Source organism: Drosophila obscura, unplaced genomic scaffold (genome assembly GCF_018151105.1).
Source record: "Drosophila obscura isolate BZ-5 IFL unplaced genomic scaffold, ASM1815110v1 contig_109, whole genome shotgun sequence".
Taxonomy (NCBI): domain Eukaryota; kingdom Metazoa; phylum Arthropoda; class Insecta; order Diptera; family Drosophilidae; genus Drosophila; species Drosophila obscura.
This window is the reverse complement of record NW_024542690.1, coordinates 765147-907532: the sequence shown is the minus strand read 5'-3', so window position 1 is coordinate 907532 and position 142386 is coordinate 765147. Positions and strand designations below refer to the sequence as shown.

The 142386-nt window shown below is 37.9% G+C and overlaps 13 protein-coding genes and 2 long non-coding RNA genes across 36 annotated transcripts in view; 8 read left to right on the top strand and 7 right to left on the bottom strand.

The window, feature by feature from the left end:
* Positions 1–6763, bottom strand: part of LOC111068957 (fatty acid synthase) — a 9030-nt gene extending 2267 nt beyond the window's left edge. Inside the window, exons 1-8 of the mRNA XM_022358773.2 lie at positions 6467–6763; positions 5408–5925; positions 3537–5354; positions 3029–3452; positions 1663–2943; positions 980–1592; positions 634–908; positions 224–573 (exon numbers count right to left, since the gene is read on the bottom strand). Of these exons, the coding sequence (XP_022214465.2) occupies positions 224–573; positions 634–908; positions 980–1592; positions 1663–2943; positions 3029–3452; positions 3537–5354; positions 5408–5925; positions 6467–6607 (5420 nt within the window). The 5' untranslated portion in view covers positions 6608–6763. The remainder of the gene's footprint in view (positions 1–223; positions 574–633; positions 909–979; positions 1593–1662; positions 2944–3028; positions 3453–3536; positions 5355–5407; positions 5926–6466) is intronic.
* Positions 6764–8886: 2123 nt separating this feature from the next.
* On the bottom strand, positions 8887–12553 carry LOC111068961. 3 transcript variants are annotated; one of them, XM_022358780.2, is made up of 4 exons: positions 12538–12553; positions 10871–11229; positions 10634–10806; positions 8887–10558 (listed from the first exon to the last, which is right to left on the bottom strand). In XM_022358780.2, the coding sequence occupies exons 2-4, from the start codon at positions 11224–11226 to the stop codon at positions 9978–9980; spliced, it is 1110 nt and encodes a 369-aa protein (XP_022214472.1). In that variant the 5' UTR covers positions 11227–11229; positions 12538–12553; the 3' UTR covers positions 8887–9977. The 3 variants fall into 3 exon arrangements, with proteins under 3 accessions (XP_022214472.1, XP_022214471.1, XP_022214470.1); XM_022358779.2 differs by lacking the exon at positions 12538–12553 and adding an exon at positions 12344–12499; XM_022358778.2 differs by lacking the exon at positions 12538–12553 and adding an exon at positions 12350–12499.
* Positions 12554–19237: 6684 nt separating this feature from the next.
* On the top strand, positions 19238–22988 carry LOC121404840. Its single transcript, XM_041595220.1, has 3 exons — positions 19238–20191; positions 20245–21078; positions 21150–22988. The coding sequence occupies exons 1-3, from the start codon at positions 19238–19240 to the stop codon at positions 22986–22988; spliced, it is 3627 nt and encodes a 1208-aa protein (XP_041451154.1).
* Positions 22989–32084: 9096 nt separating this feature from the next.
* On the top strand, positions 32085–34542 carry LOC111068857. 9 transcript variants are annotated; one of them, XR_002607223.2, is made up of 5 exons: positions 32085–32099; positions 32690–32832; positions 32892–33656; positions 33719–33778; positions 33841–34542. It is a non-coding gene; the product is annotated as an uncharacterized LOC111068857 (long non-coding RNA). The 9 variants fall into 9 exon arrangements; XR_002607220.2 differs by having other exon boundaries at positions 32089–32204; positions 32693–32832; XR_002607219.2 differs by having other exon boundaries at positions 32089–32204.
* On the bottom strand, positions 33090–39616 carry LOC111068855 (histone-lysine N-methyltransferase SETD1). 4 transcript variants are annotated; one of them, XR_002607215.2, is made up of 8 exons: positions 39499–39616; positions 39285–39378; positions 38763–39164; positions 38443–38692; positions 34543–38378; positions 33834–34467; positions 33339–33752; positions 33090–33282 (listed from the first exon to the last, which is right to left on the bottom strand). XR_002607215.2 is itself a non-coding variant. In XM_022358610.2 (7 exons), the coding sequence occupies exons 3-7, from the start codon at positions 39134–39136 to the stop codon at positions 33579–33581; spliced, it is 5268 nt and encodes a 1755-aa protein (XP_022214302.2). In that variant the 5' UTR covers positions 39137–39164; positions 39285–39378; positions 39499–39616; the 3' UTR covers positions 33090–33578. The 4 variants fall into 4 exon arrangements, 2 of the variants coding, with proteins under 2 accessions (XP_022214302.2, XP_022214303.2); XR_002607216.2 differs by having other exon boundaries at positions 33090–33276; XM_022358610.2 differs by having other exon boundaries at positions 33090–33752.
* A 453-nt stretch (positions 39617–40069) lies between these two features.
* Positions 40070–40780, top strand: LOC111068856 (cytochrome b-c1 complex subunit 6, mitochondrial). Of its 2 annotated transcripts, XM_022358612.2 has the most exons (3): positions 40070–40178; positions 40359–40450; positions 40518–40780. In XM_022358612.2, the coding sequence occupies exons 2-3, from the start codon at positions 40367–40369 to the stop codon at positions 40689–40691; spliced, it is 258 nt and encodes an 85-aa protein (XP_022214304.1). In that variant the 5' UTR covers positions 40070–40178; positions 40359–40366; the 3' UTR covers positions 40692–40780. The 2 variants fall into 2 exon arrangements, with proteins under 2 accessions (XP_022214304.1, XP_022214305.1); XM_022358613.2 differs by lacking the exon at positions 40070–40178 and having other exon boundaries at positions 40341–40450.
* Positions 40781–41746: 966 nt separating this feature from the next.
* On the top strand, positions 41747–53131 carry LOC111081485 (rabankyrin-5). Its single transcript, XM_041595402.1, has 7 exons — positions 41747–41857; positions 42074–42816; positions 50131–50265; positions 50321–50415; positions 50480–51345; positions 51411–52833; positions 52904–53131. Exons 1-7 carry the CDS (start codon positions 41854–41856, stop codon positions 53040–53042), a joined length of 3405 nt encoding a protein of 1134 aa, XP_041451336.1. The 5' UTR covers positions 41747–41853; the 3' UTR covers positions 53043–53131.
* Positions 43960–46650, bottom strand: LOC111068869. Of its 3 annotated transcripts, XM_041595411.1 has the most exons (4): positions 46460–46650; positions 46032–46164; positions 44439–44683; positions 43960–44369 (listed from the first exon to the last, which is right to left on the bottom strand). In XM_041595411.1, the coding sequence occupies exons 2-4, from the start codon at positions 46114–46116 to the stop codon at positions 44145–44147; spliced, it is 555 nt and encodes a 184-aa protein (XP_041451345.1). In that variant the 5' UTR covers positions 46117–46164; positions 46460–46650; the 3' UTR covers positions 43960–44144. The 3 variants fall into 3 exon arrangements, with proteins under 3 accessions (XP_041451345.1, XP_041451350.1, XP_041451346.1); XM_041595416.1 differs by lacking the exon at positions 46032–46164 and having other exon boundaries at positions 44439–44629; positions 46460–46648; XM_041595412.1 differs by lacking the exon at positions 46032–46164 and having other exon boundaries at positions 43961–44369; positions 46460–46648.
* A 599-nt stretch (positions 53132–53730) lies between the features above and the next one.
* On the top strand, positions 53731–77705 carry LOC111081486 (calcium/calmodulin-dependent protein kinase kinase 1). Of its 5 annotated transcripts, none has more exons than XM_022377567.2 (8): positions 54588–55204; positions 72270–73369; positions 73709–74063; positions 76347–76534; positions 76609–76842; positions 76902–77017; positions 77086–77191; positions 77256–77705. In XM_022377567.2, exons 2-7 carry the CDS (start codon positions 72368–72370, stop codon positions 77186–77188), a joined length of 1998 nt encoding a protein of 665 aa, XP_022233259.2. In that variant the 5' UTR covers positions 54588–55204; positions 72270–72367; the 3' UTR covers positions 77189–77191; positions 77256–77705. The 5 variants fall into 5 exon arrangements, with proteins under 5 accessions (XP_022233256.2, XP_022233259.2, XP_022233257.2 ...); XM_022377566.2 differs by having other exon boundaries at positions 54591–55204; positions 77086–77197; XM_022377564.2 differs by lacking the exon at positions 54588–55204 and adding an exon at positions 53731–54538 and having other exon boundaries at positions 76902–77197.
* On the bottom strand, positions 68904–70322 carry LOC111081487. Its single transcript, XM_022377568.2, has one exon. The coding sequence runs from the start codon at positions 70218–70220 to the stop codon at positions 69129–69131; it is 1092 nt and encodes a 363-aa protein (XP_022233260.2). The 5' UTR covers positions 70221–70322; the 3' UTR covers positions 68904–69128.
* An 11573-nt stretch (positions 77706–89278) lies between the features above and the next one.
* Positions 89279–99324, bottom strand: LOC111073238 (ubiquitin-conjugating enzyme E2 G1). Its single transcript, XM_022365458.2, has 3 exons — positions 99086–99324; positions 93769–93871; positions 89279–89709 (listed from the first exon to the last, which is right to left on the bottom strand). Exons 1-3 carry the CDS (start codon positions 99129–99131, stop codon positions 89352–89354), a joined length of 507 nt encoding a protein of 168 aa, XP_022221150.1. The 5' UTR covers positions 99132–99324; the 3' UTR covers positions 89279–89351.
* A 464-nt stretch (positions 99325–99788) lies between these two features.
* On the top strand, positions 99789–103036 carry LOC111073240. Of its 2 annotated transcripts, none has more exons than XR_002607682.2 (3): positions 99789–99905; positions 102732–102830; positions 102945–103036. It is a non-coding gene; the product is annotated as an uncharacterized LOC111073240 (long non-coding RNA). The 2 variants fall into 2 exon arrangements; XR_002607683.2 differs by lacking the exon at positions 99789–99905 and adding an exon at positions 102345–102499.
* A 3564-nt stretch (positions 103037–106600) lies between these two features.
* LOC111073202 (programmed cell death protein 6) lies at positions 106601–108133 on the top strand. The gene is made up of 3 exons (XM_022365409.2): positions 106601–106764; positions 106818–107193; positions 107720–108133. Exons 1-3 carry the CDS (start codon positions 106706–106708, stop codon positions 107819–107821), a joined length of 537 nt encoding a protein of 178 aa, XP_022221101.1. The 5' UTR covers positions 106601–106705; the 3' UTR covers positions 107822–108133.
* A 6816-nt stretch (positions 108134–114949) lies between these two features.
* On the top strand, positions 114950–142008 carry LOC111073216 (poly [ADP-ribose] polymerase). The gene is made up of 6 exons (XM_022365426.2): positions 114950–115155; positions 115227–115368; positions 136150–136483; positions 138494–139024; positions 139235–139804; positions 140659–142008. Exons 1-6 carry the CDS (start codon positions 115042–115044, stop codon positions 141947–141949), a joined length of 2982 nt encoding a protein of 993 aa, XP_022221118.2. The 5' UTR covers positions 114950–115041; the 3' UTR covers positions 141950–142008.
* Positions 131383–133002, bottom strand: LOC111073217. Its single transcript, XM_022365427.2, has 2 exons — positions 131711–133002; positions 131383–131640 (listed from the first exon to the last, which is right to left on the bottom strand). Exons 1-2 carry the CDS (start codon positions 132128–132130, stop codon positions 131422–131424), a joined length of 639 nt encoding a protein of 212 aa, XP_022221119.1. The 5' UTR covers positions 132131–133002; the 3' UTR covers positions 131383–131421.
* Positions 142009–142386: the final 378 nt, after the last annotated feature.

Below are 142386 nucleotides of genomic sequence, written 5' to 3'. Positions count from 1 at the left end.
GATGGACATATGTCTGAACATACTGACTGAAGTAAATAGAAGGCTCTACGCAGAGTTTCAGGCATATGGATTCCAAATTGAGAGACTTTTTATCCATAACAGACAGACGGACGGACAGACACACATGGCTATATCGATTAAGGTTAGATTACGCATAGTTTATGGGGTCGAATAAACGTGATAGCCCATTGCTATGGTATAATGAACCAAAATATTGACTTACGCGATTCGGTATGACTGATAGTCCTTCGTTATACCGCGACTGGAGCTGAGTATGAGCTTTCGAGCACCACGCAGGGCCATCCAGTCAGCCAACTCCATTCCAAAGCCTCCCAGGCCGCCCGGAATGACGTAGGATAAGTTTGGCTTAAAGTAGATTTGGCTCATCACACGCACCGGTAAGGTAGCTGGATTATCGGGTGTATCCCGAACTTGGATTACTACTTTTCCGATGTGCTTTCCACCTATTAGGTGCCTAAATGCCTGTTCAATTTCGTGAGCCGGGAACACTCGGACTGGCAATGGCTGAATAATACCTTTAGAAATATCCGCATCAATCAGACTTTTCAAGTGCTGTCAAAGTGCATTAATATATAAATATCTTTGTAATAACAATAATGTAAAGTTAATTACCCAAATGTCTTCTTCGGGAGCCACGAGAAGACTGTCTGCCAACACAGCATGAAAAGTGATTTCCTTCAAAAAGCATCCCATGCCAAGCTTGCTGTCGTTAGCCATATCGAATTTGCCAATCTCTAAAAAGTGACCCGACTTTCCAAGGCAACGCACCGAGGCAAGAAGCTTGTCTTCTGATAAGGAGTTCAGCACAAAATCCACGCCCTTGCCATCCGTCTCACGCTGGACCATCAGCTCAAAGGAAGTGTCCCGTGAGTTGCCAATGTTTCCCTCTGAAATTTAGTTTATACGACAAGGTCGATTGGTTAATTATTCCATTAATAAAGTCGCACCTTGGTTGTACCTTTCAGTTGGGGGAATGTATCCAGTAGAAATTGTTTCTTTTGAGGAGTACTGCAGGTTGTAAATACTTCCAAGTTGTACGCCAATGCTACTCGAATCGCGGCCAGTCCAATGCCCCCGGTTCCGGCATGTATAAGTATGCTTTTTCCTTTCCTTATGTCACTCACCATAAAGAACGCATAGTAAACGGTTATATATACCACTGGAACGGTGGCTGCCTCTTTCAGTGACCAGTGATCGGGAATATCCCAAATAAGCTTTGACGGCTTCTCCACGTAAGAGGCAACGCCACCTTTAACAACCATACTCATTATACGCCGACCCGTTACTGTGTTAATCCCGGAATACTCGAAGCCCAGGACACAATTCTGGTCTATTCGACTGGAGCCATATAGCTCAACGGCCAAGCGACCCGTTGCCAGCATAACATCTCTAAAGTTGAGCGAAGAGTACGCAATTTTGATCATGCAGTCTTGTGGATCCAGGGGGCCCTTAAGCCAGCGGAGGGTTGACAAATCTCCACGTTGAGTCACATTGCCATAGATGTGATCCAATCTGGTCATCGGGTTATCCGTCTTCGGCAGTTTCAAGTGCCTTAAACTACCCCAATTGCCCTAAGTTTCGAAAAAAAATAAAGTATTTTATTGATAATTGTCTATCGCCCGTGTGCCAAGAATAACTTACATTGCGATAAATGTTAATTGCCAATCCGAGCGAGTGTTGAGCTGCATAGAACGGATCTGTTAAATTGAACGCAGGAGCCGTTTTGTCCGAAATAAAGAAGCATTTAACCAAGTTGCCGTCTGGCTCCTTGCGCAAGCAGTTCACCAACCCAATGAGTCCATTGAGCTCTTCATTGAATGAATACAAAACAACAGGTGTCTTTGAGCTAAGCGCAGACTGAATCGGAGCTATCCACTTAAACGTTTCATCGTTTTCGGACACTTTCACAACCACAGGTTCTATTTGCAGGTTCTTTGGTACCTTCTGGAGGAGAACAAATGTCTCCTCCTCGCTCTCAATGGGAAGTATTGTAATCGTCCGGAATTGATCGGACACTTCTAAAGGTACTTTATCGATGTTCGACTGGGCTCTGATTAGTAGGTATCCACTGTCTGTGAGCACGTTTTTGGCAGTTTCAATAACTTCCCTGTTTCGATCCCCGCAGACACCACCACAAACAACGAAATGGCAATTCGATTGCGTGGCCAAGTTTCCATTTTCAATATGAATGCCTGGAATGTCGTCCACCTTTCTAGATGTCAAAAACATGTAGTCTCCCGTAATTACTGGTAGGTCCTCGATAGATTCCAGGAATTCATTTAAAATGGTGTTTTTGCCACTTGTATCTACTTCGACCAACTTCATTTTTAATGAAGCGTTACTTTCTAGGGCCAATTGCACACAAATTCGAGCAGCATTTGCCAACGATACAGCTGGAGACGGCAAGAAAGGAAGAAATTCATATTTCTCCAGGATGGGAATTCCGGGTGGTCTGCGTCTTTGAACGGGACTGGCATGAAGACCGACTAGTTCAATGCCACCCGCGATAATCCGATCGTACTTTCGATCCACATATACGTCGAAAAAGCGATTCTCAGGATCCATTTTGGTCAGTAGGGCAAAGTGGTGCAGGCCATTTATTCTGAGTTTTCGAATTTTTGTTGGCAGCAGAAGAGTCCGTGAATCAGTTCCCAGAATCTGAATTTGCAACATCGCATCCATGAAAGTTACCCAATTATAATTCCACTCCACCTGTCCGTACAAACCATCCGAACGGGCCTTGTGAACTGCCTTGAATTCTCCATTATAATGATATCCACGTAGTCTCAGTTCCTTGTAGAAGTCCTTTTTGGACACCATGGGAAACTCTGATTCCTTCTGGAAATGACATACCTCAGGTATGGTGCGACTTACAATCTCTCTTATTATACCGGTAACAACCAAACTACCGGCTTCTGTTATCTAAGTGGTAAATAGATTGTATGTACATTAGTATGTATAAGTCATGTCTCTACATTGGTGTATTCGTTCGATTGTATACACTTACCTCAAAGTTTCCGGTTCCGTAGTGGATCATTACGTTTAATTCCACTTCGCTATTTACTGACATATTCGTCGCTCTCAAGAAGCGCACGTCTTCGAACTCAACTGGTACATCCATATAGCTTGGACCATGATACATAAGAGAAAATGTTTCCCAAACGTACTGCAGGTAACATGTAGCTGGTACCAACACTTTTCCATCGATAACATGCCCGCTCATGAACTCCTCGTTGTCACTAGCTAAATTAATTGGAAATATGCGCTCCCCACTGGACTTCGTTTTCATATTTTCATACTTTGTCACAAACCAATCTTCACTGTGATCCCAACGGATGAGTGAGCTGATGCTAGGTGTAGCCCGCGACACAGGGAAGTCAATTTTTGTATACAAATTAGAAACCGGAACCATTAATCCATTTTGGTGTGTTCTAAGGAAAAACAAAAAACAAAAAATGCAACGTACATAATTTAGAATAAATTTATGAACTGTCGTTAATTTTCTTGATACGTACTTTCCCAGCGCAGACAAAAAGAACAGGGCGTTGTTCTTGTTTCCCCTTTTCGTTAGTGGAATATGTACACCACTTGGCATGGATTGCTTCAGAATAGCGCCCAACAAGCCATGCGGTGCAATTTCAATAGTCAAGGCATTTTTTGGGAGCAACGCAAAGGTTTCTTCAAAAAGTACACTGCTCAGCAAATTATTACTATGGTACTCAGCGGAGCACAGCTTGCGCTCAGGATGGTCCCATTCGCTTTTGGGAACACTAGTGCTTAGCCACTTATCTGTTCTCGTTTTTGGATGGGGCACAGTTTCTTTCAGATACTTCAGCAGTGCGGGTCCCATGTGGGCAATGTATTTCGAATGATAAGCGATATTGGAGCAGGGCACTTCTTTGGCAAATATACTCTTCGCTTTTAATTCATCTACGAAACGGGTCACATCGTCGACTGGTCCGGAGATGGTGCAAGAGTCCGGACCATTGTGACAGGCCACTTCAATGGATTCAGGCAGCATGTGCAGAATTGCCTTGTAGCCAATGCCGACTGCTGCCATGGAGCCCATAATTTTTTCCACGTCCACACTCACTCTGCCGCGGTAATAGGCGGCTAGTATCATTTGCTGTTGGGTGAGACCCCCGTCGGCATATGCGCAGCCCAGCTCTCCCACAGAATGCCCGATAATGAAGTCTGGCTCCAAGTTTAGGGAACGCAAGACATCAGTTAAGCCGATTTGCACCGCCGCTATACCCACGAAGGAGTGCAAAATATTTTGGAAAATTGTCGGATCGTTGGATGTTAATATGTGAATGAGGTCAACTCCTTTCGGCTTCAGAGTCTGATGGCATATTTCTATTGATTCACGGAAACGGGGTATTACCATAAGCGACGCACCCATTTCGGGCCACTGCGAGCCCATTCCGCTATACACCCAGACTATGGGGCGCTGCAGGCCAGTGTAGTGTTGTACATCTCTGACCAATGCTTTTGCAGGGGCTTCACCTTGCTTCTCAAATATTGCGTAGCCACGGAAGACCATGCCCGACACGTCGCTCTCTTGAATGTTTTGAAGTAATCCAATAAATTCCGCATCCAGCGGTTTTTTCTCCACAGCGTTAAAAATCTCGTTGACGGCCTCTTCTGTTCTTCCTGCCCAGGTGAGAATTCGTGGTATATCATCGTCTGGCAGGCCGAAATTGGTCTTCGACTTTGGATAAGCTTGTAAAAGAGCGTGAGCATTGGCCCCTCCAAATCCAAAGGAGTTTACGCCGATACATGGCTTTGGTAGTGGGGTGACGTCTTTAACAACAATCAATCGCCCCTCGGCCAAGGGTGCAATTACAGATTTAACCTCTGTAAAGTTTATGTTTGGTGCTATGAAACCAGTTTCGAAAGCTAAACAGGCTTTTACCAACGAGCAGATACCTGAAGCTGCTTCCGAATGCCCAACATTTGATTTTACGGATCCCACCAATAAAGGCTCTTGTCTCTGGCAACAGAGAACATTGTCAATCGCTTTGCACTCCTCTGGATCTCCCACAACAGTGCCTGTACTGTGAGCCTCCAAATAGCCCAAGTCATTTGGTGTAACGTCAATCTCCTTGTAAAATTCGGCGAGCAATTTTTCCTGCATTTTTCCCGACGGATAGGTAATACCCTCTGGTTTGTATCCATCACAGTTCGTTTTTGAATAAATAACACTTGCATAAACGCGTTTAGCATCTCGTTTCCGTTGCAGAAAAAGGCAGTTAATCGTTTCTGATCGTGTGTAACCGCTAGCATCTTTATCGAAAGGACGGCAAAAGCCGTCTGGGGCCAGAACACCGAGTCTGAAATATCACACTGTTATCCACATTGGATCCAGGCAAAATCTCTTACTCACCTCGCAAACTGAAGGGTTACAAAAGGATGAAGAAGTAAGTTTGATCCGCCTATGATGGCGGCATCAATTTCTCCGTTTCGAAGGGCGCTAAAAGCGTTGTCTAAGGCATACATGGAACTGGAACAAGCTGTATCTAGTAAAAATGAAGGGCCCTCCAACCCTAGGGAGTACGAAATCCTATTAGCCATCATGGCCCGACTACAGCCAGTAATTCCAAAGCCGCCAGATGAAACCTTTTCGTAAAACCATGTTTTCTCCGATTCCGATATACAGGATCCAACGTATACTCCTGTTTTCGAGCCACGAAGACTCTTGGGGTTTATGCCTGAATCTATGACAGCTTCGTAAGCGGCTTCGATAAGGATACGAGTTTGGGGGTCCATTGTATGTGCCTGCTTAAAGTGCACTCCAAAGAAAGTAGCATCAAACTTTTCGATGTCAGTAATTTTTCCTGAGCGCTTTGGTATTTCTGGATTAAAGTGACGCCAACGACGCTCATCGTCGTCCACCATATCAATCTAGAATGTAGAATTAATCCATACCATGAGAATGCGAATATATATGTATGTACAATGAAAGTTTTCTTTTCCTATCCTGATTTAGAACTGCCGGGAATCGATTCATAGATTTAGTCTTGAATCTTATGAATCTTAAGAACGGAGCAGTCGGCACTCCGTCTTAAGGACTTCCTATACTCTGATGAAGCGCCAAAGGAAAGTGGTCGAGTTTTATGATGTGTGAAAAATACAATATAATCATAATAAAATAGGTGTCAAAAAACTGAAAATTTCTTAAGTCAAATACTTTGATAAAATCAATTCGAAATCAATGTTATCTCGTGGTTTTTTCTTGTGTTTTTAATATTTCCACTTATTTGAATATATTTTCACATGTGCACAATGTAACCCATATTTTTCATGCAAAGAAATGAAGATCTTTCCGATATACATATAAAGAAGAGAATCCATATTAAAGTTATAGCATATATTTTCATATTTTTAGTCACTTTTTTTGCATTTTTAATTCATGATTAATTAGTTATTTAATATGGGTGCCAACCTTGTTATAAAGCTTGTATTCATATTCCGATATGTTACGACAGTTTGGAAATTTTCCAGCCATTCCGGAGATCACTATATCATCGCCGTCTGAATCAGGACGGATTCTGGAATATTTCTTCTCATTTCTTTCAGTAGACATATTTTTGTTGGCCTTCACTTTTTTCAGTATTATTTTCTCAAAAATTCGTTCACTTTTCTCAATTACGAATTAGGGAATATATTATTTTTAGCTTCCGTCAGAATAGTAATATAACAAGAAGGTATTCTCGGATTGCGAAACAAATTGCAACTAGGCACACGATATTCCCCCATGCCGCTTTTATACGTACTCGCCATAAAGTCGTTCCCATTACAAATTCCAAAAGAAATAAATGGTAAATAATTTGACCACAAACACACCAAAGTAATTAAAGTCAATGAAATGTATAAGTAGGCAGTTCATTTTCTCTTGTACCGGGATTGCAAGGGCTGGTTAATTTAAATTTCAGGAACGACTAATTAACAAATCATGCCTACGCCAATTCTTAGTACATCGTATTGTTAAATCGATTTATATCGTAAATGGACCATCTAACTCTCTAAAGGCTGATTCAAAGGTGCTGTTATCACTATTTGTATTACTACCTATACATGTACAAGTCTGACTATAAATCGTTTGAGTGATATTCAAGAAACAAAACTGGATACATTTTTAATATGTGGTAGTTTTTAACTACATATATAATTTCACAATACAAAATATAGATTTTTCATTCTTGAGTTATACAAAGCAAAGTGAAAGTAGTTAAGAGCGAATTAAATTATGCAGTCGTTGCCATTGGATTATTTAGCAGACGAACAATGCACTCAACTGGAAATAGATTGTAAGTACATTGTAATACAATACATCCAATGGCAATGTTAATGAACTTCAAAGCGTATTGCTTAATTTTAATGAACTGCTAAATGCGAATCAATAGGCCGTTGATTGAACTTGCTTGATAATATATCTGTATATGTTTGTGTCAGCATGTATATACATTGTAAATACATACATACATACCATATGCATGCATATGTATTAGGCTGGGCCAAAATTTGGCCAACAAAATTTTTTTTTTTTCAAGTGGACACCCCCCAATTCTGTTCTTTGTTATTTAATACAAGTTTTTCAAATTTTTAGTTTAATGTTTGTGGGTTGCTACCACGAAAAGGAAAATACAAACTTTTGGGTAAATATACATTAAAAACGAGAAGGAACGTGAGTCGCTTCTGGGGACGCGACTCTACTTATACCCGTACTCAGTCAGTATATACATTTTTGAGCATAAGATTTTTAAGAATTTTAGAATTAAAAAAAAAAATTTACATCTTACATTTTTTTGCTATATCTGCTATCTACATCTACAATGTATATTTCACATCTAACATGTAGATTAAAGATGTACCATTTAGATTCTACATCTCGTCCGCTAGGGGTTGCTCGCGCACTGAACGCGGCAGAGTGTGCGAGCGAGAAAGAGAAGCAGTAGCGTCAGCAGCGCTGGAGAAGGAGAGGGAACCAACAGAAAATTTCTTCATTCTGGCTATATTTATGATCCGATCTGATTCAGATTAGGCAATCTGGTAGATATGGGCATTTTCTACGATACTGCGTTTTTAGTTTTATCGTATCTTTAAAATTGTGCCTGTCACAGATTTTCGTCCTTTGTGGGGGCGGAAGGGGGCGGGGCGAAATTCTGAAATACACTTGTAGCAGTGTGATATCACATAAGTCTGGAAACCAAATTTGGTTTCTCTAGCTCTTATAGTCTCTGAGATCCAGGCGCTCATCGAGACGGACAGACGGACAGACGGACGGACGGACGGACGGACGGACGGACAGACAGACAGACATGGCTATATCGACTCGGCTATTGATGCTGATCAAGAATATATATACTTTATGGGGTCGGAAAATTTTCCTTCTCTGCGTTACACACATCCACTTTTACCACAAATCTAATATACCCCTTAACTCTTTTTTGAGTACGGGTATAAAAATTGAATTCGTCGGTTTTTTCAAATAATATTGAAACTTAGAAACTATTTCATATTGATAATAAGGTATTTTTATTTTTTAAGTTACTGTTAAAAAATTAACGATTGGTGAAAATCAAGAAGTTCAGCTGAGGTTGATATATATATATTTAGTTAACTAGTTCGTAAAAACTTGTGCAGGTTTTTTACTGCCAATAACTGATTAATGACGATATGAGTGGTATCAATATATATGCAATAGATTTCACCAATTATCCAACTCATTCAGCAATAATTTTTTTTTTAATTTTCTTGATTAAAATTTTTTTTTAAGTTCGGTAGCAACCTCTACAAAATAAAAAAATAAAAACATGTAAATTACTATTAAATCCAAGGTAACAAAACAAGGAAGTGTCCCGTTTGAATTTCGAAAAAAAAAATGTTTGGCCCAGCCTAATATGTACATATGTACATCTAAATACATATTTACAAGTCTGTGACAAAAGCAATCAAGTGATAGTGTTTCATTGGATTAATTCGACGTAATGGATCATTAATGGCAGATTTGATAAAGATAAAGAACACATCAACCGACAAGAACTCATACGTGAGTATATGTACATTGTACATATGTATAAATATAGACATGTATAGTTGATTCCCGTAGAGGTGCAACGAATCCAAGAGGAACAAACAGAAAGAGTGGGGTGTGGGTGGGGGGCTAACTGGAACCGACTTATTGTGTATCAAGTACATACATACATATGTAGCTTATGATGTTGCGGAGATGCCTGAAGAGTATAAAGACGGGACATTATTTTCAATATACTTATGTAGGTACATATGTATGTATATATACGTTGTATATACATACTCGCATTTATTTATATACGTATGTATGAAGCATTTCTTTACTTATTTCTATCACATAATCGTATGTCCAAAGCATATACATAATTTACACTAAACACTCTTTTGATGTAATTATGTATTTCTGGCAGTGAAAATTGTTGCAAAGTGTAAATGTATGTACGTATATGTATGTAAACATATACATATGTATACATATATCTATAATTTACAAGTCTGTATACATATATGTATTTATTTTAGCAGGCACAGCTATCGCTTTATGCAAGATGCTAACTACGGCAGTCATTGGTAGAATGTGTATAACGAAAAGAATAAACAGAATGCAGAATACAAGTATAAATAACATACGTATTGTTATACGATTATTTGCATTGCGTAATGTCATGCATATATGTATATATGTACATGTGTATGTATGTGCATACATATGCACATATGATTGTAAATAATAATGAGAGGGGACCATTGTCTGCTTAGTTCTATTTAAAAGCATTCTAAAGCAGTCTAAAGGAAAATCTTAGGATAATAAATACTAGATATTAGATCTTGTCTTGAGCTAGTGATTGAACATAAAAAGGTGGTGGTAAAGGGGTTGGGAAACCAATTACTTGCTCAATTAAGGGAAATTCCTAGGGGGTCTAGGCTACGCTTGAAGCATTGGCTGACAATTCCCGTATCCTTCCGTCTCGTTTGGTCCGGGGAGGGGGAACGGGAGGATTGTCCACATCTACACCTTTGGAACTGTTGGCAACCTTAGCCCCAAAACCAAGCGATTCAAGAGGTTTGAAGATTCTGTTGTGGACAGCGTTTTCCAAAGACGCGTTATTTTTGGTATTATTTCTAAAGTTCTGCGAAAAAGAGTTCCTACACTCCTTGAAATTACAAATGTTTCGTCTATAAAAGTACCAAATGGCAAAGGCACAAGCTACTACGCCCAGAGTAACTACTAGCACTAATAAAAGGGAATAATTAAATGCAGTTTCTTCTGAATCATATTCATCAGTCGTCGGTCGCTTCGTGCTAGATCGTGTAGGTGTTGGGTGTACTGGTCGAATAGGCCGCATAGGAGGTCGTGCATCCAGGGTTATAGCGATATCTGAACACGAACGAAATTCCTCCTGGGGACCGCAACCAACTGCACCATTGCCATCGTTGCACATGCCCCAATTATTCCCAGCAACGTAGCGCCACTGCAGAACGCATTGATTACATGTCAATTCTGTGAAAACCCAGAATGTGGGCACAACAGATGTTTTTCATTATTGTACGACGAATTTGTACATAAGAAACTCACCAGGTAAGCGCGCTTTGATTTCGTATATGCGACTTCCATTTCGAGGATAGAAGCGGGTGTCCATGTCTGCTTGACTTGGCTGCGCGGGAGATCCACCAAGTATATGAAGGATATTTTTATCTAGGCATGTCTGCTTAGCACCCGGATCATCACATAACCGAAACTCAAAATACCTAGACAAGAAATAAAATATTTATGATGTTGCATAGTTGTAAAAGTAATCCACGTCTATCGTACCCCATGTGGCTGGCAGTTAATTCCACCCGAATTGTCATCTCGGATGCTGGCAAATAACTTCGTACAATCACGCCTTGCCCCCACTGACCACCGTTTTCATGAGGCCGTGGCTCTGGCATGTCCCACGCATCTCCACATTCACCGCACTTTCCGCCATTTCGCTTCCATTGTCGTGTAAACCCGCCGCAATAAAGTTCATGGTCATTGTAGTCTGGCGGCGTTTGGAATCCATAGCGCCACGCCGATGCCCTGCTTGGCGGTTCAATCAGCCTTCCGTGACCGTCGCAGGAACGAATAAGAAAAAAAGGAGCATAAAGTAGTAAAGCCCACAGTTTAGGCCGAGCAGGTCGTGGCATTTGCTGTAAAAGTATAAATATGCATTGAAAAATAATATTTCAATCAGAATAACGTCAGGAAACAACAAAAATTAAGCCATAACTGATAACTGATATTGGGACGCTCGATCTATCAGGGCATTGAAGTTCGTTGCATACCAGGTTTTTTATTTTATTGCAGATTTTCGTTAATCACGACATATACAACTCAATTTTGAAAATAACTATTTCGTTCTCAGACGTCAGTAGCTCAAAGATTACTCTACGAGTACAACTTTGCATGAAACATTAATGTGTTCTGAGTTTTGTAAGTATTGATAGACTATCTTTATGAGTGAGTAACCTGGACGAAGCGATGTTAATGCTCCATACGATAAATATACTATATGAATGTTCTTTCATATGTATGCACTTCATAATTCGGATATGATTTCCTCTGAGCAGTGCAATCACCTGGTCGAAATTATAAAAATTTCCGCTATTACACCTTAACAACAATATCAGTTCCCCTCCCGAAAGAATATAAGAACTGGTTTTTTTGGGATTAAGAAACAGTCGGAAGTGTTAAAGTATTGCCATCGACTCCACACCATTTTAAACATGCGCGAAATCACGTCTTTTTTTATTGTCCATATTCACAAAACAAATTCAAAAACAAATAATATCCCGCTCATAATAATACGGCACGATACGGAAAATCGATACAGGCAAATCGGTAAATATGTAAACGCTATATATAATCCGCCCAATGCGGTGTCTGGTTTCTCTAAAGCCCTTCGTATCACATCTCTTTATCAATTTGGGCGTGCAAACATTTTAACACAAACTTAATGTGCGTGTGGGTATGACGAAAGTTTGCACATTTATTTTTGTACAAAGAGATACGAGTTTTGCCACTAAGAATTTCATTTCGTTTTTTTGGCAACAAAAATTCAACTCATCAGAACTTGTTTCTTTCTTTGTGTATATGATAATTTTAAACCAGATCTGGCAACCAAATAAAAACCAACTAAAATGAATTCTCTTTCCATTTTTACTTTCACCCATGCATCACAATCAAAAAACTGTGTGGATGTCTGTTTCACACTTGATCCACAACCGAAAGAGTATTATGTATCTAATTTTAATACAAACATACTCGTACTTTATGTTTCAAATTGAATGAGGAAAAGTTACGATAAAATATTAGTATTTAAACGAGATTTTCTCTTATTCTTGATTGAATCTCGGCTCAGATCGCAAAAAACGTTTCACTAGTCTTTCACTCGCTTGACAAAAAACACAGCGGTTTACTTTCCCGTTACCAACTTAATACTGAAATAAGTTTCTCACCGCTGTCTTTTTCGGCTCTTCGTTTGCAGCGAAGCAAAGATACGAAGACGTATAAATGAAGTCTTCTTCTTATCCGACAACATTGTATACTTAATACCAGTTGGATACAGGTACCAAAATCGACTTAATTTAAGCGGACACTTTCAACGAAACGGGTAAAATCTTAACAATAAAATAATGTAGAGTAATAGATTTGTATAGATAGATATAGATTTGTAGATATTGTATACTATGTAATAATAATAATATCGGATCTTGACTACCAATATTGGTAAAACTGAGTCTTTGCTTTTCAGAAATTACCATTACATTCGACCTCTCCGCAAACTTGTTATCATTAAAAAAAAAACTGGTTTGGAGAAATTGTGCACGCAACTGATGAGCAGTGTGCGGAGTGTGGCTTTGTCGTTGGCCTGAACTTCGTAGGAGTTTCAAGACGAATTGTGCCTGACACATTGGGACTGGTCATGGTTGGGAACGCAAGTGATGATATAAACCAATATGCAGCCATGGGGAGGGCTTTTATTTTTGTTACATATGTAGGTAAGGTACAGACTAGAGATGTGCGCGGGCAGGGCACTGAGCAACATGGCACGAAACGACAATTTTCCAACATGCCCCAAATCGACCAGCGCACAGGCCAGAACGGCTTATCATGATTTTTCATTAAAAATACACCACTACAGAGAAGGCAGCATTTTTGCATTTTAAAAATCGTCTGAAAGGCTAGCAACGGAAATAAATTTTAGTTCAAATACTGCAATACTGTTTTCCCCTGTTGGACACTCTTTTTGTGTTTTCTTTATTTGAACAGGAGCTGGTGTTACTACGTCCAGTCTAGTCAGTGTATCTGTTTATATTTTCCTCTTTCTTATAATACTTTTTATGAGGGTATTAACATAAACATTACCGTCTAGTCATTTGCTTTAATCAGATGCTAAAAATAATTTATAGACAGGTAAATGTTCTTTCTTGAGTTCTAATTTCATATTATGTTACTCCCTAAAGTTTTCTACAGTTAGGGTAGTAAATAGCATATAAGGAATCTATGGTATAGTATACTCGTAGTAGTAGTATAAAATGTGTATAAACTATTTCCAATTGGATATGCCACTAACTTTCTCAGCTCTCTTTCCCAGTGATCCGCATTCACATATGTGCCATAATGTAGGATTCTACAGTAATGCGAATCTGTTTGCTCTCAATCGACACAAGAGCCTTGCCTTCAGTGGTGTAATAAGACATTAGATAAGCATTGAGTACGCTAGGTCTGGTTATGGTCTTGCTAACCAATAGAAAATGTTTAAGCTACAATATCTACTGACGCAACCGATGGTTATGTAACCGTCCTCCCGTTTCCCAGTCGCCGAATCTGAGATTTTAAAATATTGCTCTGGTTTATGGTCCCTCAGTAGGCCATAAATTGGATGCAAATGTTTGGTGTAATTTTTACGTATGACTTGATAAGGGAAGATGTAGCTGTCGCTATTAGCTCGACTTGAAACTTTACAGGATGGTTCCTCCCGGATGAACTATTCCTTGGATAAACTGCTTAGGGTTCAGTCCAAACAATTTCAGATCAGCCGTTTATCTATAGATTTTTTTGAGCGATACACAAAATACTGCTGCTTCCTGTGCCTATGGGATAGTAGACCTAAAAGTGAGCATTACTCAAGAAAACTCTGGCCAAAACGGGGGGAAAATACAGTGGAAAATTACAACATCCAAAATGCAGCTCTCGTGAATTTGGAAGACGTTATTTTACCACCATTACACATTAAAGCATAGTATCCAGCGACGCGGAATCGAAAAATTCCTGTCAAACTCCATATAAAAAAAACTGTGACAGGAATGTTTCTTTTACGTATTCCTGGAGTGTGTATCCAGCAACACGAGCGGAATCCACAGATTTATATCGATAGTTGCCTATCGGGACCGTGTGTGGACTGAGAGAACAGCTGATACCCAGCTCAAGAATATATACATAACAATTCTTCCTGAAGTGAATGGTGCAAGATGTAGGCATAACTGTCTGCAAAACCAAAAAGAGAGATGCAAATTATTCTTTTTTGTTTTGCAACAATATATGCCGCCACCAACACAATCACTTCATCATCAGAGTGCATTTTTTTCCTTTTTTAATTTTAGCAGAATTTTACAGTTGCCTCTGTTTACAAAATACAGCTGATTCATCAACCCTGTTTTAGCTATGTTCCACACCCTCACGGAATAACTAGCAAATTCCTTGCCGCAATTTTCCGCGGTGCTGGAGACAGGCCTTAAGCTGGGACTAATGAAACATTTTGTTAAAGCACTGGATAAGAAAGGTGAATCGATGAGTTACCTAAAAACTGTATTTCCATGTCTGTTGCTGGCAAAAGTTAAAGAAGGCGTAGTTGATGGCCCCCAAATTCGAAAACTACTAAAATATGATCGATTTGAAAATATTTTATCTACGAATGAAAAAACAGCCTGGAACTCATTCCGACTGGTTATAAAATTTCTTGGTAACAGCAGGAGTGATGATTACGTTAATATTGTTCAAGACCTAATTGAGAATTACGAAAAAATTGGAGCCAACATGGCACTAAAAATCCATTTCCTGCACTCCCACTTAGACTTTTTTCCGACAAAACCTAGGGGACGCTAGTGATGAACACGGGGAGAGATTTCACCAACAATTAAAAGCTATGGAACGACGGTATCAAGGTGTTTGGAATGAGAATATGTTGGGCGACTATGTGTGGACTCTGATAAGGGAATCTGATTCGAAAGACAAAGGAAGACAGCCAGAAAACTTGAATTATTTTAAGAACAGTAACAAGCAGTAGAAAACCAAATTTATTACGTATGTGATACGTTTAAAAACTTGTAGCAACATAACACCAAATAAAAAATGAAAAGACTAAAAAATTACTGATTGTTGTATTGGTTACGGAATTACATTCTATATCTTAGGTATTTCTACTATGGTTTCATTGAAATCCCCTTTTCTTTTGCTTTTTTCCCAATTGGCAGTTCGGCCCGCAACCTTCCATTTGTCTGTTTTTTCATGTTTTGGGTTTGGTTAACGAATTTAGCTCTACTGCCTCTGCATAGGTTTTAATGAACAGCACCTTGAACGACGACTAATTAATGCGTCTGTCTTAAACTAAAAATACATGCCAATCATTTTTTTCTTTCGACTTTTCCTGAGTTTTTAAAGTCAAAATTTCGGGCGAAAAAACCGCAAAAAAATTATGAAATTAGAATTTGAAAGCTTAATATTTTCGTTTCAAATGAAGTATATTTTATGAAGATATCTTGATTGGTTCAGAAGTTTTTACTCTAGCAAGCTGAAATATTCGAAGGCCCACTTTGCGACACCTAGCTAATACACCAACACATACAACAACACTACAACAAAAACAAATTTTTTTTACTCCAAATTTTAAAAATCAAAATTTTGAAGAAGAAATACCGCAAAAAAAAAAAGATCAACTATGAATTTGAAAGTTTCATATTTACCAGACGGTAAAATGTAGCTATAAAGTGTTTGGGTTTAATTAATATCTGCATTTATCAGCAACCACATGATACTCAAGATACTACATTTATGTGAAAAAAATAGCTTAAATGAAAAAAAGAAATTATTTCCATAGAAAAAAAAACATTATTCACTAAAAGCTTGTAAAGGCCCAAATCTATCAGACAAAGTCGGTTTGGTTCAAAGCTTATTCCTACTTGGAAAAATATTCCACTCCCCAAAAAGCCAAAATATCTTGGATTAGCATGCATATTTCATACAGATACATAGATAAGGCCTGTCTCCAGCACCGCGGAAAATTCCTGCCAGGAATTTGCTAGTTATTCCGTGAGGGTGTGTAACATAGCTAAAACAGGGTTGATGAATAAGCTGTGTTTTGTAAACACTTTGATGATGAAGTGATTGTGTTGGAGGCGGCTTATATTTTTGCAAAACAAAAAAGAATAATTTGCATCTCTCTTTTTGGTTTTGCGCACAGTTTTTGCCTACATCTTGCACCATTCACTCCAGGACAAATTGTAAAGTATATATTCCTGAGCTGTGCAACAGCTGTTCTTGCAGTAGAGGTGGAGAAACATTGATGTTCGTGGACATCGATTTTTTTCGATGTTTTCAAAATAAACATCGATGAAATAGGATAATAGGCCGTTTACACTGGGGCTGCGTCATGCTTCTTTGCGTCTTGGCGAAGACGCAGTTTTTTTTACATAGGTTAAGCATAGGGCCCTAGTGGTGGCAAAAAGTCAGTGTCTGATTCATGTGCGTCTATTCGGTATATTCGATTGATTTTGCTCATTTTTGGTATTTTCTGCCTATCAGCGCAACTATCACCACTAATAACAACAAAAAATTGTAGATCAAAAATCAAATTTTGGCGCTAAAAATGTATGATTGTGCAAAAAGGTGAAAATATACATAAAGTCATTAAATAAAATACTTGAAACTGATTGTATTATTATCATATGAAATTTTTCTGACCCCCTGATGCCATTAAGACACTTCTGGAGACGAACTTCGGTGGTTTTCATAATTTGAAGAAGAACTCCCACAAACTCTACAATGAAATGTCTGAAAATAATATTTAAATATGAGAATCAATTCTTTTTCGTCCATTTTCCTGACGTCTTGCTTAATTCTGTTGATTTTCAAAAATTTGTGTATCTTTCCTTGTCATCAAACACCCAAATCCAAATTCAAGACGCACGTCTTCCAAAGTAAACGCCTTTTCTGCTTCATTGCGTCTATGCCGATATCGATAGCAGACGCGCCCAGTGTAAAAAGGCTATAACAAAAAATGGTTTGGTTCTTGTCGCGGAACGGATTAGCTCTAACGATCGATAGTATTCGCATCTAGTATTTTTGAAGAGATTAGGTATTTGGGTGACCTGCGGTCACATTAAAGTTAAGAAGTCAAGCCATGTTTCCCGCTTCGGTTTATTCCGATTGACGAGACCAAGAGAGTAGGAGGAAAGACTGCGGTATGTAATAACTAAATAGTTGAGATTAGACGTAAGCCAATGTATTTCACCCCTACAGAATAAAACACGCACACGCACATATCATTTACGCTACGAGATCTGGTATTCTTGTTTCGGTGTCGATATACTGAAGTGTTGAAGAAAAGCATTTTCTTGGGGGCCCTAAGGTGTGTCTGAACGGGGTGGGGCGGCGGAAAATTTGTTTTGTTTGAGGGGGAGCGCGCACAAGGACAATTGAGTACGGGGCCATTTTGTTAACGCGGTTGAAGGCAAATCCTACGCGGTCATCGTCGGTCGGCGTCATTTCTTTTATTCGCACTTCCATCGCACTCCTTTATTTGCGTGCTTCTTGGGATCGCACATTAGCATGTCGACCACACACTCGCCCCGGCGGAGCCCTCGAATTGGAAAGAGCGGGGCTACCGCAGCTACGACGACCACAGCCGCATCAACTGACAGCCCGATCGCCATCGTGAGTACGGCTGGTGGATCGAAGCAGCGGCCACAGACTCCTAAGGAGAGTGGGACACAAGGAAGGAATCCGAGTGGTGCTGTACAGCCTGACGGATCAGGCCAGAGCACAAATCCCACCAACGTCCAAGTTGCTGCACTGACGCAGAGGATCGCCATCTTGGAGAAGGAGCTGGAAAAGGCAAGGGCAAGTAAAGGGCAAGAGGCAGCCGCAAGGAAACCCGTTGGAAACGGAGTTAGCGGTTCTGGAGTGAGCGGTGCGGCGAATACACCGCCATGTTTGAGTGAAGAGCGGCAGATACTGAGTGCAAATCTACCGCAATGTTCGAGTGAGAATCTGATGCCAGATTTATCCGAAAGAGTGACGCCATCTTTAGATGCACAGTTGCCGTTCCAATTGAGTGGAAGTTTGCCGCCACAATTGAGTGGAAATTTGGCAATAGGGCGACAAGTCACACCGAGCGCAAACTGTACAACGATGAGCTACTCCACGCCATATTGTGTTACGGCCACGGTGCTGCCAGAACAAAGTTACGTGCAGACACTACGGGAGCCACAGCACAACTTTATGATGCCCACAAATTCGATTGGGTCGTATGGAGCAGCATCGCCTACCTTGTCAAATGGATGGACGCCGCGTCGATTGCCTGATCTTCCTGAGTTTGAAGGTCAGCCAGAGGAATGGCCTATATTCCAATGCGCGTTCATGGAGACAACGGCAGCGTATCACTGTACAGCGCTGGAGAACAACCAAAGGCTAGTGAAGGCTCTGAAGGGTGAAGCGCGAGAGTCAGTTAAATCGCTGCTCATACACCCGAACAACGTTGCAGCTGTGATGGAGCAGCTGAAATTTCGATATGGACGTCCGGAGCAACTGATACGTAGCCAGCTGGAGAGCGTGCGAGATGTACAAGCAATTCAGGAGCACAATCTAAGCAAGCTTGTGCCATTTGCTACACGAGTCAGCAATCTCGCAGCGTTCCTACGGTCAACCACGGACGGAGTCCAGCACTTGAGTAATGCTACCCTGATGGAGGAGTTGATTGCTAAGTTGCCCCTGAGCAAAAGGTTGGACTGGGCTAGGCATGCTGCAGCAATAGGATCGTACCCAACGGTCTTGCACTTGAGCGAGTGGCTGAATGATCTCGCTAAACTGGTGTGAACGATCACGGATGCCGGGAGCAAGGATCCCAAACGGCGGGTACTGCATGCTAGCACAAGTCACATGGATCAGCAACGGCACAGCGACCGCACAAAGGGTTGCCCAATATGTGAAGGGCAGCACACGATCCAAGACTGCAAGGATTTCATCCATGCTTCTCCAACATCCCGAGTTGAGTTGGTGAGGGAGCATCGGGTCTGTTTCTCGTGCCTGGAAAGTGGACATATGGTCAGGTTCTGCAAAAGGGACAAGAAATGCACTGTCTACGGATGCCAGAGAAGGCATCATTACCTACTGCACGACGGATTGGACAATCCCAGACGGCCACTACAGTCATACAGTGGACCACGGAGGGACCAACAAGGTAATCGCAAGCGATCACTGTATAACGGCGGTGATCAACGGAGGGATGACCCACAAACATCGCAGCCATCAGATCCGACCCCGAGGAGGTCCCTAGACGAAAGGCAGGTGCCAAAGGACGTCCCTGAAGTCGCACACCGGAACCTAAGCTGCGTCGATTCGGATGGAGGTCCTCTACTCTTCCGCATCTTGCCCGTGACTCTGTACGGGGAAAACAAGCAAGTGGACACCTACGCCCTGTTCGACGAAGGCTCGTCCGTAACAATGATGGATGACGAGCTCGCGCATAGCCTAGACCTGAAGGGCAAGAGTCGACAGCTGAACATTCAATGGTTTGGCGAGAAGTCCTCGAGCGAGAACGCGAAGATGGTGAGCTTGCAGATTAGCGGAACTGGGAAGCCGAAACGCCATGGGCTAAGGAATGTGTACGCGGTCTCGGATTTGAATCTACCGATGCAAAGCCTGCGTCGAGAAGATGTCAAAACGACGAGGACCAGTGCACGTTTGCCGATCAAGCCTTACTGTAACGCAGTGCCGAAGATCCTGATTGGATTGGATCATGCGCACTTGGGAATACCTATGCAAAGTAGGAGCTATGGAGCAGGAGGACCATATGCAGCTGCCACCAAGCTCGGATGGGTGGTGTTTGGTCCGGTGAAACGTCAAGTTCACCAAACTCGAAATCGTGTCTCATAGCATTCCCACAGGATAGTTTTCTGGAGAAGATGGTCAGCGACTACTTCGAAATAGAGAATTTCGGGGTGAAGCCAGCGCCGCCCGTCGCAGCTAGCGGTGATGCACGGGCTCTGAAGATTCTCCAGGAGACGACCAAACGAACGGGCCAACGATTCCAAACTGGTCTGCTATGGAAGGAGGACGACACGAGTTTGCCAAACAGCTACAACATGGCACTCAAGAGACTGGTCAACATCGAGAGGAAAATGCGGCGTGATGCGAACTTCGCGCAGGCTTACAATGGAATCATGGATGACTGCGTCAAGAAGGGATACGCACGACGGCTAGAGCAGCAGGAAGTCACTTCAGTCAACAGTGACAAGGTCTGGTACCTGCCGCACTTCGGGGTCGAGAACCCAAACAAGCCCGGGAAGATTCGTCTGGTGTTTGATGCGGCCGCCAAGGTTGGTGCAGTGTCCCTGAATTCAGCTCTGCTTAAAGGTCCACAGCAGTACAAATCGCTCCCAGCCGTGCTCTTCCACTTTCGGGAAGGAGCAGTGGGAGTATGCGCAGACATCAAGGAGATGTTTCATCAGGTGTTGATACAGCCACAGGACAGATGTGCCCAGAGATTCCTGTGGAGGAACGGAGACGACCGGCGGGATCCAGACCTGTACGAGATGGAGGTGATGACGTTCGGAGCCGCATGTTCACCGTGCTCAGCGCACTACGTCAAGACCCTAAATGCCTCAGGGTACCTCCACACAGATCCCCGCGCGGTGCTGGCCATCAATGAGTACCACTATGTGGACGACTACGTGGATAGCTTTGCAGACCAGAAAGAAGCTATCGCTGTATCAACACGGGTAAGAGAAATTCATGCTAACGCTGGTTTCGATTTGTGCCGGTCTCTTCCAGTTCGGAAAGTGTGGTCAAGGCTTTGAACCCACAAGGATCCAATATGAATGTCGAATGGACCGAAGCTGAGGAGAAGATACTGGGCATGTTCTGGCAGCCGGCTACAGATGACTTCAAATTCAGCGTCAAGTACCATCGGGTGGCCAGCAGCGTGATGACCGGGGAACGTGTCCCCACCAAAAGGGAGTTCCTAAGCCTCGTCATGTCTACCTTTGACCCGATTGGATTCTTGAGCTGCTACCTGGTGACCGCCAAAGTTCTGATGAGAGAGATTTGGCGGAGAGGAGTGGACTGGGACGAGCCGCTGCCAGCAGAATTGGCCACAGCGTTTGAGAGCTGGCGGCTAGACATGAACTACGTGAGAGGATTCCGATGTCCGCGCCACTACTTTGGCGTCGGATGCGTGCGGGATCTGCAGTTGCACGTCTTCGTGGACTCAAGCCAATCGGCGTTCGCTGCGGTGGCTTACTGGAGAGCCACATATAATGACGGCAATGTGCAGGCACATTTTGTATGTTCCAAAACGAAATGTGCCCCGATGAAGACCATGTCGATACCACGACTGGAACTTCAAGCAGCCGTACTGGGAACGAGACTGATGGACACCGTAAAAAGGGAGCACGGTGTATCGATCAGCAGCTGCGTACTCTGGACCGACTCCAAAACGGTTCTGCACTGGATAAGCAGCACCCACCGGCGCTACAAGCAGTTCGTTGGAAACCGGGTGGCGGAGATCTTGGAGTCCACAGAAGCATCACAATGGAGATGGATACCGTCTGCCGAAAACGTGGCAGACGATGCGACGCGGCCGCAAATCCACGTGGATCTGGATCAAGAATCACGTTGGCTAAGTGGGCCTCCCTTTCTACGGGAACCTGAGGACGAGTGGCCGAAATCTTCTTCGGGTGATGGTGGCTACCCGCGAACCGCGGATGAAGAAGAGATGCCATGTGAGTTTGCGCTGGTTATAGCAAACTCCTTTATATCTTTCCAGAGGTTCTCAAGCTACAACCGATTGGTCAGGGCCACTGCCTGGGTCCTCCGGTTTATCCGACGGTGTCGCGGACACCGTGAGAAGAGCGACGAGTACGGGCTAACTGCGGCTGAGTGCGCCGAGGCAGAGCGCACGCTGATCCGGTTGGCGCAAAGTGAGGCGTTCGCTGAGGAGACGCAACGGAAGACTGTCACAAAGGACAGCCAATTACGAGGGCTGTCGCCATACGTCGACGAAGACGGAGTCATACGTGCGTGTGGAAGGATCGATGCGGCCGCGTGCATGCCATTCAGTGCGCGGCGCCCGATCATACTGTCGCACAAACACGCACTGGCAGAGATGATCGTCGGTCATTACCACGATAAGATGCGGCATCAAAACCTGGATGCGACCATATGCGAGATCCGGAAGAGGTTCTGGATAACCAACTTGCGGACGTTACTACGGAGGGTGGTAACCAATTGCCACATCTGCAAACTGCGAAGAGCACGACCCAGACAGCCAATGATGGGTCCCTTGCCAGAGGACCGGCTCGAGGCCAATGGATGGCCATTTAAGTATACCGGCCTGGACTATTTGGGGCCGCTGATGGTGACGATTGGACGTCGAACGGAGAAGAGGTGGGTCGCACTGTTCACCTGCCTAACTACAAGGGCCATCCACTTGGAAATGGCACATGATTTGTCGACAGATTCGTGCATCATCGCGATGAGGAACTTCATGTGCCGCCGTGGACCTGTGGTCAGGATGAGAAGCGACAACGGAAAGAACTTCGTCGGTGCTGACAGAGAGGCCAGGAAATTCAACGAAGTCTTCGAACCGGAGAAGATCCAGGGCGAACTGTCGTCCAGAGGAGTCGAATGATTCTTCAACTGTCCGGCAAACCCAGCTGAGGGAGGCGTCTGGGAGAGAATGGTCCAGTGTGTCAAGAAGGTGCTGGCGCATACTGTGAAGGAGGTGGCGCCTAAGGAGCATGTGCTGGCAAGCTTCCTGATTGAGGCGGAAAACATCGTCAACTCGCGTCCGCTCACACACTTGCCAGTCACGGTTGATCAGGAAGCCCCATTGACACCGAACGACCTGCTGAAAGGAGCAGCCGGCGTACCGGACCTTCCAGGAGACGATGGTCAGTCGCCTAAGAAGTTCGCCACAAGGAAACAGTGGCGGATTGCCCGGATGATGAGAGATCGGATCTGGAAACGCTGGGTACATTAGTACCTACCAACGCTTGTACGCAGGGAGAAGTGGTGCGAGCACGTCGAGCCAATGCGTCGTGGAGATCTCGTGTACGTATGCGATCCTGCCATACTAAGGAGAGAATGGAGGCGAGGCATCTTTGAGGAGGTGTATGTTGGAGTGGACGGAGTACCACGACGAGCGGCGGTGCGCGTGGCCAGCGACGATCGATCCAAGCTTATGATGCGTCCCGTCTCCAAGTTAGCTGTACTGGATGTGGTGAATGCAGCTGCTTCACGGGGGTCGGGATGTCGCGGAACGGATTAGCTCTAACGATCGATAGTATTCGCATCTAGTATTTTTGAAGAGATTAGGTATTTGGGTGACCTGCGGTCACATTAAAGTTAAGAAGTCAAGCCATGTTTCCCGCTTCGGTTTATTCCGATTGACGAGACCAAGAGAGTAGGAGGAAAGACTGCGGTATGTAATAACTAAATAGTTGAGGTTAGACCTAAGCCAATGTATTTCACCCCTACAGAATAAAACACGCACACGCACATATCATTTACGCTACGAGATCTGGTATTCTTGTTTCGGTGTCGATATACTGAAGTGTTGAAGGCAAATCCTACGCGGTCATCGTCGGTCGGCGTCAGTTCTTATTGATACATGAGTTTAGCTACGACATCAACTTTATGATCTGTCCAGCCTTGTACTTATATACTTATACTACTACTACTATATACTTATGTATACAGAAACTAGCTGTTTTTTCACCGCCCCGCACAGGCCAGGGAGTTGAAGATCTCTCTATTTCCACCAACGAATTACCATCCGGCCGTTATATCTTGCCACATGGCCAAATATGCATTACAAATAAACTAAAAATACATTATCAGAGATGCACCAGAAATCGTGCGCGGAATGGGAATCCGCAGAAAGTAATTCCGCGTAAAAAGATACCTTTCAGTGAAGGATTCTCAGATGCGCATCACAATTAGACGATATACAACGATGTGCAAATTGTGAAAACATTTTTCGTCATTTGTAGTTCTACCAGGTGGCATCGCTTCAAAATGCCAAAACAAAACTAGCAAACCATTTCTACACATTATTGCCATTGCATTTATGTCAAAAACCCCTGTTGGGCTAAGCGCAGACCAATGGCAGCACAAATAGAAGCATAGCGATCATTATACCAAAACTTGATAATTGTAAGGAACTAAATTAGCAGTACTTTGAGAAGACAATTACAAAAACCACATACGTATCGTCTGAACGTGAAAACGAGTCCGATACGCATCTGAGAAGCCTGCGCTGCAAGGTCTGAATTCTAATATGTTGCCTCCGTAGTTCTTTGATGGCCAACAGTCTCGTTAAAGGCATTTTAATTAAGGTTACCGTAAAATTCAGATGTGTGTTTTATTTTTTTTTATCAGATGATTGCTGCCATGCCATGCCAGACAACTGCTAGAGTTGCCGAGTTCATTGTTTTGTTTGACTCGCACGATATGGGATGTTTTTTTTGCTTTGAAATTATAAAAGTACAGCTTAGAAATCAATTATTTTATATCATAAAAGGAAAAAAATTAAAAACCAATTGTTTTGAAATGATAAAATCAATAAAACTGCAAATAAACCCTTTTCGAATTAAATCTTGAAAGGTGTCAACCCCAGCCTTAGTTCGAATTTGGTTTGTGACAATGCTAAGAATAATGAAATCGCTCGGAATTCTGTGGCACGGCGGAAATTTTGAAGCGGAAATCCTCTACGCGGTTTCCCATTTCACTAGTGATTTCTGTGGCACCCCTGATATTCTTCTAGAGGCCAGTGGTGTAACCAGAGGTGTGCACTGCATTCCGTACGGTTACACTGCTCAGACAGCAGCTTGGTTTTGTTTAGAGTTAATAAAATGCACTTCTTCGGCTGGGGTCGCTCTTCCACAGGAATATCCTGGGCTCCCCAATATTTTGGGGACGGAAAATTTAGCGCATCTAAGCACTACGCTTAAAGGCCTGTCTCCAGCACCGCGGAAAATTGTGGCAATGAATTTGCTAGTTACTCCGTGAGGGTGTGGAACATAGCTAAAACAGGGTTGATGAATCAGCTGTGTTTTGTAAACAGAGGCTATTGTAAAATTCTGCTGAAATTAAAAAAGGCTTAAGGAAAAACAGAAGGCTTTCAATAAAATTGATGTTAAAAACCTTCCTCCGAATTCGGCTTCAAAAAGGTGGCACTACTGTCTTAACTTCGAAAATCCAAATCCAACTAGGTGGCATCCTCGGACAAATGAATGAAATAAATGAAAACTCAGGCCGGGGATTGGATATTGATTTACTAAAATGACTTAACATGTATAACGTTAAATTATTTGGATGAGGGTTAATCCCCAATGGAACGACCATTTGGCAGACCAAACTGGTGTTTTTTAAGCTGTATGCTTGTGGTTGCGAATGAGTGGACTGTATTAATCTTTATGTAGTTTTATTTTATTCATATATATTAGTGGTTAAAATGTTATTTGCACAGCGGGTTATATACAAAGCGGGGGCGACAAGAGCGGGGCGGTACTAAATACCCGTGCGGGTATTCGTAAATATAATTTTTTACTGACTCAACTCCACAAATGAATTCGAGCCCATAAGGGAATTAGAAGATCACGCGATGCGACACTCCAATACCAAGACGGTGCACATCGATGACTTTGTGTGCAGCTGCGCGTTTTGGCTATACGTGTGAGAACAGTTACAGAACGTTACAGTTAAGTTTTTGGACATAAGCAATAAGAACAGCGGACAAAACAATAGCGAGCATATGATTAGGGCAACTATTATAGGAATGAATATTGACCTAAAACTAAGCGATTCATTTCTTAACATACCGGCCCCCCTGAACGACTGTTCAGTTAAAGGGAAGCACAGCAATTTTGGTGATAGGTCTCTTGTACACTCCTCGGGCAGTTTTTACGGTGACCACTCGAACTCTCTCGTCTTGACCAGGATGAACTTCGGTGATTCGGCCAAGCAGCCACTTGCTAGGAGGTTGATTCGGCTCCTTCAGAACCACAAGCATATCCACTGCTATGTTGTTGGTCTCCTGCTGCCATTTGGGGCGCGACTGCAAGGAAGAAAGGTATTCAAGATTCCAACGTTTCCAGAACCCTTGAACCTTGGCTTGCAGTTGTCTCCAACGCTGCAGTCTGTTAATCTTCACGTCCAAGAATGACGGCTCTGGCACCGACATATGAGGTTGACCTGTAAGAAAATGAGCGGTGGTAAGGGGATACTAGCTGTGATCGCTGGGAGCGCACAGTGGGCGAGAGTTGAGTAGACCTTCAATCTGGGTTAAAACGGTTGAATATTCTTCGAAAGTTAATGCTCTGCTACCAATTACTCGGCGAAGGTGAAGCTTAATTGATCGTACGCCAGTCTCCCAAATACCTCCAAAATGCGGGGCAGACTGCGGAATGAAGTGCCAGTTGATTTCCTGACTCGTCAGAAAACTTGCAATGTCCTCGTCTTGACTTTGAGATACAGCCATCCGTTGCATTTCCCTTAGTTCCCGTCTGGCTCCGTGGAATGTTGTGCCATTGTCTGAGTATAAATCGGATATAGGGCCACGTCGAGACCAGAATCGTTTGAAGGCTGCGATAAATGCGGGAGTCGTCAAATCACTGACGAGTTCGATATGAATTGCTTTGGTGGACAGACAAACAAAGATAGCTAACCAAGCTTTGCCAAACTTCGGTGTCCGACCTACCGATGTCTTGATAGTAACTGGTCAAGCGTAATCCAATCCAGAATGGAGAAAACAGCGGGTGGGCTGATCCCGAAAAGCGGGAAGATCAGCCATGAGTTGTGTGCTCGTACCTTTGCGCTGGAGGAAACAAATCTTGCAGTCGAATACGATTTTCCGGACTATGTTGCGGGCACCGAGAATCCAATACTTCTGTCTCAACGTGTGGAACATAAATTCAACTCCAGCGTGTAGCGATGTGACGTGCTGGTGTCTCGCTAATAAAACAGCGACTGGTGATTCCTTTGGAAGAAGTATGGGATGTTTTGCATCGTAAGTTGCCATTGAATTGTCAATGCGTCCTCCTACGCGCATTGTTCCTTGGTCGTCAATAAATGGAGTGTAGCGAATAAGTTTGGATTTTTGAGAAAGTGGCCGTCCAGTGCTTAGCTGCTTGTACTCCACTTGGAAGAACTCCATCTGAACGTGTTTGATTATCCCAGAGCGTGCATATTGAAGCTCCCATGATGATAAAAACGATGACAGGCGTTCCTTGCAGCGAAGACGGTGTACAAAGCGAAAGCAGTAGCTTATTGTCCGCAAGAGATGTGACCAGGAGGAAGCCTTGTTAATCATACATTGAAGATCATTTCCTTCTTCGGAAATGTGTAGATTAACTTGAGGCTTGACCTTAACTTCCATGTGCGCAGCCTCCTCAGTCGACAGTGCAAACTTTGCCTTAGCAGGTGGCCAAGTGAGCCGTGATTGTGAAAGCCACGGTGGTCCATTCCACCACAGTTGATGGTCTACAAGATCCCTCGGTAAATGTCCGCGTGATGCACAGTCCGCGGGATTGTCCCCAGTGCGAATGTGTTGCCAGCAACTACGTGGACAAGCATCTAGAATCTCAGCAGTCCGATTGCAAACATAAGTTTTCCAAGTCCGAGGGGGTGATGAGAGCCAATGCAGCACAACGTCTGAGTCAGACCAACATGAGGTACTGGAAATAGGAATAGTTAGTGCTTGCTTAACCAGAGACATCAATTTTGAAAGAAGATGGGCTGCATTCAATTCGAGCCGCGGAATGGCCGCCGTGGCCGCAACACGGGTTTTTGTGGCGATCATTCTGACAGCATAGTCCTTATTGAGTTTCACGCGACTGTAAATAACAGCGGCGCATGCATGAGACGACGCATCGGTAAATCCATGCAACTCCGTTGCTTGAAGTGGTGAGGATATGTAGCGAGATATGCGACACGTTTCCAATAAATTAACTTCTGCTACAAACTGTTGCCAACGTGAGCATAACTGCGGCGGTAGTGGCTCGTTCCATTCGACCGAGCTCAGCCAACTATCTTGAAAGAGAACCTTTAGAAATACAGTGGTGGGGCAAGCAAACCCAGGGGATCGTAGATCTTGGCAAGCTCCGACAGCAAAATCCGTTTTGTCAGAGCAGCTGTGGCGTCGGTAATGGTCAGCTTGAAGGAAAGGTTGTCAGCAGCCGGGTCCCAGCGTATTCCAAGAACTTTCACATATTGAGCTGGGCTCTCTTCTTCTAGAGCTTCAAGGGGATACTCACAAATGTCCTTTGGCAGCGATTGTAGTAGTGGCCAACAGTTTGAACTCCATTTTCGAAGTTTAAATTGAGCTCGGCTCAATAACAAAATCAATTCATCCTTGAGTGCAATGAGTTCGTTGATATTATCGCAGCCTGTAGGAATATCATCCACGTAAGCGTCCCTTACCAGCACCGCAGCAGCATTCGGCTACAACTCGGCATAATCTTGAGCGATTTGCTTGAGAACTCTAACAGCCAAAAACGGTGAAGAAGCTAAACCATAAGTCACGGTCAGTAGTCGGTAATGATCAAGTGTAGCAGTCTCCTCCTTTCGCCAGACGATACGTTGGTACTGCGTGTGTTCTTCTGAAACTAGGATGCCTCTAAACATTTTCTCAATGTCCGTACAGAACACATAACGATGCTGACGGAACCGTAAACAGACTCCAAGTAAATCCCTTTGAATAGGTGGTCCAATGTGTAGCCGTGAATTGAGTGAATGTCCCTTGCAGTCCTCCCCAGAGCCATCGAACACAACTTGGCATCTTGTAGTGGTTTAAATACTTCGTGGTGTGCTAAATAATTGTGACTGGCGAGATCCTCGGCTACGGTAGTAGAAGGAATCAACTCCATGTGTCCTCGTTGTAAGTAATCCTCCATAAAGTCGACATATTGTTGTTTGAGTGCCGAAATTTTCGAAATTTCCGTTCGAGAGAAGAAAAGCGGCGTAAGGCTTGTGGCAATGTGGACCCCATCGACGAAGCGGAATCCTTGAATGGATATTGGACGACGTACACTCCATCGTCTCAGCGGGAATGCGTTTGAACGAAGTGTTGTTCAGCGGGATCAGTAGCGTAAATGGTAGCGCTACTTGGTTGAACTTGGTCCATGTCCATGAACGATCGGACTAAGGTATCCAGATCCTCGTGAGCGTGATGAGCTAGTGCGTGGGTGTGATCATCAATACCGAGATGGGAGCTGCCTGTAATGACCCAACCAAAATTAGTATGAAGTGCAATAGGATATGCGAAAGCAAACTCTTTGCGTTCTCCAGTGTATATGTTCCAAAGTTGATCAGCTCCTAAAATCAGGTCGATTTCGCCTGGTGTCCCAAATGTAGGGTCTGCTAAGGGTAGATCACAAATATTTTCTCACATCGGGGTGTTCGACTCAATCCTCTGTGCTGGAATCGAGGATGTTAAAGAACTCATAATCAGACCTGTTACCACCACTGATGCTGTGCTTGTGCGCGAGAGCAGCGTGAACGTGGCGCGACCTCGAGTAACACCAGCCGGGCTTGCACCTAGACCAACAACTGGTATACGAGCATGCGTGCGCGACAACCCTGTCCGTTGAATAAACGACTCGGAGACCATCGTTATCGTCGAACCAGTATCCATCAATATCCTGCAGGTTGTCTCGTAGCCCCAGGAGTCGACTATAGAGGCTAAAATTGTTGGCAATATAGCTTGACTCGTGGCGAATACTCCTCTCTCCAATGTATGATGGCTGACCACGGCAGGGTCAGCCTCAGCAGCATGCAAGGGCGAGCGCAAGTTTGGGTCAGCAGATGTATTGGCAGCAACACTCGGGGTGGTGCGGATCTCTTCTGGATGGACAAGAGTGGTGCCTCGACTTGCACAGACGGCACGTATTTGTGGAATTACAATCCTTTACTTGATGAGATCGACTTAGGCAGTTGAAGCACAAATTACCCTCCATTGCAAACGTGCGACGATCCACAACGTTCATAGCTTTAAATTGAGTGCACACATACAGACTGTGTGGCCCGTGACAATATACGCAACCACGAACAGACGTAGTTGGCACGTCCACATGATGAGAAACTGCACGACGTTTGAGAGAATCATGAACTACTGTTAGATCTTGACAGGCGAAGAGAAAGGCGAACAGGTCATTTATGGTCACATTTTCCTTGCAAGATTCACTGGACGTAGCTTATGTTTATGTTTGTTATGTTATGGTTATGTTTGAACCTTTTGCAGTTGGCAGCGAAAGAAAGTTTTGAATGAACGACCGCGCAATAAGTGATTTTTTATTATAACGATTTTTTAGCCTCTCCCATGCGTCCTGGTAGTTATCGTCAGTAATGGGATTTATATTATTTAATTATAAATTTATGTTTAATCAGAGACAAAGCTTCACCATCTAGATACGACTTTAAATAATGGAACTTTTGACAGTTGGAAAGACTACTCTTCTTGTCGACTGAGCCTAAGAACAGATCACTAAACTGACACCAATCTTCGTATCTTCCAGAAAATGTAGGAAGGCGTATTTTCTCGAACTGCTCAGCGGGTTGCGCTGAGTCCCGCATCTTCTCCAAAAGTTGTGTTTGTCCCTCAAATAGGCGTTCCACAGTACTAGATAGCAATAGATTTGACGAGTCGTGTCCATTATCGTGACTTATCCGCTCACTTATGGCTCCAGGGAGAACGGCATGGGCACTATAAAACTTTTCCTCATATTCGGCGATATCCAAATCCGGATCCACAAATCCGTCTTCCTCATTATATTGAACTAGGTCCTCAGAGAGCTCCATAAAGCGGTTGAAAGTTGCAGCCAATCGGTCCAACTTGTGTTCCAATGTTTGCACAGACGTGCACGACTCTACAAACTCCTGAGCCTCCGTAGATGCGCGAGTTAGTTGGGATTTGCACGCACCACGCTGCTGAATTATGCGATGTACGTGAGTCTTCATGATAAACAGCAATATCACTCAATATATTTCAAATAAAATTAGCCGGAGATCCGGCTCGAAGGACCAAAAACATCTTATGGTTGCGAATGAGTGGACTGTATTAATCTTTATGTAGTTTTATTTTATTCATATATATTAGTGGTTTAAATGTTATTTGCACAGCGGGTTATATACAAAGCGGGGGCGACAAGAGCGGGGCGGTACTAAATACCCGTGCGGGTACTCGTAAATATAATTTTATACTGACTCAACTCCACAAATAAATTCGAGCCCATAAGGAAATTAGAAGATCACGCGATGCGACACTCCAATACCAAGACGGTGCACATCGATGACTTTGTGTGCAGCTGCGCGTTTTGGCTATACGTGTGAGAACAGTTACAGAACGTTACAGTTAAGTTTTTGGACATAAGCAATAAGAACAGCGGACAAAAAATATTGACCTAAAACTAAGCGATTAATTTCTCAACAGCTTGGTTTACGTGATTATTCGACATTTTTGCGTCAGTTTAAATACAGCAATGTGACATCATGCACCTGTACGAAATCCGTCTCGTGAAAGATTGTGAATCGTTTGACACAATTTTTCGCGCATTTTAAGCACAGGCAGGTACAAGGCATTATCTAATTTAAAAGCAAGTCCAAATCAGTTTTAGGAATACCCAGACTGCTAATCTTTATGTAGCCAAATAAAATAATCATCGATATCAGTACATCGGTAACCAATTGGTTCACTTGGTTTAAGTGTTGGCTAGATTTTTTTCTTCGAACTACGGGTTGTTAGGTTAGAATCATTCCAATAAAACATGACAAATATATTTTCTTATGATATATATCCCACAAAAGCAACCATGTTAAAGAATATATTAGATTGTGCGACAGTAATAATGTACTTTTCACAAGAAACAAAATTAAGTTGTAGGCCGAGATGAGCGGAACTTCCTCATACTTAAAATTTGCAATATATGTACCCCAAAACCTATTTTAAAAATTCAAAAACCGCAATTCGTTTACTGTTTGCACTCTCATAATTTTTACTTAGAGCACCTGGTAATATAATGGATACAACTGAAGATATAGCGACTCAAAGATTAAGTTTTCTACCTTGCTTAAAGTGTCTTCAACTTTGGGATTTAACAAATTTGTTGTTTTATTGTATGGTATTTAGACATTGACTTTTTATTGACTATATTCTTAACAAAATAAGCTTCTAATAAATAAAAAAAAAACCAAAGTCTCATACGGGTTTTATTATTAAGTGTACCCCAATTTATATTGCTTCCTAAGTATCCTCTAAGTATGAGGGAAGTGATCTCGGCCTACAACCTAATTTTTGTCTCGTGACAAGTACATTTAAAAGTTTCTCATTTGTAGCAGTGCTATCAACAACATATATATCGATATATCTATATTTATCATCCCTATTGCTTATCAAACAACATTTTCTAACAAAACAAAAAAACTTTAGAAACAAATGCAACGATGGCAGACATGCTGACGCAGCTGGCGTAAAGCAAGTACGTTTTAGTTTAGTTGTCCCATTACCATTTGTTAATATATTTATTTGTACGTTCAGCAAGCCGGGTTCGATTGAACTTCAAAACTCAAGTCTCAAGTGGCGAGAAATGGAAAATCCAGAGACCGCCGCACTTGATTTTAAGGAAGTTTTTTAAAAAAGAGCTTTTGCTTGAAAGAATTCAGACTGGAATGAAAAAATTGCTATTCAAATAACATTTAAGGCCAGTTTGCAATGAAAATAAATTGATTAAAAATATTTGAAAATCATCTTTTTTTAGCATATGCGTTTAATTAATTCACATAATAGCATAACACCTTGAATGCATTTCGCTTGTAAAATGTATACATAGTCACATATACATAGTATGTAAGAATACTAATGATGACGAGCTCATTTCGGCCATGTATTTACATTGCAGGACTTAACGTACATATTTCTTAGTCTATGACTTAATAAAATATAGATTGATTTAATGTTGTAACATTTTAGCAAAATAAAACTCACCACAGGAAAATGAAAATATAAATAAAAACGAAGCCGACATCTAAAAGTCAAGCTAGAATTAATTTGTTATAGTGCTTTCAAATCTGTATCTAAATTTCTACTGTATAGGTAGATTAAACAAATAAGTTATGTTTATATATACATACATATACATCTATTTCGGATATTGAATATCAACTTAATTTACATGTGTGAATAGAACCCTCCTTTGAAGTCTAAAATGATGTACATAAGTATCTTTTAGTTGAGCGTTCCCCGGCAGCCTTGAGCGCCACACAGACATGGAATTTTTTCATCCTCCAAAGGAAACTTATAATCGTAGGTTATTTCCTCATTGACCCCAATAGGTTGCTTTGAATATATGACTATCTTTTTCTCAGACTCTATTGTAATGACTTTTGCATAGCAGTTCGGCTGCAATTAGAAGTTGGAGAAATAATGTACGTATATTATAAATAGTATTCATAATTTCATAACATTACAAGCAATACTTACATTGCAGCTATGGTTTATAAATCGGGCCAAATTTCCACATTTGGTGGCATCGATAATGGTTTCCATGTCGATTCGAAACAGATAAGAGCTCCCAATTCCAATTGCCTCATATTTTGTCTCTCTTAAATCGGCCACGACAGGTCGAATCATTTGTCCGACATATTCAATTACCATTTCGTCAGCTGCTATGGGCTCCATTGCAAATAGTCCCCAATCGTGTATGGCAGATTTAGCAAATTTGAGTTGTTTCTTTCGGAACTTGAGCTGGTTAAATTTCAAAAGCTCTGACTCGCCCATAGATCCAAAGGCTGTCAAAAGTCGTCGCTGGTTGGAGCGCGCCTCTCGCGAAATACCTTGCATTTTAGATATTAATTTGTTATGGTGGTGATTCGTGAGTGCTGTGGGTTCATCACAACGATCTTCGTTTTCGGCATCATCAATGTTGGCCTTAGCATGGTGATACTTGTGCTTTGCCTTTTCCCGTACATCCAACTTGTAGTAGCCTTCGGTGCGAGCACATCCCGTCTTATGGCGCATCAATTCGTCATCTTTTCTGCGCTTCTTTGGCGGCGGTGGCCAAAATGCACGGTCCGTTGTGCAGTGATCTACCCAATGAGTGTTGTTCAAGAACATGCTGGGAAGAGAAAAAGTTGCGGATTAACCAATCAAAAACTGACCGAAATAATATAAAATAAAATAAATAACTTACGCATATGGCTCCTTCTGCAAATGCTCAATATAGCTCATCTTAATAAACTTGATGTCTTCCGCGTCGATGCCTTTCGTTAGAAAAGTGTACAAAATAACCATTTCCTCGTTTTGATCGCGAGCTTTGTACATCTCGTAGGGAACAAAGTTGGCAGTTTGACGGACAAGTTCGGCCAACGCGTCAGTGATGGGAGCGACTTTATTCTTTGCATTTGACTGCCGAGGGACTGAGTCCTTCTTTTTCTTTTGCAGTCGTGTTGAATCCTTGCGTGGTCTGCCTGGGCCAGGCCTCGATATTTGGCTACCACCAGCCACATTTTCTTGTCCTTCAAATCTATTCTTATTCCGCGCATCAGACCCAATCCGACCCAAGGTGGATTCTGTGAAGGATGCAGACTGCGCATGTGGCGGCAAGGAGTAGCAGTGCTCAAGAGCTACTTGGCTTGCTTGCGATGCTTGGCTGGAGCCTCCATCTGAAGAATGCGGTGATTGCGTTCCCTTTTTACTGTCGTTTATGCTGGAGCACGATTGCTTTTCTCCGTTTAAAATCGTTTGTGCCTCAACCACATCTGTGGTGTTGAGATTACTCTTTAATTTTCCATCGAGTTCAGCGTTTTTGCATGCAATATTTTCGATATACGTCTCGGGAATCGGTTTACTTATCTCATCGACAAGTTCAGCTAAAATATTAATGCCTGGGGTCAGTGGGACCTCTGCCACATCCACAGTTTCTGCCATATCCCCACTAGGTTTATTTATAGTTTCTAATTTACGCTCCGACATTGAACGACTTTCTGAGAAAGAGTTTTGGTTGTTCTTCTGCTGCTCTTCCAAAAACTCACGCTCTATTTGAGCCATGTACTCGGTATTTCTACGTCTCTTTTCCTGATATTCGCGCTCTTCATCCGAGTCGCTGTAAATGCGATCGTATTCAAAAACTGGCTTTCGGGGATCAGTATCATCGAACTTTTCAAGGGGCTCTTCATTGTAGTCTGGCGGCGGAACAGGGGTCAGAGAACGACGAGATTCATCAACCATTTTTCGGATATTCTTTAGTTCTTCTTCAACTTTTTCGTCCTCTTCCTCCAGTCCAAAACTGCTGTCTTTGCTTATGTCCTCAAGGTCAGACGGTATAGTGGATATGATCTTTGTTCGCAACGCAGGCAAAAAATCTCTTCCGGCAGTACTTTCCATTTCTGCATCCGAGTCCGAGTAGATATTTTTCTTTTTCGTTCGACCCCGTTTTTGAACATGCATTCGATCTATGTCTCTTTTCTCGTCCTCAGAATCTGAATATATGTTCTCAATATTATCATCACTAGGTTCTTTGAATGCCACACGCCTGTTCTTCTTAATCAGTCTGCTCTTTCGATTAAGATTTCTAGGCGGATGATCGTCGTCAAAGCTATCCTCCTCGCTGCTTTTTTCTGTACCATCAGCAGCGTCGTTGCCTTCATTTTCTGCTTCGCTAGAAGAGGATGAGGACGATGAAAAAAAGCTCGACGCGCTCCCCTTTCGTTTTGAATGCATTTCAGGTGACGGCAGTCGAATAGTCACAATTTCTCTATCCAAAACCCGTTCCTTCGCATTTGATCCTGGTGCCTCAAAAGCGCCCATGTTCGAGTCCTCTTTCTCGGAGTCGGAACGTTGTACCATTTCTTCTTGGTCGCTCAGATCTCTTTCGAGGGATATCCTTTGATGGGGTATAGGACTCGGATGCTTGCAAATGCGTCGAAACGATGGCAATTTGGGCATTGCTGCCCTTATACCTATGCTAGAGAAGCTTTTAAAATCGGACATTTCCACTTGAGTATTGGCAAGTTGATTAATGCTGGGAGGCTTCTCACTATCAGGATTTTCCCTTATCAAATTCACGTTCGCGCTATTCTGCCTCAAGGTGGTGGTGGCCTCCATTGAGTCGGGCAGTGGTTTGGAGCGTGCCTTCAATGTGTGTTCATCCCACCAAGATTCAAAGTTTTTAAAGGCGGTTATCTCAATCATTCGCTTGTTCACATCGCGCTTTAGGATCTGCTTTAGCTCCTCCACAATGTAGTTAATAACCTTTTTCACATTATCCTTTATCTCGTCGTTTTGGTCCGATGGGGGGTACTGGTAGCCATATGTCTGGGCATAGGGATCCAAGTTGAATGAGCCAACACCAGACAAGTATGCTGGCTGCATATATGCGGGGTTGGAAAAATAGCGACTTGTCAGCACGGGGTTGGCCGGGATGCCAGAGGGATAATGCCCATAGTCCGAAGGATGATAATAATAGGGATGCTGGTTGGAGGTATTGGGATGCATATATGGTGATAGAGGTTTCTTATTTGCTCGATCAACTGCATTGGGTAACGCATGTTGGGATTCCTCGTGAGAAGACAAACTCGACAGAGACATGTTGTCATCATCCTTTTCACACTGTGTAAATCCGCGTTTGCATCGCTTATTCTTCACCATTATATCATCATCACTTGATATATCGCTTGCACCATGCGATTGTTGCAAGTCAGATATCTTCTTGTCGTTCTTTTTCTTGTTATCCGAATTATTTGAATCGGAAAGCGAGCGCGTTTCATTAGCCTCAACCGCTCCCTCAGGCTTTGACTTATCCGTTTCAGAGTCGCTACTGTCCATCTGAAGAAATGGGGGTGCATTTCCGAATGTCTTTCCCTTGAATATAAGGGCTATTCGAGTGTCCAAGTCAACATTTTCTGTTTCTACGTTTGGCTCTGCAACAGTCTTCCCCGTATTCGGTGATTGGGGTTTTGTGCTCGCTGATTCCAAGAGTGAAACAGTTTGTTTTTCAAACTTTTGTGGGGGAACTGGGGGGTCGTCCCAGTTCTCCTCTTCTTCTGGAGGCGGAGGTGGGGGTGGCTTTGGCTTTGGTTGGAAATCAGGCTGCGGAGCATTCCAACTCTTATGCTCTGACCAGGACTGAGTACTGTCTGTCATGGAGTAGTGGCTGCTGTAGACATAGCTCCCAGCAGGCAAGACAGATGCTGAGGTGGCAGTATAATATTGATGGTTTTTTGAGGACGAAGAGCTGTTTATATCCGTTTCAGTGTATTCGTGACTTGTGAAACGCTTTTTATACTTTATACTCACACGATCTCTTCGATCTCTGTCAGGCGATCGATCCCGATCACGATCGCGCTCTCGGTAGTCCCGCTCCTTTGATACACTAAAACGAAGATCTCTCTTTTCCCTCGAACGGTCACGGGATTGGTCGCGAGATCTATTCCGCTCTCGAAAATGATCGCGTTCCTTTGAACGGTGATAGTCCCGCGATCTGGTGTCAGGGTCTCTAACCCTATCACGTTCTCGTCCAGTGAACAGTCTGTCCCGACTATCTCGACTATCCCGTGCGGGGTCTGGACTTTTATCTCTAGACCGCCGGCGATAAAAATGCCGATCATGGCGTACTGACGATCCGTACTTCTCACGCATCGCCCGATCACGATCATAACATCTTTCTGCGGAATGTTGACTGCTATCCTTGTAATATCGATCCCGATCACGATCACGATCTCGGTCTCGATCACGATCACGTTCTCGCTCCCGATCCCGCTCCCAGTTGCGATCCCTGCTTCGTTCCCCAATGTCAGAAGTCTTTGGAAAAGAACTGTATCCACTATTTAAGTGATCCACAGCGCTCTTCTCACTGTAATCGTGGCTATAGTCGGCCAAGTCGGGCTGTGAGCCCAGTGCAACGGCAGGATGTGGTGGCGCTTTTGTGGCGGTGCCACCCAACACTGGCTTCGGCACAACTGGATTCGTTAAAGTCTCAATATGTTTCCTTAAAATCGCACCAAAGGGATCGCAGAAAACATTTAAGATCTGAAACAAAGAGGTACATACATTCAATGCAAATAAACGAAGAACGAAAAATCATCCTTCATACCTTTCCCATCACCGACTTTTGATTGTACTTCTCAACGAACTGCCGTGCACCCTTCGTGCTCTCAAACACAATGCGAGCAATGCCCAAATGCTTGTTTGTTGTGGGATGATGGTATATGTTGATTTCGTCTGATGTCCCACACTTGTCCAACAGGCTGGAGAGGAACTGCTTATCGATGTTGTCGTTAAGGTTCACAACAGTAACTTCAATCGCAGGTGGCGTTCCCACGTAGTCCGCATCGATTACAAATCTGTAGTTTCATTTAGTAGGTTTAGTTTCTTAGTTTCAGCTTTGAACCTGGGGAACTTCTTAAAACATACCTAGGTATAAGCAACAGCAGGGGCTCTACAGGTCTGGTTCGAATTCGAATAAGAGGGTTGCGTGGATCCCTGGGCGTTATTGTTGGATATATAGGATCGCCCGGTACGACGCCATCGTAGCGATATAGTTTGGCGCCACATTTCACTAGCTGCGGATCAGCCAGTAGCTTGAAATTTCGGTGCATTTTGGTTTGCGATATGGCCAGTGCATTGTTACTGCTGGTGTTGGAGGCGTTGATGTCGCGGTCGTTCTGCATGTGCATCAAACAGTGCGTCTGGTCGCCCGACGATTCAGATCCGTTTATAAGCGAACGCGTGCTGTCTAAATATCCGTTCCCATTGCCGGAACCGCTGTCGCCCGTCTTTATGGACATAGCCGCTCGCCACGTTCACAGAACCTTCCTAAAATTGCATACGATACTTTTAGCAGTCAACACGTAACATTTTCGTTAATAATGCAATGTTATGGTTGTTATCAAACAAAATTAGTTCACATTAGAGTAACGTAACATAAAAACATACCACACAAATGTATCTGATCCGTCGGATTGCCTCAGCTGAGAACGCGGCAGGCGCCAGCGTTACTTTCCTACGGGCTCTCGGCTTCAGTTCGTGTCTGTAAAATTATGAAAAGGGTGAATAGCAGACTCGAGAGTGTAAATGTGTATTTTTTCATTTAAAATAGCTCTATTTATTCTCTCAAGAAATTGTGCATAGTAGGTCCTTGTTTCTTTACTTGGATCTCAATCGGTTAAGCAAATTGTGAAAATCCTTAAGCAGCACAATACTCAAAATATAAAATGCGAAGCAAAAATACACAGAAAACGAGGCCTCCAACTCGTAGGGATGCAACCGTGTATCTATCGATGTATGTTAGTCACAAATATACCCTTCACGGCACTACACTGAACTAGAAAATTGTGAGACCAGGAATAAAAACTGAATAAAATCAATTATAAAAATTGTTCAAAATTAATTTAAATTTAAATTCTGACCGATTATGTTATTTATCTATTTCGTTTTTTGATTTCAATACAAATATCATCAAAAGATGTACACACGAATATATTTTCTGAAATTTTGTAGAAGGTCATCTACTGGCCTAAACTCACACTATCCAAACAAAATTAACAACAAATCGTGTTACGGTGTGCATAATTTGGTTTATACTACTGATCCCGATGTCGCTAAAAAAAAACGCATTAAAACTAACGAACGCAAACCTAAAAAAGTAGTTGAGTTGTGTTTGCAATTTCATACAAGTGAATGTAAAAATATATGCAGGAATACCATTGTCATTTTTAATAAAACGATATAAGAGGCACAGCGTTGCTTTGTAAAATAAATTGTATGGCAGCCTCGCTATCCCAGACATCATAGTCCGTCGTGTTGCATCACAGCCAATTTCTGAAAAAGGTTTATATTAATGTTTTGTGGATATTATAATTGGATTTAAAATTCATTGACCATACTATTGTGTGCTCCATTACATTTCTCGTTTTAATTTAAGTTTCTTAAAATCATGTTTATGTGTCTCTTATGTACATATAGGAAAAAAAATACAATTAAATTTATAGACATTTTCAACAATTGCAGCTACAAATATGGCCTTTAGAAGTTTGTTTTCGATGCCTGTGGTTAAGGCCGACGATGAAGAGGAGTTGGTTGATCCCCAAGCAGCATTGAGGGTAAGAATAATAAATCTTGCACTGAAAATGCGATTACATATATGGTTTTTGTTACACATCACATCAGGAAAAATGCCAATCAAAGGGTCATATCGAGTCCTTGTACAATAAATACCAGGAGTGCAATGATCGTGTTAACGGGCGATCCAAGACCACGGAGACGTGCATGGAAGAGTTATTTGACTATGTTGCTGAACTGGATCACTGCGTTGCACACAGTCTGTTCTCAAAACTGAAGTAATTTAACATGAATACAGCAAGATAAGCTTATTCTTTGAAAATATTTGTTAACAAATCAGTAGTTTAATAAACGATGCTTGTGAATTCGTTTTTTTTTTTGCGCTTTACATTCTTACTTAAAGTACTCTACCTTTTTCTACCTCACTAATGTATATACGTGGATATTTCCGACCCCTTTTTGATCAGCATCTGCATAGAATCACTACACTACACATGAATTTTTAAGTGGCTGAGTTGGGACATGTTTCGTCATGTCCTTCGGTTCCTAGTTTGATGGCATAGACTTTTATATCTCCGGTTGATATTTGCCTATCTTGGAACTGATGACGGTTGTCAGAAAATTAAAGAATGTGCTCAAATATTCTCGATGATTGGGATCGTTATCAGCCCGCATTGCCCCTGGACAAAACCGTGTACATTTCGAAGTGTTGCATTTAGTCACTCGATTTGCGTTCGACTTTATACCGCATCCTTTTTTTTTAAAGGCCACTAAAGCAACGGATCCTAATTAAAGGAATATGATGTCTTTCCTCGATCTTTTGAAAAATTACCTCTTATACCTTGGTCTCCTATGTTCTCTGATCCTCATTGCACCGATCCATCCCCCTTTCATGGGAATATATCGTGATTGTATTTGTTATGGTAAGTTAAAAAAGTCCAAGGTTTGTATGGCATCAAACCGACTGTATCTCATAGACTTGGCAATCCAAATAGTACAGGAAACAAATTAGATTATTGTTTTTTGGAAACTTTCAAGTTTAAGAAATAATATAATCTATTGATTTAATTAATTTACATTTCGTCTTTGTCATCTTCAGGAATCGGCAGAATTGTGAATTTAGCTAATTGTTGGGATCGTCGCTCCAGTTTCATTATATATATAAATATAAGTTTATTAATTATTAGTTTAATGTGTAAATAATTTATAAATTTAAATACATAAAATAAAAAAGTGGGTTTTATGGTTGAACTAAAAAATAATGGGTATTCACAAATGTTGTTAATGAAAATATCTAGTTTCAAAGAACTAGTTCAACTGTGAGTCGAGCACAGCTGCTTTTGCAGCGATAACAAAAACAGCCGTCTACGCCTCATATTAATTGCACAGGGTTTTCATAAAATAAACTTTACTATTAATTTGGAAGAGAACAATTTTATTTATAATGGGTATGTTTCGCAAATAGGTAGAGATTGTCTTAAGTTTTCGGTGTTTGCCCTTATTTACGTACTATCAATTGTTTTATTTTTTTTGTTTTACATACAAATGTATGTGTGCATGCAGCTTAGCTTGTACTTTGTCAGTTTTCGTAAGAGATCTGTTCTATGTGGTAATTTTTGTTGTTCAGGATTTATGTTTATATTCATGAATATTCATATTTACAGGTTGCAACGACGCAGCTTCCGTTCAAAAACTGGAAAACCACTTGGCGTTATTAAAGGAAGAATATACAAAGTTGCAGCGTAGTTATGCGGAACTAGAGCGAAAGTTTAACGAAATTGTTGCCTCATCAGCGGATGCAGAGCTCTCTGGAGAACTCAGTAGTTTTGTCTCCAGACTAGCATTGACAGTCGCTTCATTGTATGGGCGTCCGACATATTCAGATGTTAGCATCCGAACAAACACGAAAACAGTTCCAGCACATAAGTTTGTCCTCCATGCACGATCTGAGAAATGGCGCGACGATGTGTTGGGCAGTACTCAAGAGCTCGACTGGAGCGATCTAGAGGAGGATGTTGTTATGGCTCTGTTGCGTTGGATTTACACCGATTTAATTGATTTACAGCACGACCGATTGGCGTTAGATCTACTTAAAGCTGCGCATCGATTTGGGCTACCTGCCCTTTTAGGCTTGTGTGAGCGAGCACTAGTAGCTTCGGTTGGAGTGAGATCGTGCGTACGATTTTATTGTGTGGCCGAAGAAGTGGCAGCGTCTACGCTCCTAGAATATTGTTCCGGCATTATATCCACCCACTGGGATGACCTAACAGCCCAAGACTTTGAACATATGTCTGGCCCATTACTGTTTAAAATGCTTAAGAATAAAACGAAACATCCACTACACGCTGCAGTGAGACTCCTGAGGGAAGACGTCGTGTTCCTGTGCCTTGTGGAGAATGATGACGCAGTAAGTTAATTTAAACTTTTTTCGTGCCCTCCAGCTCGTACTGATCATTCCTTCAGTTGGCTGCTATATACAAACATACATATATATGTACATATATACATAAATTCTGATTATACATTTTTCACAAAAAAGACTTAAATTTTATTAATGAAAGTTGGTGGTCTGTTCAATCTAAGCACGCTTTACTATAAGAACAAATTATACATATTTAAAGAAAAATTCACCGAATCAACGATTTGAATGTTCATTTTACTGAATTTCTATAAAAACTACTTCTATTCCTTCTCATTACCAAACCAACCAAACAAAACACATGCATACCAACCTGCTAGAAAAAGAAAAGAAATATATTTTAAAGTAAACAATTGGAAAGATTTTATATATGTATATAAGATAATATAGATTTATATATATATATGTATAAGAACTACAGAGTTCTATTAGTTCGAACGGAAACTGTCATCTGCGCTTAGTGCGTGAAATTAATTACAGTTCTAACTTTCTTCGTCTCTTCGTCTCACCTGCCGTCATAAAGTCTCGTTAACTTGGGTACCAAAATCGCCTCCTTATTTGGCAGTCAAGATGTTGGATTTCATTTGGACTCTTATTTGTTATCTTATATTCATTTCGGCCACATTCCAATAAAATTTTAGCAACCATGAAAAAAAAAATGTTTGTGTTGATAAAAAACAAAATGATTTTTGTCAATCGAAAATCAATACACACGATCATTTGTCAATGGCAATAATGACTAAACTGAATAATGTTATTTGAAATTATTTTTTCCTTTCCTGATGTAGCTCCCAGCTACTATTGACATTTCTCAAAACTCGAAAAATTCTTCAAACCAAAAGGTATAAATCAAATGATTTAGGTACTATAAATGTTTTTGGAACATTCGGCAGTCAATTGGGGCGTTATGTCAGCAGTTTCATTTCCTTTTATTTGTAGCTAATAATTTTTGGAAATGAGTTTTCTGATTGAGATTGTTAGGATTGGTGATTGCTGTATACTACCATTAATATAAGGAGAATTATAGCATTAAACAACATATAATATCCCTGGAGAGCCTGAGACCACAGTTGCAATAACTCCATCACTCATGTTACAGCTCTGTTGCAGCTGATAATAATAATAATGTTGAACCATGTGGTAGCATCCGTTGTTGTACAGTATTTTATTTAACAAATTTTAATGAGTACTTTTCACGAGCTATGCGACATTTACTCGTAGGTTAAATTTGCACATTTAATAATTTATCACAATAAAGCACTTAAATCTAATGAAAAAGAAGCTTTCCCGTATAGATATTATTTCAGTCAGCAGGATTAGGTACTCGGAGAAAGCATGAGCCACAAGGTTTGAAGTAAAACAATAAGGATCATAATATTTGGGTCAATGCTAGGTAGACTTGATGAATTGCACAGTTCTCCGCGGCAGTAACAATTTATTTTTGCTGATCCCGCCAAGTGATTGTCTTTTACTTCTGTGCACCCCTCATCGTACACTTCCTGAACCAGGTGCTCTTGTTCCCATTGTTTATTGCGGAATATCTGAGAAAAGAACAGACAATCAACATCAAATATTCAATCAAATACAATCTTGTCAATGATAGATCAAACCTGAGTGGTATTCTTTTGTTGGGCACATCCTCTTGTCACAGCTTCTTGCTTTTGACCATTTTGTAAGTGTAAAATAGAAATTGTTTTCAAACACATTGTTGAATATGGGCAGGGCGTCATGTAACCATCGTTCTCCTCAAATTTCGAGCACAGTGGGGTCGTAATTGTTCGGTTCTCCACGACATACTTTTCTATAGTTACGGAGCACTTATAACATTGTAATATATCAGCTAATGAACCTTTTCCTGAAAGTGAAAAAAAAATTCGGCATTCATTTTAAAGTAGCATTAAAATATGTATAAATTTCCTGGGTTTCCTATTGCAGCAACACAAGAAGTTTATTTTATTTTTATTTTTTAGCATATTAATCTTAACAAGACTATCACATGCTCGTACTTCTTAATTACTATGCATTCGCTTTATTTATCAGTACTAAGAACCTTTTTCCACTCAGTAACGAAAACATATTGAGTCGATCTAGCCGTATCGTGTTTCTGAGTTCATCATACTGTACAATCGTATCAACAGAGAAAAATTTTCGTTCTCACCATCACTTGATAAAAAATGAATTCACTTTTAAAATCTAACGACCTTCGAAACTCAATCCAAATAAGTTTTGTGCACACACACATTCGTTATTTCCACGACAAATATAAAATATTATAAGAGGGTTTGGTCATAGCAACCTGTGCAGTTTACTATAAGCAAGGTTAATGCTTGCAAAACTAACCTCGTCCATAATTAAATAAACTCCAACGCTTCGATATCAATGATTCCTCTTAAATACTCCCACCAGCGAGAAAAATATTTATAAGTATCTTCAACTTAACTTGAGAACTTAATTTATCTTGAAATTAAATTGAATTATTTATCTGGGTAGTGATAATCGGGAGTGCTAACCTCTGCTTCCAAGAATATATCTACATGGGACAGAGTATCCCGCGCAAACTCTCGTTCTTTAGAAAAGGAACCACACATTCGCTTACAAGTAGTTTTTTTTCTACACGACATTGTGGACTGAAAGATTTTTCTGTCTATGTATGTATGTATGTATATTTATACCCTCCTGAAGAATGCAAAATACGATATGTCTAGGTTCATTGCGACATAATGATAATGTCGAACATCCGTTGACATAGTGACAACACTTGTTCGCCATAACAACGCAAGGAACATATTTACAAATGTATGTATTTAGATTATGTACATTTATGTTTTAGATTGCAATTGTTAGCTATCAATGGGTAAGAAATATGATCGGTAATTTTTGACCGACACAGCCAGCTACATATTTATGTAAATATGTATACCATTATGATAAGGCAATCCTACTCTTTTATTGACTGCAGCAAAGTGAGGAGCCTGTGAAATGTATTGGGATAGTATTTGGCTTTAAAACTAAGGGACAATTTTGAGTAGAAAAAAACTGACGGATATGGATTCGACTTAGCTGTTGGTACTGGTCAATATGTATGTACAATATGATATTTCTCGTTCCAAGAAACATCGGAATACCCTCTGGAAATATTACTTTGAAACCTTTAAACATAGAGAGGAACTTAAATTAATTATTTTTCCAAAAACAATACAAACCCAGCGTTACTGCAACAAAAAATGAAAATACTCCGTTCAATATGTAGCCTCTGCTACCTGCTCCTGCTTGAGGGCTGCATGCCATGATTGTATTTCAATGTTTCTGCCAATGCTCTCGCGGGTTATAATTTAACTAGATTTTAGAAATCGAAAGTTAAAAAATTTACTGCATATTTCTATGTTAGTATGTATGCATGTATATATGTATGTATGTACTGCTCATTCACATTCAGTCAGAGACCAGTTCGCCGGTAATGGGCGAAAGTGGCCCTGAGACTCGTACACACATACATGGTACGGGTATGTATGTATGCATGAATTAGCTCAGTGCTGCTATGATTTCCATACATTTTTACATACATTTATACATATTTCACTTCCGGTACATGTTTAAGTAACTAAAAAATAATTAAAAATAAATACCTTACCCAAAAACATACATATGTATGTATGTATTCATGCACGGTTTATTCTACGCAGAACAGACTTGTTTTCTGCAAACAAACACACGCATCACTGTGAGCAAGTGGCAAAGACTGCGAGGCACTGGTCACTTGTAAGTAACCTACTACTAGCCGCCGCTCTGCTTAATAGAATTGAAACAGCTATGAAATTTTCTACATATGTACGCACATACATACTTAGATATATCGATCGACATGTTGAACTAGAGATGGTCAGGGCCCTGGGGTAAACTCAGCGCCTGAAAAACTAAATTCGTGCTGCGAGACCGAGACCAGTATGCTATCGATAAATGTCATTCGCGCAACATTCCTCAATTCTGTATTATACATAATTTCTAAATGAAAGCTTGAAGGCCTCTTCGCTCTATACCTTCGTATTTATCTTAGTCTACAATTATATAAATAAATAAAATAAAATAAATAAATATGTACAATATGGGCAGTTTCAACTCGTGCGTGCTCGTGCTCTCGATTGATAACCATGTTGGTCAGTACTTCAAAAGCATGGCTCTTCCGCCCATCTTTAGTTTAAGTTTTATGCGTACATGAATAAATAGTTACATACATACATATGTAAGTAAATATGTATATATGTAAATGAATCGATGCAAAACACTTCACCTTTTTTTTATTTATACATGGATGGCTTTCGAGTAATTACCCTGCAGTACGGGTAAGCGATGTTTAAGACATCACACATCGATGGCAACGTCATGCAGCTCGATGACATAAGCGATGACCTGCCATACGATGGGCTGTTTACTTTAACACAGGGATGTCCTAGGAGCATAATCGATGACATAGTAAGCGAGAATTAGCCGAAAGTAAGGCCTTAATAAGCGATGAATTTCCCTTAAAAAGTAAGGCCTTAATAAGCGATGAATTTCCCTTGAAAAGTAAGGCCTTAATAAGCGATGAATTTCCCTTGAAAAGTAAGGCCTTAATAAGCGATGAATTTCCCTTAAAAAGTAAGGCCCTAATAAGTGATGTATTTAAGTACAAATTTTGATATTTTGATGAAAAAGGCATGGGTAAATTCTGTTTTAAAATATTAAATTTCTTTTATTTATTGTTTTCTTATAAAAATGTATACATATTCACATTTTTGTGCTGTGTGTTCTTTTTTCCACAGAACCTTTTTAGTTTTTTTGATTTGCTCATGTTCGTAAGGTCGTCGTGGTCATTCAACTGAATCGCCTTTAAACTAAGATGAGTTAATTAAAATATTTTTCAATTTGTTAACAATGCTCTCAGTAGATCAGCAGTGCATTTGCGCCAAAAACAAAAGACTCGCCAAGATATGTACCTGTTCGACTCAAGCTTTGCAAGAACCACTCGGGTTTTTTTTTTTTTTTTCGTTGGAAATGAAAAATTTCGTCCAAAACGCATTTAATTTCGCAATATCACATTTTCTTCATTTTTTACAACGCACAATAGACTATTTTTAATTAAATGAAACACTGCACTTACCTGATAATAATTTTGCCCAAAATAAACAAAACCTGCGTCTCACTTTTCACCGCACAATTATAACAACGTTGTCGACGCCGACGGCAAAACCTAATTCTGTTACGGCACGAGTCGTAACAGAAAGAAACAAAGAAAAACGAGAAGGAACGTGTGAGTCGCTTCTGGGGACGCGACTCTACTTATACCCGTACTCAGTCAGCATATACATTTTTGAGCTTATGATTATTTACAATTTTATAAAAAAAAATAAAAAATTTTACATTTTACATTTTTTTGCTACATCTGCTATCTACATCTACCTATACAATGTATATTCTACATCTAACATGTAGATTGTACATATTCCATTTAGATTCTACATCTCCTCCGCTAGGGGTTGCTCGCGCACTGAACGCGGCAGAGTGTGCGAGCGAGAAGGAAAATGAGTTGCTTGGTTGATGTCAGGAGGGGGCAGGGGAAGCAACAGAAAATTAATTTCTTCATTCTGGCTATAATTCGATCCGATCTAGTTCAGATTTGGCAATCTGGTAGATATGGGCATTTTCTACGATACTGCGTTTTTAGTTTTATCGTATCTTTAAAAATGTGCCAGCCACAGATTTTCGTCCTTTGTGTGGACGGAAGGGGGCGGGGCGAAATTTTGAAATACACTTGTAGCAGTGTGATATCACATGAGTGTGGAAACCAAATTTGGTTGCCCTATCTCTTATAGTCTCTGAGATCTAGGCGCTCAACAAGACGGACAGTCAGACAGACAGACAGACAGACAGACAGACAAACAGACAGACAGACGGACAGACGGAAAGACAGACATGGCTATATCGACTCGGCTATTGATGCTGATCAAGAATATATATACTTTATGGCATAGGTCGGCAGCGTCGTATGCACTGTGCATAGGAAAAAATTTCGGGCAGCGCAGTCGGCACACGTACAGCGTAAAGACTTCGTGTGGTTTCGTTATTCTGCCTGATGACGTACCAGCAGAGAAAAGCATTCGTGTGCCCTTTGCACAATTCTTCGGCTTTCGCAGCGGCAGAGAAATAAGTAACGTATTTGACTTCGTGTCTGTTGTTTTCGCACACAAACGCACCAAAAAAATGTATGAGTCTGTGTGCCGACCCCTGCTTTATGGAGTCGGAAAATTTTCCTTCTCTGCGTTACACTCATCCACTTTTACCACAAATCTAATATACCCCTTAACTCTTTTTTGAGTACGGGTATAAAAAGAGTTTGGTCTGACCGACGCGTCGATCGCGACGTCGACGTCATATTCTACTCGTCTGTAGCAGCGGCAGAGAAATAATCCTGAATGACGCGTAGTTGACATTTGTCATCGCTCACTTCTGGTACTGCAGGGTATGAACAATATATGTACATGCATATGTATGTTTTTACATATGTATATAAACATCTGCATGCTTGTTTTCATATGTAAAAAAAACGACATTCGAATCGAAAATTCTCAAAATGAATTGAGTGAAACTAAATGATACGCCGGAAGAGTTTGAGTAAATGAGTGCGTTCACGTAAAACTCGGACGCACAACATTTAAACGAAGAGGCATTTGAAGAAAAAAATAGGGTTTTATAATTGTTATTTCGCCCCCACAAAGGACGAAAATCTGTGGCATCCACAAATTTGAAGATACGAGAAAACGAAAAACCTATTATCGTAGAGAATGACCATATCTACCAGAATACCGAATCTGGATCAGATCCGATCATTATTATAGACAGAATGAAGAACATTATTTGACGATGCTACCCCCTTCCAGTGCTGCAGCGCTACTTATTCTTGCTCTCGCTCACACACTCTGCCCCGTTTAGTGTCGGACCTTTGGCGCAGGAGACACTGTAAATGTAGATAAAATAAAACTGCACCAACGGCACAGACTGAGTACTGGTATAAAAGTAGAGTCGCGGTCACTGAGGCAATGTCACATCGTCCCCTCTCGTTTAAAAATATGGATGACGGTGCGCAATGCTTTTTCTGGTGTGGCTTTGTGCCTGGTTTCTGCGTACACAAACGCTCTGAGACTACCGTGCCTAATTAATCTATATTTGTACATATCATGAAAGTGACCAAAATGTTATTAACATAGATAAGAACATGCTTACTTGGATGTTAATTTCCTAATTTGTGTCGTATTTCCAATTTTCTAGCTACCAGAGTTGGTAAACAGTTTGTCTGAACATGGTCAACTGCCGCTTCAAATGGCCCTATCGGCAAAAAATTTCCAGATAGCTCAAACCCTTGTGAAAAACGGAAGAGCCAATATTAATGCGTATGATGCCAAGGTAAGCACCAAATCAAATATAAAGATTTCCTTTGACTAAATAACCGTTTCAACAGGGATCCACTCTATTAATTGATGCTTTAAAAAAAGGCGATGTTTTTTCGGCGAAATTTCTTTTGGACCAAAACTGCCTTTTAGATCTTCTATCCAGGTAAAAAACTCAGCTCTAATCACATGCAATAACTAAATAAGTGTGAAAAACTTCCGTTTTTCAGACCCTCGTCAGATACTGCGCTTCATATCATATGCAGTTACGTTGAGAGTCAGACTGAGCACGAGACATTTGAACAAATAAATGAACTAGGGAAAAACATTTTACAGCGCCAAGCTAACGTTAATGTTCAAAATGTTCGGGGCGAAACACCTTTGCACGTTGCGATCGAAAGCCAAAATATCATAATGCTAAATCAACTACTTGAAGTGCCTAATATTGATATCAACATGTGCACTTTCGATGAAAAGTGCGCTCTTGAACTATGCTTAACGTTAGAGGACGCAGATTTCAAGTTGGCTCAGAAACTGCTCAAAATGGGCGCTCGACCTAACCCTATAAAATCGGCAACTGGAGACAGTCTGCTTCAGATGCTCGCTAATGCTGGACAACGTTTCGAAGGCGCCGCCATATTTTTGGCAGACTTTGCTAGTCTTGACCATATAAACTTTAGTGGACTCTCTGCTTTACACATTGCAGCGACAAAGAATATGTCCAACCTAGTAACAAAATTGCTCACAAACGGTGCATCGTGCAATTTGCAATCAAATGAAAACGGAATGAAATCAGCTCTACATATGGCAGTCGAAGCTAATGCCATTCGTGCAATAGAAGCGTTTTCTCAAGTGGAAATCAATGCAACTGAAGTTCCTGATTTCAACTGCAAGGATATAAATGGCGATTCGCCGCTGGGTCTATGCCTATCTCTGAATAGAACTCATCTGGTCTCCATTCTTATAAAAGGAGGCGCGGATGTTAACGCAAGAAATAGAGACGACTTTACCCTTTTGCATCAAGCAATACTCAACAGCGATAGCGATACGGCATTATTTTTAATAGAGAACGGTGCAGATATAAACGCGGTGACAGGTAAAAAGAAAACATTCAAAGGGTCTTGTTACTTATTTTAATTATATATTTTATGACATTACTAGGTAAAAAGGATTCTACGTTGCAGCTGTCCATTAAGAAAGACCTCCCAAAAGTCGTGGACGCGCTATGCGCTCGGGGAGTAGCACTCAATGCCGCCAATGGAAAAGGGGATGCACCATTGTGGACCGCTTTGGAATTGGAATTTGAGGAAGTGGCACAGGTACTTGTGCGTCATGGCGTTGATACGGACTGTTGGAGCGAAGGTCCTGAGGGATGCCAGCAGACGCTCCTACATCGCGCAATAGATGAGAACAAAGAGTCTATTGCTGTATTCCTTATTCGTAGCCAGTGTGACCTGGACTCTGCCCGTCAGCCAGGGCCGAATGGGGAAGGTGGAGACGAGGTTCGAGAAAAAGCATCCCCATTGCATCTCTGTTGCCAATGGGGTCTCACCAAAGTACTTCAGACTCTAATTGATCATGGAGCTAATGTGAACGTACTGGATTCCGAGAAAAAAACGCCCCTTCACATATCCATTGAAAACCAACACGAAGAGATAATAACAATTCTTCTTTGTCACCCTGGTATAGATCTAAAGTTACGTGATATGTCTGGAAACACACCTTTCGCATCTGCCTTGGCCATACGCAACCATAAAGCCGCACAGCGGATATTAGAACGACTTCCTACTGCGGCGGAGCAAATGGATCAGCGTGGTCGCAACTTTTTGCATTTAGCAATCATGAAAGATGATTTAGAAAGCGTTCTGTTTTTGCTAGCTATACAAGTAGACGTCAATTCACGTGTGCACGATGCCAACCAATCTACACCCTTGCATCTGGCAGCTGCGTCCGAAAACGAAATGATCACTCGGAATTTACTTTTAGCTGGTGCCCGTATTAATGAGCGGGATGCTGTTCAAAAAATACCGCTGCACATTGCAATTGAGCGGGGAAATATTTCGGCCGTATCTGCGCTGATCCAAAACAGTGCAGACTACGATGCACCTGATGCCGAAGGTAACAATGCCTTGCATCTGGCTGTGCGTGGTGGTCAACTTTCAATTGTGCGGGAACTTTTGACAGAGTCTAGGGTAAATGCTGAGGCAACAAATTTGAAGGGGCGCAATCCTATGCATGAACTGTGCCGTGTGGTGGAGGACAATACTGCCGCGGCCATTTGTGAGCTGTTTTTTGAGTGTATGCCAAAGTATCCCATAAATACTCCTGACATGGATGGTAATACGCCGTTACTGCTCTCCTTCATGCGTGGCCAGGCGCCTCTTTGCAAAGTGCTTGTAAAGGCTGGGGCATGTTTGGGCACTGAAAATAGGGAAGGAATTAATATTTTTAATTTCAAACTAGCCACAGATCAACTTCTCCATAAGTTGTTGGACCAACTACCGCAGGAGTCACCGTGGGCAGAGTCCGACTTGTGCCAAGAATGTACCACAAAATTTTCTATTACGATGCGAAAACACCATTGGTAAGTATTTTAAAACTAAATTGACTGCCAAAATATTTAAATATTTTTTCTCGTTCGATATTTAATTAAGTCGCCATTGCGGACGTGTCTTGTGTTCCAAGTGTTCCAGCAACGATGTGCCTATTATTAAATTCGGAATAAATAAGCCAGTCAGGGTGTGCAGCGTTTGTTTTAATGTACTGCAATGTGGAAATGGAGGATTTTTGTAGTTATTTAAGTATACATTCGTAAACAAGAAAAATAATATTCAATGTGTATGTGGCTGCCATTTGTTAAGATGTCTAAATAAAAAGTTGTACAATAACATTTATTTAAATTTAGGGCTTTGCAGATTTCGGAGTGCCTCACATTTTAGACTTTATACATTTTTTTTGCCGTACAACCTTTACTATCTTGCGTGATATCGATGCTTCGGTGTTCGTAGAATACGTAGCCAGGATGGTGCCCTATATTAGTTCAAAACTTTAATGCAAGTCCAAACTTACGTAACTGACGAGAGGGTCCACAAGAAGATCTCGAATTTGTCCGTTGCAATTTTCTACAAGCCGTACTTATCCATCGTCGTCGCCCATCTTTCCCTAATCGAATAACGGTTCTTGGCCAGTGGATCGATTTCACACCCGACCTCATCTTAAGATCTGTAATCTTAACCTCTTCTCCCATCATGCTATGTTGGCGGTCCACTCTAGTTAAGGCGGCTGTCGGGATCGCCAGGAACCCGATACACTTAGACCGGTTTCGGCCCGTTGTGATTTTTAAGATGCATTTTTGTATGAAAAATTTTTCAACATACCATACAAAATGTAAAATAATCAAGAATGCTTTGATTTATTTGTACGTGTGTTTTGTGATTTTGAAAGGTGTGTGATATATTGAGAAATTTACTATTGGGGCCGTCTTACGTCTTACTTATAAAACAAAACAAAAAAGCGAAATAGGAAAGCAGGAAGAAAATGCGAACGAATCGAACAAGATAATACAAATTTGCGTACGAGCACGTCGCAATCGCAAAAATCCCAATCACAAGAGGAACAAGATGAACGAAATCAACGACAATTGGAATGGAGAAAAGAGCGCCGGTACGTCAGGCGCTCAAATTCCTACATGAGGCAGATATGTGTTGCACATCAGGAGAAGTGCAACTATATTAAATTGAGACACCACCAGAACCATTGAATGTCTTGCTCAATACTGCGGAAAACGGTCAACAATTCAAATGAACGTTTAAAATCAATGAACAAGTGCTGCCAATGTCAAACGATGCACATAAGATTTTATTTTGCTCTCCGTTATTCTTGTCAATTTCCTATTGAGAGTAGGAGTATAACGTAGCCATGGGGATGCTGAGTACGAGTGAGAGGGAAATGTGTGGTCACGAATTGCATGTTAGAGAATAAGGCTTCAAAAAGCTTGTCTCAGCATATACTAAGCAACTCGTTGCTCTGAGTGAAGAAAATACTACCAAGCACTTAATGATGAATCAAATAGTAATCTAAGACCAGACAATTATGTATATAGATTTAAACGAGTATTCAAATATTGTAACTAGGATTTTATTTTAGGCGCCCATTGTACACACTGATGGAAAAAGCTTTCAAAGCTGCCAGTAATAGCTTTCATTTTATTTTGGTATAAAGCTTAACTACCACGCGTAATTCAGACGTATTATTTGCGCTGGATTCTGAGGTGTCAGCAAGACCAGGGGGTTAGTTTTTATCAAAATTATTAGCTTTACTTTGAACAAACAAAATTAAAAACAATTTCAACGAAATAATAAAACTGTAAAATAGGCGAGCTTAGAGTCTCTAATATTCCATGTGTATTGTATAAAAATGCATAAATATTACTATTTATCCTTGTTTTGTGTATTGTATTTATACGGTTTAGTGAAAATGTGAACATACATATATGTACATGCACATATGTTAGTGAACGTGCTTACAGTCAAGTCCGAACATACAATAATTTTTGTGGCGGTTTTGTGAGAAGTTCTGCAGCTTTGTCAATCGGGGTTATCACTACTTCCGAACTCAGCTTTTTATGTGTGCAGTACAATATAGGCATACCTACATATTTGTATATTTCCATTTATTAATTTATTGCGAGTTGTTTTTAAAGTGTACATACATACATATATAAGTATGTAAATATGAACGTACTTACTGGTGTATACAAACTTTAAAGCTTGAATTGATTTCTTGCGTTTCGGCCACAACTTTAAAGCGCACTACATATTTACATACGTCAGTGTTTACCTACATTTGTATGTACATACATATGTACATAAGTATATAAATAAAAGCTTATGCATGTGTTTAGGCCGCAATTTGTGTGCCAACCCAGAAACGCAACCATTGACGAATTACATCTAGTAAGTTGTTCTCTTATATTATATTACACATATACAGCTGCGGTCAGACTAATAGCCCTAAAGATTTTGCTCATGAGATTTTTCTCTTTTTGAAGATTTTAAGGGACTAATTCAATTATTTTCAGTTGCGAATTTATATGTTCTTGACATATCCTTTATACATTCATATGTATCTATTCATTCATATTTATTTATTCAATAATCGATTTAAGCTGGTTCAGGGGGGAGTCAATAGCATTTGCCCTTTTGATAAAATATTTTGATACAGAAACTTCAAACAGCGTGCCAGGCTTATACTATTTATAGAATGCTATTTTGTAGCATGGTTTTAAAATTAAACTTCAACTTTTTCATAAGCAATAAGCGTTTGAAAGGACATTTAACACCCTTGACTCGATAGACTAGCGATATGATATTCTTCCTATTGGGTATGCTTTGAAAAATTTCCTTCTGGCAATACGTAAAAAACTTTAGTTTCAAATGTAAGCATAATTATGTTGATGCGGCACAATGAAGATAGTTTCTTCGCGCCGAACGTTATATTATACACCCTTAAAGTTAGACTACAAAACTATTATGGCCGTATTCCGCATTTTCTGTCGCTGCAAACTTATGACCAATCTTATATAACTTTCTTCAGGGGTATAAAAAGCATCTTTAGAGTCTATTACACCAATGTCATATGTAAATAACGGTTTGGATTCAACAATTTTCCGTCGCGTACCTCTGGATGCACATACATACATAAATATGTACATATGGTCATTTCTCTGACGAGGTCTACCGAGACCTCCATATTTCCATATAATTCTGACGCGATATTATTCTCTAAATTTAATGAAAGATTACTAATTTTCCCTCTTGACATATAATTTCATTAACTTTGATGTGAACACCTATTCCCATAAGAAAAAAGTGAACTTTTTTGGTATTTTTATAGTCATGTTTTTTTATTAGTATTATATATAGGATATATGAAAGATGATTCTTGAGAAAATTTATAGCACAAAGTCTTTTTTAAATATTAGACTATCTAAAAAAATACAAGAAAAATGGTTCATCTCGACTAACCTGAATATTTTTAACAGTTATTAATCTAGAAATGTTACACTACTCGACACGAGTTTTTCTCAAGGAACAAAACCAACTTTTTCTTAAAGACTTAGGGCTTAGAAATAGTTTGATATTAAATTTTTTTTTCTATGGCAACTTTTTTTTTGAAGAATTTTTGAAATCTGTTATGTTTTTTAAAGCTTTTTCAGAGTTAACTTTTCTTTTTTCCACGATACTCTAGTATCTTACGTCTGGCTTTAAAGAACTTGCTATTCTGAAAAGATAATTAAAACAGCTAGAAGTTAAGCCCAAACACTTTGTGATTTCAGCTTACCGCCTGGGAAATATAAAGCATCGAAATGCAAAAATTATGATTTTTTTGGGGTATTTTTAACGAAATTTTGGCTTTTAAAACTCGGAAAAAGTAAAAAAAAATATTATATCCTATGACCTTTATTTTTTTGTATATAGGTGCATATAAAACTTTGATAACTTTGATAAAAATTTTCTCCTCAAATTCTTTCTAACATATTAAACTACCTAAACATTTTAACAGCAAATTTAACCAATCTCGGCTAACAGTATATTTTAAAGCTGTTATTATCTCGGAATTTGGTAACGTCCCGACAGTAACATTCATCAGATGTATCCGCGGACTTATAGCAAAAAAAACAGGAAAGGTTTTTACATTAAATGACTTTGAAAATAAACGCTTCATATTCCATATGCATTCACAAAAAATTTGTACACAGATATACCTACCCAATTCGCAGAGTTTTGCAATTTTGTACCCCAACCTTGAAAACCATTTCTGTTTTATAATAATAATAATAATAAATCCTAATAATCCTTTGTCCAAATTTTGTCGTAAGAATGTAACGTAACGCCAGATTGGAACTTGCCATATGTATCTAAAATAATATGATGTAAAAAATCCATTTTCAAGGACTGCAAGGGCCTCCACAGGACACTGAATCGATAGTCCGATTCAATCAATTGCGTTATTTAGCCGCATCCAGTATACTGCGTTCCAGGGGCTGTACATCCTAGAGCTATACCCGCATAGTTTTCCTGGTCGCGTCGTCTCCATCTCCTCCTCGCTGTATCTTGCAGATGGATTGGCGGTTACTCTGATGCACTCACTATCGTCTAGTCTCCCTTTGACGAAGATCACGGCGGTGCTCCTTCCGGTACTTTGGTGAATACTTATTTTTGTAGGGATATGGACCAGATTTCAATGAATCCCTCGTGACTAGCTTTGATAACAGTAAGATTTTGTTGGAATTTGGAACCCACGGCCAAATTCGGTTTCCGGTCCATATTTTATGCTAGCTTGTACGAACCTAGCTGTAGGGGCTTTGGGAATGGAGAATCGAACAGCCTGGGAAGCGCAGAAAGTTTCTTGACCCCTCGAACTATTTTAAGGTTAGGATTTTTTCTTGTTCAATTCACAGAGACTGAATGAATGAGTATCTTTACAGTCCAGACTGCAGAATTTGGATCAGATCGATTCATTATTATAACCCAAATAAAGAAAAAGTGTTATAAATAACACGTGTTATTATTGTAGCAATAGCTGAAGTTCAAGTCTAAATTTTATAATCGTAATTGAGTCGCGTATGTTTGGTGCTCGGTTCGGTCTTTAATATTTTATTCATTATTTGATCTTTTATATGAAATTACTCAAAAACACCTATTTTTCAATTTTAAATTTGTTCACTTAGTTTAATAACACTACTCGAAAAAACGGAACTTTTTTCCGATTCGAACCAAACCGACTTTTTCTGAGCTTTAAATCTTTTTTAAGAATTATTTTTTTTCTATTGCAGAACTATTTTTTGAAGAGTTTTTGAAGTCTGGTATTTTTTATATTCTTTTTACAGTGGTAGCTCTCTTTTTTCAAATAACATAAGTATCCTAAATTTGGTTGTAATGGACTTTGAAATTCTGAAAGGCTAAGAATGGCAGCTATAAACTAGACAATAACCCCTTTATTTTTTTTTGAGAAATGGTATACAAATTCAAAAAAAAAATCCTATGTTCTTTATTTTTACACCCGTACTCCAAAAAAAGTGAAGGTTCATATTAGATTTGTGGTAAAAGTGGATGTGTACAACGCAGAGAAGGAAACGTTTCCGACCCCTTAAAGCATATATATTATTGATCAGAATCAATAGCCGAGTCGATATAGCCATGTCCGTCTGTCCGTCCGTTCGTCTGTCTCGATGAGCCCCTAGATCTCAGAGACTATAAGAGCTAGAGCAACCAAATTTTGTTTCCAGACTCATGTGATATTACACGGCTACAAATGTATTTCGAAATTTCGCCCCGTCCCCACAAAGAACGAAAATCTCTAGCAGGCACAATTATAAAGATACGATAAAACTTAAAACGCAGTATGATAGAGAATGACCATATCTACCAGATCGCCGAATTTGAATCAGATCGGATTATTATTATTGCCAGAGTAGCCCATTATAGCCCACCTCCTCCGGCGCTGCTGACGCTAATTACACTACTCGACAAAACCGAACTTTTTTTTTCCTCAAGGATCCAAACCGACTTTTTCTGATAGATATGGGGCTTTAAAATTTTTTAAAGAATTATGGTTTTTTTTCTATGGCAGAACTTTTTTTTGAAGAATTTTTGAAGTCTGGTATTTTTTTTTTAAGCTTTTTTCAGAGGTAGCGACAGTTTTTTTCACATAACTTTAATATCTTACGTCTGGTTGTACAGAACTTTGCTATTTTGAATAGGTAATTAAAACAGCTAGAAGTTGAGCCCAAACACTTTGTGATTTCAGCTTACCGTCTGGGAAATATAAAGCATTGAAATGCAAAAATGATGAATTTTGTGGGGTATTTTTAACGAAATTTTGACTTTAAAAACTCAGGAAAAGTCGAAAAAAAATTATATCTTGTGTCCTCTATTTTTGAAGGCGGCGGGCCCAACTGCCAATTGGGAGCAAAGCAAACGAGCAAGGGTTGTACATTTGGTACCTGATCGCGTTCCTTTGTTCCCAATTGGCAGTTGGGCCCGCCGCCTTCAAAAAGGTATTTTTTGTTCATTTTTTCCATATTTTAGGTTTGGTTAACGAATTTTAGCTCCAAAGTGTCTCCATAGATCTTAATGAGCGATACCTTAAACGACGCCAAATTAACGCACCTATACACAAAAAAATAGAGGACACAAGATATAATTTTTTTTCGACTTTTCCTGAGTTTTTAAAGTCAAAATTTCGTTAAAAATACCCCACAAAAATCATCATTTTTGCATTTCAATGCTTTATATTTCCCAGACGGTAAGCTGAAATCACAAAGTGTTTGGCATCAACTTCTAGCTGCGTCAATTATCTTTTCAAAATAGCAAAGTTCTTTACAACCAGACGTAAGATACTAGAGTTATGTGAAAAAAACAAGCGTTACCTCTGAAAAAAGCTTTAAAAAAAAAAACCAGTTTTCAAAAATTCTTTAAAAAAAAGTTCTGCCATAGAAAAAAAAAAAAATATCATCAAACCATTTCTAAGCCCCAAATCTTTAAGAAAAAGTTCGTTTTGTTCCTTGAGGAAAAATCGTGTTGACTAGTGTTATTCTCTTTCTCGCTCGCGAATACTCTGCCCAATGCAGTGCACGACCTTTCTCTGAGAAGATGTAGAATCTACATTTCAGATGTAGAATAAACATGTTAGATGTAGATGACAGATGTTAAAAAAAGTGTACAATTTTAAATTTTTAAAATTTTAAGCGACTCACACGTTCCTTCTCGTTCCAAATAGAGAATTAAAAAAAAATCGGATTTAAAGTTTTCTTTAGATGTGTGCTGTAAATATTAGTGATTTTGAGAATATTTTTAATGTGTCGTATTTAAATATCGGGGAGTTTATGTAGTACATACATACATACAAAGCAAGTTGAAAGTTTTAAAGTATTTCATACAAAGGCAAAACACACCAGATTTCGAAAAATTGTTCCTTTTATTTTATTACAACAGAGTTCTTCGATTTTGAATCAAGATTCATATATACACAGTATAATTATTATTCGTCTCATCAGGTTCCACAAAAGCTAAGGAGAGGCAGCATTTGGAATATAATATTTTTAGCTGCAATAGCCTTTTAAATTTTCGCCTCAGGTGCATTGTGGTTTCGATCAGTTCTATTACCTCACCGTAAGCCAATTGAAAGCATGGTGTCATATACTCCAGATATGATTGTTTATCTTCAATGCAAATTTGCATCCTGTGAAGCACGTCTGCCATATTACCAAATATGCTTCCCAAAAGAACCCGAAAGCTATGACAAAGAGAAAGCATTGGTTTCATAGTGATGTTGCAACAGCTGTGCAACTCAATCGTACTGATTTGTATCACATTGTCCACAATCTGACAGGTAGTACTGAATATTTGAGTCTGGTTGAAGTACCTTAAGTGATCTTTGATATTAGCAGTCCATTGCTCTAAGTTTTCGGATTGATTCATAAGACTTTCGTTTAGTCCGTGGACTGTTCTTCCCATTCCTTTAGTCAAAGAGTCAAATGGTTTCTGAGCGTCTTTCAGTTGATCAAGGCCAAAGGTGGGAAAAACCTGCTCAACAATGACTGTACCCACGTTTCCAATCTCCATTACGATATCACCAAGTAATTTCAATACATCCACAATAAGATCGTCCAGCTCAACCCTACCTTGATTTTTTTCAAGGCTTATACATAAAGTTAACCTGTGCACAGCCGCTTTCAATTCAGACAAAACCCTCAATATCTCGAAAGCTGCATCAGTGCCATTATTCCGAGAAATGCTTGTTTTATTGAAAAAAGATTTTTCTTTAGCTGCCTTCAGCCGAACAATAGTCAGAAACGCAACGTATAAGAAAATAAATATTTTCAAAATTAGCGCAGCTTTCAATACGGATCCCATTGCACTAGATCAATATAAACAACTGAATAGTCTGTACGTGCAGCTTAGTTACGATTTAATGATAAGAGCATTATGAATACTTTGAGGCACAATGTTTATAAATAGTTATCAACACATTGCCATTCTGATGTACTGATTGTATGTATCTATATTATACTTATGTACATACGTATAGTATATATAAGGTCAGTGGATTACTTGATAAGAATACTGCAATCACTTTGAAATGCATGCTTTTTAAACAATTATTTATATAAAATGACCTAAACGTTTAAAAACTCGTAGGAGGCTAATGAAAATCTGTCCATTTTGAGAGTGAGAACACAAACATTACTTTTGATTTTCTTAAAATTCTTATTTAAATAAACAACAACAACCAAGCTATTTATGTATATGTACAGGGTGTGCCATCTTTTATTACCCCGTGTAAATATTGAATAGCTTTGACATTTGTGAACCGATTGACGTCAACTTAGTACAATTTTAACCATGGATCACGTCACATCGAAACAAAAACTAACTGTTTCGACCGATGTTTGCCCCAAAAGCATCAATGGGAAATTGTTCTTTAGAGAAGGCGAAACTGTCAATGGTAACACTACTCAACAAAATTGAACTTTTTCTTTAGGCTGTGGACCAAAATAACTTTTTCTGATAGATTTCGGGATCAAAAAAATTTTTGTAGTACTTTATTTTTTTTTATGGTGTAATTTTTTTTTAAAGAATTTTTAAAATCCGTTATTTTTTTCATGATTTTTTTCAGAGGTAGTGCTCTATATTTTTCACATAACGTAAGTATCTTATATCTGGTTGCATAGAACTTGGCAGTTCTGAAAAGCTGACAAATGCAGCTTAAAATCCGACCCAGACACTTTGTATCTGCAGCTTAATGCCTGGAATCCATAGATTTAATGAACAATACCGTAAACGACGCTTTATTAATGCGTCTATCTAAAACTAAAAATGTTGGCCAAGAATAATTTTTTTTTCGACTTTTCTTGAGTTTTTAAAGTAAAAATTTAAAAAAAAAATACCGCTAAAAATAATGGAATTTGAATTTGAAAGCTTAATATCTTCCAGGCATTAAGCTGCAGATACAAAGTGTCTGGGTCCGATTTATAGCTGCATTTGCCAGCTTTTCAGAGCTGCAACCTATGCAACCAGATATAAGATACTTAAGTTATGTGAAAAATAGAAGCACTAGCTCTGAAAAAAAACATTAAAAAATACCAGATTTTAAAAATTCGTATGGGGTCGGAAACGATTCCTTCTCTGCGTTGCACACATCCACTTTTACCTTACGCATTAATTAGGCGTCGTTTAAGGTATCGTCTGTAAGAATCGATGGATAAACGGCCAAGTTGCAGCCGTTTAACCAAAACGACTCAAAACTCATTTTAACCGTCCGGTACGTTTCTAGTCCAACTGCTAATATGAGATTGCAGGAAACAAAAAGGACCTGTAATTTTGGTATTTCTGAGTCCTAGGCATTGATATATCTCGGATATATACCGTACCTGTTCGTATCCATTTGGGCTGTAAATGTTGTGGACAGTTACTTTTACTCCAATGCTGTGGAGAAAACCAGAGATTCAGGCTCTAAATGTTTCTTTTGTTCATTCAAAATAACTAGAATCGAAAAATCCATAAAATGGGGTTACCCGAAAGAGCTTGGTCAAGGCTTTACGCTTCCTGCTCCTCCTTTAGAGAAAATACCACCACTAAAACGCAAAAAAGAGGAGATGTCTTCGTTGCATGGAACAACGGATCCAAGTAATGCCAATCTTAAAAATAGTAACATAACACTTGAAAACAAAATTCTTTATTTTATTAAAACTTACTGAAAAGGCTGAAAATTTACTGATAGTTGTATGGGTTAAAGCATGAAATCCTATATCTCAGCTACTTATGGGAAGTTGGACCAGCAACGTACCGGACGGTATTTTTTCAGGTCGTTTTGGTCAAACGCCTGTAACGGCCGTTTATCCATCGATTCTTACAAACGATACCTTAAAAGACTCCTAATTAATGCGTCTATCTAATGCCAAAACTTCATGCCAAGAATTTTTTTTTCGACTTTTCCTGAGTTTTTAAAGTTTAAATTTCGGGCAAAAATACCGCAAAAAAACGTTTCAAATTTGAATTTGAAAGCTTAATGTCTTCCAGACGTTAAGCTGCAGCTAAAAAGTGTCTGGGTCGGATTTATAGTTGCATTTGTCAGCTTTTCAGAACTGCAAAGTTCTTTGCAACCAGATATATTATATACTTAAGTTGTGTGAAAAATAAAATAGAAAATAGATTTGAAAAATACCTCTAAAAACATGAAAAAATAGCAAAGTTCAAAAATTCTTAAAAGAAAACTGAACCATACAAACTTTATTCTTTAAAAATTTGTAAATCCCGAGATCTATCAGAAAAAGTCATTTTGGGCCACAGTGGGGAAAAAAGTTAAATTTTGTCGATAAGTGTAATTAGAATGTATCTGACTTATACAAATTTAGTTTAATAGTTTTTGGATTAACCTTTCCTTTCCAAAACTTGACACATCTTGTTTGGAAAAGAATCAAACAACTGCTCCAAATAACTGAGCGAAAACGAACCTCAAGCTGATTCGATAGCATGGATTAGTTCGAGTATAGTTGTATATTGTTTACCTGATCCATATATTTGTCGTGTCAACCGTTCCCAAACATTTTCGAATATATTTAAATCCGGCGAGGAAGGCGGCCATCTTAATAGCTGCACGTTTTGGCTCTTAATAAAAGCTTTAACAATCCGGGCTGTATGGATAGACGTATCAACGTTAGATAAGCCAATGAAAGGTCTCCAAAATGGTTTTGGAAGTGTGGAAAAGCCGCTTTCAAAAAGCAACTGTAAGCCAGCCATTCTGGTTGACAAAAATTTAATCTTGTCGGGGGCACACCATCACACCTCCAACTCTGCTATGGAGCCTATCCAAATATGGGTTTCTTTTCGAAAATCGTGAAAATAATAACTTTATTCATCAGGGCCTTCTAAATGGAATTATTGTTAGACTGGCGTTTTTTTTCATTTTCGCCAAAGAATCGTGCGAATTTGACGATTTTCTTAATATATAGTACGTCGCCTCTCCGCTGCTGTATGAACTCTGTGAGCCAAAATATGGGAAAAATATAAAAGGCCGCACCCTTAATATTTTGACTCATTAGGCTTCTATCGATTTTTTTTTAGCTATTTTAATAATAGATAGTCCAGCTACCCTTTATGCTTTTATTGGTCCATTTTACACATCGGTTAACGCTTTACCGCGACCCATTTTAAGTATTTATTAAATAAATAAGTCGAAAGTAACCAAAAAGTTCGATCAACGAAGTATAAGTGTTAATTTTGCAAAGATAACGATCAAACTAAATGTAAATATGTATGTCTTATTCAAGTGGCGCAAATTTAAGACGTCTGAATTCGCCGTTTTCACGTTTTTATTATTTTTTAGATACATACAGCTTTATAACTAAATATTTTTTTTATCATATTACAATAATAAAATAAACTTTAATTTAAACAAGAAATTAAGTTCTAACGTTCTTGGTTTGGAAGAAGTCGATGATAGAAAACTGACCTAATGGGGTGTCCTATTCAAATGGCGAGGTGTGTACAGTTTCGGTATTGGATTCATTTGTTAAAAATATTATAAAAACAGAAACACCTTAAAACATATCTGCGTTTAAAACTAAATTTGATTAAGAATGTTCATATTAATATTTATAACATTACAAATGAAGGCGGGTCAATTTTTTTTCGCAAGAAGCGTCCTCCAGAATCGAAATCTACGAAGATTTCTAATAATCTTTTACCAGAAACTATGTATCTAAAACAGAGGCCGGTAGCGTCGTATGCACTGTGCATAGGAACAAATTTCGGGCAGCGCAGTCGGCACACGTACAGCGTAAAGACTTCGTGTGGTTTCGTTATTCTGCCCAGCAGAGAAACATTCGTGTGCCCTATGCACAATTGCTCGGCTGCCGCAGCGGCATAGAAATAAGTGACGTATTTGCCTTCGTGTCTTTTGTCACCGAAAACAAACGCACTAAAACATGAGAATGTCTGTGTGCCGACCCCTTCAGGGCTCCAGGGCCCTGGTCTAAAATCAATTCCTCCCGCTGAGAAGCAAGAAGATTTCAGGCTGCAGTATTTTTTAGTATTTTAAGAAATTTAAGGTATTAAAAAAAAGTAACACATCTTCCGATCATGTTGGGCACAATTCTTATGCAATAAATAAAAGTAGGCGTGGACCCACTTAGCATTTGGCTTTCAAAGAAGAAAAGTGTGCTTACTTCAAATAAGCCACAATACATGACTTGTTCGGCTGCTTTCGTCAAAATTAAAAAAAAAACAAGAAGGAACGTGTTAGTTGCTTCTGGGGACGCGACTCTACTTTTATACCCGTACTGAGTCGGTATAAAAATTTTTGGGCTTATTATTTTTTAGAATTTAAAAAAAAATTTTACATTTCATCTTTTTTTTTACATCTGTTATCTACATCTACAATGTATATTATACATCTAACATGCAGATTATACATGTACCATTTAGAATTTACAGTTCTAGAGATTCTAGAGTTTAAAAACATTTTACATTTCACATTTTTTTTTGTTACATCTGTTATCTACTTCTACAATCATCTAACAATGCAGATTTTACATGTAGCATTTAGATTCTACATCTTCTCCGCGAGCGAGAAGGTCATCAGCGCCGAAGGAGGTGGGGGAAGCAACTGAAAATTAATTTCTTCACTCTGGCTATATTTATGATCCGATCTGATTCAGATTCGGCAATCTGGTAGATATTTTCTACCATACTGCGTTTTTAGTTTTATCGTATCTTTAAAACTGTGCCTTCCACAGATGTCTTCCTTTGTGGAGGCGGAAGGGGACGGGGCGAAATTTTGAAATACACTTGTAGCAGTAAGTCTCATGAGCCTGGAAACAAAATTTGGTTGCTCTAGCTCTTATAGTCTCTGAGATCTAGCCGCTCATCGAAACGGACAGACGGACGGACGTCCGGACAGGGCTATATCGACTCGGCTATTGATTCTGATCAATAATATATATACTTTATGGGGTCGGAAACGTTACCTTCTCTGCGTTGCATACATCCACTTTTACCACAAATACAATATACTCTTTTTGAGTACGGGTATAAATATCCATAACATTTGTTGTAAAAAGATGCATCAGAATTGAGCCCAACATTCCGATTCTGGTGGACCCTTATCACGTTTTTTTTGTCCCATACAAATTGACAAGCCCTAATATACACAAAATAAAAACCACACGTGCCTCGACATTAAGATACCCGAAACTCAGATTCCTTATATGCCTTAATTCATCAATATGAAAGTGTTCCAAATACAGTAATCCAATGTGGTTGGACATACCGGACATGAAATCTCTCTCAATCACACTAGAGAGCGTGCGCGTCTTTGATTGTTTTCTTTGTTCTGACTTTAATACTGATCCGGGCCCAATTTAGATCTACACACTAGTAGTTTTTATGATTCAAAGTATTTGCTTGTCTTGTATCTTCAGAATTGTGAATGACACGGAATTTGGTAAGTTGGTGGTACCGGTAGGGCCGCGGAAAATACATACGAGGGCGGTCTGATAAGTAATCGGCCCAAAAAGAACACATTTTTAACCACCCATTAATATTTTATTCGATTAGTATTTTCTGTCAGCTGATTTTCTACACCTGAAGAAATTGAAAAAAGTCACGAAATGGTGTTGGCCGATCCGAATTTGAATTTCCAAGATATTTTGGAATCCATAGGAAACCACATGGCTAAGTGGTTATAATTTTAATAGATCACTTGTGTACGAAAACTCTTTGCGCATGATGGCTGTCGCGTTTGCTCGCAATCGATCACAAACACACTCGTGTGACAACTTCGAAGAAGTGTTTGGCGTTGTTTAACCACAATAAGAACGAGTTTTTTCGCCGCTTCGTAAGCGTGAATAAACAGTGGATCCACCACAACACACCAGAAACCAAAGCAGTCGAAACAGTAGGTTCCTCAGGGTGATTCTAGGCAAAAGAAGGCCAAAGTGGGGTTTTCAGCCAATAAAGTCATGGCGAACGTTTTTGGAATTCTCGCGGTATTAACAACATTTATTACCTTCAGAAAGGGTAAAACAACCAATGGCGAATATAATGCCAACTTATTGGATCGATTTAATGAGGATTTGAAAAATAAAGGACCGCATTTGGCCAAGAAAAAAATATTTTCCACATTGTGACTATTTCTTGTTTCCAAACCAGAATAGATGGCTCGGCGGAAAGAGATTTGAGTCCAATGATGAAATCATCTCACAAAAAATGCCTAATTTGACGACCTCGACAAATCCTATTTTTTGGAAGGTATACAAAAATTGGAGAAATTTCGAAAAAAGTATATAGAGCTGAAAAAAAGATTATGTAAACAAATAAAAAAGAAAAATTCCAAATTTTTTATTTTTTCTTAGATGGGCCGACTACACTACTCGACACGAGTTTTCCTCAAGAAACAAAATCAACTTTTTCTTAAAGATTTAGGGCTTAGAAATGGTTTGATGATAATTTTTTTTTCTTAACTTCTAGCTGTTTTAATTATCCTTTCAAAATAGCAAAGTTCTTTACAACCAGATGTAAGATACTAGAGTTATGTGAAAAAAAGAAGCACTACCTCTGAGAAAAGTTTTAAAAAATACCAGAATTAAAAAATTCTTAAAAAAAAAGTTCTGCCATAGAAAAAACGAGAAGGAACGGGTGAGTCGCTTCTTAGTACGCACCCGTACTCAGTCAGTATTTACATTTCTGAGCTTACATTTTTTTACAATTTTAGAAATAAAAAAAAAAATTTTTTTGCTACATCTGTTATCTACATCTACATATACAATGTATATTCTACATCTAACATGTAAATTAAACATGTACCATTTAGATTCTACATCTCCTCCGCTAGGGGTTACTCGCGCAATGAACGCGGCAGAGTGTGCGAGCGAGAAAGAAAATGAGTAGCGGGTCTCTGGCTGAAGTAGGCGGGGGAAGCAACCTAAAAAAAAATTTCTTCATTCTGGCTATAATTATAATCCGATCTGATTCAGATTCGACAGTCTGGTAGATATGGGCATTCTCTACGATACTGTGTTTTTAGTTTTATCGTATCTTTAAAAATGTGCCTACAGATATTCGTCCTTTGTGGAGGCGGAAGGGGGCGGGGCGAAATTTTGAAATACACTTGTAGCAGTGTGATATCACTTGAGTCTGGAAACCAAATTTGGTTGTCCTAGCTCTTATAGGCTCTGAGATCCAGCCGACAAACAAGACGGACAGACGGTCAGACGGACAGACAGACATGGCTCTATCGACTCGGCTATTGATGCTGATCAAGAATATATATACTTTATGGGGTTGGAAACGTTTCCTTCTCTGCGTTACACACATCCACTTTTACCACAAATCTAATATACCCCTCAACTCTTTATTTAGTACGGGTTTAAAAAACCATAATTCTTTAAAAAAATTTAAAGTCCCATATCTATCAGAAAAAGTCGGTTTGAATCCTTGAGAAAAAAAAGTTGGATTTAGTCGAGTAGTGCTATTTTTTCAGACTTTAGATTTCGTTGGGCAGATGTTTTCAGCTATTTTATGTAATGGCGAGGTATCACTGCACCCTGCTCAGTTACTAATAAAAGTTCAAACGTCAATACTTATAAAGAAACAATATTTATTCATTTGAAAGTGTGCAACAAAGCGAATCGTATTACATTTAATGCAAATTTGAAACCTCGTACTCATTTTACAAAGATTTTAAGCAAAATCTCTGAATTCTTGTTAAATAAAGATGTCATTCAGACTGAGTAGCTACCTAAGTGACTATCTTACAAAAAACAAAGAATCTTAGACCCAATTCTTGTATGTATTATGGCATATAATATATTACTCATTTTCCATCAAATAAATAAAAGCAAGATCTTAATTCCGATTTTATTTGACTATAGGGAAAGTCGTTCGGTAGGCAATCACTGAGAAGCTCAGTCGATTTTGTTGTGACATCATCATACCGTCTATTGCTTTGTCGGTGGAATCTCAAATCTGAAGCTCGACCTTGCTTAGTTTTTATATCCAGATACATTTCTAGTTCTTCGAGCTTACTAAAGAGACTTTCAAAATCCTTCTCGGCGTTTTGGAGAAATTGACATCGTATTTCGTAACTTTTGAAGATAAAACAGTTGAAAAGTCTTTGAATTCGGAACTCAAGCTGCCTCATTATATATTTTGAGTTTATCTTTGTCATAGCGTACACGTCATAAGCGACTTTCAATTCGTGGCCAGCCGCGCATTTAAATACCTGCGCAGAATGATATTGTAAGAAATCCATGTACATTTTGGAGCACTCAAAGTCAAGCTTCAGTTTCCAGTCGTGTAGTATGAAACTCTGAACATCGGCGAAATGAAGGAATATTCGTTGAACAGCGAGCAGAGTTCCCACAGTGTATTCTAGTGCTTCGTCCACAATTTCGGAAAACATAATATGAAAAAACTCCATTTCCGAAAAATAGTTTGTTAGCACAATCTTTACCTGTGTGGGCTGTGCTGCGGGGACTTGTCGTAATTTCAACAACAATGCATAGCTTGAGTTCTTAATTACATCATAGAATTTTTCGCTTTCTTGGGCAAATTTACCAACAGAGTTGGAAGCATCATGAAAAAATGTTGATAATTCAGTCATCTTATTGGCATAGTTTTCCGATCTCGATGCAGTAGTTTGAAAGTCTCTAAATACCGTGGACGTGGTAAGATTCTTTTGAAGATTTTCCAAAAAGTGATGCAATCGATGTTGCAGCTCGTTCTTACTATTATCCGATCTTTCGATGACTTCATAAAACTCCAATGGTATTTGTTCTCCTCGAATAGTACGAGTCTGTGGCATTTGGCTGCTTTCTGACAGGTGTCGGATGCTATTTACGTTCTGACACTGAACGAACCACAAAAAATAGCTATAGACGATAGCCATTGAAAAAAACAAAGTCATCGTACCAAATATAATACAAATCTTTTTAGTAAATATAATGCGCAAGATACACTAAACGTTCGCGAATCAGAAGTAAAGTAAAAGAGAGCTGATTGATAAATCGCAGATGTTATGAGCTTTTTATACTTTTCGTAAAGAGCCAGGGTATATTGAGTTCATGCAAATCAGAGCATCAACCCAAAACAAAGAACCGCTTCATATCTTTTGATTCAATAATCTACTTTAACATAGGGTCGTGATCGAAGGGAAAAAGGCTATATATAATAAAAATACAATTCTCTAACTGTGAACGCCTTGTTGGGATAATTCGGGTCAGTTGAGTAGGGGGTATTTTATAGCCGGAATACTCGAATAAGGAATTCTTTCTCATTTAAACAAAAAAAGGTTATAAATAGCACAAATAAATTAAAAGATGTAAACACATTCTATTCTCCAGCGATTTCAGCATTCCAAATAAAAAATTACACTACTCGACAAAATCGAACTTTTTTTTCCTCAAGGATCCAAACCGACTTTTTCTGATAGATATGGGGATTTAAAATTTTTTAAAGAATTATGGTTTTTTTTCTATGGCAGAACTTTTTTTTGAAGAATTTTTGAAGTCTGGTATTTTTTTTAAGCTTTTTTTAGAGGTAGCGCTTGTTTTTTTCACATAGCTCTAGTATCTTATGTCTGGTTGTAAAGAACTTTGCTATTTTGAAAAGGTAATTAAAACAGCTAGAAGTTAGGCCCAAACACTTTGTGATTACAGCTTACCGTCTGGGAAATATAAAGCATTGAAATGCAAAAATGATGACTTTTGTGCGGTATTTTTTACGAAATTTTGACTTTAAAAACTCAGGAAAAGTCGAAAAAAAATTATATCTTGTGTCCTCTATTTTTTTGTGTATAGGTGCGTTAATTTGGCGTCGTTCCAGGTATCGCTCATTAAAATTTATGTAGAGACTTTGGAGCTAAAATTCGTTAACCAAACCTAAAATATGGAAAAAATGAACAAAAAATACCTTTTGGAAGGTTGCGGGCCCAACTGCCAATTGGGAACAAAGCAAACGAACAAGGGTTGTACATTTGGTACCTGATCGCGTTCCTTTGTTCCCAATGGGCAGTTTTTAAAGTCCTGAGTCCTGAGTTTTTAAAGTCAAAATTTCGTAAAAAATACCGCACAAAAATCATCATTTTTGCATTTCAATGCTTTATATTTCCCAGACGGTAAGCTGTAATCACAAAGTGTTTGGGCCTAACTTCTAGCTGTTTTAATTACCTTTTCAAAATAGCAAAGTTCTTTACAACCAGACATAAGATACTAGAGCTATGTGAAAAAAACAAGCGCTACCTCTGAAAAACGCTTAAAAAAAAAATACCAGTTTTCAAAAATTCTTCAAAAAAAAGTTCTGCCATAGAAAAAAAAAAATATCATCAAACCATTTCTAAGCCCCAAATCTTTAAGAAAAAGTTCGTTTTGTTCCTTGAGGAAAAATCGTGTTGACTAGTGTTATTTGTTATTTGGTTTTATTTTTTGTCTGTTACACATCTAAATTCATACATGTTCAATTAATATAACACTTTTGTGGATACAATTTGTATGTAATGAATACATATTTAATCGACGAGCGGAATTCAAGTTCTGAGTTTTGTGATTGAAACTATAGAGTAAAATAAAAATACAGTGCACGGTCCAAAAGCGAACAATTGCGTCGAATATTGCTTTACCGGTATTCGTGGAGCACTGTTGCTTATTACATTTTATTCTGTCTACGTAAATTATGTTCATACATAGGTATATTTAACAGCCAGAAAAAGGCGTATACGTATTTATCTGTTGATCGTCATCAATAGCCAGTTGAAAGCGCTCCTGAGAAAATGGGAAAAATGAATAATACAAAAATAATACAAAATCAGGTCACTATATCGTACTGTATGTATCTGGCATTTACAGGTACGATCGACCTGCCAGGGTACTTCGGGCTTACAGTGTGTTTTAATTTAATTATGAAATTATGCTAGAATATTTTTTAATGCTTTTATTTTTCAACAATCATTCCTGCCCAGGTTCAACCAAAATGAAATGCAATCAGTAAATACCAAGCCCATGTGATGACTTAAATAATAATGTATTAGATTAACACAAAAACGACCATCAGTTTCTGATGTTTTGTTTTAAAAAAATGGACGCTGTACAACAATCAACAATATCAGCTCGGAATCTTAAGAAACCAGAGAAGGAACATGTTCTTGCTTTTGTCGGGGCGGCGAGTAATGAAAGTGGACCTGAAGTTCAGCCTTTTTACGAGGACGACGAGGACTACGTTATTGTGGATAAAGCACAGAATGGTTGTGAATACACAAGACTCGAAGAAATGGGAAAGGAGAAAATACCGCACAACAAATTAAAACATATTAACATTGAATCTAAGGAATCAACAGAACGGCATTCCATGAGTGAGCGAAAATGTCAGGATCCAAGTGGTACTAAGCCCAAAACTCGAAATATTGTAGATGATAAAATAATACCAACTTTTCCAACTGAAGATATAAATTCAGTAACTAATAGTAGGCGGCCGCAGTTGGGCAAGAACTTAGAAGGTAGCATGAGATTGCATGAGGTAGTTCAATCAAAAGATTGCTGTGATCTTCGTCAAAGTGATATTAACAGTCTCCAAAAAACGCCTGAATCAGAATATCCACAATTAAAATGCGTTTATTCACGACCAATGTTTCTGAAATCACAATCGTTGGAATTATACAATGAGACAAATAGCTTCCAATTAGCACAATCTCGCCTGTTACCAAACATTAGTGAAAACTACTCCAATGATAATCAAACCCAACCAGCGCAAGCTTCAGACTCTGTATCTCAGCTAACAAAGAGTATCGACCACTTGTTAGATTTGAACGGCGAAGAACTCGATAAGTCTACGTGTGAGGTTACATGTTTAGCACAGCGGCCCCATATTTCTTTGAATCTTCAATCAATTGAAACTCGACCTATTTATCCGAATGTTCCATATAGTCCGTATGGCAGTCCATTTGGCAGTCCTCGGTCAAATCGACGGCGACCTCCTCTCCGCGAATCACGGAGAATATCAATAGAAAAATCGGGAAGCTTTCTTCAATTAAACCAATACAAATTAATGGACCAAATTGGACAGGTAATCACATTTTTATTACTTGCCATGAATGTAGTTTTATTTAACAACTTGTATACCCGTGCAGAAGGTACATGCATATGATTGTCAGCCAGTATTTAATGTTTAGAAAAGATGATTACAAAGAAAGATCCCAACGATCAGACTACATACATATGTATGCTATACGTCTCCTTGTCACTATGTAAACTAGACCCTTTAAACTATCTGGTACTTAGCTGTAACCAAGATCGGCTAAAACATATCCCAAACAAATCTTATAGCTAACATAGAAACGATCGATCTGCAAGGGTATTTTTTCGTGTGAGCAGTTATTAATTTAAACAAAAATTTTTTATGTAGGGCTCATATGGACTTGTAAAATTGGCCTATTCTGAAGAAGATTCAACCCATTATGCGATGAAAATTCTTTCAAAGAAGCGACTTTTGCGCCAAGCTGGGCTAATGCGTCGAGGTCCTAAGAAAACAACTTCTCCGCTGGATCGTGTTTACAGAGAAATCGCTGTTTTAAAGAAGCTTGATCATCCCAACGTTGTCAAGCTAGTGGAAGTATTAGATGACCCGATTGAGGACTCCTTATATATGGTTTTCGAATTGGTAAAACAAGGCGAAGTTCTTAGAATTCCAACAGACAATCCATTGTCAGAAGAACGCGTATGGAGTATTTTTCGAGAAACACTACTCGGATTGGAATATTGTAAGTTTGTCTCTGAGAAAAGGTACATTCGGATAAACGTGTTTACCAAGCGCACGGTTTTTAGACGTTTGACCTGACCACACCAAGCCGCACAATTCGATGCACAGTTTACAAATTCTAAATTACAAATTTACAAATTCCCATAATGAGATAAGAAAGAATAAGAAAATGTGGGTTTAGCTGAAGATTAAATTTATGTTTTTTATTTATTTATTTTTATACTAGAGGGCAAGCCCCTGCGCACTCGCTTCGCTCGCTCACACAACCGACACAACCATTCTTCTGCTCACTGCGCCTTATTAACACATCGTAATTTGGCATTGATACTGAAAAGGATGATAAAAATACGAATTTCTTATGCAACACAAAAAAATGTATACTATTGATGCCCCTCAAGAAATCAAACCTGACTTTTTCTGTTAGATTTGAGGCTTTAATTTTTTTAAAGGAATTATGGTTTTTTTAGGAAAGAACATTTATTTTTAAGGATTAAAAAAAAAAGTGTTTTTAAAGGCATGTTTCAGAGATAGCGCTCTTTTTTTCATAAAACTTGTAATTATAAAAAGCTGATAAATGCAGCTATAAAGTGGACCTGATAACCTTGTAGTTTCAGCTCACCGTCTGGGAAATATAAAGCTTTCAAATGCAAATCATTTTTTAGAGTATTTTAAAAACGCAAGAAAAATTTTAAAATTGATATCCTGTGTCCTTATATTTTTGTGCTTATTAATAAGCCGTCGTTTAAGGTATTGTTCATCAAAACCAATCGATGAACGGCTTTTCTAAAATTGATTGACAAACCTTCCGAAAATCAAATTTCAAATAAACAAGAAGTGCTACCTCTGAAAAAAGCTCAAGCTAACAATTGTAAAGCCCCAAATCTATCAGAAATGTCGGTTTGGTTCATTGAAAAAAAATGATTACACAACTCGACAAAACTGAACTTTTCGAACCAAACCAACTGTTTCTGATAGATTGAAAGCTTTACATTTTTTTTAAGAATTAAATTTAAATTTTTTTACGGCAGACCTGTTTTTTAAGAATCTTTGTATTTTTCCTTTAGCAGAACTTATTTTTAAGAATTTTTGAAGTTTGGTTTTTTTGAAACTTTTTCAGAAGTAGCACTCCTTTTTTCACATAACTTAATTATCTTATTGGTTTGGTTGTAATGAACTTTGAAATTCTGAAAAGCTAAGAAATGCATCTATGAATAAAACCCGAACAACTTGTGATTTTAGCTTACAGTTTAGGAAATATTAAGCTTTCAAATGTAAATATTAGGATTTTTGTGTGGTATTTTTTTACGAAATTTTCACTTTAAAAACTGGAAGTCGAAAACAAAATTGATCCTATGTCCTTTATTACACCCGTACTCAAAAAAGAGTTAAGGGGTATATTAGATTTGTGGTAAAAGTGGATGTGTGTAACCCAGAGAAGGAAACGTCTCCGACCCCATAAAGTATATATATTCTTGATCAGCATCAATAGCCGAGTCGATATAGCCATGTCTGTCTGTCCGTCTGTCCGTCTGTCTGTCTTGTTGAGCGCCTAGATCTCAGAGACTATAAGAGCTAGGGCAACCAAATTTGGTTTCCAGACTTATGTGATATCCCACTGCTACAAGTGTATTTCAAAATTTCGCCCCGCCCCCTTCCGCCCCCACAAAAGACGAAAATCTGTAGCAGGCACATTTTTAAAGATACGATAAAACTAAAAACACAGTATCGTAGAAAATGCCCATATCTACCAGACTGTCGAATCTGAATCAGATCGGGTTATAATTATAGCCAGAATGAAGAAATTAATTTTCTGTTGGTTCCCCGCCTACTTCAGCCAGAGAGCCGGTCTCTCATTCTCTTTCTCGCTCGCACACTCTGCCGCGTTCAGTGCGCGAGCAACCCCTAGCGGAGGAGATGTAGAATATAAATGGTTAATGTATAATCTACATGTTATATGTAGAATATACATAGTATATGTAGATGTAGATAACAGATGTAGCAAAAAAATGTAAAAGGTAAATTTTTTGTTTTTAATTTTAAAATTAAAAAAAAATTTATAAGTAGAGTCGCGTCCCCAGAAGACTCACACGTTCCTTCTCGTTTTTTTGTGTATAGGTGCATTAATTCGGCGTCGTTTAAGATATTGTTCAAAGTTGGTCTGGTTCGAAGCAGCGAAATCGTGTCGGGTAGTGTTATCCATAAAACTTAAAATTGAATTATTATTGTATGATTTTTAAATATAGCTTACTGATTACGGTCTCTGATTTTATCGCTTACTTTACAGTACACTATCAAAAAATTATCCATGCGGACATAAAGCCTGGAAATTTATTGTTAACGGAGTTTGGACACATCAAAATAGCTGATCTTGGTGTCTGCAATGAATTTCTTGGACAAGATGCTATAATGAGCAATGGATCTACAGGTGGAACCCCTGCCTTCAGGGCCCCCGAAACCCTCATCTTAGGCCAGGTATACACAATCGGTTTTAACATAATTCTTAGAATCTGTATATATTGTACAATACTTGTTTTTTTTTGTTATAGAACGTGTATTGCGGACGAGCATCAGATGTCTGGGCATTGGGTGCCACTCTGTATTCCTTAATTTTTGGCAATGTGCCTTTTTTAGCAGATTCTGTTCCCTTGCTCTATGAAAGAATACAAAAAGACCCCGTAGTGTTCCCACAAAAATTAACAGTTAGCTCAAATTTGAAACGCTGCATTTTGCACATGCTGGAAAAAGATGCTACTCAAAGAATAACAGTGCCAGAGCTAAAGGTTTTATAAAAATCGAATTCTGTAGTATCATGAAAGTACATTTTTTTATATATTTCTAGATAAATGATTGGGTTACCACTAATGGCGATTACCCATTGCCCACTGAAGAAGAAAACTGCTGTCTAGTACAAGTTGATGAAGAAGATATAAACTCCGTTGTCCGCAGCATTCCAAAGTTGGACACTCTTATATTAATAAAAACAATGTTAAAAAAACATTCATTTGGAAATCCATTTATAAAAGGGGTATCTGGCAAGGCACTACAACCAGGCGGCTCTCGATTAGAAAGATTTGTACGCGCAGGACGATCAAACTCAGCTCCGGGTTCCTACCATATGTCAGTTGACAGGTATAAGTACGTCCTCCTAAGCGTGGAAAAAGAATGTTAAATTTAAATGTATAATTTTTCACAGGCAACCATCCACGGAATCTTTACTTCCATCTTTAACCGAACATTCTACAAGTAAAATTAGTGAAGATACTTAGATTTAATGCAGTAAAATTATTTTACTTAGATTTGTTTTTCTTTTGTCATTAATTTGGCACGGATGCGACTTCTGTAACGAGCATAGCATACAAATAGCAACACAGTTGCAATGGAATATACATAAATAGCTTTTATTGAAAATGTTATAATTGGTATTAGCCATAGGTTTTTTGTTTTGTTTTGAGTTATTTTTAACGGGTTCCAAGTATGAACAAAATGTTGTTAATTTCCTTAAATGGGACAGTTAGTTCATATTTTATGATTTAATAATTTCTTGCTAAGAAAGTTGAAGCTATGCACTTTTGATTACACTAGTCAACACGATTTTTCCTCAAGGAACAAAACGAACTTTCTTAGATTTGGGGCTTAGAAATGGTTTGATGACATTTTTTTTTTTATGAGCTTTTTGGTTTTACTGTATTTTTTTTTTAGGGAGGTTTTCACTAACTTAATTCCTTGGTTGAGAACTTTGCTATTTGGGTATTAAACAGCTAGAGTTGCCCTTGTATTACAGCTTACCGCTGGGAATTGCGTGCTGGGTTTTACGATTTTGCTTTGAATCAAAAAATTATTTGTTAAGGCATCGCTCATTAAATCTATGGGTTTGGGCTAATGTTACCAAACCTTATGTGACACCTTGGGGGCCCACAAGGGGACAGGTACCAAATGTACAACCCTTGCTCGTTTGCTTTGTTCCCATTGGAGTGGCCGCGTTCGGTTTGTTCATTTTTATTTTGGTTTGGTTGTTTAGTGCCTTTTATGGCGTCTTACGCGCCCGCACCTTACACAGGACACAAGTATATTTTTTTTCGATTTTCTGTCAAAATTTCGTTTACCCCAAAATCATCATTTTTGCATTTCATGTTTTTTCCCAGACGGTGCTGATCACGTATTGGGCAACTTAGTGTTTTAATTACCTTTTCAAATAGCGTTCTGTCCAGACGTGTTTGTTATGGCTACCTTGGCTTCCAGACTTCATTCTTCAGTTCTGCTACATAATTCTTTAAAAATTTTAGCCCCATATCTATCGAAAAAGTCGGTTTGGATCCTTGAGGAAAAAAGTTCGGTTTTGTCGGTAGTGTTATATCTGGTTAGGATACATCCAAATATAAGAAATACGTTTTCGACTCTGTAAGATAACAAAAGATGCACTAAATAAATTTAAAAAAATAGCAAATACACATATAATGAGATATAAAAACTGGGGAAAACTTTTTGGGACCATTTTAAATTTACATACACATGTAGACAACGAATACGTTAAGCTAAATTCTAATTGGCAACAAATACATACATATATCACTAACATAATTATGCATTCTTCCAAGAGATATTGTGATTTCTTCAATTAACACATACTCATACTCATATATTAATAATTATTAAAAGCTTTTATAAAAATAGAGCAATATTTTTGAAGCATTTTGCAATTGTTAATTATGCTACATTGGATTGACTCCCATTTACCAATGTATTGATTTAATCCAATATAAACGATTCTAAAATATTTTCGTTTGTCTGCATAAAACTTAAGAATATTTATATTAATCGGAATGTACTCTTTTATTTTGTTTTTAACTAATCGGAGGTTAAAATTTTTTAGCTATGTTGTTTAGTTAAGTAGTGGTTGTTTAATATATTGTATTTACAGGTGGGTCCATACTAATTAATAAATTCTAATTATAAACACAAAAAAAGCAGTATTATCTTTTTTTTTAAATACGATCCCTGATTAGTTGAGTACTCGTTTCTAAAGTCAATGAGACTTACCACTTCAGTTTATTGTCCATCTGTTGCAACAACGATGTACAAAACTCGCGATCAAAGAGATATTAAGAGATGTAAAGACTATTAATAATAATAACTCAATCATTCAATACCGTACTTAAATATAAAGGGAGATTTGATTTTCATAATGTTAAAGATTGATCATTTCTACATCAGCTTACGATGTACTAATCAGAGTTTTAAACAATTTGTCTTACCTTTTAAATGGCATAAATATAGTTAAGTTATAATATATTATAGTATTCCAATATCCCTTAGATCTATCTTTCCCTCTTTTACCCACAAACGAAGTACTATCCGTCCGTTATTTCCCGTGGGGAATTTTTGGCAATATATTACACATATGGATGATTCATCTTTTACTGCTTTAGAGGCTAGTTACAATATTATTAAGGGTGAGTTTCTGAGCTCTTCTTTTAGAAAATTCGACGCAAAAACGCCAGATCAAGCAGTCAATATCAAGAATTAATTCTTAGGTAGTGGCACATTGTTCGCTTATTGCACTTCCCACTGCAACGAAATCCTTGTTACATATACATATAATAAGGATGGCATCAACAAGTAACCAAGCTGTACAGTTATTTCTTTCTTTGCCCCACTACTTTCATTCGCTTTCGTTTAGCCGCAGAACCTAACCTCCTTTCACGTCTTCGCTTAAGTATTTTTAAGCGTAAGTGGCATTCTGTTCAATCTATGGTCCACTCCGTGTATCAATATATTTTAATGAGCTTCCAGTCTCGCTCAAATGCTCAATTCCCGTGATTTAAAATTTATTTTAGTTGTCTATTCTGTAGAATAAATGAGTGTGTTAATTTATGTTATGTTGAACTATCAAATGTTAGTAAATGGACTAAGTTCAATGGTTTGTCACTAAACCAAGTCTAAATTATCATAGAAAATAAAAAGTAGCTGAATACGGAAAATCTGCCTATGTTATCACTCAATAAGAGGCATTGAATTGAATACGATGATATGGCTCTTTAATTTGGTTTTATAATTACACTAGTCAACACGATTTTTCCTCAAGGAACAAAACGAACTTTTTCTTAAAGATTTGGGGCTTAGAAATGGTTTGATATTATTTTTTTTTTTTTATGGCAGAACTTTTTTTTAAAGAATTTTTGAAAACTGGTATTTTTTTTAAAGCTTTTTTCAGAGGTAGCGCTTGTTTTTTTCACATAACTCTAGTATCTTAGTATCTAGTATCTGTAATCACAAAGTGTTTGGGTTTAACTTCTAGCTGTTTTAATTATCTTTTCAAAATAGCAAAGTTCTTTACAACCATACGTAAGATACTAGAGTTATGTGAAAAAAACTCAGGAAAAGTCGAAAAAAAAATTATATCCTGTGTCCTCTATTTTTTGTGTATAGGTTCGTTAATTTGGCGTCGTTCCAGGTATCGCTCATTAAAATTTATGGAGAGACTTTGTAGCTAAAATTCGTTAACCAAACCTAAAATATGGAAAAAATGAACAAAAAATACCTTTTCGAAGGTTGCGGGCCCAACTGCCAATTGGGAACACGCGCTACCTCTGAAAAAAGCTTAAACAAAAATACCAGACTTCAAAAATGTTGTAAAAAAAAGTTCTGCCATAGAAAAAAAACCATAATTCTTTAAAAAATTTTAAATCTCCATATCTATCAGAAAAAGTCGGTTTGGATCCTTGAGGAAAAAAAAAGTTCGATTTTGTCGAGTAGTGTTATCAGACATTGTCCTGGTGGCGGCGTAACCCTGCATACAAGGGCTGCGGCTCTACTTTTAAACCCGGTACTCGGTCAGTATCTATATGACCTTATGATTTCTGTATCTTCGCACGAGTATAAAATATGTTTTATTACTTAATTATACGTAGGAAGAGGACCCTGAGTCATATCGACCAATAAGTCTCCTATATTCCCTATCTAAGGTAACCCTGGACCAACCGAAGCAGGCAAGATATTTCGGCTTTACAATAGACAAGCGTCTAACTTTTAGTATTATCTTTTTTTTTAAATACGATCCCTGATTAGTTGAGTACTCGTTTCTAAAGTCAATGAGACTTACCACTTCAGTTTATTGTCCATCTGTTGCAACAACGATGTACAAAACTCGCGATCAAAGAGATATTAAGAGATGTAAAGACTATTAATAATAATAACTCAATCATTCAATACCGTACTTAAATATAAAGGGAGATTTGATTTTCATAATGTTAAAGATTGATCATTTCTACATCAGCTTACGATGTACTAATCAGAGTTTTAAACAATTTGTCTTACCTTTTAAATGGCATAAATATAGTTAAGTTATAATATATTATAGTATTCCAATATCCCTTAGATCTATCTTTCCCTCTTTTACCCACAAACGAAGTACTATCCGTCCGTTATTCGCTTTCGTTTAGCCGCAGAATACCTCTGAAAAAAGCTTAAACAAAAATACCAGACTTCAAAAATTTTTAAAAAAAAAGTTCTGCCATAGAAAAAAAACCATAATTCTTTAAAAAATTTTAAATCTCCTTATCTATCAGAAAAAGTCGGTTTGGATCCTTGAGGAAAAAAAAAGTTCGATTTTGTCGAGTAGTGTTATCAGACATTGTCCTGGTGGCGGCGTAACCCTGCATACAAGGGCTGCGGCTCTACTTTTAAACCCGGTACTCGGTCAGTATCTATATGACCTTATGATTTCTGTATCTTCGCACGAGTATAAAATATGTTTTATTACTTAATTATACGTAGGAAGAGGACCCTGAGTCGTATCGACCAATAAGTCTCCTATATTCCCTATCTAAGGTAACCCTGGACCAACCGAAGCAGGCAAGATATTTCGGCTTTACAATAGACAAGCGTCTAACTTTTAGCGCCCATTTGAAAGCTACGGCCAAAAAGTGTGGCCAAAGGATTCAGCAATTGTGGTGGCTGATTCTTAGAAAAAGCATCATGTCACTGAGCGCCAAAAGAGCAGTCTACGTTAATTGTAAAGCCCCAATATGGCTTTACAGTGTGCAGATCTGGGGAATAGCGGCAAAATCAAACTAGAAAAGCATCCAGGTACATCAAGACCTGAATCTGCATACTGTGCAAGAGACAGACTCACAAGACAACGCAATATGCACGCGAGACGATTACGCCCCGCCAGGCCTTTGGGTCGTTTAAAAAGATTGGGTCTTGCCAAAACCATTGGCCAAATATAAAGCCCCCCTCACAATACTATAGGAGAATAAGTTCCCTTTGTAAGTCTCCTCTTTACGTATAGCACGGGGTTTGGTTATGTACCCTATTAATTTACTTGTGTTATTAAGTTACTATTTTTGTATGTACGGGTTCAACGCTTATATAAAAAAAATTATACCTAGGCGACGGAATTGATAACACATCCGTTGATTGCAGCATACTTTATCCCTCTCTCTGTCTTTTGATATCGCTGTTCGTAAAAAGGATGGGGTGATTTTTTGGCTAATCTGGGGAGGGAATGAATTTTGGTAGAAGAGCCAACGCGGACCGGGAGATAGAGACCAAGAGCGCTAGTTATGTTTGAATGATAATTCTTTAGTTAATTCGTTCAACCACTTTGATTCGAATTTTGTAATATTTTATCTCCTTCAATTTACCGCTATTGTTTTTTGTTCCGCTACATTTGTTCCTCTCAGTTCTCACACTAACATCAGCCGATATATTTGTAAGCTTACGAGTGTGTGAGAGAGAGAGAATGAGTTAGCGCGTAGAAGAGGTAGCGTAGCCACTATGGATCTGCGTTCTTGAATCTTAAAAATTGTGGATCTGCCATCTTTCGCCCTTTGTTGGGCCAAAAAAATTTTAAAATCTAAAATGGTACTCCAAGCTAGTGCTAGCGTCATCAAAAGTGTTAAAGGACTATCATTAATAAAAATACCGCCACATTACCTACAGCAGCGGCTGTCAAAACTATCAAAAAAAATTCCATGTCCTTATCCGTGGACAGCTGCACCGTTCAGGTTGTTCATTTAATTTCAAGTTAGCCAAGTTATTGGTCCAACTGAGTTAAAAAGGTCAAAAATGTTTACGATGGACTTGTTAATGGTTTTTGGCACCGAATAGACCGAATAGACAATTGTCCGGAGAAAACCAAATACCGAACTTAAAACGAGTAGGAACGTGTGAGTCGCTTCTGGGGACGCGACTCTACTTATTCCCATTACTCAGTCAGTATATACATTTTTAGGCTTATTTTTTTTTAGAATTTTAAAAAAAATTTACATTTCACATTTTTTTGCTACATCTGTTATCTACATCTAAAATGTATATTCTACATGTAACATGTATATTCGACATGTACCATTTAGATTCTACATCTTTGTCGATAGAGGGCGAGCGAGAAAGAGAATGAGTAGCGGGTCTCTCTGGAGGAGGCGGGGAAAGCAACTGAAAATTAATTTCTTCATTCCGGCTATAATTATGATCCGATCTGATTCAGATTATGTAATCTGGTAAATATGGTTATTCTCTACGATACTGCGTCCTTTTCGTCCTTTGTGGGGGCGGAAGAGGGCGGGGCCAAATTTTGAAATACACTTGTAGCAGTGTGATATCAAATTTGGTTTCTCTAGCTCTTATAGCCTCTGAGATCTAGGCGCTCATCAAGACGGACAGACGGCCAGACGGACGGACAGACGGACATGGCTATATCGACTCGGCTATTGATGCTGATCAAGAATATATATACTTTATGGGGTCGGAAACGTTTCCTTCTCTGCGTTGCACACATCCACTTTTACCACAAATACAATAAGCCCCTTAACTATTTTTTGAGTACGGGTATAAAAATATAATTGGGCGTGCTGGGCTGAGCCCTATGAGCAAAACTGTTTATGAAAGCATACTTTATAATACATTACATTCATATTAGAGTGGAAAAATGCCTTTCAAAAAAACCTTTACACAGGATAATAATCCGAAACACTCAAGAGAGTCCGATAGGAATTTGGTTTCATCTGAAAATATCGACGTTTTGCTATGTCCAGCTCAATAGCTAAATCTCAATCTCATCGAAAACTTATGGAGGGATGTCAAATACATTGTAGCAACTTAAATCTTTCAACCAGAGCAAATTAAAGTTTCGTAGCTTTTTCGATTTTCTTAAAAAACACAAAAGGAGAGGGCCCGGTTGTGGACATAGTTTTGTTTTTGGCTCATAACTTTGGAGCAAATGCATATTATACAAACACCAATTTAAAGCTAGAGGTATTTGTTTATTATCAGTGAAAAACTAAATTGATTCCTTCATTCAGAAAAATTGTATCAAGAATTTAGTGAAGTAAACCTTTTTCGAGAAAAAGAAATATAAGCATAGTTGTGGACACAACCGAAAAATCCGCTTAAACTTAAAAAATATGAAAGAAATCACCACAAATAGGGAGAAAATGGAAGTTTATTTATGTAGAGAGCATACTATCATAAAGAACGAGAAGGAACGTGTGAGTCGCTTCTGGGGACGCGACTCTACTTATACCCGTACTCAGTCTGTATATACATTTTTGAGCTAATGATTTTTTAGAATTAAAAAAAAAAACATTTTACATTTTACATTTTTTTGCTACATCTGTTATCTACATCTACATCTACAATGTATATTCCACATCTAACATGTAGATTGTACATGTACCATTTATATTCTACATCTCCTCCGCTAGGGGTTGCTCGCGCACTGAACGCGGCAGAGTGTGCGAGCGAGAAAGAGAATCAGTAGCGTCAGCAGCGCTGGAGAAGGAGAGGGAACCAACAGAAAATTAATTTCTTCATTCTGGCTATAATTATGATCCGATCTGATTCAGATTCTGCAGTCTGGTAGATATGGATATTCTATACGATACTGCGTTTTTAGTTTTATCGTATCTTTAAAATTGTGCCTGCCACAGATTTTCGTCTTTTATGGGGGCGGAAGGGGGCGGGGCGAAATTTTGAAATACACTTGTAGCAGTGTGATGTTACATGAGTCTGGAAACAAAATTTCGTTGCTCTAGCTCTTATAGTCTCTGAGATCTAGGCGCTCATCAAGACGGACAGACGGACGGACGGACGGACGGACAGACGGACATGGCTATATCGACTCGGCTATTGATGCTGATCAAGAATATATATACTTTATGGGGTCGGAAACGTTTCCTTCTCTGCGTTACACACATCCACTTTTACCACAAATCTAATATACCCCTTAACTCTTTTTTGAGTACGGGTATAAAAAGAAGGATGGCACTTTTTAACATCTATTACACTACTCGACAAATTCGAACTTTTTTTTTCCTCAAGGATCCAAACCGACTTTTTCTGATAGATATGGAGATTTAAATTTTTTTTAAAGAATTATGGTTTTCTTTCTATGGCAGAACTTTTTTTTGAAACATTTTTGAAGTCTGGTATTTTTTTTTAAAGATTTTTTTCAGAGGGTGCGCTTGTTTTTCACCTATACACAAAAAAATAGAGGACACAGGATATAATTTTTTTTCCACTTTTGCTGAGTTTTTAAAGTCAAAATTTCGTAAAATATACCGCACAAAAATCATCATTTTTGCATTTCAATGCTTTATATTTCCCAGACGGTAAGCTGTAATCACAAAGTGTTTAGGCTTAACTTCTAGCGGTTTTAATTATCTTTTCAAAATAGCAAAGTTCTTTACAACCAGACGTAAGATACTAGAGTTAGTTGAAAAAAAAACAAGCGCTTCCTCTGAAAAAGCTTAAAAAAAAATACCAGACTTCAAAAATTCTTCTACTTCTACTTCTACTTATACCCGTACTCAGTCAGTATATACATTTTTGAGCATGATTTTTTTAGAATTTTAGAAAAAAAAAAATTTTCCATTTTACATTTTTTTGCTACATTTGTTATCTACATCTCATCTACAATGTCTACTCTACATCTAACATGTAGATTGTACATGTACCATTTAGATTCTACATCTCCTCCGCTAGGGGTTGCTCGCGCACTGAACGAGTGTGCGAGCGAGAAGGAAAAATGAGTTGCGTTGTCGTGGGCGGGAGGGGGAGGGGAAGCAACTGAAAATTAATTTCTTCATTCTGGCTTTAATTATGATCCGATCTGATTCAGATTCGGCAATCTGGTAGATATGGGCATTCTCTACGATACTGCGTTTTTAGTTGTATCGTATCTTTAAAACTGTGCCTGCCACAGATTTTCGTTCTTTGTGGGGGCGGAAGGGGGCGGGGCGAAATTTTGAAATACACTTGTAGCAGTGGGATATCACATGAGTCTGGAAACCAAATTTGGTTGCCCTAGCTCTTATAGTCTCTGAGATCCAGGCGCTCATCAAGACGGACGGACGGGCAGACGGACAGACGGACGGACAGACGGACATGGCTATATAGACTCGGCTATTGATGCTGATCAAGAATATATATACTTTATGGGGTCGGAAACGTTTCCTTCTCTGCGTTGCACACATCCACTTTTACCACAAATCTAATATACCCCTTAACTCTTTTTTGAGTACGGGTATAAAAAAATATCATCAAACCATTTCTAAGCCCCAAATCTTTAAGAAAAAGTTCGTTTTGTTCCTTGAGGAAAAATCGTGTTGACTAGTGTTATCGGAATCTGAGTCGCAATGCTTGAAAGTGAAGTTACTATTTTCTTGGCAGAAGGTGCAGAAAGATGATAAAAAAATACAAAAAAATAAATATAGGCCTAGTTGTGGACAACACTGAAAAATCCGCTTAAAATTAAAAAATATTAAAGAAATCACCACAAATAATCACCACATCGTCCGAAAGAGCCTTGGTTCGCTACCACGATTCAACGGCATCTTGGGTGTAACGCTTGCAGAGGACAAATTTCCTCAAAAAGTAATAGGCAGCTTGTTGAAGATGCACAGTGGCTTAAATGTTATTATATTGTAATACATTGCCATAAACAACGATATTATGCAGTTTCTCTACCAAATACACGCATTAAATACAACGAGAAGGAACGTTGGAGTCGCTTCTGGGGACGCGACTCTACTTAGAATTTTTTAGAATTTAAAAAAAGTTTTACATGTTACATGTCCGTCTGTCCTTCTGTCCGTCCGTCCGTCCGTATGTCCGCCTCAATGAGCGCCTAGATCTCAGAGACTATAAGAGCTGGAGAAAACAAATTTTGTTTCCAGACTCATGTCATATCACACTGCCACAAATGTATTTCAAAATTTTAAAATACACTTGTAGCAGAGTGATATCACGATTCTGGAAAAAAAATTTTGCGGCTCTAGCTCTTATAGTCTCTGAAATCTAGGCGCTCATCAAGACGGACAGACGGACATGGCTACATCGACTCTGCTATTGATGCTGATCAAGAATATATATACGTTATAGGGTCGGAACCGTTTCCTTTATGCGTTACACACATCCATTTTTACCACAAATACAATATACACCTTCACTCTTCGAGTACGGGTACTAAAAGTGTATACCTTACCTGATAAATCACCTCAAGAAATGGAAACTATAACAGTTAAATCCACCTGTAGTTTCTAAGAAATGGGGTCAAAACAAAGGAGCATATTTCCTAATTGGCCCGAAGGTATTCTATAAAAGGGGATCTCAACATTTGTGGAGATCATTTCAATTGCTTACAGAGATTTTTAATAACACTACTCGATAAAATGAGACTTTTTATTTACGCTTCGAGCCAAACCAATTTTTTTGATAAATATGGGGAGTTAAAAATTTTTTTAAGATTTAAAATTTTTTTTCATGGCAATTTTTTTTTAAACATATTTTTGTATGCTTTTTCAGAGGTAGACCTTATTTCTCCAGATATCTTACATCTTGTTGTAATGACTTTGCCATCCTATAAAACTGATAAATGCAGCTAAAAATTAAACCTAATCACTTTGTAGTAGAGGTGGGCATGAACCGTGTTTTTTTGGCCATGGGCGTGCGTGTTCGTGCAGAGTAAAATCGGCACGAAACCCGAAACACGACAAACAAAAAAAACCTAAGGTTTTATTGCCGGATACAAATGTACTAAAATGTTGGAAGAATGCGAATAACAATAAAGCGTTGCAGCTTTTTGCTAGAAATATATTAAATGTTCCAGCCAGCCCGGCTACAAGCGAGAGGGTGTTTTCTAAGTCGGGACCGATATTAAATGAACGCCGTATACGCTTATTAAGCTCTAACCTTGATAAATTGTTATTACGTGTTAGAATTTTTCATTTTCGTGCCGTTTTATGTCGTGCCGGAATATTGCAGTCCATGCACATCTCTACTTTGTAGCTTCAGCTTCCTGTCTGGGAAATATTAAGCTTTCAAGTTACAAGTGGATCTTCAAAATATTTGTCGATAAAAAATGTTGCTGTAACACCTATCCAAAATCAGGCCAGGAAAATTATCTGAGTACATGCAAGGGCACCGTCCAGCCACGCTTTCCTGAACCTTGTCTCCTTAGCATCCATTGCATCTAATTTCCTCTCTTCGACGCTACCAACGCTAGATCCGATATTCTACCCTCCTTTTTTAACGGCACCACGTCCATCATGCTGCTTGTTCCGTTTTTGGTTTCTAAAAGTACTTTGGACTCAAATTTGATACTCAAAAGTTAAAATCCTAAAATTGCAACAACACATCATGTGTATTCCTTTTCTCTCTTGCTCTTTCCTTTTTTCTAGCACAAGTCACATGTAGATACATATTTTTGAATACATGGTCGCTCAAGATCATATAGTACGCTATTAAAAGGCATTAGCACCTAGAATATGAATACGATTTTTTTTCCTAACTGGTGTGTCTGCATCTTAGAACGGAAGAAGAAGGTTAGTTACTCACAGAAGGAAGAATCTCTGACCACATCCTTAATTCTCGTTCAGGATGACAAGCCAAATCGATGTAACGATTTATATCTATCTATTGGTAAATATTTGATACACCGCAGACAGCGTTAGATTTAAAAACTGTTCTAATAAACTCTGATAAGATAAGCATCTATACAAGATATAAAAAATACTAATAGAAAATAAAAGTAAAAATATATTATTACTCATGTTCGCGGACTAACAATAAAAATGCAATTTTGGACAATATACTTTAATTTGTCCTGTTCGTGTTTGTATAACATAAAACTAAAAATTCAACACAATTTTTTTTTTTATTTTAATTAAAATCTAGAGTTTTCCTACAACTCTGTTTAATAAAAATGAAATATTCGTCTGTTAATTCAGTTATTCTTTTTAATGTATCAAATTTTTAATATAAATATACAAATATAGGGCAAATCCACCTTCTACGAGCACTCCTCTTGACTTTTTCGGACACAGCGAGCTACTTTGCGTTTAAAGTCAGGATAAGATTCTCGCCACTCTTTGGCGGCATCTACATTTGCTGGAGACTCATCGTTGGGATCAGCCAACATTGATATCACTGATATCAAGATAGTTTCCACTGTATGAACGGGTAACCAGCGCTCTGATGCTTTTTCGTATCCCCACTTATCATCTCCAGGCTCGTGTAAAATCGAAATGCAGACATCTCCGTTTTTTTCAATATTAGGGTGCCAAATTTCTGTGACGAACTTCATTCGAGGTGGACGCAAAGGATATTCTTTGGGGAAATAAAGATGTGCTTTAAAAAAGCCTCCTTCACTGCAGGGAAAGAAATAAGATTTGATAAATTAAAAAAAAGTTGTAAGAATAATATAGCCGATTAATCCGACTGTAAAACACACAAAATTGTTTTTATTTTCTACAATCCTTGTTTAAAAAAAACCTTTGTGGACCGAATCTTTTTGATACATTTTCAACTAGTGAATTGAAAAAATGATACCTTTGTGAATAAACTCAAATGTAGGCATTAGAAAACCTAAGAATTCTCGTACCAATGGCATTCCATCTTCTTGTTTTATATGATTTTAGACGAATACCCATGAAGTTTGCTATTCAATGAAATTTTTAGAAAAAACAAAAAAAAAAACAATAAAACTCACATTAAAACCTATTTTTTATGTTATACATGCTTCTTGAGGTTTAATATTTAGTTTTTAATCAATTTCGCTCTCATTACGGACTGGCACGAGTCAATAATCTCTTGTCAACGCTTCAATAGGATTTGAGGCAATAATCCTTGAACAACTTTCCAAAACTTTGCTCTGGTTGACGGATTTGCAGTTGCAACAATGCATTTGACATTCCCCCATAAGATTTCAATGAGATTAAGATCCAGTTGGAAAATTTTAGGTGGTAATCAGATTTCTGTGAATGCCAAACATATTCTCTGGAGTTTATCTTACCATATAATACAACTTAACTTTCATCAGTCAAAAAAGTACTTTGAGTCACTGTGACACAGGTTAAGGTTAAGCTTGCGATCCAAAACCGTGGAATCGAACAATTCCTTGCAAACTTCATATAAAACGAGAAGGAACTTGTGAGTCGCTTCTGTGGACGCGACTCTACTGTTATACCCGCACTCTGTCAGTATATAAATATGTGAGCTTATGATATACAGTTGTGTTCAATGAAATAGTAGTGCCGCACCTCATCACTTTCAAAACCCGTTTTGAGATATTTCTAGTCTTTCAATTTGAACAAGTGATACCTTTACGGAAAGCCTGGAATGTAAGCATTAGAAACTTGAAGAAACCTTATTACATTTGCATTCTATCTTCTTGTTATTTATGACTTTAGACAACTACCCATGATATCTGCTGTTCAATGAAATAGTAGACTAAAAACCTTAGACTAAAAACTTAAGGCAGGAGGTATAATGGGATTGAAAATTAAGTTGTATGCACTCTCTCTATTGTATTTAACCCAATTAACTAAAAGAAGTAGACTGGAAATCGATTTTGTATGCGAAAATTATATTTTTTAGAGGATGGTCGGCGATGGTCTAAGGCAAGACCAGGCCTTTAATATCCTCAAAAATTATGAAAACAATTTTAAATCGCTCTGTCAGTGATGTGACAGTTCTTAGACGGTCTATTATACATTATTTGAATGCAAGAAGTCCCAGAAAGCTCCGCGTTTGGATCTGAGAGTACATGGGTGCACGACTTCAGTTTGGAAAATCGCATGTGGTCTGGCCTGTGTTCACAGTGACAAAAATGCTTTTGACTGATGATAGTAAAGTTGTATTATATGGTAAGATAAACTCAAAAGATTATGTTTGGCATTCACAGAAATCCGATTACCACCTAAAATCATGAAAAATATAGCATGGGGCATGCTAGGCTGAGCCCTATGGGGCCCAGCTCATATAAGCTAGTACTTTCTAGCCTAGCGTTTGAGTATATTATGGTTTTGAGCGAAACTGTGTATGTAGGTATACTTTAGAATACATTAAATTCATATTACAGTTGAAAAATTCATGTTAAAAGGATCTTTTAACAGGATAATGACTTAAAATACCCATAAAAGCTGGCTAGGAATTGATTTTTATCGGAAAAGATCGACATTTTGCCATGGCCAACTGTCCAACTGGATATTAATCTCATCGAAATCTTATGCTGGAATACCAAATACGTTGTTACAACTGCAAATCCGTGAACCAGAGACAAGTTTTAGCAAGTGGTTCATGGATTATTGGCTCAAGAGATTAATGACCCATATCCGGCCGGTGCAAGTTCGCAATGTATCTTATACAGACAGACAGACATGGATATAGCGACTCAGCTATAGATGCTGATCAAGAATATATATACTTTATAGGGTCGGAAACGTTTCCTTCTCTGCGTTATACCCCCAATATACCCCTAAACTCTTCGAGTACAGGTACAAAAAACTGTGCCAGGAAAACGTAAACGAAAAATTCCTGCTAGAGTTTTATATACCCGTTCTCAAAAAGAGTTAAGGGGTACATTAGCAAGCAGAGAAGGAAACGTTTCCGACCCCAATAGCATATCAGTCTGTCCGTTTGTCCGTACTGATGAGCGCATAGTTCTCAGAGACTATAAGAGCTAGAGCCCCCAAATTTTGTTTCCAGACTCATGTGATATCCCACTGCTACAAGTGTATTTCAAAATTTTGCACCGCCCCCTTCCGACCACAGAAAGGACGAAAATCTGTGGCAGCCATAATTTTGAAGATACGAGAAAACAAAAAAGTATGATAGAGAATGACCATATCTACCAAATTGCCAAATCTGAAATTAATTTTCAGTTGGTTCCCCCACCTCCTCCAGCGCTGATAACGCTACTCATTCTCGCTCGCACACAATGCGCGCCCGTTGCGGAAAAGATTTAGAATTTACACTGTGTATGTAGAATCTACATTTTATATGTGGAATCGACATTGTAGATTTAGATAACAGATGTAGCAAAAGAATATTCAAATATAAAATTTTTAAATTTTATAAATCATAAGCTCACATATTTATATACTGACTGAGTGCGGGTATAAAAGTAGAGTCGTTTCCATAGAAGCGACTCGCACGTTCCTTCTCGTTTTATATGAAGTTTGACGGGAAGTTTTCGATTCCGCGGTGCTGGATACTATGCATTACATGCGTTTTTGTTAAGTTGAGTCGTGCACCCATGTGCTCTATGACCAAACGCTTAGACTTCTAAGACTTCTTGCACTTATAAATTGTGTAACCAGTCGTCTATGAACTGTCACATTTATGACAGAGCGACATAAAATATATTTCTTAATTTTTGAGGGTATTGAAGGCTTTGGTCTTGCCTTCAACCATCTTCGACCATCCTATAAAAAATAAGTTTTTCGATTTTCAGTCTGATTTTTATAGTAAATTGGGTTAAATACAATAGTGAGAGTGCATACTACATAGTATTCAATTGCATTATACCTTAACCCAGCACTACTATTTCACTAAACAGCAGATTTAATGGGTATATTCGTTTAAAATCATGAAAAACAAGAAGATGGAATGAAAATGTAACAAGGTTTCTTAGGGTTTCTAGTACCACTTGTCCAATTTTGAAGACTAGAAATGTTTCAGAGTTTTGAAAGTGGTTTGCACTCACCACTTTCAAAACTTTTTTTGAAAAACTATTTCATTGAACATAACTGTACACACATACATACATATATATGATAAAGTGGTCCGATTTTGGCGGTTCCGTCTTACAAACTGCGCCGCCTACATATGTACATATATTGACTTAGCCGTTGATACAGATTAAAAACATGGAGAAACATGGAACAAATGGAACAAACACGGATGTAAAAGCACTGGGGAGATTTACTGACCTCCCCGGTCGTTCCTAGGAGGCAACTACCTCAGAAAAAGTGTTGTCAAACATGGATGAACTATAAGAATTTCATTTCAATTTACTTTTATCCACTAAATTCATCAGATTCCCACCCAGTTACTAATGAAAGCTCCAAAATCTCAAAGAATTTCTCCAAGCCAAAAAATTAAAATCAAAATGCTGCGTTTGACACTTTTTTTCGGGAGCACTGCAAAACAACTTACCACAAGGTTGTGGAAATGCCAAGAATAATACGTGGTACTACATGTAGATATCTAGATCTTGATCTATATATGTACAATGTTTAAAAGAAAATTTAAACAAACAAAAATGTCCTTTGTATTAAATCAGCGACTTACTGAACTTGCAAGTGTTTCTATATTAGCTATGGGATTTTTGCGATCGGAAATGTTTGTTCATTGTGGTGAAAACATCTGGAACATCTGAACGAACTGTTCAAATTTACAATAAATATCTACATATATAAACATACTAAAGTGTATCTGGTGGACCAATTATTAGAACTTCCCAGCGGAATATATCATTCTCATCAATTAATCCAGCTGAGAAACCTTCTACTGGATTTTTGTTTAGTTCTGAAACGAAAAAAATATAGATAATTAATTAAAATTGTGTTTTGTATATGGGCAGTTCCTATCTGGCGTTACGTTACATTCGTACGACAAAATGTTGAAAAAAATAGTCAAAAAGCTGAAATTTGGAAAAAAGATTATCCTCGTTGAATATGATTTGGTTAGACCTACATTCACCAGCAAAGTGGAAATAATCGAGCGTACGGTTTTAAAGATATAAGCCAAAGTATGACCTAAAAGTGCGTTACATAAAACAGAAGTGGTTTTCGAGGTTGGGGTACAAAATGGCAAAACTCTGCGAATTGGATAGGGCTATTTGTATAACATTTTTTGTGGTAATAAATGAAGTATTGAGAGTTAATTATCAAACTTATTAAATGTAAAAACTTTTCCTCTTTTTTTGTTAAAAATCCGCGGAGGCATCTGGCGAACGTTACTGGCGTGACGTTACCGAATTCCGCGATTATAAAAGCCTAAAAATATACTGTTAGCCGAGGTTGGACCAACGTTCTGATAATGGTTTCAGGTAGTTTAATATGTTAGAAAGACTTTAAGGAGAAACTTTTATTAAGAATCATCTTCTTCCTAGGAGATAATAGTAAAAGAAAACATGTCTATAAAAATACCAGAAAATACCAAAAACGTGAACTTTTGCTAATTTTCATAGGTTTTAGGATGAAAGTTAATGAAATTATATGTCAATAAAGTAAATTAGTTACCTTTTAATAAATTTAGAAAAAAATATCCGGAAAAAATTATATGGTTTTTATTGACTTTTTATGATTTTTGGCCTGGTGGACCTTTTGGCGGAATGCATTTCAACACAGCTGGAATTCCAGGTGACATGAGACCAATTCTGGATTGATTTAAAAGTCTCTAGTACTAGTACTAGTGCCTAGAAGATTGGTTCAACATATAAAAGAGTTGACAGTTTTCAGACTTTCTGTTTATCTGCAACAGCAGAATTTCAGATTTCTTTCTATTTAATCACTTATTTACATTTTTGCTATCGTCTGGTCAAATCTCTAGAATAATTACCATTCGTTTCCTACAAAACCAACCAAACCATAAGCAGGTTAAACAAACAATTTGTTTTATGCTTTTTTTTTATTTCAATTCGCTTTTGAAGGTATTAAATTAATAATAAAAAAAAATAACATTTGTTTAAATCATTTAAATTGTAAACTGCTACTTCTTCTCCATTTACAGACATGCACATGACTCCGCATCAGAATGAAATGTTCATGTAATAAAAGGAGAAAAATGTGGATACTTTTTTCCATGAAAGTTTGGACGCAACACAGATTTCCTGGTGCCAAATTATTATCCTTCCTAATGACTTTCTTATGAAATCTGACATCGCAAAACCGTATCGCACTTGCCAACTGCAAAAGTGGTACTGTTTTCCCATTGTTTTTTTTCTTACTGTTGTCTTCTTCTTAGGAGATCTCTGACATGTTTCTCGAACTTCCCCAATTTAAAATGTGGTCGATTTAGTGTGAGCTGCACTCCTCGTTTGGCGATCGAGTGAGCTCGGAAGGCAGTCAAAATCTAATAGTAAAAAACGCGCGAAAAAAAAAACACGTCAAACCTTTTTTTTCCAATTTCGATGGTTCTTTATAGTTTTTTTTTTGGGTTATATTGCTCCCACTGTATAATAAAATAAAATGACCAACACCACACTATTGATAGTTTGGAAAATTTTCACTTCTTCGGTCGTTGCACAGCGGAGAGTATAAATTAAATCAGAAATATATTTATTTCTGTCTTTGTTCTGAGACGAATTCCATTTGTAACTTAACAGCCTTTTTCATCAAATATCAAATATTTTGATATAATATTGATTTTTAAAACTAAAACATGCTTCTGATGTGAAGATAAAAATAAACAAAGCTCTATAGAATACAAATTCGAAATAAAAATCTACTCGAACTATTTTGTAACTTCCCATGGGATAGGTTGTATTGATGGCCAATACCAACTACAAAAAATGATTGTGAAGTAGCATATTTTGTCTCTTGAATGCATAGACAAATGTGCTTCCCACTTTGTAGTTCAGAATAGAAAATCAACATCAAAGTGGTGACTGATGGTGATTTTTCTGATATAAATTACTTTTTGAACACACCTGCGATGTTAATAGCGCGAAAATTATTTGAATACTTTGAATTTGGTGCGCTGACATTTTATATCAATCTATAAAGATTGTAATCTTTTTTTTTAGTATTAAAACTCCATTAATAATTTGAATAATTTGAATTTGGTGCGCTGACATTTTATATCATAAAATTATTTTTTTTTTTTTTTCAGTTTAAAAATTATTTTCATAAAGAAATACACGCAATTTGAACATGTAACGTAATAGTATTTTTATGTAACGTAACAGTGCGTACCTTTTTGCGTGTCAAAAAAGGAAAAAAATTGTTTATGGCATAACTAAAATTTACTTTATTACTTCCATCCTTAAGCTACAAAATGTACTACTCGTTAAAAATAGTCAAACAGAAGAGAAACATTTTTCGAAAATGTTGCACAACTTGCAAAACTACTTCAAAATTTGTGTAACATAACAGTCAATTTTAGACGTTCATAACTCTGTTATTAAAGAGAAACGCGTACAGTTAAATCTATTTGAGCATAAAATCTTAATATTGATTTGAAATTTTGAATTCAAATACAATACATATTTAAAATACACAGTTTCATGTGTTTTTGCGACCGTTTCAGTTAAAATATGAGTGCGAATGTTACGTATCAGTGCGCGATTTTGACAAAGAACATATACAGCAACACAAAACATATCTTACACTAAGCTATCAAGGTAAAAACTTAATATAAACTACGACTTTCTATTGTATTAATATGTCTATGCTTTGTATGGATTTTTGCGGTGTATAATATTTTACATGCATTTCACTAGATCTTTCTGACATAGAAACAAATCTTTAGAAATTTATTACAACCCATGTAGTGGCACGAATCGAACGTATTTCAAAAATTTAAAATTAAGTCGCACTTTAGCCTAGGAATTTTAGCTTTTATCCAAAACTTTTTAAATGCTCATACCGATATCTTTTGTAACCTTAAAGAAAGGTTCGGGGCCTACTGAAGGGCGGAAGTCATTTAAAAGAACAGTTATGTACATATGTATATGTATTATAAAAGCTGACCCGTTTGATCAAAATATCCTCAGAAACAAAAAAAACCTTTCTCGCAATCACTTTGTCAATAACACTAGTCAACACGATTTTTCCTCAAGGAACAAAACGAACTTTTTCTTAAAGATTTGGGGCTTAGAAATGGTTTGATGATATTTTTTTTTCTATGGCAGAACTTTTTTTTGAAGAATTTTTGAAAACTGGTATTTTTTTTTAAGCTTTTTTCAGAGGTAGCGCTTGTTTTTTTCATATAACTGTTGTATCTTACGTCTGGTTGTAAAGAACTTTGCTATTTTGAAAAGATAATTAAAACAGCTAGAAGTTAAGCCCAAACACTTTGTGATTACAGCTTACCGTCTGGGAAATATAAAGCATTGAAATGCAAAAATGATGATTTTTGTGCGGTATTTTTTACGAAATTTTGACTTTAAAAACTCAGGAAAAGTCGAAAAAAAAATTATATCCTGTGTCCTCTATTTTTTTGTGTATAGGTGCATATTTGGCGTCGTCGGTATCGCCATGGGTGGCTATTTAACTCCATTGGATACAATACCTTTGGGGTTGGCCAACTGCCCATTGGGATTGGGCGAGGTACCGTACACCCTTTTTGTTTGCTTTGTTCCATTGGGTGGCCCGGGTATTTTTGTTATTTTCCTTTTAGGCTTGGTCCAAGTCTCTAATGAGCGTACCGAGCGCCCCATTGGTAAGTCAAATTTCGTAAAAATACCACATTTGCCCAGACGGAGCGAATCACGGTGGCTCTCAAAATAGCGCCTAGGCTAGGAAAAAAACAAGCGCTACCTCTAAAAAAAGCTTAAAAAAAATACCAGACTTAAAAAATTCTTCAAAAAAAAGTTCTGCCATAGAAAAAAAACCATAATTCTTTAAAAAATTGTAAATCCCCATATCTATTAGAAAAAGTCGGTTTGGATCCTTGAGGAAAAAAAAAGTTCGATTTTGTCGAGTAGTGTAATTGTTCCGGCTTTATGGTATACAGATACGATCAAAGCAGTTTGGAGTTTTCAATTTAATAGAAGAAAATTAAGTACAGAGCCTTATAGCTGAGGTATAATTTTACATAGGAACAAAAAGCCGACAGAGAGACATTGATTGCGATCCTGATTATGCAGTGCATATTAAAAAAATTCGAATATCCTTTACCGTATAGCCTTATAAGTACAGCTTGTAAAGTGTGAGAGTACTGTTCTTGGGGTAATCGTGGATTTCTCGTAATTTTGATGTTAATACATTCAGGCGGCTATTTGGCTTAAATAATTATAATGAAATACATTTACGAGTGATCATTTTTCATTTTCTTGAGGATGAAGAGGGCGTGGCTAAAATAAAAAAACAAAATTTATCCCAATCTGATGACAAAGAACAACATTCAATTTTGTTTCTTCAGCTTCGAGAGTCTCCCAGATCCATGTGTTCATACTCTCGGACAAGGCTACATATACGTGTATGCATGCACATATGTATGTTTTATATACATACATATGTATGTAAATTGACTCGGCTGTCTATGCAGATCAATACCCGGCTGTTCCTTACATTTGTACAACACAACCTTATACTCTGCGACTACCAAATATTAAAGCAATAAAGTCCGTCTTACTTACATTTTTCGCTTAAATGGAAAACTACATGGGCAGAAGATGTAGGTATGTATTTACCGATGTACATACATAAATATGTATCCGGCTCGATACAGCTCCGAAATTTTTTCATTCTAAACTGAAACCACTATTAACTAAGTGAACTATAAAAATGTTTATATACAATTCAAAAAGATATTTGGATAATTTTATATTACAATTACCCCCGGCAGTTTCCTTTCTATGGAACATGTGACATCGTAATAGGAAATCAGTTCCCTAAACATATATACATATGTGTGTACATGCATACAAAGACTATTTATTCCTTGAAGATAAACTAAGACGGCAAGTTTTATGTACATAAAAAAGATATATTTCTATATGAAATATGAATATATCTATATTAATATGTATGTAGATGCATAGACCTATATATTAAATATTTCTATTTAACTTACCAGCCAATTGTTTCTTTAGCAGTAAAGATGACTGAAGTTCAGACATATTAAGTTTGTATCTATTATATTTCTCTAAAATAAAGCACGCCTATTTTATACAAATTAAAATTTTTTCCTTTTAAACGCAGTGTCACCAAAAAAAACAAATATGTGAGGGCCGATGAGAACGAATTTTCGTTCTTTGGACTAAAAACAGATAAATGAACTGAAACTGGACGGGATATAATGAGTACAATAATTTCTAATGAACTGGTTCACGGAACAGAGAAACGAAACAGCCTAATGTTCCGGCAGAGAGACCAAAACCTTATGGCAAAGAAAGTGTGAGCGAGAGAAATATATGATATGGTTTGGTATTGTAGTCGAACTGGTAGAAACGGCATATCGGAAACATTAATAATGGTGCTATGACATTAGACTTTGCTGACTAACTTCAAAAATAGAGATAGCCATATGGAAAATGACTGCAGTCAGAGCGAGCGAATTAAATGGGTCAAGCTGGTTTTCCATTTAAGCTGGGAGCAGCGCTGCGGCAATATTGATCGATTGTTTTTACTTTGCGGATACAATTTTGCTAACTTGGTGGCTGCGTGTGCTAGAAATCATCACTTTTTCTCAAGTAGTGCCTCAGTTGTTCGACTGAAACCCAATAGACGGCTGCGAACACTTATTTGTAATGCTATCTCTCTCTTCCCAGCAAAGTCTAATGTCATAGCACCATAAAATACAACGTTTAACATATTTTCATTCTTGAACCTATTTTAAATGCTGATTAAATTTTCGTCCGAGGAAATTGGATCCCATCATGCATTGGAAACTGGTAATATTAACATAGTCTAAGATAATAGCCTTTTTACACTGGGCGCGTCTGCTATCGATATCGGCATAGACGCAATGAAGCAGAAAAGGCGTTTACATTGGAAGACGTGCGTCTTGAATTTGGATTTGGGTGTTTGATGACAAGGAAAGATACACAAATTTTTGAAAATCAACAGAATTAAGCAAGACGTCAGGAAAATGGACGAAAAAGAATTGATTCTCATATTTAAATATTATTTTCAGACATTTCATTGTAGAGTTTGTGGGAGTTCTTCTTCAAATTATGAAAACCACCGAAGTTCGTCTCCAGCAGTGTCTTAATGGCATCAAGGGGTCAGAAAAATTTCATACGATAATAAAACAATCAGTTTCAAGTATTTTATTTAATGACTATGTATATTTTCACCTTTTTGCACAATCATACATTTTTAGCGCCAAAATTTGGTTTTTGATCTACATTTTGTTGTTGTTATTAGTGGTGATAGTTGCGCTGATAGGCAGAAAATACCAAAAATGAGCAAAAGCAATCGAATATATCGAATAGACGCACATGAATCAGAAACTGACGCAACTTTTTGCCACCACTAGGGCCCTATGCTTAACCTATGTAAAAAAAACTGCGTCTCCGGCAAGACGCAAAGAAGCATGACGCAGCCCCAATGTAAACAGCCTATAGCACTACTCGACAAAATCGAACTTTTTTTTTCCTCAAGGATCCAAACCGACTTTTTCTGATAGATATGGAGATTTAAAATTTGGAAGGTTGCGAGACCAATTCCCATTGGGAATTGGGATCGGGATCAGGTACCAAATGTACAACCCTTTTTTGTTTGCTTTGTTCCCAACTGGCAGTTGGGCCCGCAACCTTCGAAAAGGTATTTTTTGTTAATTTGTTCCATATTTTAGGTTTGGGTAACGAATTTTAGCTCCAATGTCTCTCCATAGATTTTAATAAGCGATACCTTGAACGACGCCAAATTAATGCACCTATACACGAAAAAATAAAGGACACAGGATATAATTTTTTTTCGACTTTTCCTGAGTTTTTAAAGTCAAAATTTCGTAAAAAATACCGCACAAAAATCATAATTTTTGCATTTCAATGCTTTATATTTCCCAGACGGTAAGCTGTAATCACAAAGTGTTTGGGCCTAACTTCTAGCTGTTTTAATTACCTTTTCAAAATAGCAAAGTACTTTACAACCAGACGTAAGATACTAGAGTTATGTGAAAAAAACAAGCGCTACCTCTGAAAAAAGCTTAAAAAAAAAATACCAGTTTTCAAAAATTCTTTAAAAAAAAGTTCTGCCATAGAAAAAAAAAATATCATCAGTGTTGACTAGTGTAATTTAAAAAAACTATTATATTTTTGTATTTAATATATATGTAGCCTAGTACTCTGTTCCGAAAAATGGTTTCTATTAAAATGTGCCATATATTATGATATCGACCGAATGTGACCAGGGGTGCATGACCTACGGTTACACTGCTCAGTCAGTTGTTTTTTGCTTACACATTTTTTTAAAAGACGCAAAGTTAATGAAATGCACTTTTCCGGCTGGGGTCTTGTTGAGCGCCTAGATCTCAGAGACTATAAGAGCTATGGCAACCAAATTTGGTTTCCAGACTCATGTGATATCACACTGCTAGAAGTTATTTCAAAATTGTTCCCTGCCCCCTTCCGAAATTTTAAAGATACCAGAAAAGTAAAAGCGTAGTATCGTAGAGAATGACCATATCTACCAGATTGCCGAATCTGAATCAGATCGGATCAAAAATTTAGCCAGAATGAAGAAATTAATTTTCAGTTGCTTCCCCCCGCCACCTACAGCATGAGAACCACTACTCATTCTCTTTCTCGCTCGCACACTCTGCCTCGTTATTACGCGAGCGCCCTCTAGCGGAGGAGATGTAGAATCTAAATGGTACATTTATAATCTACATTTTGATGTAGATGTAGATAACCAATGGAGAAAAAAATGGAAAATTTAACATTTTTTTTTAATTCTTATATTCTAAAAAATCATAAGCTCAAAAATTTATATACTGACTGAGAACGGGCACAAGTAGAGTCGCGTCCCCAGAAGGCCTTCGGCTGGGGTGCTGGGACCATTCTGTGGTGCTGTGGTGGTGAGACGTTCGGGTCGTGGGCCTGAGACGTTCGGCATTTGTTCGAAATGTTCGATTCATTCATTGCAAGTGTGTGTGTGTACGCAGACGTCTGCAGTTCTGGCTGTCACGGCATGAAAGTGTCATAGGAAAAATTGTTCGGGCACGACGTCGACAAAGGCAGCGACGTCGACGTCAGCATGAAATTCTGACCAGCTTCAACTGCTGCAGATCGAAGCTGGCTCGTAAGAAAGAGAAGCAGATATGCATAGATTTCCCTCTCTCTCATATTTTTAGTTTTCTCTGCCTGCATTCGACCCTAACTCTTCTACTCTCGCGCATTTCGTCTCCTCAAAGGGATGAGGGGAGAAAAACCGATTATTTGGTGCAATCTTTTGTTGAGAGCGGCTGTGATTTTTTTGAGTTGAGCGTCTATTTACATGTTTATTCCTTTTAAAAGTGGTTTTTCAGTGTTTTTAAAGACAGGTAAGTGGATTCAGTGATTACAGTGCGCTTTGTTAGTTAAATTAAATTTGTACATGGGTTTCGCAAGAACAAATATGTTTAGATTCTAGAACATTCAAGCGGTGTGGTCCCGTTAACCATGTGCGTCGCTGCGCATGTTTGTTTTTGCTCGAGGAAACCCATTTACATTACTGCAAATACAGCATTTTTAATTAAAAAATATATAGGTACAAATTGACTTATTTATTTACAGATCAAAACATTCCTGAAGTTGCTGGAGAAGGACCCATTGCCTTAAAAATGTGCTGGACGAAAAAGTAGTCCAGGAGTAATTGTTTAAAATGCCTCAAAGGTAAAATCAAATTTCATATGTGTATTGCTTTATAAAAATCAGAACATAACTAAGAAGTTAGTTCAGAAAATATTACCTTCCGTGGCTAAATATTTTTTTTTTATATCATTTCAGGAGCATTGGTGCTTATTAACCTGATCGAGTCGGTTAAGGAAGGCCCTAAAAATCTAGAAATTCTGTGTAAAATAAATATATTTACTTTTTTTTGAATGAAGTGTTTAAAGAAATTTTTGGGTGGTTTTCACATATGAAATTATCCGTGAAATTCCGTTAAATTTAATGAGAAGTCTCACAGTTGATTTCATATAGGACATTTCAAAAGAGTCTCAACCACCACTGCCTCCCTTCTTTTGCCTAGTTAAACAGGGAGGCTCCGGCTTTCACTTTCACAAAATAATTTGATTTACTTTTCTAAACAATGAGTCAGGCGCTCCCGTTTTCAAAACGGTAACAAATTCCTCGCCGAAATGAAAAGTAAACGGCTTTTTCTACAACTAAAAAAATCTTAATTGCAAAAAAGATGTCATTCACATGAATTTGCCACCGTTACCAGTGCAATTGAGATTGTGCCTTTTTTATAAATAATTTTTATTTAAATTTATTTATTTTATATACCCACTAACGCGGGGGTATAACAGCAGTAAATTTGGCGCTTCACAGTACAAAGAGTAAACAAATTCATAAAAGTGGATTCCAAAGCGTGAAATGTGAAAACCGGAGCCTGCCTGAAAGTCTTGTAGAATTAGTTGTTCTAGGGCGAGACCGTATGTAAGATATAATATTAGCATAGTATATTTAATATCTGTTTTCTTAAAACGTTGTTAAATGGCGAAACAAAAATTAAAAGCAAGCTCCCAGCAGTATGAAAATAAAAAAAAAAAAAGTGTTTAATAGGCTATTTACACAAGTGTGGACTATTGAGCTACTCCGTTTTTTTGTAAAAAAAAAAGTTGAGATTGTTTTGCTTTAGATACGTATCATTAGATACAATTTTTTTTATTGCTATGGTCCTACAGGCACTGCATGGAAACACACACTTTAACACAAATGGCAGAAATCTTGAAAGATATCTGATTATAGCCACTGCATATGAAAAATTTTTATATAAAAAAAGATTTTCTTCATATGTGTTAGTTGGTTATTTATGCGTATTAATTTGGGTCTTCCAAATTTACACAAAACTTATTAAACTTGCTTGTCTATTGTAGTTAACAACTAATCCCGAGACAACTAGAACCAAAATCTAACTAAGTCCAATTAAAGTAGAAAGTATTTAAGCCTAGTACTCAGACCCAAAAACTGTTTGCCAGCAAGCAAATCTATTTTTCGAGCGGCCAGTGGTGTGAGCAGAGGCATTCCGAACGCATTCCGAACGGTTACACTGCCCAGACCGCTGCTTGGTTATGTTTAAAGTTAATAAAATGCACTTCTTCGGCTGAGGCCGCTTTTCCCCAGGCATATCCTGCGCTCCCTAATATTTTATTGGCAAGGTAATGTGTCTGACTATCCGCAGCAGCAGATGGCGACGCCTCCGGTGCCAGACACCGTGAATAAAAAATGTTCTGAAAACAATATTCATTTTATATTTATGAAAATTAATAAAAAATAATAAATTATAATAACCATATAATTGTCATTCAAATAACACTGCATTAATTAGATTCTAATTGTCTTCATTATTTAAATATTTCGTTCGGTTTTGTGCACTCTTATTGCAATGTTTGCTTCGTGTTTTCTGGCAAAATGTATCAAATTGATATAATTTTCGAGGTGGGTCTAAACATACTAAAAAAATAAGCAAATACTTCGGATACTTTTCCAGTATATACCGACCTTTTTTTTGTTGATCTGAGTAATGCCTTCCGTACAGAGCCTAGAAAACAGTTTTTGCCGTAAAAAATTTCTTATCGGTTTCAAACGAATATCAACCCTGATTCTGTTCGCGAGGTGTTTTTTTTCGATCTGAGTACTAGGCTTAACTTAATAAAGTCTATTAAATTATTTGCGACCGTTGGCGACCGTTATAATTTTACGGGCATTTTCATCTTGTAGTTTAGGCTAAACTTTTTTATGAAACGCTGCTCAATGTTTGGTTTGATAACAATAAAAATGCATGCATTGATTAAAGCTTGACATTTAAAAAACTGAGGACGTAAATTTAACTCAAGAACATATTAAAACGATTATGGTCTTCTTACATTACACAGGCGCATCATTTTCGAAGGTGCGAAAAAATTATGCGAGGCGTTTACACCAAAACTGCATCTTCTTTCGCATAATTTTTTAGCTTTGTTGTTATTGTTCGATGCGACAAAATCAGCGGTTTACTATCGAAACCCATCCATACTAGACAGAATTCGGCAACACTTGCCAATGATACGCCGCATGATTTAAGATGCAGTCGCATCATTGCATATGCACTTTTGGTGGCTATTATCTAAACTAACCATGTATATATATGAATATATAAATTCTCATCAAATAGTGATTATTTACAAATAGTAAAAAGTACACCTTATATGGGTCGTAGGAGTGTGGAACGGATCGGTTCGAAATTTATCTCAGTTTTTATGAATATAACTCTCGGACCCGGCGTTGTCTCGCCCCATATTAACGCCTTCAGATAAACTCCAGATTGATAAAAAAAAAAATAGTTCAAATTTCAATATTAGAAATTTCATAGAGAATCCGCTCTGGCGGATGAGTCAAAACGGGCCATTTTAACTTTCCACCGGGGCAGCATATATCGGTAGTTTCCGATTGAAACTTCAATGAATTGCAATGCAGGCATACGACTGTCAATGAACAGACATCAACGCAGTGGATATCTGGGCAGGCTAGCGCGATTCAAGTCTACTGGTCGAATACCAGCCCTGCTAAAATAATTTTTTCGCGATCGAAGGTTTTTCTTACCTAAAAACATTCTTCTGGCAAATACGAACAACTGAATAAAAAAAAGCATTGTTATAAATACAAATATATATGCTGTTTTTTTTTTTAACGGTTTGGGACATTTTGGGAAAAAGATGTACCCTAAAGCAACGAGGCGTTTTTTAAGGAAAGTTATGTATCGCCATATCATTGGATACTTTGGGCTCTTTTTCTGAGTACCGAACAGTCGGAAGGCTTTTCGGCGTGTCAGCCAACAGCGTGTTCAATATCCTACATGAGTTTTGCGGAGTTTTTATACTTTTCAGAAAAAATGTTGCTGGCTGATGGCTGTATATAATTTTGTCTCAAATAGTGCCACAGTTGTTCGACTGAAATCCATAGTCATGTCTATAGACGGATACGAACATTTATTTGGCATTTTGTCTCTCATGCTATCTCTCTCTTCACTGCAAAGTTATAATGTCATAAGAGCATAAAGGGGCACAAAAAAAGCTGATTTTATGTCATATCTGTAAAAAGTCCCCTATTATTTCGCTGAGTTAAGTAATGGAATTTTGACAACGCTTTCAACGTTCATATCTCTACACCAGCGCCTTAGTAAAAGCTTCTAAGTTGAAAACAAACAGAAGAATGTTTACCTGTGGGTGCATTTACACCTAGTTACAGCTTTCTGCTAGCGAATTATATGAAAAATTCCATAGTAAAAAATGTAGATATGTACTCTGAGTCCTCTGCTCTAAGTTCAAGCTTAGTGGAATACGATCATCACTGGAATACCCGAAATACATTCGGTTATTTACAGAGAAACTCTACCTTACGACTACCCTCGCCCTATTACATAGCTATCGAATCATTCTTCAGCCAGTCGATAGTATTATATCGAAAAACACTATTTGCGCGTACAAAAACTTCGTGAGTCAGAATTTGTACATTGTATAAATTTATAATTTATAAATTTGGTGTACGATATTTTGTATGAAACGATGGCATATCATCAGGATGGAATGCCAGATCAGCAATTCCTTTGGGATGTTTTTCAAAGGTAAGCCTCGGAAACTAACAAAGTATGACAAAATTAAATTGTTTTTATTTAAGAGTGGACAAAGATAGGAGCGGTCACATCTCAGCAGATGAGCTTCAAGTGGCCCTTTCTAATGGTACATGGTCTGCATTTAACCCTGAAACGGTTCGTTTAATGATTGGAATGTTTGATCGCGAAAACAGAGGAACAGTATCTTTTCAAGATTTTGGAGCCCTGTGGAAATATGTGACAGATTGGCAAAATTGCTTTCGTTCTTTTGACCGGGACAATTCGGGCAATATTGACAAAAATGAACTTAAGACAGCACTAACTTCATTTGGGTACCGTTTATCTGACCACCTCGTAGACGTTTTACTCCGAAAATTTGATCGTTTTGGACGAGGCACTATTCTTTTTGATGATTTCATACAGTGTTGTATTGTTCTTTACGTGAGTATTAAAATTTTGTTTAACACCAAGTCCATTTTCACACAGGTCTTTTTAATATTTGAGCTTAAATCGATCGTTAAATGCATACATATGTACATGTGTATATCAGCTTTTTGATTAGATATCATTAGATTTGGATTAGAGGACTAATACTAATAGAGTACTGGGTCTATAAAATACAGGCACATTAAGATAATTACAAAAGAATCAAATAATTCATTTCTTCATTTACAAACCTGCTAAGAATATTCATATGTACATATCACCATCAATAGCCGAGTCGATATAAACATGTCTGTCTGTCCGCCTTGTGGCTTAGTTCTCGGAGATTATAAGAGCAAAGAGAAATAGAAAGAGAGATGTACCGGATGGTGCTATACGGAATGAGCTAGAAAATTTGTCATTCGGTGCATTGCGGATAGGAGTGCGGCAATATATTGTACTTTGTACATGTAAGATCTATAAATCATATAATTCATTGTATGTATTTACTAATATTCCGATCCACAACATTTTTTAATTGCAGACATTAACAACTGCATTCCGGCAACATGATACTGACATGGATGGCGTCATAACAATACATTACGAGCAATTTTTAAGCATGGTTTTTTCTTTGAAAATATAATGGTGTATTTAAAAAAATTAAACTTCTATATATACCTTCATTTTAAAGAACATAAAATGACGTGTGTAAATTAAATAGTGGATGCTGTTTATTAGAAATAAACAACAAATAATACAAATACAAAACAATATAAAGTAATTGAATTTATTGTATATTTAAAATTTTACTTTTTACTTTGTAATAAAACTTGTTCCAATTGTGCAAGGGATACAAGAAGGGATACAAAACAGGGGTCAATTGAAAGAAGATCAAAATACTTTTCTTCCAAACATAATTTGTATTTAAAATATAAATGAGGTTAATTGTTAAAACGTTGTGTTCATTGAGTTTTGTTGTCCATGGATTTGCGTCCAACTCTTCCAGCTCTTCCACCATTAAACAAAATAAGAGCTTTAAGAATCATATTTTAATGAGCAAACGAGCCATATTGGCGGCCCTATGGTCCAAAGAGCTTGAACATGAGCTTGCCCCTGTGGAGTTGATCTAGTTTTTTGAGTTCTGACTATGAAGCTCTGACAAAATCGTAATGAAAACTCATACTAACACAGCATATATTACTACTATTAAAAAGCACCCTTATGATACATGCCGTACTATCCAAAATGCCCTGAAAAAAGTTTCCAGGTTTTCTGGTCTGCGACCTTATCTTAAATAGGTCGTGACCACCAGATTCCACAGGCGGGGCGACAGGACCCCACTTTGAAGTGTGCCTCTGTGCGCCCCCCTTTACCATGGAAGCGGTGGCCCACTCTGAATGCACCCGTCTACAACTACGAAGGTAAGAAAATCCGCGAGGTCCTCCAACGGATTGAGATATAGCATGTGCTTAGGCATGCTGAGTATATTGCAGACAGCCATGTGGTGATCACGTCTTTGGGCACCTGTAGCATGACTGGGAATATTCCGTCTAGTCCAGGTGCATTTAACCCCGCAAAGCAGTCTGTTTGAGCGAAGAGGTGTTTCAGGGTGTCCCACAGATAGTCCCAAGATAAAAGGCGGTAGAGTCCAAGTTCTTTAATTTGTTTCTTTATTCGAAAAGGTTACAGGGAGATCGCGTCCAAAAAGCCGTTTTGCAATGAAGTTAAAGTCGAAGTCAGCTGCCGGCGGCTGTCGGCAGCGGGGCGGGTGCGTGAGCGTGGTGAGTCTGAGCGCGCGAGAGCGCGTCACCGGTGGGATGCCTGAAATTGGCTCTTCCAAGAATTTGCTGCACAAACTAGAATAATTCGGCTATGAAAAGCACTCAGGGATAAATACGACAATTTAAAAAGAAAAAACCCGACGTGAGTTCGCTGCAGAGAAGTGGGACAGATACCGAACTTGTGGCAAACAGGCGTCCACCAATTCTGTTTCTGCTACATCCGAAAAAATAGGAGGCATTCTACAAGTATCTGCAACGGGTTTGGAAAATCATTTGACGATGATGGCAAGTATGATGGATTTTGTAAATAACGTTTATGTTGCAGTGTTTTGTTAAAATCTGCAGCATATACTCTTTCGATGTCAGATAATGTCAGGAGCCTTCAAATCGATCGCCTTAACGAATAGCTGCAGTATATCCGAGAGCAGTATGCAGCATGTTTTAAAATTTAAATAGTCTAAATAGCAGAGCTCGAAAAATATGATCAACCAATTTTTTTTATGCTGTCTGCTCGCGGAAAAGGCAGATAAAAATGAAGCAGACGTGTTCTCTCTCTGAACAGAACACGTATTTTTGTTGCTCTCGTGTTTTCGGTCTCGTGCTGAGCGGCGAACGAAGCACAAGTATTTTCCTACAAAAACAGTCTAAGCGAGAGACTTGCTTTCGGCGCTCAGCAACTGAGCATCAGTCACTGAGCAAAACGAGCCAAGTGCATGCACGAAGTGTCTTTTTGTTGTAGTAGCATTAGGTATCTGTTGTTGCTACTACCCAGCAGTACCAGAAGTGAGCGATGACAAATGTCAACTTCGCGTCATCAGGATTATTTCTCTGCCCGCACAGACGAGTAGAATAGACGCCGCGCGATCGACGCGCGGTGACCAAACCTTTTTCTTGTTTCTTCGTTACGACCGGCCGAACAGAATTGGTGCGGGCGCGAAACGTTGTTAGAATTGTGCGGTGAAGTGAGCGGGTTGTTTATTTGGCGGTAGTGGGTTCATTTAATTAAAGCATTGTGCGTTGTAAAAAATTAAGAAAAGTGTGCGAAATTAAAGGTTTTGACGAAATTTTTCATTCCAACACGAAACAGAAAAAAACGAGTTAGTGACGGTACATATCAAGCGGGTGTTTTGTTTTTGGCGCAGACGGACTAGAGGCATGTTAACTTTGAATATATTTTAATTAACCCACTTTTTTTAAGGCGATTTAGTTAGTGCCCGGAATGACCCGACGGCCTACCGCACAAAACTAAGGTCTGTGGAAGACACACGCACAAAAGTGAGCATACAATTTATAAGACAATAAATAAAGATTATTTTAACAAATTACCTATCCTTTCACAAAATACAAAATTTTTTACTTAAATACACACTATTAGGGCCTACTTTTTAAGGGAACACGCTATTAGGCCTTACTTTGGCACGCTATCCACTTTAAGGGCACGCTATGGCCACTAGGGACATCACTATAGCCGACCGGCAACCGCTACTAGCACGATTATGCCCCACCCGGAAGAACAGCCCCGAGGGGCACGTAGCACGGCGCGACGTTGCCACGAGTGGGGCACCGCACCCGACTGGGTATATATTTCCTCGCAGGCACACGCGCAACACACGCACACACATACATTCGCAAAAGACACTTTCGGCTCAACGAAGTGTCTCAAGTGAACGAATGCATAAGGAGAGCGACAGCGAAGAGCAAAGAGCGAAAAAACGAAGCGGATGGGTCTTTTCGATTCCGTTTTTAATCGTGTCCGCGAACAACCGGTTTTTGTATGACTGCTTGCAAAAGAGACCACTTCTTGCGAGCAAGAAGAATTACTAAAAAGTAGTTAAATCTATGCACATATGTATGACGATTTTTTCTATATTTAGGAAGACGCCCATCCTAAAGAGAAACCCCCAGAGAAAGAAGTCGGTTTTAAAAGCTGGAATCCAACAAAGCTTAAGGTAAAGAAGTCCCAGAAGCTCAGTGTGTTCAATCGAAAGAGAGGAGCAGAAGATGACAGACTCGACTTAGTCAAATAGGGACGAAAATATGCGAGCTTCTGAAAGACACAACATTGAAATGGAAAAGCATTTGGCCGAGCTCGAAAACATTAAATTGAAAAAGAAATTTCTGAAATTAATAAAATCTTTTAATATAACTAAAAAAAAATATGAATAAACTCAAGTAGCGAAATAATCAGAATTCAACATTTGTCTATATCGTCCAATTTCCTCGTTCCGGTTTTCAGTATTCAGTTCAAGATTTTTTGTTTTTATTGATACGTTCATATCTTCCTCATCAAGAATGGGTTTTTTCTATAATGGCAATATTGTGCAAAACTCCGCATGCGACTATTACTGCCATTGCCGTATTTATAGAAATACGCATTTCCGTAGATAATACAGGATATTCTTATATTTTTATAAGTCCAGTCGAAACTTTAGGCGACTGTTGTTCAAAATGATGCTGTCATGCGAAGACCCAGGCCATCTGGCTACCAAATTTGTTAGCATAAGATTGACATTGCATACATCCTGAATATTCAATCAAAATTAACCCTTTCAGTTCCGAAATAGCTCACCGTTGTCTCAACCAGGTGACAATCTAAGGACCGAATAACTTTTGGAAACTTGGCAATATTCTAGAAGTACATAATGTTGTCTACTTTGCTAATTAATTCAAGGTTTGTATATTTCTTGTTGAGCATTGCAATCGCTTCAGAGACTTCCTTTGCCGCTCGGGATGCTGAAGGAACGCTGACCCCACAAAAGTCTCCTACCATAATTAGGAAGCTGTTTAGATTGATATATCCGTAAGGATATTACCGGCTAGTTAATGTGGATATTTTACTGTTTACTTTAGCTAATACTATTTACCAAGATGCTTTGTTCAGCCGTTATAGGTGCGCAAAGCTTGCATTGTCCAAATCACCAAAAAAATGCATTCTTTTCTTAAAAACCCTTTCACTATTAAAGTTTACTTCATCTTCAAACTCAAATTCTCTCTCCAAGTTATGCAGAACTCTATTATTCATCATTTTTAATTATATTGGAAAAAAAACACACTTCTTCTTGCTCAAATCAGCTGCTCAAATCAGGGTTGCTTTTTGCTTTCCGGTTTCTGGTTTTTATAGACAGTTATAGCTGGACGGTGCCTTGCATGTACTCAGATAATTGTCTTGGCCTGATTTTGGATAGGTGTTACATTTTTTATCGACAAATATTTTGAAGATCCACTTGCAACTATTTGTAAGCGAAAGATCCAAACGTTAAAATGTGATTTTCGGAGGTTTGGTCAACCAATTTTAGATCAGCCGTCTCTCCATAGATTTTAATGAACAATAGCTTAAGTGACGCCGAATAATTGCACCTAAACACAAAAATATAAAAGACCCGATTTATTTTTATTTTTTTCCATCAACAAAAGTTCAAAAAGTCATAACATTCCTCCTCTTTCAGCGATTTTATTGTTTTGCAAAACTAACAGTTACATTATTAAGAAAAATTAACTAGGTTTAAAATCGCCCGATGAGGAGTAAAGTTATGACTCTTTGAAATTGAAAGTTTTGGAAAAAAAATCAAAAATACTTTTAATACCTGTAACTTAAAAACGCAATCTGATGGAAAAAAATGGAGATCATATTGGAAATTAGCGACCTCAAATTAGTAAAAAACTTTAATCAGTTTTCAATCAACACATGGCTCAGTAATAGTTGTTTAAATAAAATAGAAAAGAAATAAAAATTTCGTCAAATTTATTGGCTGTGATTGTAGCAATTGGCAATTGTCAATTGGCTTTTATTAGATTTATGTTAAATTATATTAAAGTAGCTTTCTATGTACATTTAATCTCTAAACAAAATAATTCGATTTTAAGAAAATCTTATATAAGAAAATTTTTTGATTAGTTACAAGTACATTATAATACTTATAACTTTCTTTTTGGACTACCGATTGGAATGAAATAAATTTTTTCTCATTTAAAATATGTTTAACTAAATGATTTTAGACCAAAACTTTTACTTTTCTGGCTATTTTTTTTTATTCATTTTTAAACAAGAAAATATTTGTGTTTTCGGTAATTTTTTGGTTTTTTTTCAATACTGCAACGATATCACTGAATCTGTTGGGCAAATTCAAAACCAATGTAGGCACGGCTTAAAGATAGTATTGTTGGCGAGTTTTGGATTTTTTTTATCTGAATACTGTTAACGGTTTTCAAGTTAGTCCACTATATTTAAGGGAAGTGCCTTAATTTTGGATATAGCGGCTTATCGCGAAAAATCGATCTGATAGGAAAAAAGAATAAAACCAACCCTGCGATTTAGAGTCCTCAATTACCTTAAAAACAACATTTAGTTCTTGTTCCCTTGTGTAGGAGGAGGAGATATGAGCGTGATAATTTTTGACTCCTTCTACTAAATCCAATCAATGTTTTAAATACATATTATGCTATGTTTTTTTAGATGCGGTTCGGGACATTTTTGGAGAAAGATGTACCCGAAAGAAGCGTGGCGTTTTACAAGGAAAGTTTTGTATCCCCATAGCATTGTATACCTTGGGCTCTTTTTCTGAGTACAGAACATTCGGAAGTCTGTCAGCCAACAGCGTGTGCAATATCCTGCATGAGCTTTGTGCCTGAGACAATTATGACATATCAGATAATTTGTTGTTTTTTCCCATTTTCCTGTCTGTCATTTTTTTAATTTTCGTAGTGAAGTGCACATTTTTGTTGTTAATGTCAAATAAATATGGAAAATTATCGCATAGAAACGTACGAGTTAGGAACATCCCAGTTGGTGGAGTCTGGATGGTGATATAACTGGGAAATTTTTTGAACGGCAAAACCTTAAGGACCATCCCCAAAATGGATGGTGAATGGTTTCCTGTGGAAATGAGCTATAAAATGCAACCAAATTGAATGTCAATAACCGTTTAGACATATTTCACTTTCCTTTACAGAACCAACAAATAAATAAAACCAGAAATAATACAAAATGGAGAAATCAGAATCTGGTGGTAAGTTTAATATATTATATATAAGTGGATATTTGGACATACATATATGTTGTTCTTTCATTTTAGTATTGTGTTATAGCCTTTTTACACTGGGCGCGTCTGCTATCGATATCGGCATAGACGCAATGAAGCAGAAAAGGCGTTTGGAAGACGTGCGTCTTGAATTTGGATTTGGGTGTTTGATGACAAGGAAAGATACACAAATTTTTGAAAATCAACAGATCATTGTAGAGTTTGTGGGAGTTCTTCTTCAAATTATGAAAACCACCGAAGTTCGTCTCCAGCAGTGTCTTAATTCCCTGATGAAATTAAGAAAAATTTCATATGATAATAATACAATCAGTTTCAAGTATTTTATTTAATGACTTTATGTATATTTTCACCTTTTTGCACAATCATACATTTTTAGCGCCAAAATTTGGTTTTTGATCTACATTTTGTTGTTGTTATTAGTGGTGATAGTTGCGCTGATAGGCAGAAAATCCCAAAAATGAGCAAAAGCAATCGAATATATCGAATAGACGCACATGAATCAGAAACTGACGCAACTTTTTGCCACCACTAGGGCCCTATGCTTAACCTATGTAAAAAAAACTGCGTCTCCGGCAAGACGCAAAGAAGCATGACGCAGCCCCAATGTAAACAGCCTATTACATTACCATAAGAGGTAGAAGAAATGGTAAATCATATGTGGAGTAACGTTATATTGAACATAGTTTTAATATACAGCTTTTTATATAGCGAATAAGACCACCAATTTACTTTTTAAACTTCAAAATTCAGAGAAAAATGTTGATATTGGGATATTCCTCAGATATTTGGATGATGATGGATGTTCCTTGTGGATTTGGATATCAAAATCGGTCAATATATCCCACCGTTCCCTCCATATTGCAGATGTTAGGAAAATCTATTGTGTCATTTCCCTTGTTTCAAGTTCATATTAACTATCGGTATTGTGAAGTGGTATTGATGCGATAGGCGATAAGTCTCTAGCGTCTACCGGAATGTTGGCGCTCTGATGAAATAATTTTTGCAATTCCAACCATTTGAAATTGATGAAATTTTAGCTAATCATGGATATTGAATTGCCTTATATGGCAGAATATGCCAAATCTGGTCGTGCTGCTTGTAAAGGTTGTAAGTCTGCTATTCCCATGAAAGAACTACGAATTGCTGTTATGGTCCAGGTAAATCAACAAAAAAATTATTTGGAATATGAGTTTTAATAATATATGTATGTACATATGAACCTAAATAGTCTGCTTTTCACGATGCAAAAGTGCCCAACTGGTTCCACAAGGGCTGTTTTTTTGAGAAACAACGTCCATCATCTGTGGGGGACATTCAAAATTACGAAAATTTACGTTTTGATGACCAAAAGGAACTGGAGACGCTTATTGGTATGTGCTTTTTAAGTGTACACTGTTATAGACTACCACACTATAGTGTCTTGATGTCCACATATGAAAGCGTGCATGACCTGCTCGTTATGCGTATGTACATATGTAGATATGCATACATACAGTAAGCACACAAATTATTCCTACACCCTTATCACTCTAGTTTGAACACCTTTAGCTCGGCTTACGGTAAAGTTAAACAAAAAAATTAATTTGATATCAAAGATCAACATTTCTGAGATACTATCTGTTCATAAAAAAATGATAAATTCTATCGAACTTTTTTTCTTGAAATGAGTACTGCTTTCCATACAGACCCTAGAAAACAATTTGTGCGCGAAAAAATTTCTTATCGGTTTCATACGAATATAAACCCTGATTCTGTTCGCGAGCTGTCTTTTTCGGATCTGAGTACTAGGATTAAGCACAAAAACCTAGTTCCGATACTTTTTATCCAACAAAAAGTTAAAAAATTGTTAATATTAAATTTAAGCTAAAACAAACTAAATTTATCTTCTAAATATTCTAAACAGATTATATAAGATATTTGCAAATTTTATACGCTAGTCTACTTTTAAATATGCTACATCTAACCTGAAATAGCCTTAACTGGAAGCGCTGGTATTAACAATTTTAATGATAATTATCATTATCAATTATAATTATACCCATACTCAAAAAAGAGTTAAGGGATATATTGGATTTGTGGTAAAAGTGGATGTGTGTAACGCAGAGAAGGAACCGTTTCCGACCCCATAAATTATATATATTCTTGATCAGCATCAATAGCCGAGTCGATATAGCCATGTCTGTCTGTCCGTCCGTCCGTCCGTCTTGTTGAGCGCCTGGATCTCAGAGACTAAGAGCTGGGTCAACCAAATTTAGTTTCCAGACTCATGTGATATCACACTGCTACAAGTGTATTTCAAAATTTCGCCCCGCCCCTTCCGCCTTCACAAAGAACGAAAATCTGTGGCAGGCACAATTTTAAAGATACGATAAAACTGAAACGCAGTATCGTGGAGAATGACTATATCTCCCAGATTGCCCAATCTGAATCAGATCTGATCATAATTATAGCCAGAATGAAGAAATTAATTTTATGTTGGTTCCCCCTCCTTCTCCAGCGCTGCTGACGCAACTGATTCTCTTTCTAGCTCACACACTCTGCCTCGTTCAGTGCGCGAGCAACCCCTAGCGGAAAAGATGTAGAATCTAAATGGTAAATGTATAATCTACATTGCAGATGTATGTATATGTAGATACCAGATGTAGCAAAAAAATTTAAAATGTACAATTTTTTTTTAATTCTAAAATTCTAAAAAATCATAAGGACAAAAATTAATTTACTGACTGAGTACGGGTATAAGTAGAGTCGCGTCCCCAGAAGCGACTCACACGTTCCTTCTCGTTTTTTTTTTCTGTCGGATCTCTTTTTGTTTTTATCACACAACTTGGGTATTTTACATCTAGTTTTAACAAAATTTTGTCATTCTTAAAAGCTGATAAATTCAGCTACAAAGTGGACCTTAACACTTTGTAGCTGCAATGTAAGCAGAAACCGTAAGGCTTAGGAAATATTAGGCTTTCAAATGCAAAAATAATGATTTTTGTGCGATATTTTTTTTCTTCAAAATTAAAAACGCATTCAAAAAAAAATGATATCCTGTATCCTTATATTTTTTGTGTGTAAGTGCAATAATAAGGTGTCGTTTAAAGTATTCATAAAAATCTATGGAGGAACGGCGGAGCTAAAATTTGCTGACCAACCCTGCAAAAATCACGTCACCTTAGAAAAAAACCATAAATCTTTAAAAAAAATGTAAAGTCCCAAATCTATCAAAAAAAATTCGGTTTGGTTCGAAGCGTAAATCAAATATTGTAAATTTAATTTTATATATCGCCAAGCAATGCTTGTCTACTTGGTACGTAATTTTAATTTTGTTGTACGTAAAATTCAACAACGACTCTACTTCTATACCCATACTCAGTTACTGCAAAGACAATATAAGTATAAGATAAATAACGCCATACGAAATTTTTGCACACGAATTTTTCATGCTGGCTCTAGAGCTGGCTCCAGGCTCTCTTGAAATTTTTTAGAGAGAGAGAGCTCTCTAGCCAGCCACTCTCTTGTATGCATACAGCATACGAAGGCACACGAAGTTGGTTCTTTGCCGATGCGACAGCCGAGCCGAGTCGTCGCGACGACTGTATGTGTGCACATGCATACGTTTTTTACAGCGCTGTCAAAATATACCCTTCACTTTATAAGTGTAAGTTAATTTTGCAAGACGCTTACCACCCCAATATTAAAAAACTCATATATTATATGTATATATCCCTCCAATGATAATTTATTTTCAGATGGTATAATCGTATAGTAATATATATTATATATATCATATATTAATACATGACTTCACATTGGAATAATTGTCATTAGGGTATTCATCATGCGATGTATTCAACGCCGGTAAATAATTTCGTTTCTCAACTCATTAAAAGGTTTTCGTCTCGAAAATCGTCCGCTTCGCACAAGTACGCACACATACGCACTTGCTGTTCTGTGTGTACTCACACATGCAAGCGGATTTTTTTTTTGGATTCGTACGCTCTCAAATTTGTGCGAGCGAGATGGCGCGAATTTCGTCGCTGGCCGAAAAATTGTCTTGCATATGGCAATTGAAATGTATGAGCGTTACGCATCTTATACTTATATTGTCTTTGGTTACTGTTACTCAGTGACTCGGTAGCCGACAATGAAACGTGGACACTCATGTTAGCTAACCTTAAACCGATGGAGCGAATTTAATAAAGTCTGAGGGAAACATTTTTATTGCATAGATACATTCATTACCTGCTAATTAAAGACTTGTTTTCGTTTTAAAAAGTAAATAATTTCACCAAACAATTAAAAATATTAAAAAAAAACCTAAAACCGAAAAAGCAGCTTATTTTTTTTTGTGTTTGCGCTCAAATAAAATTAGTTTTAGCGCAATTAGCACCAAATTTTGTATGAGTAAGTCTTTTGTACACAAATTCAACATGGCATAAGATATTATAAGGGAGTTTATTTAGTCGGTAGGTATTTTATTAGCACCAAAACTGAACGGCGGCGTCTTCAGAAGGCAGAACGTGGGCACTAAAAATGATTCATAAAAAGATCCGATTGATCAAAAACAACAAAAATTGGACTGGAGGCAGTAGAGTGGTCTGGGGATTTTTTTTATAATAGAGTTTGGTATCTGGCATTGATTGGCGGGTAGGTATACGCGGTTCCTAAACATTTTTAAAAGAAAACCCCATACCGTTAGCCGTTTTTTCCGCATACTGATGTCTCATCTTTTAGGACGATTATACTCCTTGCCACAGTGCAACATTATTGGTCCTGACTATTTTTTAAACATTGTTATGGAATGTTTTATTCAAAAATTTGGATTTTTATAATTTTTTTTTTTAGGTAAAATAATATTTAGCAATGGTGGGATTTAGGAAATTGGACTTGCCGGGAAATGGTCCTTATTTCAATCCGATCAAGAATCTTTAGCACATCATCAAGTTATTATATGAAAGCAAAGACACAAAACTGTATGTCAATTGAAAAAAAATATTTTAAAAACTATGGTATAACAAACTAAACATCGAAAAATTTTGAATTCTAGTAGATACCAAGCTTTCCCATAGAAAACTTGTTCTAAAACACACAGGATGTTGAAAGAAGTATTAATCTAGTTCATTGTATCGACGCATTTCATAGAAAGTATCGTAAGTCAAATAACCAAATTTTACAGGAGGTTTTTTTTAATTACTCAGCTTAAAATGTGAAAATCATGGTAAAACTTGTTTAACTTGTATTGTTTTAGCTACAAAAACGAATATTAACTTAATTGTTGCCAATAATGACGCCTTGTTCTAAAAAAAAGTAGTATCTTTAAACATACGATACTTTCGAACAACTGATATACAATAATTGAAAACAATTATTTTTTTTTCGATTTAAATCTTCCTTACTACTTGATGCTTTTGAAGCCATATGAGCACTGTTATGACATTAGACTTATTTTGCTGCAAATTGAGAGAGAGATAGCATGAGAGACAAAATGCAAAATAATTTTTCGTAGCCGTCTCTAGACACGTCTGCTGGCTTTTAGTCGAACAACTGAGGTACTACTTAAAAAAATTATGTTTTCTATCACCAAAATTGTTTTTAAAAAGTACAACAATCGAAAGCAAAGTCTAATATCATAACACCATTATCACAAGCTAGACCAATAAATATTAAAACGTACACCAACTACGCAAAAAATAAAAGCTAAATAAACAAAAAACCTAATGAAGAGATCAAAATATCTCTCTTCATTTTTGTGCTTTTAATAGAATTCGTTCCACAAAAAAAAAATGTTTATGGACATACGATAAAATTGAAACTCAACGCCATGCTCCGGTTTTCGTAAATTTTTGCTATCGATAGGGTTTCATTGCCAAATTTTTGTAAGATATTTTATAAATGGTAACATTTTAGTTGAATTTGGCATTGTTTTGGCAATCGCATTATACCAAAACAAAACCAAAAATGGGTGAATTAAGAACAGACCAGATATTTACCCTGGCCGATATTGATATAAATATTTTATCGGTAAAAAAAAACTATATTTAAAAAAATTTGTTTATATTTTTTTCCCGCTCCAAAAAGTTTATATTATATTCAAATTGGAATTCGTTTTGAAATCGCGAGCTCATTAGCAACCGGTTTTAAATCTTAAAAATTTTGCGATTTACAAGAACAGGATCACGCATATTTGCGATTTGACATTTTTGTTAGCTCTATGCTTAGTGCAAATGATGGGGTTCATCGAGTTTTAGTTTTTATAATAAATGAAATATACATGCGGTCGCGAACGTACGAAAAATAGAAGTCGTCTTTGACTTAATCTAGAAAAATCCAATTATCTGCGAATTGGAACGGAATATTCTAAAACAATAAATTGAATTTAAAAGAGGATTAATGTAGCTTTCTATAAAGTATATTCACATAAAATTATCTCCATTGGTTTTAAAAAAATTAAATTAAGTACCGGTCGCGAACGTACGGGTCGCGAACGTACGATTTTTCCATATGTTTTTTAAATTTGTTTCACCTTACGTTTTCCCTTGAATCAGTTCATATTTCCCTTAAAACCAACTTATTGCTCCATTTTATGTATGTAATAACATTTATAGTAAGAGAAAATTTTATTTCAAATGAAAAAATAAATGAAAACGTGCACATCTACTTTGCTGTGACTTAAGCTATCGTTTATCACTGCAAATGACACAGTTTTTTCCATGCGACGCAAGTTAAAATTGAAGCTTGTTTATAGGAAAAGTGCGCGCTTTGAACTTCATTTTGGCAGTCTATAGTTGCTTGATATTTCTTATTGCTTCAAAATAATTTTTTTAGTCTCGCTTTACAAAGAAGTGTGTTTTAAAAAGTGGCAGCTGCACTTCTAACTCATAAATTAAGTCAGAAAGCAGATCAACAGAATAAGTTAAAGTTATTCTATCGTCTACTTTCCTCCAGTGTTGGCATTTCACGATTTCATCCAATTTTTTAAGATATTGTACTTGAACAATAGATGTTACATTTTTTTTACAATTTTCACAATCGTTGGTCATACAAATTTCATTCTGAGTATTGCAACAAGTTAATTTCAAAAAACTTTCGAAGGTTTTGGGAAGAGACTCGATAACTGTTGCACAACCATTTAATAAAAAACTGAAGTTGGCGTGATAGATACACACACACATGTTATGCGGCATTTTGCTCAAGAGTTGGACATGTTTAGGTCGATTTTCAAAAAATTTGTCCTGCTTACGCATTCTCCAACTGACTCGTTTTTTTAAGCTTCGTATGCTTCCGACACGGTTAGCAGCATATAACGTTTAGCAACAATTTGTCCATCAACAACGAGGGTGTCCTTTTTGGCTGCAGACTGAACGCTAACATCATCACGCAAGTAAATGTCTTTGATCGATTTCAGCCTTTTCTCCCAATCCAAGTTAACTTTTGTAGAAATTTGACTGTTTGCATTTTCTGGCTTGACATACCTATTAAACAGTGCTTTAAAATTCTCAATTTTTTTCTTTAAATCTCTTGGCAATGCCCTTTCTGCCTTTTTTATAGCCTTTCCCAAAGTTAGCTTACAAGTATACTCTTTCTGTTCTTCTTTTTGTTGAGCTTATTTTTTCTTCTTTTCTCTATAATCCCTCAGCCTTTCACGTTCTTTTTCTTGCATCTGTTTTAGAATAATTTTCTTGTTTGCCAATTCTGAGCGGCGTTTTTTCATTCTCTGAGATGCTTTTTCGCGCAATTCATTTAACTTTTGTGGATCGCTTTTAATTTTATTGAGATATCGGGCCTGTTTTTCACTTGTTTTAGCCATCTACGAATATTTATATGCGTGTTAAACAATGAAAAGTAAAAGTAAAAAATAAAAAAAAATACTTACGGTCGTGAACGTACGCTACGTCGAAAATTAAAATACAAAGTTTGGTTAATAGTAACCCCAAAGTTTTTTTATATTTGAAATAGTTACACCAAACTTGAGTTTCAGCCAACTGCTTGCATTCAATGCGAAGCAATTACAATAAAATGATGTTTTCGGTCGCGAACGTACGATTAGAACATAGATAAGAAGCAAAATAAAATTTACCGTTAACTGAAGATTTTTTCGGTCTCTCTGCATTTTTCTCTTCTTAACAGATTGTAATAGAGAGATTTGGTAGAAGAGTGCAAACATATCATATTTTTTGCATGCGAAATAATTAAATATAAAAATGCCTTTAAAAAAAGCTAAAAGTGAAGAAATCACATATTTCAAGTTTTCAGGCAAATTTTCACATGAAAACCACTGAGATACGCCATAAAACCATTGCATTATGAAAATTTGGACATTTCTTTATAAGTATACACAAAATACAATGATTATTTTATTTTATTTTTCGGTCCTGGTTGACCATTCGGCGGATATGCCCATATACTGACTGAGTACGGGTATAAGTAGAGTCGCGTCCCCAGAAGCGACCCACACTCATCACTAGCGTCCCCTAGGTTTGTCGGAAAAAAGTCTAAGTGGGAGTGCAGGAAATGGATTTTTAGTGCCATCTTGGCCCTAATTTGTTCATAATTCTCAATTAGGTCTTGAACAATATTAACGTAATTAAGAAAATTTGTTGTAACCAGTCGGAATGAGTTCCAGGCTGCTTTTTTATTCCTAGATAAAATATTTTCAAATCGATCATATTTTAGTAGTTTTCGAGTTTGGGGCCATCAAATACGCCTTCTTTAACTTTTGCCAGCGACAGACGTGGAAAAACAGTTTTTAGGTAACTCATCGATTTACCTTCCTTATCCAGTGCTTTGACCAAGTTTTTTATTAGTCCCAGCTTAATGTGTAATGGTGGTAAAATAACGTTTTCAAACTTCACGAAAGCTGCATTTTGTATTTTGTAATTTTCCAATGTATTTCCCTCCCGTTTTGGCCAATGTTTTTTTGAGCAATGCTTAGTTCTAGCTCTACTTTCGCATAGGCACAGGAAGCAGCAGTATTTTGTGTAACCACCTTGCAATCCCGTTAACATGGCTACGACTTTTAAGTCACACTCTACTGGTGTTATATTTTATATTTTCAAACAATTTAGGCATTGATTGATATTTTTCCTTCATATTAACATCATGGGCGATGGGAACAGACGGCTTTTGGTTTCTATTGTGTAACAAAACAGCTTCACCCAGTTGCTTGAAGAGTCCGAAAATGTCGTGGCAAACGCACATGTCATCCTTCGTCATATAAAATTTTGGGTAAACCAAATGACTCATCCGGAATAGAGTTATTTTGACATCTTCCTTCAACAAAAGGGTTTACTTCGCAAAAAAAGATCCAAGAAGCTCGGCTTTACTTTTAGGAAGATGCAGGATCCTAACCAAATCTTTCAATTGTTCCTGTGAAAGAGGCTTGCAATATTTATATTCTCCTGATTGGTCATTACTTGAATCCGTTGTTCCATGCGACATCTCCTCTTTTTTTTGCGTTTCCTCTAAAGGAGGAACAGGAAGCGTAAAGCTTTGACCAGGTTGTTTCGAGTAGCCCCATATAATGGATCTCCAGATTCCAGTTATTTTGAATGAACAAAAGAAACATTCAGAGCCGTGAATCTCTGGTTTACTCTACAGAAATTTCGGGAAAACAATATTATTTCGCTCTGCCATTGATGTGACAGTTGATTACATATTATTTCAATGCAAGAAGTCCCAGAAAGGTCCGCGTTTGGTTCTGAGAGTACATGGGTGCACGACTTCAGTTTGGAAAACCTCATATGGAATTGCCTGTGTCATAGTGACAAAAATACTTTTGACTGATGATAGTAAAGTTGTATTATATGGTAAGATAGACTCAAAAGAATAGGTTTGGCATACATAGAAATCCGATTACCTCTTAAAATCATGAAAAAATTAGCATTGGGCATGCTAGGCTGAGCCTTATGGGGCCCAGCTCATATGAGCTAGTACTTTCTAGCCTGGCGTTTGAGTATAGTATGGTATTGAGTGAATCTATGTATGTAGGTATATTTTAGAATACATTACATTTATATCACAGTTGAAAAATTCCTGTTAAAAAGATCTTTTAACCGGATAATGACTTAAAATATCCAGAAAAGCTTGCTAGGAATTGATTTTTATCGGAAAAGATCGACATTTTGCCATGGCCAACTGTCCAACTGGATATTAATCTCATCGAAATCTTATGCTGGAATACCAAATACGTTGTTGCAACTGCAAATCCGTCAACCAGAGCAAAGTTTTAGCAATTGGTTCAAGGATTATCCTATTGGGGCAAGAGATTAATGACCCATGTTCGGCCGGTGTTAGTTCGCAATGAAAACCAAATTGATTAAAAACTATATATTAAAGCTCAAGAAACATGAAGAACGTGAAATATATGTTTTTATTTGAGTTTCATGTTTTTTTTTCAATATTCTAAAAAAACAATATTCATTGAACAGCTAATTTCATGGGTATTCGGCTTATGTCATGTAAAACAAGAAAATGGAATTCAAATGTATTGATATTTCTTCGGTTTTCTAATGCTAACAGTCCAGTCTATATAAAAAGGTATCATTTGTTCAATTTGGATATCTGGAAGTGTCTCAAAAAGAGTTTTGAAAGTGGTGAGGTGCGGCACTGCTATTTCATTGAACACAGCTGTAAGTCTTTTTGGATATTTTAATTCCGTATGTACCATGGTGCCCCAGTAATAGTTCTTAGTATCTTCGATTGAGCTCTCTGGATTATTTCTAAATTACTAACGCAAGCATTTCCCCATAGCTCGGAGCCGTATGTCCAGATGGGTTTGAGAACTGCATTGTACAAAAGTACTTTGTACTCCAGTTTTAGTGGTGAACGGGTGTTTATTAGCCAATGTAGATTACTAGCTTTAAATTTAAGTAGATTTCTCTTCGCTTCGATGTGTTTACGCCAAGTAAACCTTCTATCCAGATGAACACCAAGGTATGTTAATTTTGGTGGTTTGTGGAATGTTGATGTTGTTCAGATATAATGGAGGGCAAGTTTGTCTGTCTAGGGTAAAGGTGATATGCTTGCTTTTTTGCTCGTTTACGTATATGTGCCAGTCTGCTAGCCATTTTTCTAAGGCCACGAGATGAGATGATAAGTGTTCCGTTGCTCTTGTTGGGCACTTGGAGCGACTTAGTATGGCAATATCATCAGCAAAATGTCGAAGTTGTTGTTGGGCTGTTTGTCGGTAGATCTGTTGTAAAGATGACATACTGTGTCGGTCCAAGCACGCTGCCTTGGGGTACACCAGCTTCACCAGCTTTGCTCGTACTGCAAAACTTCTTTGCTGTAGGTATGACTCCAATATTCCAAGGATGTTATGTGGAAGTAATATTTTGATTTTGTGGATTAAGCCATCTATCCAAACTTGTTCAATGGTTTCATGTTTTTCGCGAAATCCAAATTGGTGCATCGAGATGGCACCGTTGATGTGTAGGTGTTGTTTGATACGATTCAGGAGCAGCTTTTCAAATATTTTTGATAGGCAAGGCAGTAGGCTTATAGGTCTATATCAGAGGTGTGTCGACCCCTGGTCTATATGATGATGGCTTGGACTTGTCTTTTCTTCATTCTTCATTCTTGAGGAAAATAGCCCCATTTCATCATGTTGTTAAATATCACAGTAAGGAAATATACTTCACAGCTCGGACATTCTTTGATCATTTTAGGGAAGATGACATCGTGGCCGTGGAGCTTTCTTTTGCTTTGAGATTTGGTCTTTAATGACCCTTGTGACTTCTCCTGAATGGAATCTGATAGGTGGAGTAGCTTCGGGATTGTTGGTTGGTGGGAGCACAAAGCTATTTGTTTCTGGGTGTGGTTTGAAGACGTTTTCTAGATGGACGGCAAATGCATTTGCCTTCTCTTTGTTGCTGCGAGCCCACTCTCCTGTTTGTGTACGCAAAGATGATTCACTCTCGATTGGTGGTCATACACCTGATTTAGCCTTCCACAGTGGGAATAGCTTGCTAGTTGGGGAGAGTTTCTCCATATAGGATATTTGAGCTCGGTTTTTTTCATCTTCTAGGGCTCTGCGTATTAGGTGGTTGGCTGTTTTTAGCCGCTCTTTAGAGGCCTGTAATCTGTGTGATTGCCACTATCGCCGAATCCTTCCTTTATCACGTAGCAGCACTTCAATGTGCCTAGAAATACGACTGCTGTTGGAAAGTTTATTAGCTGCTGATATTGGTGTTGAGTGTTTTGCCGCCAGTGACATTGAGGATACTAATGCTTCGACTGACCTATCAATGTCATCTTTACAATAAATGTTTGGGCAGCTATTAAAATGGGAACTTTTATACTTCCTGTATTTGAGCCAATCTGTTTTGCTAGATGTTAGAAAGTGTGGGCGTTCCGAAAGCTGTGGATGCTCGTAATGGTGAAGTAGAATGGGCGAGTGATCCGATGATAGATCTGTTAAGTGATCTACATGAGTCTGACCTTGCAGCACTCTTCGTGTAAGTGCAAAATCCATCAAGTCGGGTTGCTTGTTTGGATCTGTGGGCCAATGTGTAGGCTTGCTCGGAGAGATAAAGTCTAGCTTGTTTCGTGGCGTTATTATAGCGTTATAAAGTTGTCGTCCTTTCGGGTAAGTGCTTGGCACTATGTGTGTGCAATGGTCACCTAGTAGGCCGAAGAATTTTACAAATTCTATTTAAGAAATGCAGAAGCGCGCGCGGTGGGCAGTATACTGCGGCTAGGTATAGGTAGCCAATATGAATTTATGTTGCCTGTAGATAAGGTGTACCAAATGATGGCAATGGATAATTGCTGCTGCGATGCTTGATCAGAACGCCAGTACCTCCATGTGCCTTAACATTGGGATGATTTGTCGCTTATAAGTTATAGCCATCGAGGTGAAAATAGTTTTATTTGTTAGGTGAGTCTCTGATATGAGCATGGCGGCAATGTCGTGTTGAGCGAGGAACTGTAAGAGAATTTGTGCTGCGAAATGACATTTGCATTCCAGTAACATATATTTAGACAAGCCATTTAAACAGATTTCTCTTTGATTAGGAGCTCCAGGAGGAGGTTTTGGGTTCGCATAAGCTCCTGCATCGTTTGTTGTATTCCTATCATTGTGTTTGTTATAGTTACCAGCATTGACTCAATTCCACTAGGCAATTGGGATGGATTTTCAGGGGAATGCTGGGCAGTAATATCTGGAATTTGATTTGATGTCTGATGCTGCATTATTCCTGCAGTAGGTGGTTGAAGTTTCGGCTTATAGACTGAGGCGTAAGACCCGTTGTTCTAACTTAACGCCTGAGAAAAAGAAACGCCTGGAGTCGTAGTTGATGGAATATATGGTAAGTTTTGTCGGACGACCGGGTTTCGAGGTGCAGTTATTTGTTGGTTTAGGTGATTTTTCAATTCTTTATAGACAGGACAACCTCTATAGTTGGCAGTATGGTTTCCCCTACAGTTGCTACATTTTTTGGCAAATGGGTCCTTTTTATTTTCGGGGTAGGCCTCAGTGAGAGGAACATCACCACAGACAACGCAGACTGCCCGTAGTGTGCAAGTTTTCGTGTGTCCATATTCCTGGCAATTTTTTCATTGGCCTGGTGCATTTCGTTTATGTGGTTCCTCAACGGCGATCCTACAGTGCAGTAGATATTGAAGCTTGTAGATTGGGTGAACTCCCTTTTTACTTAAATTCATACTGTCAGGTGTCATTTCTACCTTGAACATTGGCTGGGGAATTTTATTTATATTAATTATGTTCATAGCCATTTTGACTTCGAAGCTCTTATCGTTAAGTCCATCTATTATCTCATTGATTGGGACTGTTGGTTCCATTCCTTTGGTAACCAATAACCAATTCTAAAATTCTAAAAAAATCAAATGCTCAAAAATGTATATACTGACTGAGTACGGGTATAAGTTGAGTCGCTTCCCCAGAAGCGACTCGCACGTTCCTTCTCGTTTTATTTTCGAGGTATTTCGCAAATTACACCACTCGACAAAATTGAACTTTTTATTTAGGCTGTGAACCAAAATGACTTTTTCTGATAGATTTCGGGATTTAAAAATTTTTGTAGTACTTTATTATTTTTTTATGGTGTTATTTTTTTAAAATAATTTTTAAAATCTGGTATTTTTTTTTAGAGTTAGTGCTTCTATTTTTCACATAACTTATGTATCTTATATCTGGTTGCATATAACTTTGCAGTTCCGAACAGCTGACAAAAGCAGCTATAAATACGACCCAGACCCTTTGTATCTGAAGCTTAACGCCTGGAAGATATTAAGCTTTCAAATTCAAATTTCATAATTTATTTGCTGTTATGTGAAAAATAGAAGCACTACCTCTGAAAAAAACATTAAAAAATACCAGATTTTAAAAAATTCTTTTAAAAAAACTACACATAAAAAACCATAGTTCGTTAAAAATTTTTAAACCCCTACATCTGTAAGAAAAAGTTATTTTGGGCCACAGCCTAATTCTAGTGTTGACTAGTGTTATCGATAGTTTTGTTTGTCATTGACTTGTATTTTTGTTTCATTTATGTTACCCCTTTTTTGGACGTGACATATGGGTAGTTCCGCCAAAAGGTCCACCAGGCCAAGAATCATAAAAAGTCAATAAAAACCGATTTCCATATAATTTTTTCCGAATATTTTTTTCTAAATTTATTGAAAGGTAACTAATTTACTTTATTGACATATAATTTCATTAACTTTCATCCTAAAACCTATGAAAATAAGCAAAAGTTCACGTTTTTGGTATTTTCTGGTATTTTAATAGACATGTTTTCTTTTACTATTATCTCCTAGGAAGAAGATGATTCTTAATAAAAGTTTCTCCTTAAAGTCTTTCTAACACATTAAACTACCTAAAACCATTATCAGAACGTTGGTCCAACCTCGGCTAACAGTATAGGCTTTTTTTAGGCTTTTATCATCGCGGAATTTGGTAACGTCACGCCAGTAACGTTCGCCAGATGCCTCCGCGGATTTTTAACAAAAAAAGAGGAAAAGTTTTTACATTTAATAAGTTTGATAATTAACTCTCAATACTTCATTTATTACCACAAAAAATGTTATACAAATAGCCCTATCCAATTCGCAGAGTTTTGCCATTTTGTACCCCAACCTCGAAAACCACTTCTGTTTTATGTAACGCACTTTTAACCAAATTATATTCAACGAGGATAATCTTTTTTCCAAATTTCAGCTTTTTGACTATTTTTTCCAACATTTTGTCGTACGAATGTAACGTAACGCCAGATAGGAACTGCCCATATGTAGAATGTGTTTGGGCTAATTTTATCAGTTATTTTTTATGTTCAGTTCAGCACAATTTGCCTGACGAACATAAATAGGTGGCGGCCTTAATTTTTTGGCCTTGGGTGTTTCGGCGATCTCATCTTCATTTGGGACACTAAGTATCGAAAATCTACTGTTTGTTAGTGCCTTATTTGGCACAGTGTTCTCTGTTATTTTAGCTCAATTTTCCTTTGATTTGCACATAGCGATCGAGCCCAGTCTGAATTAACGCTCCGTTAACGTTTTTCGAACTTATCGGTTTTGAGAGGTGGGGCTTGTCGCAGTGGGTCGACAGTACCTGGCGCTTACCAATTGCAGTGGCTGTTGTCCTTGTTTTGTTGTGGTCGAAGACACAGTTTTGAGCGAGGGCATTGTACTAGTTGTTGTCGATATTAGCAAATCGTTGGATAGGCAGTACGAGTCCGGGGTATGGGCACTGAGCACTCCATGACCCATTTTGCAATGCATGGGAGAGAGAGCGTGCTCTCTCCTCGTTCACTTTCAGTGATGCAGTTTTTGTTGGTACTGCTACCTTTGACGAGGGTATAGAAAAGTACGCGTTGTTTTTTGCTTGCAAGAGCCGACGCTCGTCTGGTTGCTGTTGCTGGGCTTGGCTCATTTTGACTTTGATTACAGTGCTTGGGCTCTTTACCGAGCTGGTGCTCTTATACGTTGAAATTTGTGTTTTCTAATATTTTATATTATTATTCTTTATTACACGATTGGGTGATATTCATATTCGTTCAGCACGAGCACTAGTACCCATGCATACCCCGAGAACTAGTACCCATGCATACCCCTAGCACTTGACCCCGAGCGCTTTTTCGCGAATTAATTAATTTTCACGGCGGAGCGATACAAAAATACGTCTGAAGTCGTTGACGGGTTGGCCACCATACAACCAGGTATAAGATACTTAAGTTATGTGAAAAATATAAGCACTACTTCTGAAATACAACACGAAAAAAATATCAAATTAAAAAAATTCTTTAAAAAAAACTAAACCAAAACACAACGAGAAGGAACGTATGAGTCGCTTCTGGGGACGCGACTCTACTTATACCCGTACTCTGTCAGTATTTACATTTTATGAGCTTATAATTTTTTAGAATTTTAGAATTAAAAAAACAAAATTTTACATTTTAAATTTTGTTTGCTACATATGTTATCTACATCTACATATTCTATGTATATTATACATCTAAAATGTAGACTCCACATGTACCATTTAGATTCTACATCTCCTCCGCTAGGGGTTGCTAGCGTACTGAACGAGGCAAAGTGTGCGAGCGAGAAAGAGAATGAGTAGCGGGTCTCTGGCTGAAGTAGCCGGGGAACCAACAGAAAATTAATTTCTTCATTCTGGCCATAATCATTCTCTACGATACTGTGTTCTAGTTTTGTCGTATGTGCCTGCCACAGATTTTCGTCCTTTGTGGGGGCGGAAGGGGCGGGGCGAAATTTTGAAATACACTTGTAGCAGTGTGAGTCTGGAAACCAAATTTGGTTGCCCTAGCTCTTATAGTCTCTGAGATCTAGGCGCTCAACAAGACGGACAGACAGACAGACAGACAGACGGACAGACAGACATGGCTATATCGACTCGGCTTTTGATGCTGATCAAGAATATATCTACTTTATGGGGTCGGAAACGTTTCCTTCTCTGCGTTACACACATCCACTTTTACCACAAATCTAGTATACCCCTTACCTCTTTTTTGAGTACGGGTATAAAAATACTACTGTTGAGCTACTGAGCTTTTTCAGTAGCGTTGTTTTGCGAGATTATTCAAGAGACGATGATTGTTCTGTTAATATATTCACAGTTTATTGTACTTAAGGTAAAGTATATGTAGTATCGAAAAATAGCGAAATGTGTGCGGATTTGATAACGAGGGTTTACGATGGGTCGATTGAAGACGCAAGGCCGGTTCAAGACTGTTGAAAGCGATATATTTATGTAAGGAGCATTTAGAACTATATGGCAGGCAGGTCACTGTGCCAGACAGCAAAACGTGTACCTACGGTGATGATCGGTCTTGAAGTGTCTTCTGCTTTCTCTGACGAGCCTCCCCCACAGTGGCTGACTAACGCCGAGGAAGAGCAAAGCACCAGCAAGAGCATAATCAAAGGAAAGCAAAACGGTGATAAAGAGAGACATTACATTAAGTGATGTTACATATGCTCAACTGCTCTTTGTGCTGCCATGGGCCGGCGCTTAGCCAAACATACTCCCACCGTTGAAGAGCACGCGTCTTTAACATCCTTCTTTGGCAGCACTGTTGTTCTATTGTTGCTCCAGGAAACGTCTTCAGCACCGCTACTCCGGACTTTATGTCAGACCCCATTCTGGGTCGAGCGAGAGGCCACTTCAAATCATCTAACTGTAAATAGAGAAGCAGAAAGTGGAGCAGCCTTCAGAGACGGAGAAACCTCTCCTGCAACTATCCATACCAGTCTGGTCTCCTGAAGACGTGGCAGTCCAGTTTCCAACTTTATATTGCCAGCGCATGGAAGCTCGAAGAACAGAGCCGCTCCAATCAGAATATCAACTGGCTGGGGCTGGTAAAACTTCTGATCCGCCAGAGGTATGTTGGAGGGCATGTTCCAGCGATTAATGTTGAGGATACCGTTGGGTTGGTTACCCGTAATGGTTGAAGCAATAAGTGCCGTATTGGTCGCAGCATAGTTTGACGCGTGTGATTCCAGTTGGATATCAACGCAGCATCCTTCGGATATGGCACACGACCCGCCTAGACCAGAAACGGAAACTTCCGAGTATTTCTTCTGTAGCTGCAACTGTTGTGCCAGACGAGAAGTGACGAAATGCACCTGCGATCCAGAATCGAGTAGGGCACGGCAAGGAATCAACATCCCAGAGCGACTCCTCACGCTGATTATGGCAGTGGGCAAAATCACGGCGTCCCGTCGATGACTCTGGGCCAAAAGCGACGAGGCTGACGATGTTACGGCGTGGAACCGATGTTGATTTGAAGAGTTGGGCAGAATGGATTGAGAAGTGTAGGATGGAGACTCGAAATGAAGTAGTGTGTGATGCTTTAGCACCACAAACTCGGCAGGATCGAGAACGACATTCACCTTGCTGATGGCCTGATCGGAGGCAGTTGGTGCGTAGCGATTGCTTCTTAGCTTCCTGGAGCCGAAGTCGTGGAGAAAGGATGCTGAACTGAGAACATATATATATATGTATTGAATGTCCGGTATCGTCGCAGAGCGCGCAGGCAATCGGCTTTAAGGTAGTTGCTACTAGGCAGTGTTTCCAATTGCTATTGGTGTACATGCGTGCTCCTGAGTCTCCAACCTCTGGCATCTGTGCTCCAGAAAAGCGGTAAAATTCTGGGTTGTGGGTTTGCTTATCCATTGACGAGCATTCCTCCCACTTGGCTTGTGTGGGGCTGACCACTTTCTGTAGCAGGCTATGTATCAGAATGCAGTCAACAAGCTCCTTTGTCCCCACACTCTGCAAAGTCCGCCGATTGGCATTTACAGTATCTGAAAATGACCGGAGTTGGAACACAGATGAGGTCTCAATACGCTGCACACTCAGAATGTCAGTGACATGTGCCTGAAATATTAGACACTTGTTATTGAACCGTTTGTTAAGAAGGTCCAGGGCGATGGGATATCTGGCGTGGCTGAACTCTAGCGAAGAGATTGTGTCTAAAGCTGGTCCTTTCAGGCAGGATCGTAAGTTACGATGGGTCGATTGAAGACGCGGGCCGGTTCAAGACTGTTGAAAGCGATATATTTATGTTAGGAGCGTTTAGAACAATGTGGCAGGCAGGTCACTGTGCCAGACAGCAAAACGTATAAATTGTATAAAACAAACAAAACATAAATGTGAGATTATGATTTGCGTGGAATTTTTATTAATTTGTACCTGTTAAAAATTTTTTTTTGCTACGGTGATGATCGGTCTTGAAGTGTCTTTTGCTTTCTCTGAAGAGCAGCGGCTGACGAACACACCAGCAAGAGCATAAGCAAAGGAAAACAATACGGTGATAAAGAGCAACGTTACATTAAGAGATGTTACATATGCTCAACTGCTCTTTGTGCTGCCATGGGCCGGCGCTTAGCCGAACAAATACTCTAATGGAAATGTGAAGTTCTGCAACGATTTACCAATAATACATAGAAGCACAGGACAAAAACATATAATTTTATTAAATACATACCAACTATGATCAATATAAAAAGTTATTTTAATAAAATTCGCACACAATTAAGTTTCACTCAGCTTAACCAAAGGCCATAAAATGGCTAGAAAATGTACTTAGGTATGGACAGAAAAGATTAGTGGGACTTACCGGCGTGCAGCTGATCGAAAAATATAAAAATATTGCAATAAATATTTGTGGGATGTTAACTTTCCATAACTAAAAAAATATTAACTAGATTCAACATTTTAATTTAATTTATTGCCTGCCAGATTGGCAGAATTGACCACTGTGGGTTGTGAGACATAAGTTTTCTAACAACTTAAATCTCAATTTCGTTCAAAAGTGACTTACGATACCTTCAAGGAAATGCGTCGATATACTCTTCAATATTCATAAAATTAAACGTAATAGAAGAAGAATTTTGATTCCTGATCAAAAACCTAGAGTGAATACAAAAGTGACTATTTCTCATTTAAGGATTCTTTTGAAAAGAAGGACATTTGGGTTTAAAATTTGTATGGTTTTCATTTGTCATTTATATTGTTAGCTTAGTTTAAGAACATTTTTTTTTTAGAATATTTAAAATTGTATAAAACAAACAAAACATAAATGTGAGATTATGATTTGCGTGGAATTTTTATTAATTTGTACCTGTTAAAAATTTTTTTTTGCTACGGTGATGATCGGTCTTGAAGTGTCTTTTGCTTTCTCTGAAGAGCAGCGGCTGACGAACACACCAGCAAGAGCATAAGCAAAGGAAAACAATACGGTGATAAAGAGCAACGTTACATTAAGAGATGTTACATATGCTCAACTGCTCTTTGTGCTGCCATGGGCCGGCGCTTAGCCGAACAAATACTCTAATGGAAATGTGAAGTTCTGCAACGATTTACCAATAATACATAGAAGCACAGGACAAAAACATATAATTTTATTAAATACATACCAACTATGATCAATATAAAAAGTTATTTTAATAAAATTCGCACACAATTAAGTTTCACTCAGCTTAACCAAAGGCCATAAAATGGCTAGAAAATGTACTTAGGTATGGACAGAAAAGATTAGTGGGACTTACCGGCGTGCAGCTGCTCGAAAAATATAAAAATATTGCAATAAATATTTGTGGGATGTTAACTTTCCATAACTAAAAAAATATTAACTAGATTCAACATTTTAATTTAATTTATTGCCTGCCAGATTGGCAGAATTGACCACTGTGGGTTGTGAGACATAAGTTTTCTAACAACTTAAATCTCAATTTCGTTCAAAAGTGACTTACGATACCTTCAAGGAAATGCGTCGATATACTCTTCAATATTCATAAAATTAAACGTAATAGAAGAAGAATTTTGATTCCTGATCAAAAACCTAGAGTGAATACAAAAGTGACTATTTTTCATTTAAGGATTCTTTTGAAAAGAAGGACATTTGGGTTTAAAATTTGTATGGTTTTCATTTGTCATTTATATTGTTAGCTTAGTTTAAGAACATTTTTTTTTTAGAATATTTAAAATTGTATAAAACAAACAAAACATAAATGTGAGATTATGATTTGCGTCGAATTTTTATTAATTTGTACCTGTTAAAATTTTTTTTTTTGCTACATCTGTCATCTAAAATGTAGATTCTACATCTCCGAGAATCTACGAGAAACGGTGCAACATTGGAAGTGGGTTGGTTAGCAACTGAAAATTAATTTATTCATTCTGGGTATAATAATGATCCGATCTAACCAAAGACTATACAAAACTTAGATGCTGCATGAGGAACAAATGACCATTTAATTTTCGTTTGACGCTTCATGGCGCGCGGGGCTAGCGATAAGGCTCGACATATAACAGCTTTTTGGTAACCCAGATTCGGCAATCCTGGTAGATTGTCTATTGTTTCCGTTTTTTCGTATCTTGAAAATTGTAGATGCCACAGATTTTCGTTCTATGTCGGGGCGAAATTTAAAAATACACATAACATTGTGATATCACATAAGTCTGGAAACAAAATTTGGTTGCTCTAGCTCTTATAGTCTCTGAGATCTAGGCGCTCTTCAAGATGGACAGACAGACATGGCTATATCGAATCGGCTATTGGGGTTGGAAACGTTTCGTTCTCTTCGTTGCACACATCCACTTTGACAGCAAATTTAATATACCCCTTAACGGGTATGTACGGGTAAAAATGCCTAAACAAGCATTACTTGGTGGTGGGCCAGCGACGGTAAAACGGTAAAATCTGATTTTCGTAGGGTTGGTCAACCAATTTTAGATCCGCCGATGAGCAATACCTTAAACGACGCCGAATTAATGCACCTATAAACAAACAAAAAAACAAAGGACCTAGAAAATAAATTATTTTTCGACTTTTCCTTTTCATAATTTTTGCATCTAAAAACTTAATAAACAAAGAGTTTGGGTCTAATTATTACCTGCATTTCTTAGATTTTCAGAACGGCAAACCAAATGTAAGATACTTAAGTTATATGAAAAAATCAAGCGCTACCTCTGAAAAAAGTTTAAAAAGAAAAACAGGTTTCAAAAATTCTTTAAAAAAAACTGCCGTAGAAAAAAACCATAATTCTTTAAAAAATGTAAAGCCCCCAATCTATCAGAAAAAGTCGGTTTGGTTCCTTGAGAAAAAAAAGTTAAATTTTGTTGAGTAGTGATATAATATCGACTATCAGGTTCTAATTGTTATACATTCTTATATTTTAAGGAACGGTAGCAGTAAATGTAATGGCTAACACCGGGAAAAAACGTTCTAAAGCTGAAAACACAGCGCTTAAGGACTTTGGTATCGAGTATGCAAAATCTAGCCGATCATCCTGCCGAGGTTGCGATCAAAAAATAAGCAAAGATCAAATTCGTGTACGGAAAACCGTATATGATACTGAAGTTGGTATGAAGTATGGTGGTCAACCATTATGGCATCATGTAGAATGCTTTGCACAATTGAGATCCGAACTTGGGTGGTTCGATTCTGGCGAAAATCTTCCAGGCTACAAAAGCTTAAAAACGGAGGACAGAACTGAAGTGAAAAAAGTGCTGCCGTGAGTATTTTTCGTCTTTATAATGAAGATTAAGTAGATAATATGAATCTACTCAATTTATTTTTTAACATTTGAATGCAAACGAAACATTGGACTGAAAACAAGACTTGTTAGAAACATGATTTTCTATTCCTTACAATTAAAATCTGAAAATGTATTTACTAAAAGTTATAATTATTATCAAATATATTTGTCATTAGGTAAAAAGAGGTGCATGAATTATATAAGTTAAGTAGTTAAACAGTAAAAAGTAACTTAAGATGGCATGTAAGTGCATTGACTATCTTTTTCTCTCTTGGCACTGTTACTTACTGGTCGTCCAACTTCAAGGCAAAATAAACTTAAGTGCGCCGATGTTGGGTTCTTTACTAATTTTTATACCCGTACTCAAAAACAGTTTAGGTATACATATATTCGATTTTTGGTAAAAGTGGATGTGTGCAACGCAGAGAAGGAAACGTTTCCAACCCCATAAAGTATAAATATTCTTGATCAGCCGATTCTATAGAGCCAAGTCTGTCCGTCTTGTTTGTCGCCTAGATCTCAGAGACTATAAGAGCTAGGGCAAATTTGGTTTCCAGACTCATGTGATATCACACTGCTACAAATTTTAAAATTCTAAAAAATTATAAGCTCAAAAATGTATATGAGCTTATATATATGAGTACGGGTATAAGTAGAGTCGCGTCGTCAGAAGCGACTCACACGTTCCTTCTCGTTTTGTTTAATTTTCTTGCTTAAAATTTGTTGTAAAATTCGGGAGCAACCTCTTAAAAATTTGTTTTAATAAAAATAAAAGCTTTAATATTACTATCAAACCCAAGATAACAAAATTAACGGGTGTCCCGTTTAAATTAAAAAAAACTTTTTTGTTCTTAGCTCAACCTAATGTATAATCTACATTGTGTATTTATAATTTATATTATATATGTGGAATCGACAATGTGGATGTAGATAACAGACGTAGCAAAAACGAGAAGGAACGTGTGAGTCGCTTCTGGGGACGCGACTCTACTTATACCCGTACTCAGTCAGTATATACATTTTTGAGCATGATTTTTTAGAATTTTAGAATTAAAAAAAAAATTTTACATTTTACATTTTTTTGCTACATTTGTTATCTACATCTCATCTACAATGTCTATTCTACATCTAACATGTAGTTTGTACAAGTACCATTTATATTCTACATCTCCTCCGCTAGGGGTTGCTCGCGCACTGAACGCGGCAGAGTGTGCGAGCGAGAAGGAAAATGAGTTGCGTTGTCGTGGGCGGGAGGGGGAGGGGAAGCAACTGAAAATTAATTTCTTCATTCTGGCTATAATTATGATCCGATCTGATTCAGATTCAGCAATCTGGTAGATATGGGCATTCTCTACGATACTGCGTTTTTAGTTTTATCGTATCTTTAAAACTGTGCCTGCCACAGATTTTCGTCCTTTGTGTGGGCGGAAGGGGGCGGTGCGAAATTTTGAAATACACTTGTAGCAGTGTGATATCACATGAGTCTGGAAACCAAATTTGGTTTCTCTAGCTCTTATAGTCTCTGAGATCTAGGCGCTCAACAAGACAGACAGACGGACGGACGGACAGACGGACAGTCGGACAGACGGACAGACGGACGGACGGACGGACAGACGGACATGGCTATATAGACTCGGCTATTGATGCTGATCAAGAATATATATACTTTATGGGGTCGGAAACGTTTCCTTCTCTGCGTTGCACACATCCACTTTTACCACAAATCTAATATACCCCTTAACTCTTTTTTGAGTACGGGTATAAAAAAAAATTTAATATTTTTAAAATTTTACATAAATCATAAGCTCACAAATATATACTAACTGAGTACGGGTATAAAAATAGAGTAGCGTCCAAAGAAGCGACCTACGCGTTCCTTCTCGTTTTTATTATAGCGTTAAAAAATTATACGTTTCTACATCTTTATTCAATTTATATAATACTAGCCTATGTATTTCTTTGTATATTTTAATCTTTACAAAACAGAACAATCAAATCTGAAGACACTCCGGATGCCAAAAAACCAAAAATAGAGCAAACGGACGAAAAGGAACAAAACGAGAAAATGATACACATAAAAAGACAGAACGACTCTTTATTTAAATTTCGCGATGAACTAAAAAGTCAAATAAAGAAGCAAGACATTGAGGATCTCTTGACATCTAATGGACAGCAGCCGATAACGGGCGACACTGAAAAATTGTATGATCAAGCTGCAGATATGTTAACTTTTGGTGCTATTGCGCCCTGCTCTGAATGCAACAGTTCTCAGTTTATTTTTAATAAATCTGGATACAAATGCAATGGAAATATTTCAGAGTGGACCAAATGCGATAAGCTATATACTGAACCCAAGCGCTCGGCTTGTAAAGTACCTAAGCATATTAAATCAGCGTATCACTTTTTAGATTCGGTTAAAAAAAAACCAATAATACGAATTATCCAATATATACCTCCAAGTGCCTGCAAAATCTCTAAAAACCTATTACTGAAAAAGAATCCTGAGGAGTTAAATGGGTTAGTATATAAACATGTTTATACCACGTATTTGTTTACAGGGTTTGTTGTTTTCCGATAGATGTATTGTACTTTTGAAGGTACAAGAGAATAAACTTACTCCCATCCACCATTTCGGGGGTCTATATGTATATGTTTTTATATATTTAGTAAACACTCTGACCTCGAATACTAAAAATATAAAACTATTTGTTTTTATATTTATTTCAGACCGAAAGTGGTTCGTAAGAAGCCCCCATTGTATAATTTGAACTTTTCCATTATTGGAATTAAAGAAAAAGAGAAAGAGGTAAAAAAACGAATTGAAAAGTTGGGCGGAAAATGCGATACCAAAATATCAGAAAGGACAATAGCAATTATATCTACGGAAAAAGAAACTAAAAAGAATAGCAGCAGAATGGAGTCAGCGAAAAAATTTGGCATTCATATTGTTCCTGTTGAATACATCGATGTGGTGCAATCTGATCCTGATGGCGCCATTAATTATATAAGCAGCATGAGCATTTGTGATTGGGGAACAGACCCATCAGCGCGTGTTCCCCAAGAAGAAGCTAAGAGCTCAAAGTCAAAGAGTATATATACAAAATCTGTGCCAACGTCAAAGACGCTAAAAGTAAAGGATGGTCTTGCTGTTGATCCTGATAGTGGACTTGAAGACATCGCTCATGTGTATGTTCAGGGAAAGGACAAATACAATATAGTGCTTGGTTTGACCGACATTCAACGCAACAAAAATTCATACTATAAGCTACAGCTTTTGGAAGCTGATAAAAGTTCAAGGTAAAAAATAATTATTTGTTATATGTACCTAAACCGTTTCTCACTTTGTTTTCCGGTAAAGAACGAAATAAGGTCGAGTTAAAACTGTTCCGAATGTGTGCTTTGACATTAAGACTAAACAGAAACTGTATCAGTATCAATTAATAAGACGTTCGGCCACATTAAAATTACAATACTATCATTTTTTATACATGATACTCGAAAAGTTTAGGGATATATTAGTTTTGTGCTGGAAGTTTACGACTCCATAAAATATAAATATTATTTATCAGCATCAAAAGCCGAGTTGATATAGCCTGTCGATATAGTCTGTCTGTCCATCCAATGCGCCCATAGATTTTAGAGATTAAAATCTAAGCAGTTCAGAAATTAACATTAGAACATAACTATTGGTCCGGATTCCTCTTTGTTCCTGTTTTTTCAATCTCTCATGACAAGTGCGCGCAACATTAACCAACAAATCAATTCGTCCCTTTTGCGAACAGCGATACCAAAGGACAAAGACAGAAAGAAAGTGCGAGAGAGCATGCGACACAGTCATCGGCTCAGATACCAATGCCAAATTATAGATTACATAAATTATAGGATTATGGGTAGATAGCAGGCAAAACGGAAGATTATGTTGGTGCTAGCCACTGTAATACATTTGTACGTGAGAGCCTTAGCGCAGTAGCAAAGCATTTTCCCATCCACAATAAATAGGGCCGTGTCGAGCTTCATATATACTGACTAAATATGGGGTATATTAAGAGTATCGCGAATCTTGTAGATAAGATCATTATTAATAATGTGCGTTTTTTCCCGTTCCTTATTTTAAAATAATTTTCTATTTATTTCCTCGTTTACTTTTACAGGTATTGGATTTTTCGTTCATGGGGTCGGATTGGCACAACTATTGGGAATTTTAAGGTTGAAGAGTGTGGAACTATTCTGGAAGCGAAAGAAATTTTTCAAAAAGTATATCTTGATAAATCCGGAAATGATTTTAAAGATCGAGAACACTTTGTCAAAATCCCAGATCGTATGTATCCAATCGATATTCAGTACGAAGATGATTCAAAAGTTGTAACAGAAAACAAAAATACAATTAGTTCTAAGCTTGAGCCTTCCGTACAAAATTTAATCAAGCTTATTTTTGATGTGGACTTTATGAAAAAAACAATGATGGAATTTCATATTGACATGGAGAAAATGCCTTTAGGCAAACTAAGTTTAAAGCAAATTCAGTACGCATACAATGTGGTGAAAGAAATTTATGAATTGATCGAGTCCGGCTCTACAAATGCTAGGCTCATTGATGCCTCTAATAGATTTTACACTCTAATTCCCCACAGCTTCGGAGTCCAATCTCCACCATTGATTGAAACTTCTAAGCAAGTAGAAGATTTGCGACAAATGCTTGATTCGCTGGCTGAAATCGAGGTCGCCTATAGCTTAATAAAGAACGAAGATACAATTGATAACGTTAACCCATTAGACAAACATTACGAGCAATTGAAGACTCAATTGGTACCACTGGATAAAAATAGTGATGAATTTTCGATTTTAAATAAGTATGTAAAGAATACCCATGCTGCTACCCACAGTGCCTATGAACTTGAGGTGGTGGATGTTTTTAAGGTAGTTCGTCAAGGGGAAGCTAGACGTTTTAAGCCTTTTAAGAAGCTACATAATCGAAAATTATTATGGCACGGTTCCCGCTTAACGAACTTCGCTGGTATCTTATCTCATGGTTTAAAAATTGCTCCCCCTGAAGCGCCACCAACTGGTTACATGTTTGGGAAAGGCATTTACTTTGCAGACATGGTTTCAAAATCAGCTAATTATTGTTGCACCAGCCAACAAAATTCAACCGGCTTAATGCTTCTTTCCGAAGTAGCCTTGGGAGATATGATGGAATGTACCGCAGCAAAATACGTTACGAAACTACCGAAAGATAAGCATAGCTGCTATGGTCATGGTCGCACCATGCCAGATCCTAAAGAGAGCTATATGCGAAGTGATGGTGTGGAAATACCATTTGGAAAGGCAGTAACTGATGAAAATTTAAAATCTTCATTGCTATACAATGAGTATATAGTATACGATATAGCACAGGTGAATGTTCAGTATTTGTTTCGTTTGGAATTTAAGTATAAGTATTAAGATGTGGAAATATGTTATGAAAATTACTTTGAATAAAATAAATGTCCTATATTAAATCATGAATATGTCTTTAACTATATCCTGAATTTACAAAAACGCAAGATTGTGATATATATATCTATACCATAAATTTGTAGAAACAAATCTGTGTGTAAGCGGCTATCTCTGCAACGCGTGCATAAAATTGCATGCGGTTTTTATACCCGAACTCAAAAAAGAGTTAAGGAGTATATTAGATTTGTGGTAAAAGTAAATGTGTATAACGCAGAGAAGGAAACGTTTCCGACCCCATAAAGTATATATATTCTTGATTAGCATCAATAGCCGAGTCGATATAGCCATGTCTGTCTGTCCGTCTGTCTGTCTGTCTGTCCGTCCCGATGAGTGCCTAGATCTCAGAGACTATAAGAGCTAGGGCAACCAAATTTGGTTTCCAG

Coding starts and splice junctions, on each gene's coding strand:
- LOC111073202 (XM_022365409.2), top strand. CDS start 106,706: ATGGCATATCATCAGGATGGAATGCCAGATCAGCAATTCCTTTGGGAT. Junction 106,765..106,817: donor CTTTGGGATGTTTTTCAAAG/GTAAGCCTCGGA, acceptor TTTTTATTTAAG/AGTGGACAAAGATAGGAGCG. Junction 107,194..107,719: donor AGTGTTGTATTGTTCTTTAC/GTGAGTATTAAA, acceptor TTTTAATTGCAG/ACATTAACAACTGCATTCCG.
- LOC111081487 (XM_022377568.2), bottom strand. CDS start 70,220: ATGACTTTGTTTTTTTCAATGGCTATCGTCTATAGCTATTTTTTGTGG.
- LOC111068961 (XM_022358780.2), bottom strand. CDS start 11,226: ATGCCACGACCTGCTCGGCCTAAACTGTGGGCTTTACTACTTTATGCT. Junction 10,807..10,870: donor TTAACTGCCAGCCACATGGG/GTACGATAGACG, acceptor TTTCTTGTCTAG/GTATTTTGAGTTTCGGTTAT. Junction 10,559..10,633: donor AATCAAAGCGCGCTTACCTG/GTGAGTTTCTTA, acceptor GGGTTTTCACAG/AATTGACATGTAATCAATGC.
- LOC111068855 (XM_022358611.2), bottom strand. CDS start 39,136: ATGTCCATAAAGACGGGCGACAGCGGTTCCGGCAATGGGAACGGATAT. Junction 38,693..38,762: donor CTGCTGTTGCTTATACCTAG/GTATGTTTTAAG, acceptor ATGAAACTACAG/ATTTGTAATCGATGCGGACT. Junction 38,379..38,442: donor AAAAGTCGGTGATGGGAAAG/GTATGAAGGATG, acceptor TCTTTGTTTCAG/ATCTTAAATGTTTTCTGCGA.
- LOC111073217 (XM_022365427.2), bottom strand. CDS start 132,130: ATGTTGATTCCTTGCCGTGCCCTACTCGATTCTGGATCGCAGGTGCAT. Junction 131,641..131,710: donor GTCTTCAGGAGACCAGACTG/GTATGGATAGTT, acceptor CTCTATTTACAG/TTAGATGATTTGAAGTGGCC.
- LOC111081485 (XM_041595402.1), top strand. Junction 42,817..50,130: donor TTGTGGAGAATGATGACGCA/GTAAGTTAATTT, acceptor CCAATTTTCTAG/CTACCAGAGTTGGTAAACAG. Junction 51,346..51,410: donor AGATATAAACGCGGTGACAG/GTAAAAAGAAAA, acceptor TGACATTACTAG/GTAAAAAGGATTCTACGTTG.
- LOC111068856 (XM_022358612.2), top strand. CDS start 40,367: ATGGCCTTTAGAAGTTTGTTTTCGATGCCTGTGGTTAAGGCCGACGAT. Junction 40,451..40,517: donor ATCCCCAAGCAGCATTGAGG/GTAAGAATAATA, acceptor ACATCACATCAG/GAAAAATGCCAATCAAAGGG.
- LOC111073216 (XM_022365426.2), top strand. CDS start 115,042: ATGGATATTGAATTGCCTTATATGGCAGAATATGCCAAATCTGGTCGT. Junction 115,156..115,226: donor GAATTGCTGTTATGGTCCAG/GTAAATCAACAA, acceptor GAACCTAAATAG/TCTGCTTTTCACGATGCAAA. Junction 139,025..139,234: donor AATCCTGAGGAGTTAAATGG/GTTAGTATATAA, acceptor TATTTATTTCAG/ACCGAAAGTGGTTCGTAAGA.
- LOC111081486 (XM_022377564.2), top strand. CDS start 72,368: ATGTTTTGTTTTAAAAAAATGGACGCTGTACAACAATCAACAATATCA. Junction 74,064..76,346: donor ACTACTCGGATTGGAATATT/GTAAGTTTGTCT, acceptor CTTACTTTACAG/TACACTATCAAAAAATTATC. Junction 76,535..76,608: donor AAACCCTCATCTTAGGCCAG/GTATACACAATC, acceptor TTTTTGTTATAG/AACGTGTATTGCGGACGAGC.
- LOC111073238 (XM_022365458.2), bottom strand. CDS start 99,131: ATGTCTGAACTTCAGTCATCTTTACTGCTAAAGAAACAATTGGCTG. Junction 93,872..99,085: donor GCTAAAGAAACAATTGGCTG/GTAAGTTAAATA, acceptor TTTTCGTTTCAG/AACTAAACAAAAATCCAGTA. Junction 89,710..93,768: donor GGTCCACCAGATACACTTTA/GTATGTTTATAT, acceptor CTTTCCCTGCAG/TGAAGGAGGCTTTTTTAAAG.
- LOC111068869 (XM_041595411.1), bottom strand. CDS start 46,116: ATGGCATGCAGCCCTCAAGCAGGAGCAGGTAGCAGAGGCTACATATTG. Junction 44,684..46,031: donor TTTTGTTGCAGTAACGCTGG/GTTTGTATTGTT, acceptor TTTCACTTTCAG/GAAAAGGTTCATTAGCTGAT. Junction 44,370..44,438: donor AACAAAAGAATACCACTCAG/GTTTGATCTATC, acceptor TTCTTTTCTCAG/ATATTCCGCAATAAACAATG.
- LOC121404840 (XM_041595220.1), top strand. CDS start 19,238: ATGGATCAGCAACGGCACAGCGACCGCACAAAGGGTTGCCCAATATGT. Junction 20,192..20,244: donor GATGGGTGGTGTTTGGTCCG/GTGAAACGTCAA, acceptor GCATTCCCACAG/GATAGTTTTCTGGAGAAGAT. Junction 21,079..21,149: donor CTATCGCTGTATCAACACGG/GTAAGAGAAATT, acceptor AGTGTGGTCAAG/GCTTTGAACCCACAAGGATC.